Here is a 144,179-nt window from a genome sequence, read left to right as displayed (position 1 = left end):
TAACTGTGCAATGCGCTAATTGTAAGTGAGACATGGGATCACCGAGGTTACGGTATGTGTAACACCGGCCATGAAGATTTGATGTACATAGAGCTACTAAAACTAAGAAGACTAGTTTTGGGCCCCCACTTGTAATTGGGCGGCCATACATTGTAAATATGAGCTCATGTATATAAGACATTTGATGAAATATGAAAAGGGACAATCCCATTTGTCTCAATTGAGTTTTGCCTTCTCTCTCTCTCTCTCTCTCTCTCTCATTTGAGTTTATAGTTGCTTGCTTGCTTGTGTTGTGACTTGCTTGCTTAGATTGTTGGTGTATGTGAGTAGGAATGGTAGTGCTCTCCCTTCTCTTCTCTTCTCTTCTACATTCTCATTGCTATCTACCATGTGCCATTTGCATACAATTGGCACGAGGTAGAGGTTGAGCTCTCCATAGAATCCTTCCCTCTTGCTCATTACCTAGCTTGGATCTCTCTTTGGGTGACACAAGGAGAGTGTGGAGTGAGCCCCTAGCGGCTTCACATCGAAGAGTTAACCCTCATAGGGTTGGCTAAGTGCCATTCATCGGATTAGACCCTTGCATGCACCTTTCCCTTCTTGTTTCTCTTGTGTGTGTAAGGTAGTATGTTATTCATTAACATTTTTGGCACCGCTACCCGGGGAAGGCATTTCACTTAGGGCCCTTCACTCGATTCATTAGCTAGAGTCTTGATTTAGCTTGGTTGGAGTGCAAATCCACCGGTAGGTTGATTACCCGGAGTTTAGATTGTTGACCGAGCATCGGAGCATTCGAGTTTTCATTGAGAGGAGCGAGAGAAGCATCTGAGTGCCCTTACCTTGCCCTTAACATTTCAGCAATTTTTAATTTTCTTCAAGCAATTTTTAAATTTTTGCATTTTGTCTTCATGTTTGTATTTTTGCTTAATCATCTAATTAGTTTCAATTCATTAGCTTAAACCATGCATTATAGGAATCAATAAGTAGCTAGAGACTAGCTCTAGCTCCTTCTAAAAACAAAAACATCAAAAAACCTTGAAGATACCTGAACCATCTATTTATTGAAGAAAATCCCAGGCAAAACTACATTCTGCCAAGAAACTCTGAGAAAGATCTACTGCCTAAATTTGGTAGAGGCGTTAAAATCAGTTTAAATGTATTTAATTGGGTATAAAGTGCATTCAATCTAGGGGAATATTGTACTGTCAGAGGATATCTAGGGTGACTATCAGACTTGCAGCCATAAAGCCCACTCAATTTTGGAAAATTTCTAGTCTGACAGTACCGCGCCCATTCTCTCCCAAGAGAATGTCCGTTCCAAACCTTGCCATGCCCGTTCGCTTCTCATCCTAGAGAGAGAATGCCCATTCTAGAGCACATTTGCACTTGCCATGTCCGGATCTTCTCTTATCCTTGGACTGCCAAGCAAACTTCCGTTCCCTTCCAATCTGAAGCAAACTTGGACTACTAAGCAAACTTCCGTTCCCTTCCAATCTGAAGCGAACGCTTGTTCTGTCCCTTCTCTGAAGCGAACGCCTGTTCTGTCTTGTCAACTATGAAGCGCATGCCCGTGCCAATATCTGACAACCAACATCTATTTCCTTCCCCTCTAAAGCAAATGCCCGTTCCATCCCTTCTCTAAAGCAAACGTTTGTGGCATCACATTGCCATGCCGGTTCCACTCAGCACACAACCTTGAACGTCCATTCCTTCTCCTTGAGGAACAAAAGCCGATTTGATCTTGTCAACTCTCAAGCACATGCCCATGCCAATTTGACAGCAGCGAATGTCTGTTCGTTCCTTGAGAAGCGAACACACATTCCCATCCCTTTCTGCATGCGTATGCCCATTCGCTCATGAGCGTGCAGCTGTTCCTTTTGCAAAAAAAAAGAAAAAAAAACTTACTTTCTCAGAGGGTTCTACATAGCATTTCCATACTTCCATGCACCTACGCTTGGGTAGGGTGGTGCAAAATAACCCTCTTTTCGACGAAGTGAGCTCTCGAGACATCCCTTCATAAAAGTAAGATTGGACCCATCGGTAAATACCATGTGGAGTCAAACGATGCTTGTCTTTGATAGTACCAGCAGTGAGAGTCACACACACACACACACACATGAATAGAAACCATCTCTCTCTCTCTCTCTCTCTCACACACACACACACACACACACACACACACACACACACACACACACACACACACACACAAATGCACAATTTTGAATTAAAAAAAAAAATAGCAGAGTAGCAAACGGATAGGCGCACCAATATGGGGGCAATGGAGACTCGAGACCAGCTGCTGCGACTCAAGAGCAGCTTCGTCCTTCAGCAATAGAGCGCAGATGGGGATGTCCCAAGTTCAGCAATAGAGTGCAGATGGGGATGTCCCATGGCTCGCGTGCAGAGCAGACGACCAACCTAATCAATGCGGGAAGGGAGAACCGTCAGCTTGAAGGGTGAAGCACTTGGTTGATGAAGGGTGAAGCACTTAGTCGACAGCTGTTTTGGCTGGCGTGCAGAGCAGACGACTGACCCAATCAATGCAGGAAGGGAGCACTGTCAGCTTGCAAGGTAAAGCATCTCATAGTGATGATATCCTTTCGTGCGTGGCGTAAAGTTTTGACACCATCTTCGAGGCTCGATGGCTCCAATTGAGATTTCAAAAAGAAAAGCGGATAGAGCGCCATGTCAACAAAAAAGACATCTTTAAATAATCGAGATTTTGAAAAAAAAACGCGGATAGTGCGCCATGTCTCCCGCTTAATCTTGTATAGATATATGTATATGTATATACATACATACATACATACATACATATATGTATATGTATATACATACATATACATATATATATGTATATGTATATACAAATACATACATACATACATGGGTAGAAAAGGATGACATTGTAACTGCATTACTTTCATTTACTCTTGTAGCTGCATTATAAGAGGTCCTATTTCTAGCGATGAAGCGATAGTACCTTCTTGTAAATCTCAAACTTTCAACCAATGATATCCCTAAATAAACTTCACTTGCCATTTCCCTTGTTATTTCTTTCAAAGAGTCCTACTCCTAGCAATCTCACGGCGGGGTGAAAACTTCTACCACTCTTGTTGAATATCCTTTGATCTTCACCCAAGGCAATTTGAGAGCTAAGATTATCTCTTCTTATTGTAGTAGCAAATGATACTTCTCTCTCTCACGGACAGAAAATAAGGACATTGTAGTTGCATCACCCTCATTTACAAATTCTAATACACTCTCATCCTCTGCCAGTACTCTTTGACCACCTACCAATACACTTTTAGCCTCTATCATTACTCTCTCACCATCGATTACTACTCTTAGACAATCTACCTCATCTCTCTCATCAACTATATTGGCTTCTTGATTAACTCCATTCAATGATGTAAGTACTCTCTCACCATATGCCATAGCAGAAGATAGCATCCTTGGATCACTCAGTATATACACACACACACACACACACACACACACACACACATATGTATTGCACCACTCATCAATCAATGCTTAACAAGACTCCATGGGCTTAACACACACACATATATATATGTATTGCACCACTCATCAATCAATGCTTAACAAGACTCCATGGGCTTATGGATATCATAGAGAGCAGTCCATATGTACATTAAATAAGTGGATAACTCTGTGGAGTTCTCTTGTGTGAGGCACTTTTGGAGTTGCAACCAATGTACTTTCGCATTCATGAGAGAAGTCAAGAAGATTCCCAACAGCCCATATATTGCTTCCTACATAGTTTCAAGGAAGAAACATTTGGGTGGGTTTAAGGTTCCTCCTTAGCCCCTAAAGATGTATAAGTTCTCCTTTCAGTCCCCTGTGATCATCCCCTTTTTCAGAATGCAAGAAGGCATTGTTTTTCCTTGTTTTTGGCTTAGAGAGAGAAAATATTCTAGAGAGAGATAATACAATTTTGAGATATTTTTGGATACAAAGTTATCCTTTAAATTTAAGATCAATTCCCCTAAAATAGAAGTTTAAAAAGAGTTTTCCAATATGCATTAGAAATTAATTGAATATGTGCACTGGACACCTTAGCCTAGGTGTTATGGGCTACCGCACCTCCAAGAAGGAACTCTACGCATTCACCTAATGGAAGAGCAATAGAACACAATTATCATGGGGTACTTACCAATGCTTTGATCTTGGGTCCCTTGAGGCCTCCAAGCTCGCTTGTAGACCTCCAAACTCCAAGCTCCACCTCCACACTGTCACCGTGGAGTTGCTCACACCATCACATAGACCAATCACACTCTCTCTCACTCTCTCATACAAGCATAAACACACAAGTATGAAAGAGGAACAATGCTAGAATGCTCTCACTCCTCACTCTCTCTCACAAAGCATAAGGAGAGAGCTCTTGATAGCACAAAGGGGATTGTGTCCTTTTCATTATGAGAAAATACCTTATATACAATTGGCCCTTATTCACACTTGGGCGCCCAAAACTTACTAACTAGGCCTTGGGTGGCCAATATCTCATAATGTACAACCTTTATAGCGCCTTTACATGGTTTACATGACACTTATTAATGTCCTCAATTGAGGATCATGTTGTTAATCCAAATGGGATTAACATTCCCCCCTTCCTGATGTAGGTTCTATCCTTAGAACCTGTTATCGAGGTCGGAAGACCTGGTCACCGAATTCATGTCGGTAGAAGTTACATCTGGACTAGAGTTTTCGGAGTGTTTAACACGGAATGCTGAGTGGGACTTCCAGAATCTAGTGTCTATCATGTCTTCAAATGTCAGATGCATATAGGCTAGAAGACATCTTAAATGGTGGTAATATAGCATCATCCCTCTATCTAAAGGCCCTTGGTCCATGTCGAATTGTAGATGCTATGTTTCAAAGCCATCATAAGGTTCTTTAGGTTTATCTATGAGGACCACCAATAATTTCATGAACCTAACATTGGCCACAAGTGCAAGATCAGGTATTCGGTGCCAAGCCCTAATCCAGGTCAGCAGTTGCTGGCTTTGTTCTTGAATATTGCTAAATGTTGCTGGATTGAATATAAGAAAGTTATAGCAGATATGAGAGTCCATGCTCTTAGCATTTTGGAACTCCAGTGGCATCCACCTTCTCTGGATAGGCATGTATAGTGGATCCACTCTCAATGTTGGTGGTGCACTCATGTAAAATCTACTGTATTCTGGCAGGGTTAAAAATTCTTGTCTCCATGTAGGTTGGACTCCAAAATCTGGCAGTTGTGGCGCTTCTTCATTTGTGTGGATGGTGGTGTATCCACCTCTGGTGTGCATAGGATGTCGCTTCCTCCATCTTCTATAACAATAGCTAGTCATGAATGCGACCAGGCAAATTCCTAGCAAGTTAGAGAGATGAGGGTTTGCTAGCCTTGTGTGTTTTGCGACATTTCATTAGGAGAAATTTGGACTCATTTTTGGGCCCTCTAAGAAGTGCCAAGTCATCATTCTATTGAAAAAAGGGAGCTTATGGATAGCTCTACTCTTCGTACCTCAAAACTATATCATGTAACCTATCATTGGAAAGATCTCAATGAGAGGATTCTAATGCATTGACCTTCGACAAATTTGGACTTCATATGCTCAAGTTATGGCCATCCCACCAAAAAGTAATCTCAAAAGTTTCGTAAACGGAAGCCTCATTCTCATTGGTCCTCACAAATTTGGACTTCATATGCTGAAGTTATGACCATCCCACCAAAAAGTAATCTCAAAAGTTTTGTAAAAACGGAAGCTAATAGCCCACAATGTTCCTTCTCCTGTTGCCAACGGAAGTAATTCTTCTAATTCTGGACGTGTGGCATGGAGAGGGTATGGTACATATTATTTCCTTGTAGGTGTGACTGTAGAATATGCTTCTAGTAGAATCTGGTGGGTTGGATTGAAAGGAGTAATCTGCATCACCACTTTGAACATGAGTGTCGGCTGTAATAGTGGATTTCCTTGTTGGATAAACTCCTCATAATCTGCACATCTGTCAAGGAATCCAAAACATTTTGTTCAGTATAAGGCACAACATTATCAAGTTAAGGTAGATTACGTACCTCTTGAGGTTGCGTTGGTGGAGATGCGATAGGTGTCAATATATCCTCGTGGGCGAGAGTGTTAATGGGAAAATCTAATTTTGGTAGAGAGAAGGGAGAGTAGATACAGTTAGCTTGAGAAGATGTAGTAGGTGGCGTGCTAGGATAAGGATTGAGAAGCCTACTGGCGATACTAGAATATATAGGGTAAGTGTTTTTGGAAAAAGAAGATGGACCCTCCTATTCACTGCCTTGACCAGTGCTAGGGGGTGGGTAGCTAGACTTATGAGCCTTAAAAAAGTTTTGAATTTCAGGAATTTCTTCGTTATCAATATCCAAGCAATTTATGTGAGTGGCATCAAAATTATAGCTTACGTTGGTGAGCATAGCTTCTAAATGCTTGTGTATATTAGTATAGAGCTTAAGTATGCCAACCGGGTGATATAAGGTAGACTCACAAAGATTTAAATGTTGGTGAGTATTATATACTTCTAGCCACCCATGACTAATTACCCATTGATAAGTATTAACCACCACCTCGTAGTTGGCTGGCATCGCTGGTATGCCATCTGGAACAAATAGATCGAGTTTGTCGACACTGTTGTCTAGGATGTCTGAATTTTGTAACACACGACACCAACTACGGAGGTTGAGGACTATAGGATGAAAGGGATAGAAGAAGATGTCTTACGGGCTAGTTAATATAAGGTCCCCCCTCAAAATACCCATAATGATTGTTGGGTCAGCATCTCTTGCAGTATTTTGTTTAATTAGGGTTAATTCTCCTAGGCCTATATCTTAAGCTAAGTTGATGTCATACTGAAGTAATGAGAGTGTCAGTGTAGATAAAAACAAAGTAAGAGTTTGAGAAGGGCCCCAAGGAGTTAGTGGCAATTGTCCCAATTTCGAGGCGCACTCAAGGAGGAGGGTACGTAGATCATCTGTGGGCTCCGTGCGTTGACTCCTTTCTTGTGCGACTAAATGGCGAGCCAGATCCTGCATGGGGATGTCAGCATTGCTCAGTTGGTTAGACATGGCTGTTTCCTGGATCATTCTCTCAGCATCCATTTCCTCAAACCTTCTTGTTGCAGTTTCCTGTGCTCTCCTGGCAGTGGCTTCCTTTTGTTGTGCCTCAGTAATTTGATTTAGCCATTGTGCTGCTAATCTTTGTGTATCCTGTAATTGTAGTTCCAGTTGTGATATGGTCTCTTGACTCCTTTACGCCGCTACTTGGTTGGTGATGATGGTTTCGTTGAGGAGCTTGATTTTCTCTGCATGCGCTTTGTTAGCCTGTTCTCTTTCTTGTTGTTGCAGACCATGCACTTTGTCTTGTTCTTCCTTGAGTTGGGATGTTAGGAACTCTATTTGTTGTTGAAGCATATCTTCATTATGCTTTGCGCTATTTTGGTACTCCTTTATTTCCCTGTCATGCATGGTTGTGAGGCTTTGTGTGTGTGCTATCTCGTTTTGAAGCTGCTCTTTTGCTTGCTCCATTCTTGCGTTCAAGTCAACATTTTCGTTGATTTTCTGTACAATGGTCTGACTTAAAAATACATTATTGCTTTCCAAGGCACTGTATCTAGTTTTTTGTTGTTATGCAGCCTTTAAGCTCTTCATGATCAGTTAATGACGTGAAATTCTTCACATGAAAGCTGAAGACGTGAAAGTTTTGACGTGAAAGTATAGATGTGATACTGAAGATGTGAAGTAGCAGACATGAAGTTAATGATGTGAAAGTCTGCACATGAAAGTCAAAGACGTGAAAGTTGCAGATGTGAGACTGCAGACATGAATCTGCAGTCTTGTCTTTTATGCAGTTCATGCATATGTAAGGATGTAGTCTTTGTTCTTGAAACATGACATTTGTGGATATGCATTGAATGGATTATGCAATGGCAAGCATCGATCATTACATGAACTGACTCAATATAGAAAAAAAGTATTTGCGTCTTGACACAATCATTTAAAAATTAAAAGATATATATATATAGAAAAAGAAATCAAAGAAAAGAAAAAAGCAAAAAGTGAAGCTCCCACCTTGATTAGTTCGGATAGGCGATTGAAGGAGGTCGAGAGCAAGGAAGCGATGGTATGAAGGCAATCGAAGAAGAAAACGCAAAATCACCGAAAGCAAAGTGACGAAAATCAGATGGAAATTCATTTTTATAGCATAGCCGTCAGACAGGGTGACTACATTTAATGAAAAAGTCGTCAGACAGAGCGACTACATTTAATGAAAAAGCCACATGTCATTTTGTATTTGGCTGTCGTAGTTCTTACTATTTCACGGCATGAACTTCTTCACACTTTTTCACAGCGTGAGACTGAAAAATGGTTTACTTCGTGAAAGACTTTTGGGGTTGTTTACGGCGTGAACCATTTGCCTACAGTTTCACGTGGAGTTTATAAGATCGAATTTTTATCTTTCATGCTCAAACACTCACACATGCACATGATGATGCATGGCTTACCTTGTCCCTTTAATTTTACCATGAAAACCAAGGGTTCACCTTGGCACTTTTTGGCATTTGTTGATGTAGTCTTTTTAACTCTGTTTGGGAGCTTCTTATTGTTCCTTCCGCCCAACTAAATATTTTGGTCGTTGTGTCGGGTTGTGTATTGCTTTTATTTGGAACACCTTTGCCTCTATCTTCACATGTCTTGTTCCTTTATGTATTCATAGTGGGCTTTGTTGTTTTCTGGGTCATTCCCAACTCAGTTGGCTGAATTTTCTTTATCCTCCACACAAGTACAGGTGTGGTGTTGGATCTTTTGGGAAGTTGATACTGCAAGCTCTCACATTTCTTTGTATATTTATTCGAACGTGTTGTGGTTTTATCCATGGAATTTGGTTTGGGTACCCATATTGATGTATTGCCTTGATAGTACCCTTGTGCTTCTTTTCAGACCCATTGCTGATGAGAATCATGAGGCCTCTGTAAGTGCTTGAAGTTCTGCCACTTAGTAGGTGCTGGCAATGGCCGGCTTTTGAACTATGCCTTTCCTTGAATACGTTTATTACTCATTTTCTCCTTCCTCTCTGGTTGATCCTTGAGTTGATTTTTGGGCACCCATTTATGTGTGCCCTTGTATGTTGGGTATTGTGTAGGCACATTCAACATAGTGGGTGCAAATTCTGTTTTTTGAGGTGTTGCTTCTGCAATGATGATTTGTTTTCCTTGATTTGCCAAGGTCCATAATGGTATGGACATGACCTTCTAACCAATGATCAGTGATGTTGTTCTTTCTTCCCATTGAATATTTCACTTGTTGTTGTTGGCACAGATTCAGGATTGTCCTAAGATCATCTCCTCTTCCATTGTACCTACAGGCATTACAAACACCTTTCCGACCAAGGCATTATTACTCATGGAAATATTAACATCCATTTAAATACCCTTCGGCCTTTGTGGTTGTTAGGTGCACACTACGAACTTGTGCATCCGTGTGTTCAAGGCGTGGTATTCCTAAAGCTATCCAAGTATCATATGAGATTAGGTTGTGGCTGGATCCTATATCTATTAATGCAACACTTGTTGCAATGCCTTTAGCTATTATGAGTCCCAACTTGAGTCGTGCTGGCTCAATGTTTAGGTCCCCTTTGTCCTCAAGGGTTACGGATGCCATGTTGACATGAATAAGGCCTTTCTGCATTTTAGCTTTTGCTTGCCAAAAGCCTTAGCCTCGTCTTGCGCTTGCTGGATCTTTTCTTTTACTAATTGTTTCTGTTGTTTTAAGAGGTGCTCTTGCAAGAGAATCTCTTGGGTTAATGGTACAAAATATTTTTTCAGTTTACTTCCATTGATATAGCCTTCCATTTGGATGCTGTCAATTTCTCTATTTGGACAGACCCTTGAGGTGTGATTTTTGATATTTGGAATGGTCCCAGACCTCGGTATTTAAGTTTCTTTTTCCTGACATTTCCCACACCATACATTAGGACAAGGTCCCTCGTTTTTAATTCTTTTTGCTCGAGGTTTCTATCAAACCAGTGTTTCCTGCGTCGTAATTTTTTGACCATGAGCCCATGTGATGATATCAACTGGGTCTCATCCAGTTTTTCCAAGTCTATTAGCCTTTCAGCTAATGCATTCTCAGTCACACGCTCTTGTACAACAATCCTTAAGCTTGGGACTAGGTATTCCATGGGCATAACCGTTTCAACACCATAAGCTAGACGAAAAGGAGCATATCCTGTCGCTACCTTATATGATGTGCGATAGGCCCAAAGAGCTGATGTTAGCTTATGCTCCCAATCTGTTCGATTTGCTTCCAATGTTTTTGTCAAGATGGTACACAAAATCTTATTGGTACTTTCTGCTTGACCATTGGCCTGTGGGTAGTAAGGTGATGATTTTCGATGGATTACTAAGAATCGTGCAAGCAAATGATTAATCACCTCATTGATGAAATGTGAGCCGCGATCACTCACCAATTCTAAGGGACAGCCGAATCTTGATAGGATTTGCTCATATATAAATTTTGCAGTTGTTCGCGCATCCGCTTTCTTTGAAGCTCTCGCTTCCACCCACTTCGTGAAATAGTCCATGGCTACAAATATGTAGCGAGCTTGGGATGGATGCACCGTTGGACTAATCAGCCTCACAAAATCTATCCCCCATTTTTCAAATGGTTGCTTTACGATCATGGGGGTTAGTGGCATTTTGTCTTTTTCTTGAGGAACAGCAAAATGTTGGCATTCCTCGCATCTTTTGACAAACTCTATGGCGTCCTTGAATAACGTAGGCCACCAGAGTCCGGCTTGAAGTACTTTCCAATCTCTAATTTCTCCAGCAAAATGCCCGCCTGCTGAATGAGATTCTTCTAGTATGGTCACGAACTCATCCTCTCTTACGCACCGTCTGAGCACATTATTTTTTCCTAGCCTATATAGTTCTCTGGCAATCAATTGATATGGTGCCGCAAGCTTGATAAGCCGCCGCATCTTATCCTTGTTCAAGGGTATGTCCTATGAAAAACCATAAGCTAGATACTCTGAGATCTCTTTGCTCCACTTTGGTACCATATCCAACTTGAATAAACAAGCATCAAGAAGGTCATCATCGACACCAGTTCCTGGTTCTCCATTTGGAATTCTAGACAGGTGGTCGGCCAACACATGATGTGTTCCCTTCGTTACCGTGACAGTAAAGACAAATTCCAATAACAATAGTAGCCAATGTGTGATTCTTCTCGTGGTGCAAGTCTTATTCACTAGATATAGCAAGGCTTGATGGTCTACAAAAAATATGAATTTGTTTGCCAAGAGATAATGTCAATATTTATTGACTGCGTAGGCCATGGCCAACCCTTCTCTCTCTCTAGTGGTGTAGTTCACCTCTGCATCATTCAACTGACGACTGACTAGCGAAGCAAACTGGGTAGTCCAATTTGAACTCACCAGGTTGGGCTAGCATGTAAGATCCCAGACCTCACTGCGCAACGAATTCGGGGGTGCTAGTAGTGGAAGTAGCACTTCTTGCGCGGGGCAGGGTCCCACACTTGGGGCCTTGCCCACCACACGGATATTCAGACAAGGGACTAATCCATTGGTTCTTCCAAAACCGAACTCGAAAAAAATTCCCTTGCTCGGAAAGCACGGGCGATTCCTCTAGGATAACTTTTCTCTAACGTAGTCAAAAGCCTTAACTAATAGAAGTGATCTGACCAAACCCGTAAGTCCCATAGTCAGATCAGGGAAAAGATTGTACTTGGATCATAGAGACCAATGCTTTTTTCCTCATTGAGAGGCACATCTGTTGATTCTTTTCCATAGAATAATTTTTATCCAAGATTTACCTCATCTATTGTACTATACAGAAATGAGTCTCGATTTACAGATCCATCAGTCCAGCCTAACCCCATGGGCTAGCCAACCGCCCAACCACTGTAGTGATGGGATCCAATTAGGAATTTTGGTTAGGTTTTGCCCCGGCGGGTACTAGGGAAAAGAGTTCCCAGGCCCCCTAGCCGGATATTCATACAAACATAAAACTAGTCACACCACTTACACACCCAATATGAACTTGCCTTTTTCACAGATTCAACAATCTTTAAAACAATCATTTAATGAAACCATAGTGTTACTGATTATAATCCTCTTATTATCCAGTTGAATCCTAATTATCCAATTGAATCCTAATTTCCAATTCCTTCCTTCATCGTGTACCTATGGCATCATTGGCAACCAGAACGCTCACCACCTGTTTACTCAAGGGCCTTTTCGATGGTTCCTAGCTCATGGTACCCGGCAATATAATCGCATAAAAATATCCAGATGGAATCTCCGTTGAAGATCAGCAAGATCAACCAACAACAGATCCATATAAAAGAGCCATGGACTCATCCGTTTTGAGGACTAGCAAGGTCAATCAACCAGATCCATGCCCGAATTCAGAAAACAACTCTTACTCCTTGTTCCAATATCTTCCCCGACGTACACGTGGGTATCTTCGGCGACCCAGAGCCGAGCACCGTATGGTTAGCACGCTCTAGGATCCTTCGCAGGTCACCTAGCGCTTCACTCATAGGCCGCTTTCTTGGTCCCTCATTCACTGTACTGGAAGCTCACCATTTAATCAAACCGAGGCTGGTCAAGACCTTGGCCGAGACCTTGCTATGCGAGACATCCTCCGATGACTCTCTATCAGCAGTTGCAACTTTAACAGATAGGTCTCCATGACCTCATTCACTAGATGGTCAAAATGCTTCCCCAGCATTCTTGACATAAAACAGTCATTTAAAAATAGATTTCACAAACAAATACAGTTCTAACAATATTTCCATCTTTTCTCATTACTCCGCATCCTTTCACATTAGACCCCATCTTGTTTTCATCTGACCACAATTTTATTTTCATCATCGATCCCTATCACAACACATCATTCCTACATCAAATCACATCCAATCGCATCATCCACACATCAATCCACATCATCCATACATCCATCCACATCCATCCACACGCCAATCCACATCATTCAAACATCCATGCACATCAATCCACATCATTCACTCATCATACACACACACCAATCCACATCATCCACATCAATCCACATTATCCACACATCCATTCATATCTTCCATGATACATCCATCCACATCAATACACACGTCAATCCACATCATTCAAACATCCATGCACATTAATCCACCTCATTTCATAAGCATTCCCATTCTCATCTAATCACATCTTTTTCTATCTCATCACTTATTTCCTCATTTTTCCTCATCAGAGATCTCACCCACTTGCATCTACCCAAATATCTCATCACTTCACATACATTAAAATCTATCCAGTTTACATCGCATCTTATCACATTCATTTCACATCACACCTCATTCATTCACATCCCGACTCACATGCTAACACATTCATTCATGTCCCTTATCGTTCATTCACATCCCGATTCACATCACATCACATCCATTCACATCCCTTATCATTCATTCACATCCTATATCATTCATTCACATCCTGATTCACATCACATCACATCCATTCACATCCTATATCATTCATTCACATCCTATATCATTTATTCACATCCCGATTCATATGTTATCACATCCATTCACATCCTATATCATTCATTCACATCCCTTATCATTCATTCACATCCCGATTCATATGCTATCACATTCATTCACATCCTATATCATTCATTCACATCCCTGTCACATTCATTCACATCCCGATTTATATGCTGTCACATTCATTCACATCCCAATTCATATGCTATCACATACACATCCACATCTATCCTTTCACATACATCCACATCCATACTTATCACATACACATCCACATCTATCCTTTCACATACATCTACATCCATATTTATCACATACACATCAACATCTATCTTTTCACATACATCCACATCCATACTTATCACATACACATCCACATCTATCCTTTCACATACATCTACATCCATATTTATCACATACACATCCACATCTATCCTTTCAAATACATCCACATCCATATTTATTACATACACATCCACATCTATCCTTTCACATACACACATCCACATCCATTCTTTAACATACATCCACTTCTATTTTTCACATACATCCACATCCATCCATCCATTCATTCCCATGTATCAGATTCACATTACTTCTCATCACATCTATTCACCTCACATTCTCGTCACTCCTATTCTCATAACATCCATCCATCCATTCATTCCCATCTATCTGATTTGCATCCCATCTCATCACATCTATTTACCTCTCATTCTCATCACATCTATTCTCATCACATCTATCCATCCATTAATTCTCATCTATTTGATTCATATCACATATCATCACATCTATCTACCTCTCATTCTCATTACTTCAATTTTCATCACATCTATTCTCTATTCATTCTCATCTATCTGATTCACATCCCATCTCATCACATCCATTCTTAGAATGCAAGAGAATCCTTAAAATTTTTTTTATAAAGATTCTTTACACATCTATTTATGCATAATTTTAATTTTAAGGAGAATAACACTTTCGAAATAAAAATAAATCTTTTATGCATCTTTTTATGCATAAATTCAATTTTAATGAGAATAACTCTTTTGAAATAAAAATAAATCTTTTTATGCATAAATTCAATTTTAATGAGAATAACTCTTTTGAAATAAAAATAAATTTCTTTATGCATCATTCTATGCATAAAATCAAAATTGATGAGAATAACTCTTTTGAAATAAAAATAAATTCTTTATGCACCTACTTATGCATAAAATCAAAATTGATGAGAATAACTCTTTTGAAATAAAAATTAATTTCTTTATGCATCATTGTATGCATAAAATCAAAATTGATGAGAATAACTCTTTTGAAATAAAAATAAATTTCTTTATGCATCTTTCTATGCATAAAATCAAATTTGATGAGAATAACTCTTTTGAAATAAAAATAAATTCTTGATGCACCTTTCTATGCATAAAATCAAAATTGATGAGAATAACTCTTTTGAAATAAAAATAAATTTCTTTATGCATCTTTCTATGCATAAAATCAAATTTGATGAGAATAACTCTTTTGAAATAAAAATAAATTTCTTTATGCATCATTCTATGCATAAAATCAAAATTGATGAGAATAACTCTTTTGAAATAAAAATAAATTCTTTATGCATCTATTTATGCATAAAATCAAAATTGGTGAAAGCAACACTTTTGTAATAAAAAAATTCTTTTATGCCTCATTTTATGCATAAAAATCAATATTAGTGAAAGTAACACTTTTACAATAAAAATTACTTTTATGCATCATTTTATGCATAAAAATCCATTTTAATGAAAGTAACACTTTTATAATAAAAATATTCTTTTATGCATCTATCTATGCATAAAAATCCATTTTGATGAAAGTAACACTTTTATAATAAAAAAATTATTCTTTTATGCATCTATTTCTGCATAAAATACATTTTGATGAAATTAACACTTTTATAATTAAAAAATAATCAATATGCATCTTTCTATGCATGAATGAAAATGAAACTTTTAGAATACACAAACGATGGGGATTACTCTTTTTGATTAATAAAAGATGAAATTTATTTCACAAATTTTTAGAAAATTTTACCATAACCTCCTTTGTATGGCTGACCATTTTTTAAATTTTCTAGCCTTAATCTACTTAGGAATTATCCCCAATTGGTTTAAAGCATTCTAAACTAATCAATTTTCACTTTTAAGAGAGAAACAATATGAAAAGTTTAATTCCAACAATTAGATCACTTAACTAGGATCAAGAAGGGCTGATTTTAAGAATGAGAGAGGAGGGGGAAAGCAACCGGATATTTTGAAAAACTATGATCAGTGACACTATGATTTCATTAAAAGATTGTTTTAAAGTTAGCTGAATTTGTGAAATAGGAAATTTTATATTGGGTGTGTAAGTGGTGTGACTATCTTGAAGTTTGCATGAAGCGCCGGTTGCTAGGGGACCTGGGAAATCTTTTCCCTGGTACCCGAGACAAAACATAACAAAATTCCTAAATGGATTCTATCACTACAGTGGTTGGACAGTTTACTAAGGCTGGACTGATGGATCCCTAAAATGAGACTCAATTCTGTTATGGTACGATAGATGAAGTAAATCCTAGACAGTCCTTGTTCTATGGAAAAGAATTAACGATTGTGCCTCTCGGATGAGGAAGAAAGCATTGGTCTCTATGATCCAAGTGCAAGTCTTTTCCTTGATCTGACCATGTGATTTATGGGTTCGGTCGGATCAGTTTGATTAGTGATGACCTTGACTACGTTAGAATAAAAATATCCTGGAGTAATCTCTCGTGCTTTCCGGGTGAGGGAAGTTTTTTTGGGTTTGGTTTTGAAAGAACCGAGGGATTAGTCTCTTTTCTGGACATCCGTGGGGGCGAGGCCCCGAGTGAGAGGCTCTGCCCTGTGCAAGAAGTGCTACTTCCGCTGCTAGTACCCTCGAATTCGTTGCGCGGAGGAGGTAGGGATCTTTCATTGTACAAGGACCTGTACTAGGCGCCAATGATACTTGGTCAGATTTTGAGTCAATGGAAGGATCCCCAGTCCAACAAGTGAGAAATCTAACGAGGTCTCACCAGTCAAGCTAGCTATAAGTCTTTTTAACCGCATAGCTAGCTAACTCAGAAGTTCAGCCTAAATCGCTACCTCTGAACCAAATCTTACATCTTAGAGACCATATGATGAAGGAGCTGAGATAAACTCTAGAGAGACACCTGGTGTACTCTCATCCAAGTAGGGAGCATTCACATTGATATCCCTGTCCATACTGCTCCTGTTGCACCTACTCCTGTGACCACCATTGAACCGCCCCTACACAAAAGCCATTTTACGAGAAAACATCTCTAGTATTGGTTTCACAAGACCCTTTTTTCAAAACCCATACTTCCTCAATAAAAATCACGAATCTCGTATCTCGGGTGATCCATCCACATTAATTACAAACGAATTTCTAACTTATTTCTAGACGATTTCGGTCTTAGGGAAAATTCTCTACTAAATCAAACGGGGTTATCCCTTCTTCGTACTACTGATGAAGAAATGCAAATGGTCACAAGTCTTGGCTTAATTTACGATTCAAGAGATGGGCAGGCATCTTACGCACTGAATTACTTAAATTTATTCCTAGATTTATTTCCTAAAGATATTTCTCCATTTATCTCATAAAATAACTGTGATTTCTCATCGTAAGGATAAACATCCAATAATATGAAAATTCATTCTACTTTGGATATAAATGAACTATAAATAATTCTACTCGTGAATAATGGAATTTAACAAGGATATTTCTTTTTTTAAAATATACATACATCATTTTATTAAAATATTCACATAGAAATATTCTTAAATATTCTCTTCTCCATTTTGAACCTAGGCATTAACATGCCATAATTATCTACATAGAAATATGATTAAACATTCTCTTTTTGATACCAAATTAATTATGTATATTCCTATTTAAAGATACGATGAAAATTCTTCTTTGATAAACAAAAATATTCATGTATATACATACCATGAATATACATATTTAAAATATAACAAAAACTCCTCTTTTTAACATCTAGATATTTATGCATACACATACTATGAATGTATATTAAAAAATATAACAAAAAACCTTCTTTTAGCGTTTAAAATGTTTATGCATAGAATATCATGAAAATTTCTCTTTTTGTATTATTAAATTTATGCATAAACATAATTACATAAAAATATGGTGGGACTTCCTCTTTTAATATAAAATTTCTTTATGCATAAACCTAAGCATAAATATAAGCATAATTGCATCTAAACATCTTGTTTATTTTTTTAAAATATTCAAATATAACTTCCATATAAAAATAAATATATGAATGTTATCATAAGCTCTCTTTCATCATAAAATGAATAAATATAAGATTTCTTATCATAAAAACAAGATTAAATGAATTAACCTCATTCTAAGTAGGTTAATAATCATAAAAATGTTTAATCTTCATCTCTAGCTTGTTAGGCTTAGAGTTTTGGGTAAGAAAATGAGATTAGAACTAAGTTTTTATCCTTCCAAGAAGGATTTAACCATAAAAGTGAGTATTCTTTCGAAAAGAGTGATTACAAATCAAAAACAATACATTTAAGCATATGAGATTAACATTCTTCATTTAAACAACATAAATCAAGAAGGGCACAGTTTTAAGAAGAAACCATGAAATAGACTGCTTCCCAAGCATGTAGAGAGGTTGGGAAGAAGATTACCATCCAAAGAAGAGAGTAAACATGATTGTTTAGGCTTACCCTTGGTTTTGGCTTGATTCTTAAAGGAGATGTGAAGCCCTTAAGGAAGAGGCTTGGCCACCAAGAGAAGAGGGTAATCTCCAAGAGAAAAAGAGGTTTTGTGAGGCACCAAAGCTTCACAATGGAGAGGCAAGGTAGAGGGATGAAGGAAATACACTAAAATGAGAATTACACTAGCATGTAAATACACTAAGATGAAAATACAAAGGAATGGGGTTCTATTTATAGGTGAGGGAGGCCACCAACCAAGCCCAACTGGGATCTAGAGGCTTCTAGCTTCAATTTAATCCAATTTGGACAAGTTTTAGACTAGTTAGGTCCACTTTTTTGATCTAGTTTGGAAGAGGGGAGAGGAGAGATGAAATATCTCATTTTTTTAAATTAAAAATTGGGAAAATGATGAGGATTCTAGGCGCCTCCTTCATGAGCTCCATCACCCTTCTGAGGTGTCAAAATTCCATTTTTATACTATGAAGTACCAGTACGTCAATTCTTCATCTTATGTGAGAATTTACTCATTTTTGGTGGATTTTCTTTTATTATTGCATTTTTATTATTCAAACACTTGGATTAATGTAAGATTCCTCCCCAGCCTCTCAAGATGTCCAGCATCTTCCCCCATAATCAAATCCCTCTTCAGAAATATAAAAGATCTTGTTTCTACCAGTTTTGGCCTAGAGAGAGAAAATCTTCTAGAGAGTGGTAATTTAGTTTTTAAATATTTTTGGATAGAAAAATATCTCTTCTTATTAGTATTCTGTTACTGGATCTCGTTGGCTGGACAAGTTGTCCCAATGGAGAGTCCAGAGTGGTACAGTTTTTGTGAAACAAGGGATTAAATGGAAATTTTGAGCTATGAAATCTGTGACCATATCTGTTTTGTCAATGGATTATTTTTATATTAAAGTTTTAAAGAGGAGTGTGTGCGTATCTATTTTCTAAAGCTAAAGTTAAGAAAGGCATTCAATTATGGGTGGGTGAGTACTTGTTTGGTTCTACCGATTCCAATGGTAGGGTGGCTAACCCATGGGCCAGATGGGGTAGGCTGGAATCATTGGAGTTTTAATAATCAAACTGAAAAATCTTAGGATTATGCTAGGATTCGAGTAGTTAGTTAATTCCCTGATAAATTTCTCAATTGAGTGGATCAACGACTGTGCCTGATCTTGATTAGGAAAAAAGCATTGAATTGCTCAGATGATCAAATTATATCAGTGATGGTTTCTGTAATAAAGTAGGAACTTTATTCAATAGGGTTAATAATGGGACAAGTCCATGTATAAAAGAGGGGACTTGGACCATGGTTGTAACTTTTGATGATCATTTTTAGAAATGGAAACTTATGTTTCTTGGAGCTCATGGCTTCTCTCTTGGCTTGTGGAAGGCTATTTCCATTCTCTTGGTGAGAGACTAAACACACTTAGGCATCATGTTTACATGGTGATTACTCATATTTTTCATGCATTACATCCCTTCATTCCAATTGGTATCAGAGCTCTTGATTTTGATCATGGGCATGCATGGGTTGTTGGGAAAATTTGCTTGAAAATTTGAGTTTCTTTCATTTTTTTTCTCATTTTCTTGTAATCCTTGAGTGATTCTTGACAAATCTTCTCTAATCTTGCTTAATCTCATGGAGATGGTGAGCATTTCATGGAAATTGCTTGAATTTTGAGTGATTTTGGCCAATTTTGCCATTTTTGGACCAAATTTTGGGCCTCTGGACCAAAAATTTGGGGCAGTCGGGCCAAAACTTAGGGCAAGTGACTAATTGCAATTAACTTTTCTGCTAATCATGTTTATTAATCATCTTCTTCTTCCTCAAGCTTTCCATAGCCATGGGATGCTCTTCCTTTACCCGTTTTGATGCCAAACCTTAGGGTTTTTGTAGAGCTCACTAAGATCTTTCATTTGAGCCTCTTCTTGCAAATTTTTTTCTCAAGATTGGAGAGCTTTTGTTCATTCTTCCATGGCTGTGAGAAACCCTAGTATACCTTGCCACATTGACCATATCTTTCATTGCTAAGCTTTTACATACTTCATAGGCATCATTGCTATTCTAATCATCCCATGAAGGAGGCAAAGAAGAGAAAACGGCGGGCTGCAGCATGCTCATGCCTCAAAATCGCGCTGAAATGTGTGAGGGAGAGCTAGGTGAAGCCTAGCTCTACTACCTCATGAGATGGAAGTCATTCAAGAGGGTTTTTAGCACTTGTTTGGAGCAATTTTCAAGCTATGTTCAAGCACATGGGAGGTGTTCTTTGGCTGCAAATTTCAGAGCAAAGAGAGGCCACGTTTTTCTCCTACAAGAGGCTTCTTCAACAATTTTTTCCATTGAAGCTTTTCGGATGACATTGGTGAGTGATTTGATCAATTTCTTGCAAATTTGAACCATTTGGTGGAGCTTGGGAATGGATTAGGGTTGGACACATTCAAACCCCCTAATTTTCAGAAATTAACCATTAAAGCTTGACCATTCACATGCCAATATTGCTTCTCCATGCATTATTGATGGCAATGGTGAAAGGAATTGATTCCACATGAGCTTGGCCAATTCATAGATCACATTTTGGGGGATTTTCTTCATTATGTCTCATTTGGCATGCCATTGATGGAATAGCAAGCTTATGCAATGTTTTTGGAGTCCCTCATGCTCATCTTGATGCCATATGGACACTATGGATGCTATACATAGCCATGCCAATGCTATGTTTTACACATGGGCATAAGAGAGCATAAGTTTTGGAAGCATGCATTTGTCAATATGATGTGAAAGGGATTGTTGGAATGCAATTGCAAATGCCTTGATGGTGGTTAACAAATGCTTATGCAAATGCCATGGTGAGGGCATTGTGAATTGTTGGTTTGTGTTGGAGCTTTTGGATGATGGATTGAGGCATGAGTCCATGCTTTATTGATGAGTTCTAAATTGTAAAAGGGCATGAGTCATGCTCAATACTTGTAAGCCAACAAACTTGTTCTATCATTTGATATTATCCACATCATTTTGTACCTACACTCACCATTGCTACCACTTCAAGTTTCTATAGAATCTAGCAATGTGTGAGGGTACCTTGGCATTGGTTGGAGAGGCCAAGGGGAGAATGGCTTGAACTCTTTGTGCCGTGATTGCTTGGTAAAGCGGTACAAAGGGGGATTAGGTACACCGGTGTGAAGAAATGGCCTCAACCTTCACCTTGGAGGAAAACTCGGTGAAGGGGTGAGAAGAGCTTGGCCGGGAGATCGGCAAGCTTCAACGCGCGTCCTCAACAATCCTCACCATCGACTTTGTGGATGCATTTGGGCAATGGGACCCCTTTTCCATCATATTGTGTGGATATTGCAAATGCTTTGATGGACAAAGAGTGCATATGATCTTTCATGACATTGTGGGATACAAAGAGTATTGCATTGTGATTTGAGAAGTTGCATTTTCATTTGAGATTTGGTCCCAATTACAAAGGAGACTCTGGCAGAATTTTTCCAACAAGGGAGCCAAACAAGCTTATTGATTGGAGATTTACCCCATGGATACACTTGAAGAGTTATTCACAACTACCAAGGGGAGAAACACCAATCATTTGTAGCCGGATTGAGCTTTGGGACCGAATTTTGGAAATTTCTGGGATTTTACAAAACCCTAATTCAGTCCTAGGGTTTTTGGGATTAGGTCCGAGTGATTACACGACTCTATTCTACTCCTTGAGAGTTTTCAAATGAGCCATAGAACCCCTTAATCGGATATCACAATCTCGGTCAAAGTAGTCATGTTGACTTTCTGGTCAAAGTCAAACAGAATATACTTCCACTTTGACTGAATCAAAATGCTTTTAGGGGTAGGTTCTATCTTCCGTTAGCTTTCTATAGAGCCGTCAAAATCCTAATTTCGACATATATTTTGCGTTTTAGAGCCAAATTACTACTTTCAGCTGTCCCGCACAAACCCTAAAACAGAGAGTGCTTGCCCACACCTAATTCTTACTGTGTTCATTTGGGAGGATAGTAGACACCATTACCTACCCATAGAACCTTCTTTTGTCCAATTCTGACATCATTTGGGCATTCTACCAACATCTTGCATTTCTTCACTATGCCGAAGGGAAGACCACGCAAGGGTGGGGATGTTGTGCAAGAAATGATCATTGGTGATGAGGACATGGAAGGTAATATGGATGCAAGGGATGCATTCATCAATGAAGACAATGGGGGCAATGTACATAATCAAATTTCTCAAGGGACACAAGCGGCGGTTAACCATGACACCCTCATGCAAATGCTTGTACAACGGTTGGAGACCTTAGACTCCAAGCTTGATTCTCATTTTGAAACATTATCCTCACGGATTGGTGTGATGGAGGACAAGTTTGGGAAGTCTCAAGCACAAGAAAAGCATGGGAATTATGGTGACTATGAGCAAAGAAAAGGCAAGGGCATCTTGAATGAGGATTCCATGAAGGCCGTACAAGAGGATCCATTGGGAGCATCCACTCGGGGATTCATGGCGGATGCACGGAGACCTCTTGTCAAGGACATGTTTCCTCCTTTTCATTCGGGTTTGTCTCACCTCAATGCATCAAAGGGTCCTACCTTTTCTAGGGCAATGCATTCAAGGGAAGAGGATGAGGTGTTTGTGAATGATGAGGAGATTGCACTTGATTGGAATCAAATGTCCTTTGCCCAAAGACAAAGGGATGCTCACGAGAAGTGGATGGAATTGTCGAATATCATCAAGAGGGATTACAAAGACTTTGCACAATTTATGGAGTCATACTCGAAGATGCAAAGATTCAAGCCCTCTACCCAACATGATAACCCATCCCACATATCTTCCAAGGATGTCAAAGACAAAATCTCACTATCAAAGTTCAAAGGTGACGGGTCATCTCCGCAAGAGTTGGAGGAGTGGGCTACCAAGCTTGACACCTATTTCCAACTTTACCCAAAAAGTGAGCGTGATATGGTACAATTTTCCTCCTTACATCTTGAAGATTATGCTCATCAATGGTGGAGGCACTTGGTTAAACAAGGGAACACGCCATCAACTTGGGAAGGATTGAAGCGGGAGATGAACTTGGCCTTCATTTAGTGCTCGACCGATACCATGAAGAATGGTATGAGCTTTCTCAAAAGGGGATGATGGTGAGAGGTTACATCAAGAGATTTTTGAAGCTTTTAATGTACGTGGAAGGCTTGAGTGAAGACATGAAGATGAAAAAGTTTGTGCATGGGCTTGAACACTTCATCAAGGCGGATGTGTCGGCTCAAAGGCCTAGCTCTCTCAAAGAAGCTATGAGGTTAGCCGAACTCTATGAGCCAAAGTACAAGAGGTCTCAGCCCATGACCTTCACCAAAGACACACTCAAACCAACCACTACTTCTTACAATTTTGGGAAAGGTCCTACCTCTACATTACCATCCTCTAATCCAAGAACTCCTACATCATTTGGGGGTGGACAGCCAAAGAATGGGATACATCAATTTGATGCCAAAAAGAGTAGTGACTTCATGAAGAAGAAGCCCTTTCAACCCTTCAAGAAGACTCAAAGAATGGATGATCCAAAGATTGAGGAGTTGAGAAGCAAAGGGCTATGTTTCAAGTGCAAAGAGAGATGGTCACCCGGGCATGTGTGCAAATCAAAGAAGATTGTGGCCACTATGATCCTCATGGATGAGGAAGAGAACAAGGATGACTCTCATGACATTGAGGAATGGGAGGATTGTAATGAAGAAGCACATGAGGAGTCACTTGAAGACCATTCTTTCATCAGGGAGGATGGTGAGTTTCCGTTTGATCCGGGAGGTGGAGTTAAGGAAAGCCTTGTGGACGGAGACATGCCTACCAATGCAGAAATTTCAGCTTGCATATGCTCTATCTCACAAGAGTTGTTGGCGGGTTGCAAGAACCCAAGCACACTAAGGTTGGTGGGGACCATCAATGGGAGGGTTGCACATATTCTTGTGGATTCCGGGAGCACTCATAGCTTCATCAACTCTAAATCCATCAACTCTCTCAAACTCAACACAAAGAAGACACCTACAACGTTCTAAGTGCAAGTGGCAAATGGGGAAAGTGAGAAGACTAGCTTGGTTTGCCCTTCTACAAAAGTGGTTTTATCCTCTTCATACACTTGGGAAGGTGATTTGGTGGTTTTGGATATGGGTCCCATCGACATTATCATGGGGTGTGATTGGTTGGCTTCACTTGGTGACATTCACATGAACCTTCAACAAGGTTTCATGAGCTTTCTACATCATGGGCAACAAGTGGTACTTGCTGCAAATGCACCTAAGAAGCTCTCTTTGATCACTCCAAGGCGACTCAAGAAAGAGATTAAGGCTTTTGGCACTATCTATGTGTTACATGTTACCCAAGAGGGGATGGAAGGCAGTGGACAGCACATAGATGAGGAAATGGCAACTCTTCTTAAGGAGTATGAAGATATTTTGCAAGTGCCAAAGAGTCTACCACCTAAGAGGGAGATTGACCATGCCATAGTACTTGAACCGAATGCAAAGGTTGTCAACAAGCCTCCTTACCGTTTGTCTAAGGTAGAAAGAGAGGAAGTGGCTAAGCAAGTGCAAGATTTGCTTGCTATGGGTCTTATTCAACCTTCACAATCTCCATTTGCATCTCCCGTTCTCTTGGTGAAGAAGAAGGATGGATCCTTTCGCATGTGCATTGATTATCGTGACTTGAACAAGGTCACAATCAAGAATAGGTATCCCATACCTCGCATTGATGATCTTCTTGATGAGCTCAAAGGGGCAAAGTTCTTCACCAAGATTGATTTGAGATCGGGATATCATCAAATAAGGATGAAGGAAGGTGATGAAGAGAAGACAGCATTTAGGACGGAAAGGGGATTGTTTCACTTCATGGTGATGCCCTTTGGTCTTACAAATGCTCCGGCCACTTTTCAAGCATTGATGAATCGGATATTGGCTCCCCTTCTTTTCAAGTTTGTGCTAGTGTTCTTCGATGACATCTTGATCTATAGCAAGAGCAAAGGGGAACATCTATGTCATGTGAAGCAAGTGTTTGAAGTGTTGAGGAAGCACAAGCTTTATGCAAAGGAGAGCAAATGCACATTCATGGTCAATGAAGTGGAATATCTTGGACACTTGGTGGGTGAGAATGGCATAAGGGCTGATCCTAGGTGGACACTTGGTGGGTGAGAATGGCATAAGGGCTGATCCTAAGAAAGTGGCATGTGTCAAAGAGTGGCCAACACCAAGCAATACAACTCAATTGAGAGGATTTTTGGGATTATCTTCTTTCTATAGAAGATTCATGCAACATTATGCATCCATTGCGGCACCTCTTACCGACTTGCTCAAGAGGGAGGCTTTCTTTTGGGATTCCATTGCCAACAAGAGCTTCAATGAGCTCAAGGAGTTGCTCACTTCAGCCCCTATACTTGTATGTCCGGATTTTGCAAAGACATTTTATGTGAGGGCGGATGCAAGTGGTAGAGGAATTGGGGCAGTTTTGTATCAAGAGCATGGAGTCATTGCATTTGAAAGCAGAAAGCTTACTGAAAAGGAGATGGGGCTTCATGTTTATGAGCAAGAGATGCTAGCCATACTTCATGCCATCAAGAAGTGGCATCACTATCTTTATGGTGCTCATTTCAAGGTGAGAAGTGATCATAGGGTGCTGAAATTTTTCCTCTCCCAACCAAATCTTTCTCCAAAGCAAAAGAGATGGCTGGCCACACTTCAAGGATATGATTTTGAGATATCCTACACACCCGGGAAGGACAATGTAGTGGCGGATGCATTGTCTAGAATGTGGGCATGCGCTACAACTTCAATCATGGAGGTATATAGTGAATGGATCAAGGGGATTCAAGAGGAATACCTCATCAATGAAGGTGCTGCCCATATTTATACCAAATTACAGCAAGGTGATGGTGGAGAGTTTCCTCATTATAAGCTTCACAATGGTCTCTTGTGGTACAAGGATAAGGTGTATTTGGTTCCTACCTCATTCTACATACCAAAGGTGCTTCATGAGATGCATTCTTCACCACTTTCGGGCCATCTTGGTGTACTCAAAACCTATGATAAAGTGAGCAAGAGTTTTTATTGGAAAGGTATATGGGGAGATGTGAAGAAGTTTGTGATGGAATGTGCTTCTTGTCAAAAGAATAAGGATAGCCATCAACTCCCAAGTGGTTTACTTCATCCATTACCTATTCCGGATGGTAAATGGACTCACATTTCTATGGACTTCATCACGGGTCTACCAAAGACAAAGCATGGATGGGATCAAATATTTGTGGTGATTGATAGGCTTACAAAATCAGCCCATTTCATTGCTTCAAAGACCACTTATGGAGCATATCATATTGCCAAGCAATTTTTGGAACATGTATTCAAGATACATGGCTTGCCACTCAACATAGTTTGTGATCGAGATACCAAGTTCATGGGGACTTTTTGGAGGTCATTATATGAGAGCTTGGGTACTCAAATCACTCCATCTATGGCCTATCACCCTCAAACGGATGGGCAAACGGAGTGCACAAACAAATGGCTTGAGGTGTACTTGAGGCACTATTGTCATGACATGCAAACATCTTGGGATGAGTGGCTTTATCTTGCTGAATTTTGCCATAATTCAAGCAAGCATTTGAGTATTGGCATGTCACCATTTGAGGCTCTCTATGGATATCAAGTACATGTGCCATCGATAGCCTTCCATGAAGACAAAGTGGTCAATCCATTGGCAAAAGAAGAGTTGGAAAGAATGAGACAACTTCTTCAACTTTGCAAGGACAATATGAAGAAGGCTCAAGATGTCATGAAGGCTAATGCGGATGTTCATAGAAGGAATGTGGAGTTTCAAGAGGGTGATTATGTGCTATTGAAGCTTCCCAAGAGTCGGCATAACACTCTCAAAGGTGTAACCAACTCAAAATTGGCTCATAGGTATTATGGACCATACTTGATTATCAATAGGGTTGGTGATTTGGCCTACAAGTTGGATTTGCCTTCTTCGACAAGGATCCATAATGTGTTTCATGTATCTAACCTTAAGAGGTTTATGGGATCTTTGCCTCAAGAGATGGAAGAGCTTCCACCCATGAATGAAGAAGGTGAGATCATTTATGAGCCGGAGAGGGTTATTGGCAAGAGGACAAGAGAGTTGAGGAATCGGAATATTGATGAATACCTTGTCAAATGGAAGCAATTACCCATGGATGAGGCTACTTGGCAATCATTGGAGTATGTCCAACAACATGGCTTACTTGTGGATGACTTTCTGTGACCAAGTGGTATGGTTTACTTGAGCAAATTGGGTAATATGAGGAGAAGTATACATGCTGTAATTTCTGGACAGCTTTGGGAAGGTCTACTATTGGGCCTATTTTTCTACTCCAACAAGCTTCATGGCGTATCCTAATGAAAGATTATGATGTGGGCTACATATGGCTGAGTGTACATATCATTTTCAGCCCAATGTATGGAGTCTGAATGAAGTATTTTCAAGGGTCTTCCTCGACTAGAAGGGCTGTCATAACAGTCCCACTCATACACTTTGGGCTTGAAGCTTTGTGGACTTGTATACATCCGGATTTTCATTGTATATGTGCTTTGGATGTACTTGAGAACTCTTAACCACTTCCCATTGATTACATTAGAGTCTCATACTTTGAGATTGTACATGTTATTGATTTTGAGGACAAAATCTTTGGGAAGGGATGGTTTGTAATAAAGTAGGAACTTTATTCAATAGGGTTAATAATGGGACAAGTCCATGTATAAAAGAGGGGACTTGGACCATGGTTGTAACTTTTGATGATCATTTTTAGAAATGGAAACTTATGTTTCTTGGAGCTCATGGCTTCTCTCTTGGCTTGTGGAAGGCTATTTCCATTCTCTTGGTGAGAGACTAAACACACTTAGGCATCATGTTTACATGGTGATTACTCATATTTTTCATGCATTACATCCCTTCATTCCAGTTTCCTTCTATCTGGTTTATTCAGGTGGAGGATAGTTTAGATTTTGATCTCGTTAGAAAAACTCGTCAAGAAAATTCAAAAAGGTGGAATCATCCCCGCTTTTCGGGCATGGGAAATTTTCTCAGTTTCGGTTTTCGGGGACCACTAGCCTAGTCTCGTGCCCGGACATTCGTGGTGGGTGAGGCCCCGAGTGAGAAACCCTGCCCCGTGCTGCATGAGGGGGCTACTTTCGCTGTCAGCTATCAGGAGTCCGGTGCACGGAGGGGGCAGAGGGACCTCACAGTTGGTATCAGAGCGCTGTTGTAAATTTAAGTAACATCAGCAGAAATTGCCTAAATTTTTAATAGAAATCTGAGAAAGAAATGTTTTTCGCTTGTTAATACTATGTGAATGAACTTCAAAATTGAAAGACTCATAAATTGAATTGGAAATTTATAGATGGATACCCCGAACCTATCTGTAATTCCTGGACTCTCTCAGAGTCAGGATATGATAGCTTTTGCATTTGATCACCTCATCAACTCTGCTACAACCCGAATGAGCAGAGTGAGACTCGCTCGTCATTTTGAGAGTCTTTACTTTCGTGATCCTCTTGAGCGACGTCGATATATGTGGTTCTGTGGAGGATGATGTATTAATGTCAGTACCAGTCAGTGTTAGAGACTCAGGCAAAATATTTCCTTATTGGCCATGATTCTAATAAGGCTAGGGCTTGTTCAGAATGTTCAACTCTCTGATCATTCACCCAGGAACTTCAGAACTTCATGCCAATTTTTTAGGCTTCTTAGTCGCTTTATCCCTAGAGATAGAGTTACAGCCCCTCTTTGTGTAATGAATCATGTGTTCCATGGTATGTCTCCTTCGCAGTTTCACCTTTTTATGCGAATACGATTGAGGCAGTGATTTTGGGAGCTGTGATGCTCTATGTATATATTAAAAACTTTTGATAATAAACGATATTTCACGAAAACAATTCCATTTTGTTTTCATGATTGTGAAAATGGTTGATGAAATTATTAAGGTAAATCTTGCTATAAGTTGTATGATGGAATAACTATATGTTTAAAGATAACGTTCAAAAATTAAATAATCATAAAGCTATTGTCAAAGTTAAGCTGACAAAAATCTTGTTTTGTTAGAGTCATGAGGCGCGTAGCCCGTGCAAGGCAACCGGATCCTCTAACTGATGAAGTGATGAGGAGTTAGATTCGGATATTCGCAAAGCCCTGCATAGATCACAGCCTGGTCCCTTCAAGGGTGAAGGGAAACAGTTAGGTGAAGTTGTAGAAAAGTGGATTGAGGCCATGGAGGAATATTTTGATGTAACTGGCTACAATGAGAGAAGCAAGATGGCTCTCGCCAGGTTAAAGATTGTGGAAACGGCTAGGATTGCGTGGATTGAGCCCATGGAGGAATATTTTGATGTAACTGGCTACAATGAGAGAAGCAAGATGGCCCTCGCCAGGTTAAAGATTGTGAAAACGGCTAGGGTTGCGTGGAGGAATCAGTGCGAGACAAACCATCTCGATCGAAATACCCAAACCTGGACCGATCTCAAGGCTTACCCCTCAGAAAGAGGTTTTGTCCCCCAGGATTTCTTGAAACTAAGATGAATGAGTTCTTGGAATTAAAGCAAGAAAACCGGACAATTGAAGAGTACCATCAGGCTTTTGCCCTTCTCCTTAAATATTCCCCTCAATTGGATGAAGAGCAGCTGATGGCCAGGTTCATTCGGGGAATGCACGAGCCATTGGATACTTTAGTCAAGAATGCCAAACCTATCTCAATGGCCGAAGCAGTAAGAATGGCAAAGGATTTTTCCAAAGCCTTTGTAGTAAAGGTCCCGCTAGAGCCTGCACCCTCTAACTTTAAAAGATTCCAAACCCAGGGAAGTACTTCAAACTTTCCACCCCTGAAGAGGCAGCAAGGCCCGAATCAGAATCAGGATGCAGGAAGATTCCGAAGTGAAGGAAGGTTCCCCCAGAATACTTTCTCAGGAGCCCCTCAGAGGGATGAGCTCAAAAGTGAAAATCAATGTTTTGGATACCAAGGTTTTGGTCACCAGTTGAAAGACTTCCCGACTCCTGCCATGTCAAGGGGACAAGGAAGTCAAGGACCCCGAGTTCAGAGACCAACCCCTTCATACCAGTCTAATCACCGTCTCGCCCAAGCCAGGGAAACCCAGAAGAACTCCAGCTCAGCCATGTGCCTCTGTCCAGAGTAACCTCAGAACTCCTTCCCAGAACTGGGGTAACCAAAGAGAAAGAGTTCCGCCTCAGACTGCAGCAGCCAAAGCAGTCACAATTTCAGATATAGTAGAAGAGGAAAGAGGACAGATCTATGCTGCAATTGAAAACCAAGGGCCTAACTGTCAGTTCTCAGTCATCCATACTCCAGCAGAGTATCAGGGTAAGCCTTTTAAGCTTTTGATTGATTCAGGAGGTAGTTCTCATTCATTCATTTGCCCTGGGGATGCTTGTGTAAGCTAGTCTTAGAACAGAAAAATCAGGGAAACCTATGCAAGTTGAATCGACCAATGGGAAGATTCTTTTCACTCACCATGAGACAGATCTTATCCAGTTCAATCTAGATGGTAATGTGACCGACTGTCAGTTCAAAGTCTTACCTTTGAGAGTTTTTGACGGGATCCTTGGAATGGGTTGGCTCCACAAAAATCAAGCTGACATACACTGTCACAATGGAACCATTTCCTTCCATGACCTTCATAGGAACAAAGTTCAAGGAACTAGAGTTTTCGGATCCCTAGACCTTCAGTTAGTAAAAACTTCTAGGTTACTGAAAGGACTGAGAAAGAAGCAGCAAATTTATGTTGTCAAAATGAACCCAATAGACTCAAAGCTTAAGGCTAAAGAACCAAAATGGTTAAATGAATTTGATGATCTATTCCCAGTAGAGCTAACTGAAATGCCTCCAATTCGGGAAGTAGATCATGTGATAGAATTGACCCCCCCGGAGCTCAACCCAGTAGCCCAGCGCACGTATAAAATGCCAGTTCCTTAAGCCATCGAACTCAAGGAACAGCTTAGGTAGCTATTAGAACAAGGGTTTGTTAGACCCACCACCAGTGTTCACCTTGGGGTGCACCAGTTCTCTTTCACAAAAAGAAAGATGGAACGCTTAGACTCTGTGTGGACTACAGAGGTCTAAATCAGCTGGACAGTTAAGAATAAGTATCCTATTCCCAGAATTGATGAGCTTCTAGACAAGCTAAGTGGAGCCCAGATCTTCACAAAGATAGATCTCAAATCAGGGTATTACCAGATCATCAAGATTAATGAGCAAGATATCCCAAAGACAGCCATCAATACTCGGTATGGGCATTATGAATTCACTGTCATGCCGTTTGGATTAACAAATGCCCTTGCTACATTCAATCGTTTAATGCAAGACAATCTCAGAGAATACTTGGATGATTTTGTTCTTGTTTTCTTTTATGATATTCTGATTTACTCAAAGAATACAGCTGACCACCATGAAGCTCATGTTAGAAAAGTTCTTGAGATTCTAAGGAAGCACCAACTCTTTGCCAAAAAGAGCAAATGCACTTTCTCTGCTGACCACGTTGAATACTTGAGCTTTCTAGTATCCAAAGATGGAATTTCTCCAGATTTCGCAAAAGTCCAAGTAGTCATAGATTGGCCTGAACCATTGATAGTGAAAGAAGTTAGAGGATTCTTGGGATTGAATGGTTGGTATAGAATTTTTATACCAAAGTATGCTCTCATAGCTTCCCCCCTCACTAATCTTCTCAAGAAGAATATCTCGTTTCAATGGTCTGCCAGGTGCCAGAGTGCTTTTGATAAGCTGAAGACCGCCTTGGTAACCAATCCCGTTTTGAAACTGCCAGATTTCTCTCTATCCTTTGAGGTAGTAACTGATGTCAGTGGTTTTGCCCTGGCAGGTGCACTTATGTCCTATGAATCTCGAAAACTCAGAACGCATGAGAGGAATTATACTGTCCACGACCTGGAACTACTTTCAGTAGCCCTCAAACCATCAAGCCAAAGGAAAGCTCTCAAATTCTCCGTGTAAGTTGGAGATTCTTCTCTTTTTTTATTCATTTTATGGGTTTTTTATGATTTTTGTCTTCTCTAAAATGAACATGATGTTATGCCTCATTGAAAAAAGGCGTTCCCCTCTCTTCTTTAGTAAATCCAACCATTCTTTATCCGAGATGAATGATTAATGAATAAAGGCAAGTTTTTCATAATGTTTCCCTTTGATAAGTAGAAAATTTTACATTAGAATGATTTAAATACTCTTGGTGAACTTCTAATTAATTTTAGAGAGTTAAAAATTGAAAAATGGTCAGCCATACAAAGGAGGTTATGGCGAAATTTTCTAAAATTGTGAAAAATAAGTTTTACTTTTTTTTAATTCAAAAAGAGTAATTCCCATCGTATATGTATTCTTAAAGTGTTATTTTTCATCCTAGGTATAGAAAAATGCTTACTAAAAATACTTTATTAAAAAAAGTGTTACTTTCTTTAGAATTTAATTCTATGCATAGAAGGAAGCATATTGAAATTTTCATTTTGATCATAAAAGAGTGATTTTCATCATAAATGATTTGTATGCATAAAAGATAATTTTATATATATTAAAAGTGTGATTTTTATCATAAATTATTTTAATGCATAAAATAAATTCTTTTATATTAAAAGAGTGATTTTCACCATAAATGATTTTTATGCATAAATATATGCATAAAAGATTTATATATATATATAAAAATTGTGATTTTCATCATAAATGATTTTTATGCATAAAAGAAATTCTTTTATATTAAAAGAGTGATTTTCATCATAAATGATTTTTATGCATAAATATATGCATAAAAGATTTATATATATATATAAAAATTGTGATTTTCATCATAAATGATTTTTATGCATAAATTTATGCATAAAAGAAATTCTTTTATATTAAAAGAGTGATTTTCATCATAAATGATTTGTATGCATAAACATATGCATAAAAGATTTTTTTATATATTAAAAGTGTGATTTTCATCATAAATGATTTTTATGCATAAATGTATGCATAAAAGAATTTCTTTTATATTAGAAGAGTGATTTTCATCATAAATGATTTATATGCATAAAAGATTTTTTTATATTAAAAGTGTGATTTTCATCATAAATGATTTTTATGCATAAATGTATGCATAAAAGAAATTCTTTTATATTAAAAGAGTGATTTTCATAAATGGTTTGTATGCATAAAAGATTTTTTTATATTAAAAGTGTGATTTTCATCATAAATGATTTTTATGCATAAATGGATGCATAAAAGAAATTCTTTTATGTTAAAGATGTGATTTTCATCATCATAAATGATTTTTATGCATAAATGGATGCATAATGATTTTTATGCATAAAAGAAATTCTTTCATATTAAAAGAGTGAATTTCATCATAAATGATTTTTATGATGATAAAAGTGTGACTTTCATCAGAATTGGATTTTATGCATAAATAGATGCATATAGAATTTTTATATTTAAATAAGGGTTCTCTTTAATCCTCTGTTTGATTTCTGTAAAAATTGGAAAAATGAATAAGTAGATAATCTGTGAGAGGAAATTCTACCGTTTCATGTTCACTAAGAGGGTAATGAGAAAATTCAAATAAATTATCGAAGTCGGAGATCGAGATAAACGATTTTTTTATTCCTCATAGGAATTCATGTTTAGTTTAGAAATCTGTAAGCAAATATTCAATGAACGAAATTTTAGAAAAAGAAAAATTGAAATATTACCTTTTAAGAAAGATAGTTTAGGAAGAACCTTTCTAGACTCAAACTCTGATTCAGACTATTGACCAAGACCTAATTCCTTTGTCAGTTTCAATCAATGACGATGTGCCTAGTTCAGGAAAAAATGCACTCAAATCACCCCACCGAATCTGAAACTAAGTTAAGACTTTTGATTTTGATCTGAGGATCAAGTTAACAAAATTCGAGGAATTCTGTTTGGAATTCAGACCTGGATCTAGAAGTATTGGGATACAGATTTAAGATTTATTCATGGTATTCAAACAAAATCAAAACTGAAAACTTGCATAGAAACCCTGTTTTCTTAAAGGACTGTCTTACGCCAGAATGCTGGCGTGGAGGGAGCATTTGGCATACGTGTTTATCTAAGGGAAGTTCGGTTGCAATAGCTGGCAGAGGGAGTGTTCAAGGGACAGCTCACGCGGCAAAAACTTGCCCAGGTCTTGACCAGCCTGGGTATGGTGAAAAATGGTGTGCTTCTGGTACGATGGGCGAGGACCGACGAAGCGGTCCCTGAGTGAAGTGCCAGGACACCTAAGGAGGATCCTAGAGGGTTCTGACTAGGCGATGCATGGGCTTGCGGTGCTTAGGACACCCATGCGTATGTCGTGGAAGATATATATATATATGTATGTTGACGGAATGATTATTGTATTCTGTTACTGGATCTCGTTGTTTGCTGACAAGCTGTCACAACAACGGAGAGTCCAGAGTGGTACTCTTTTTGTGAAACAAGGGATTAAATGGAAATTTTGAGCTATGAAATCTATGACCATATCTGTTTTGTCAATGGATTATTTTTATATTAAAGTTTTAAACAGGAGTGTGTGCGTATCTGTTTTCTAAAGCTGAAGTTAAGAAAGGCATTCAATTATGGGTGGGTGAGTACTTGTTTGGTTCTACTGATTCCAATGGTAGGATGGCTAACCCATGCCTAGGCTGGAATCAGTGGAGTTTTAATAATCAAACTGAAAAGTCTTAGGATTACGCTAGGATTCGAGAGTAGTTAGTTAATTCCCTGATAAATTTCTCAATTGAGTGGATCAACGACTTTGCCTGATCTTGATTAGGAAAAAAGCCTTGAATTGCTCAGATGATCAAATTATATCAGTGATAGTTTCCTTCTATCTGGTTTATTCAGGTGGAGGATAGTTTCCTTCTATCTGGTTTATTCGGGTGGAGGATAGTTTAGATTTTGATCTCGTTAGAAAAACTCATCAAGAAAATTCAAAAAGGTGGAATCGTCCCCTCTTTTCGGGCATGGAAAATTTTCCAGGTTTCGGTTTTCGGAGTGACCACCAGCCTAGTCTCGTGCCCGGACATTCGTGGGCGAGGCCTCGAGTGAGAAACCCTGCCCCATGCATGAGGGGGCTACTTCCGCTGGTCAGCTACCGAGAGACCGATGCCAGGAGGGAACAGAGGGACCTCACAATTAACCCCATTGGCCCATTAGAACACTCTTTGGACCTTAATCCATAATTTTCTAAAAACAAGTACCCCTAGTGTTAATCCCATTCGGATTAACAACATGATCCTCAATTGAGGACATTAATAAGTGTCATGCAAAGGCACTATAAAGGTTGTACATTATGAGATACTGGTCACCCAAGGCCTAGTTAGTTTTGGGCGCCCAAGTGTGAATAAGGGCCAATTGTATATAAGGCATTTTCTCATAATGAAAACGACACAATCCCCTTTGTGCTATTGAGAGCTCTCCCCTTATGCTTTGTGAGAAAGTGAGGAGTGAGAGCATTCTAGCATTGTGCCTCTTTCATGCTTGTGTGTTTATGCTTGTATGAGACAGTGAGAGAGAGTGTGATTGGTCTATGTGATGGTGTGAGCGACTCCACGGTGATAGTGTGGAGGTGGAGCTTGGAGTTTGGAGCTTTACAAGTGAGCTTGAAGGCCTCAAGGGACCCAAGATCGAAGCATTGGTAAGTACCCCACAACGGTTGTGTTCTATTGCTCTTCTATCCCTAGTATGTATTTGGTTGAGTACCTTTTCATATGTGCGTACTCTTATCTTTTTATATGGTGTGTTGAGTGTTGAGTGAAGAAGAAGAAGATTTTCAGCCTCTCACCTTGTGTGTTCTCTTTTAGTGAGTTTTGTGAGTGTGTGTGCTTGCAAGAGCTCAAGCTCTCTTCTCCCCTGCATCTTTTCATGGTATCAGAGCAGCCTGGTTCATGCTAAGGGCTGAGATTTAAGCAAGAGAAGCACAGGAAGTGGTACGAGGGTAAGAGCTTCAACTACTCTTCCCTATTTGTGTTGGCGACTACACCCTTGTTGGGAGCTCTATGGGAGGCATCGGCAAATGATCTCTAATTGAGGAGCTTTCTTTGTGAGAGTAAAGCTATAGGGAAACTATACTATCCTATTGGACTAAATTTTTTGGGCCGAAAATACGTTTCGGGCACGTTAGGACCTCCGTTTTTTGAAAAGCAGGCGATTTCGAGCACTGCAGGTAAGTCATTGATTCTCTGCAGAACTCTGCTTTAAGAACTGCAGGAAGACAGATTGGTTGTGCAGACATTGTGTGTGCTGCAAGGAGGTCAACAGTTTCCATTGGGTGTATGTATGCACATTGAGGTCACTGGTTGTGACATTTGAGTGTAGTACAGTACCGCTGATGGCACGGAAGCGGTAGAGCTGTCTACGCCCTTATAGCATGCCACACTTCCACACACGCATGCAAACACACCAGAACACCAGACCAAAGAGCATGAACAAGACTCATATTTCAGAAAAGACCTTGACCTTTACAGAAGTGGATATCCCAAGATATCCCAGACACCAGCTACACCGAGCACCCGCTCGCAAACAGCCCTCTCCAGCTCCTGGTCGCTCCCAATCCGTTCACTCCTTGCTTCTCTGCAGCCGTCCTCTTCGCTCTCTGCTCTGCTCCTCAGCAGATGACTCTCTGCTACACCACCAGCACACTACCAGTCCTCAGGCAACGCCCCAGCGCTCACTCTCTTAGCTCTTTTTCTCTCTGCTGCAACCAACTCCACACACAACACCTTCTCTCTTTTTGCCTATGGGAGACGGCTCCTCTCTCTTACCACAACCAGAGGCGGCTCTTGCTCTCTGGTCGCCAACGCTGTGCCTTCCACCTGCTCACCCGACTTCACTCCTATTCGTCGCCCGCCACCAGTCCTCGCAGCGGCCCACTTGCTCCCTCTATATTCCTTCACATCAAGTCGCCAGCCAAACTGTGAGGCCAAAAGCAACTTCACCCACCTGGCTGCCCTTTCTCAGAGGCGGCCTCTCCAACCACACACCCTTAAAGACCACACTCTCTCCCCACACTTTATCTCTGCAGCTACGAACTCACTGTTGACTCTCAGTCATCAAGGACCCCCACACGTCTGCAGCTGCGCTCCACACTTCCACAGCATTGCTCACACCAGCCCGTCACCAAGGCGTCCACACCTAACAGTTGCGCCAGTCGCCAACCGGCCCATCCAACTCTTCCTTCTCTCCTCGGTGCCCACGGCGGTCTCCAGTTGCCACCAACCCACGCTTCTTTCCAGCACCTGTGCTGCAGCCACCTACCCAAAACACAAGCGCCTCAGCTGTACTTCGCTCTCTCCCACCGCTGCTCTTCTCTGCAGCCACCCAATATCAAAACACACGGGGCTCTGTCCTCACACTCTCCCCCAGAGAGTTCCAGCTGTATCACCTGCGTCAGCTCCCAGCTGCCACCCAGACGCACACACAGGCTCCTCTGTCCTGTCGCCCAGCAGCTGCGCCTCACCTATCTTCAGAGGCCCCCTGTCCTTCACTCCTTTGTAGCCCCCCTGCGCTCCTGGTTGTCTCCCTCCTTTCGTCCAGCTGCGCCGACTGCTGCAGCCCACACACAAAACACACTCGGGGTTCTCCTCCCCGTCGGCTCCCCGCCAAGCACACACACAGCGGTGGCCTCCTGCCCCCCGTCTCTGTGTCCACTTCTCTCCCCGCTGCTCTTCTCTGCAGCCCTCACACCAGAACCACACCCGGCGGCCTCCTCCCCGTCGGCTCCTTGCAGTCCTCCTCAGACTCAGCTGCGCCTTCCTGCGCCTAGCTCCACACGTCAGTCCTCTTCAGCCAACCTCAGCTACGCCTAGCTGCACTTCGCCTGCAGCCTCCATACGGCAAACTCCCTTCGCGTCTCTGGGCTCCTGTGGCTACAGTTAGCCACCACACACACAACACCCGCCGGGCTCTCCCGACCTTGCTCTTCAACGAGACCCCCCACCTGGAAGTCCCTCTGTCCTCACCTCCAGCAGCCCGCTCCACCAGCTGCTCCTCACAAAAGAGAGAGGCTCCCTCACAATAACCAGGCGACCTCTTTTCTCCTTCTGCCCGCGTCGACCAGCTTCCAGAAGCATGCGTTGGCAGCCCCTCAACGCTCCACGCCAACATTACCAGCTGGCCATGCTAATATTCTTTTTATTTTCATTTTGCTCCTCTTCTAATGGCCACCCTTCCTTTCATTTCACACCAACTAAAGGCAACACTGGCCACATCAATGGTTGCTTTCCCGTGCTCCACACACCTTCGCTCCCAAGGCAACACCGACCCCTTCAGTCTTTTATGCCCATGCCTTCCACACTTTCAAATGCCACTCACGATCCTTGGGGACGCGTACACACGGAGAGCTGCCAAATGGTTGATATCACCTCCATCTGACCTTTCACCTGACAAGTCTGCAACAAGCTCAACACCAAACTGTTCACCCTGAACACCTGAAGACGCATTTCAAAGCAAAACCTTACACACGCCATGTACACGTATGTACACATTATCAGCCTCTATTTTTAGCCACACATATTTAGCAACCCCCTTTTTTTCTGCTGAGACATTTATGTCCAGCAGCTGCACAATCAGAAACCACTCATCCCCCTGGATCAAACAGAAACCTCGGTGCATCTATCTTCCAGTCCTTCAGGCATTCTCCTCCATCAGACAACCGTTGATACACCCTGCCATGACCTGCTCAGCAACCCCCTTGGTTCTTCATATATGGCATCAGCACCGTCGACTGTTGCACTTCCTCCTCCAGACCAGCTCTCATAACCTTGTGAGGGAAACAACCACTGCTCACCTCTACTCCCTTCTGACACATCTGACTTCCACTCATAATCATATACCACAATAACACATATCTCATCATCAACTCCCATCTCATGGTCGCTCAATCTACTGCCCACATCACTGGCTTCCAACTCTCCCTCTGGACAACCTGCCAGACTCGAACTATAACCAAACTGCTCATCCATATGCTGAGCATCCACATGTGGTGTGTCCACCATACACTCACTTCCCTTCAGCCCATCAACATCACACACAGCAACCTCGTGCACTGTAGACTCATCATTGTCGCTTTCCTGCAGTTTCTCCAGCTTCAAGACCATTGGCGATCCTGCAAGATTCTCCACATCTTGCACAGGCATCCCTACCAAGTCCAAGCTCCCCAAACTCCCAGGCAAAGCATCTTGGTCCCCCTGACCAACAACAACAGCCTCACATGCATCCTCACCACTCACAACCACCAACTCATTCTCCTGGGCATGACAAGGAACACACACCTTTTGATCAGCATCCACACCTGCGAAATCTATCGCACCATCAACCAAAGGAGCATCCAGCTCACCATCACTCACACCATCACTCTCTTCCTGCTGCTCAACTGGCATGCAAGCACTCTTCTCCAAGGAAGCCATCTTCAACAGATCATCTAGTGCACTATCCAGTACACTGTCCAATTCACCATCCACACTCTCACCACAGGCTGCAATATCCAACTCATCACCCGGATCATCCATATGGACTCCATCCATAGCACCTTCACTAGTGACACCTTGATCACCACTCTCTACCTTGACTGGCTGAAGTACTGGCACCTGCTCACAATCCACAACATCATCTATAACCTCATCCTCCTCCTCCTCGCCTTCTGAAAGCTCTTCAGGGCTGATTCCAGAAACCTCACCCTTCTCCATTCCCAACAGGCTAACCTGTCCCATATCTTGCTTTGCAACTGTGACCTTATGGACCTCACAAACACTGGGCTGAATTGCCTCCTTCACCTGCATATTAGGACCACTCACCCTATCACTCATTCCCAAGGACAATTGATATATTCCACCATTAGCTTTGGCTGGTCTCTCGCATTGCGGACTCATATGACCCCACTCACCACAATTTCGGCATTGCACATCACACAGATACCCTTTCCCTCTTCCAATATCTGCTGAACTTCTTTCAGAACCAGATGATGCATCAGGCTTCCTTCCCATATCACCTATGCTTCGTCCTCTTTCTGCAGACTCTATCCAATTCACACTCAAAGACTTCATGAGCTCCACTGCATCATGAACTTCCCTCTTCAAAGAATCCTCCTGTTTAGGAACAACAACAGCTTTCCTTCCAGGATGCATACTCTCAATCTGTGGCACCTTCACAAACCTCTTCGGCTCTTCCCGCATTCACATCTGCCTTAGACGCTTCACCTTCCACTCCTTTTCACGAGCAACTCTGACAGCCTCCTCAAAGCTATTCAGGTTCTTCAACTCCACCTTCAGACGGATCGTTGGCTCCAGACCAGCCACAAACCGCTCCCTCTTTATCATTTGTGGGGGTACTTCAGGAATCAGAGCCTCACACCATAGACTCCACAGTCTACCAAACTCTATCAGATACTGATCCACATCCTGACCTTCCTTCTGCTGAATGTTACACAACTCCTTCCACACCTCATTTGGACTCTTCACATGGACAAACTGTGCCAAAAATGCAGCTCTGACTACACGGTACTCAGGATCCTGTCGATGAACATTCCTGTGTGCAGTCACAAACATCTGCAACCATACTTTTGCATCACCCTGCAAGCAATAAGTCAAAATCCGAGAAAGGATCTCCGGGGTTGCCCTGTCTTTCATCAAAGCTGTAAACTCCATCTTCTCCAGAAACCTGGTTGCATTCTCTTGTGGCAATCCCCAATACTCCGGAAAATCCTGAGCCATCTTTCCAAATCTTTCTTCACACAGCCCCTGTCTTCTTTCACAAACCAGAGGAAATCTGCTCCTCTGTGGAGGCACCAAAAAGTGATGGCACGGAAGCGGTAGAGCTGTCTACGCCCTTATAGCATGCCACACTTCCACACACGCATGCAAACACACCAGAACACCAGACCAAAGAGCATGAACAAGACTCATATTTCAGAAAAGACCTTGACCTTTACAGAAGTGGATATCCCAAGATATCCCAGACACCAGCTACACCGAGCACCCGCTCGCAAACAGCCCTCTCCAGCTCCTGGTCGCTCCCAATCCGTTCACTCCTTGCTTCTCTGCAGCCGTCCTCTTCGCTCTCTGCTCTGCTCCTCAGCAGATGACTCTCTGCTACACCACCAGCACACTACCACTCCTCAGGCAACGCCCCAGCGCTCACTCTCTTAGCTCTTTTTCTCTCTGCTGCAACCAACTCCACACACAACACCTTCTCTCTTTTTGCCTATGGGAGACGGCTCCTCTCTCTTACCACAACCAGAGGCGGCTCTTGCTCTCTGGTCGCCAACGCTGTGCCTTCCACCTGCTCACCCGACTTCACTCCTATTCGTCGCCCGCCACCAGTCCTCGCAGCGGCCCACTTGCTCCCTCTGTATTCCTTCACATCAAGTCGCCAGCCAAACTGTGAGGCCAAAAGCAACTTCACCCACCTGGCTGCCCTTTCTCAGAGGCGGCCTCTCCAACCACACACCCTTAAAGACCACACTCTCTCCCCACACTTTATCTCTGCAGCTACGAACTCACTGTTGACTCTCAGTCATCAAGGACCCCCACATGTCTGCAGCTGCGCTCCACACTTCCACAGCGTTGCTCACACCAGCCCGTCACCAAGGCGTCCACACCTAACAGTTGCGCCAGTCGCCAACCGGCCCATCCAACTCTTCCTTCTCTCCTCGGTGCCCACGGCGGTCTCCAGTTGCCACCAACCCACGCTTCTTTCCAGCACTTGTGCTGCAGCCACCTACCCAAAACACAAGCGCCTCAGCTGTACTTCGCTCTCTCCCACCGCTGCTCTTCTCTGCAGCCACCCAATATCAAAACACACGGGGCTCTGTCCTCACACTCTCCCCCAAAGAGTTCCAGCTGTATCACCTGCGTCAGCTCCCAGCTGCCACCCAGACGCACACACAGGCTCCTCTGTCCTGTCGCCCAGCAGCTGCGCCTCACCTGTCTTCAGAGGCCCCCTGTCCTTCACTCCTTTGTAGCCCCCCTGCGCTCCTGGTTGTCTCCCTCCTTTCGTCCAGCTGCGCTGACTGCTGCAGCCCACACACAAAACACACTCAGGGTTCTCCTCCCCGTCGGCTCCCCGCCAAGCACACACACAGCGGTGGCCTCCTGCCCCCCCGTCTCTGTGTCCACTTCTCTCCCCGCTGCTCTTCTCTGCAGCCCTCACACCAGAACCACACCCGGCGGCCTCCTCCCCGTCGGCTCCTTGCAGTCCTCCTCAGACTCAGCTGTGCCTTCCTGCGCCTAGCTCCACACGTCAGTCCTCTTCAGCCAACCTCAGCTACGCCTAGCTGCACTTCGCCTGCAGCCTCCATACGGCAAACTCCCTTCGCGTCTCTGGGCTCCTGTGGCTACAGTTAGCCACCACACACACAACACCCGCCGGGCTCTCCCGACCTTGCTCTTCAATGAGACCCCCCACCTGGAAGTCCCTCTGTCCTCACCTCCAGCAGCCCGCTCCACCAGCTGCTCCTCACAAAAGAGAGAGGCTCCCTCACAATAACCAAGCGACCTCTTTTCTCCTTCTGCCCGCGCCGACCAGCTTCCAGAAGCATGCGTTGGCAGCCCCTCAACGCTCCACGCCAACATTACCAGCTGGCCATGCTAATATTCTTTTTATTTTCATTTTGCTCCTCTTCTAATGGCCACCCTTCCTTTCATTTCACACCAACTAAAGGCAACACTGGCCACATCAATGGTTGCTTTCCCGTGCTCCACACACCTTCGCTCCCAAGGCAACACCGGCCCCTTCAGTCGTTTATGCCCATGCCTTCCACACTTTCAAATGCCACTCACGATCCTTGGGGACGCGTACACACGGAGAGCTGCCAAATGGTTGATATCACCTCCATCTGACCTTTCACCTGACAAGTCTGCAACAAGCTCAACACCAAACTGTTCACCCTGAACACCTGAAGACGCATTTCAAAGCAAAACCTTACACACGCCATGTACACGTATGTACACATTATCAGCCTCTATTTTTAGCCACACACCGCTGTAAAAAATACAGCAGTTTGTGCAAGGCAAACCAGAGTGCTGTTTCTGGTCAATTTGTGTGTCTGGCAAGATGTCAAATGATGGCATAAACCAGATTGTTGGTGAGAAGCTTGATAAGAACAACTTCCATGCTTGGAGGTTCAGGTTGACAAATTTCTTGATGAGAAAGGGTTACAAGGACTATATAGAATGTGAGCATGTAGAGGCATTGGAGATACCTAAGATCAATCCGATTGCTATGTGACGCGTCGGTTGTTTTTCGGCCGTTTTTCGTGACGCGTCACGCGGTTGGGATTTCTATCTGGAGGGACTTGGTGCCCGAGGGGTATACTTGACCACCCCAAATATAATGCATCTATATGGGGAGGAAGTGCTTGGAGAGGCAAGGCATGGACCCATAGTAGGCACCTAGATGCACTCACGCACCGGGTAGGCACGTTAGGCCTCCCGTGTTGCGAGTGGGGTTGTGCAGGTGCCGAGTGCCCTAGGGGATGCCCTCCCCACCTTGACGGAGTCGGGACTGAAAACACCGACGGGACCGAAAACGGTGGAAAAACGGCCGCCCGCCGAGGCCGGTGTGCCGTGCCGTGCCAACGGGCCGAGATGAGGCCGGGCCGGCGGATCATGGATGGAAGGCAAGTCCCGAGTCGAGCCGAGCCGGGCATGAACGCAAGTGACCGCTGAGACCCGCAAGGAAGACGCGCGAGACTGCAGATGTGAAAGAGTTCAAGGATTGGAACCAAGGAGCCAGAAAAGTTATGTATTGGCTCTCTATCAGTATACAGGACACCATTATTGGGCACATACAGGATGCCAAGTCCCCCAAGGAGGCGTGGGACACCTTGGAAAACTCTATGAAATGAATACCAAGGCACAAAAGATACAGTTGAAGAATGAACTTCATACTGTGGAGAAAAAGAGTATGTTTGTGAATGACTATGCATTGAACATCAAGGGTATTGTGGAATCCCTTGCATCTATTGGTGTTTCAGTAGATGATGATGATAAGGTGGAAGTATGTCTACGTGGTCTCGGGCCACAATACAAGGCATTCAAGACGTCTATTCAAACTCGGGAAAACATTCCCAACTTCACAGATTTGGTGTCTGTTGATTATAGATGAGAAGAGCTTGGGTGAAGACCAACAGCCTTCACAAAACAAAAATAGTTTAGAGCAACAGGCCTTCTACACAAGTTCAGGAAGAGGACGAGGTAGAGGAGGCCGTGGATGCGGCCAAGGAGGTGCTCGAATAGGTAATCAAAATTATGGCTAGCAGCGCAGCAACAACAATAGTCCCAGAATTCACAACAACAACAACAACAACATGCAGGTGTGGAAGAGGCCAATTCAGAGGCAGGGGGAGTCAAAGAGGTCGTGGAAATTGGCAAAGGCAGTATAATGATACACGTGGATGGTTTTATTATGGTAACCCTAGACATGTGCAGGCAGATTGTTATAAGAAGCAGGCTGACATGCAAAATGGAAAATTGTAGCAAAACAACTATGCATCCTCAAGCAGAAACAATGAGGATAATGAAAGGTTGTTTGTTATGCAGCATGTTGTTAATGCCATGTCTGAAAATGTTGAAGCAGCACATAAAGATGATGTATGATATGTTGATTCAGGTGCTTCAAACCACATGACAAGTCATGGGGAGTGGTTCAAGGAGATGAAAAACCTTGAAAGACCAGATTTTGTGAAAATAGGGGATGACACTGCTCATCCAATTACCCATGTTGGAGATGTGCCATTATCTATGCAGGATGGCAAAGTGAAGTACCTTGTAGATGTACTTCATGTTCCGAACATAACAAAGAATTTGGTTTCAGTTGGCCAGATGATTGAGCAGGGTTTGCAGGTTCGGTTTAACCCTGATGGTTGTTATGTTGAAGACTTTAAAGACAAGTGCAGGTTGGTTGCAAAAGGCAACAGAGTGGGCAGAATGTTTACATTGAATGTAAACATGCCCAAAGTGAGTGTTGTGATGTTTGCAAATGGTTTAGGAATTGTTGCAGACACAGACATTTGGCATAAAAGAATTGGACATGTGAATGTGCAGAGAATGAAGTCTATGCAGACTAAAGGAATTGTGACAGGGCTGCCAAAGTTTAAAGTTGAAGGTATGCAGAAAATATGTGAAGCATGCCAATTTGGAAAGCAAACAAAGCATGTATTTCCACGTAACACAAATGTGAGCAGAAATGCACTAGATGTTGTGCATTCAGATGTATGGGGTCCTACGAAGACCATGTCTATGGGAGACTGCAGGTATTATGTGACATTTATTGATGACCACACAAGGAAAGTGTGGGTATACTTCATGAAGGAGAAGAGTGAGGTGTTCACTAATTTTCAGAATTGCAGAGTTATGGTTGAAAAGCAAACAGGGAAATATGTAAAGTGCCTAAGGTCAGATGGAGGGGGAGAGTACTTCTCCAATGAGTTCTCTGATTTTTTGAACAAGAATGGTATTCGGAGATAGTTTACATGCAGATACACTCCGTAGCAAAATGGAGTTGCTGAGCGAAAAAATAGGCACATTGCTGATATTGTTGCTGATATTGCGCGAGCATTGATGGGAGAGAAGAATATGCCGCATAGCTAATGGGCTGAGGCTATTTTTACAGTAGTTTACATTATGAATAGGACTCCAATTGCAGCCATACATGATGTAACTCCAGAGGAGAGGTTTACTGGTAGAAAACCTGATTTGTCTCATCTGAAAGTCTTTGGATGCATTGCATATGTGCATGTGCCAGATGAGCTGAGAACTAAGTTGGATCCAAAAGCTGAAAAATGTGTGTTTATTGGGTATTCCCTTGAGCAAAAGGGATACATATGTTATAACCTTGCTACACGTGAGTTGAGGGTAAGCAGGGATGTTGTTTTTGATGAGATGAGTAGCTGGTATGCTGCTGAAAAAGAAGCTGTTGGGGTTGATGTGAGTGGAAATGTGGTTGCACAGAATGCAAGTCGGCAATCACAATCTTTGAGTGGACCAGGAGAGTCCTCATCTAGCAGTTTGATAGACCATGGAGTGGCAGGCTGTGTCATAATACTAGTCCTGCAAATGTGATTAGTACATCACATAAAGGCAAAGAGAAAGTGGTTGAGCCCCTTAGTATGCCTGACATTTCTGCAGGGCATTCTCATGTTGATGGAGAGTCTAGTGGCTTAGAGATGAGCCTTGATGAGGATCTTGGGATACCAGCTATGAGAACATCTGGTGTAAAGAAGGCTATGTAAGCCATGAATGCAAAGCTGCGAAGATCTAGGAGAGTAAAGAATCCTATGCAAAGGTTTACCTATGATGGCTATGTGGCACATCACTATGCATACATGGCAAAAGTTCTGCAGGGTGTAGAGCCTATATGCATTGATGAGGCTGTTGGAAATGTGTGTTGGGAGAAAGCTACGGATGAGGAGATGGATGCACTATATGGAAATGAGACTTGGGATTTAGTGCAATTTCCTGAAGGCAAGAAAGCCATTGGATGCAAGTGGGTGTACAAAGTAAAACATAACACTGATGGAAGCATAAGTAGGTACAAGGCTAGATTGGTAGCCAAAGGATATGCGCAATTTCTCAAATGAATTATATTCAATATTCCTCTTTTGAATAAAAGAATTCATGGGATTTACATAAATCAATTCTACCCATATTTTCACTTTTAATAAATATTCATAAATTGAATTATACTAAAAATTTCTCTTTTTCCCATTTAATTTCTTGGATCTCAATTATGATGGAAATTTCTCTTTTTACATTTAATTGCTTGAATTCTAAATGTCATGGGAATTTCTCTTTTATCATTAAATAAATTTATCTAAAATTCCTCTTTTTTCTAATAAAAATATCCATTAATTCAATATGCCAAGAATTTCACTTTTACTATTTAAATGATTGAATTCCAAATGTCATGGGAATTCCTCTTTTATCATTTAAATATTTCTCATAAAATAAATTTATCTAAAATAAAATATCCATTAATTCTAATATGCTAAGAATTTCACTTTTACTATTTAAATGATTGAATTCCAAATGTCATGGAAATTCCTCTTTTATCATTTAAATATTTCTCATGCATAAAATAAATTTATCTAAAAATTCTCTTTGAATTTAAATAAAATATTTATTTCAATATGCTAAGATTTCCACTCTTCCTATTTAAATGATTGAATTCCAAATATCATGGAAATTTCTCTTTTATCATTTAAATAAAATCACCATAATTTTCTCTTTTCTTAATTATTTAATTATACATAAACCTTAAAAATTAGTTTTCCATTGAATGTAATGAAAATCATTCTTGTAGCCTAGGATATTCAATCCTACCATATTCTAGGATATTCAATCCTAGAATATGGTAGGAAGTCCTCTTTTCATGTTATCCATAAGAATGAATTCTGTATCAATTTTTTAAAAATTTTACCATAGCTCCGCTGCTATTACTGACAATTTTTAATATTTTTGAAAAGAATAAGACTTAGTAATGTAACTATGATAGTATAACTATCTTTTAGCCTTAAATCCAATTTATGGATTTAACTCATAAGATTACCATAATTTAGTAGCATATAAGTATAAAAAACCAATTTCTTAACCTCTAGCTTCACAAGCCTAGAGTTTGATTTGTGAATTGAGAATTTCTCCATGAGAAGTATCAATTGAATAGAGAATTGGTCATAGGAATGACCATTCTTTTGGGGAGAGAGAGATAAACATAAAAAGCAACCTAATTAAGCATAAATGTAAACTTTTCTTAATTATTCATTACAACTCTTAAGAAAAGCTTGATTTGCATTATAAACACTTAATTTAGAAACTTCTCAAGCTTGACAGGGGTTGAGAAGTGAAAACATTGAGAATAGTAGAGAAAAACCATAAAATTACACTTTACCTCTTGTTTTTGCTTGCTACTCTATCTTAGAAGAAGCCCGCAACCAATCAATTGGTTAGTGTGTTGAGAGGAAAGCTCCAAGGAAGGTTGAAGAGAGAGAGAGAGGCTCCACTCTCTCCAAAAGTAGAGGATTTTTAAGGGGATAATAAAAAATATCATTATTTTAATGTAATACTGGCATGGTATAGTTCACAGTTTTTTTTACAAAAGACTAAGGATCTATTTATAGGTGAGGGAGGCCTCTAACCAAGTCCAACTAGGTTTTAGAATTTTCTAGGTTCAATTTGGCTGAATTTGGACAAGATTTGGACCTAGTTTGGCTCCCTTTTGATTTGGTTTGATCCAGGAGAGAGGAGAGATAAAAATATCACAATTTTTTTGAGTTAAAAACTCCACCACATGTGTGAAATAGACGCCTCCTTGAATTCTCCCCCCCTCCTTACCAAGGTGTCAAAAATGTATCATTATACCAAAATATCTCATTTTTTTAGTAATATCTCATAGTTTTTAACTAATAAACCTTGTACTCAGTCAACTCTTCATCTTATGTGGGGATTTACTCATCTTATGTGGGGGTTTACTCATTTTTGGGTAGTTTCTTTTATTCATTGGATTTATCTCCTTCCCACACTTGGATTGATCCTATTGGCCCCATAGGAACCTTAATTGGACCATAATCCAAAATTTTTTGAAAATCTAGACCCTTAGACTAAGGTCCTTTATACACATTTTTAATTAATTCCAATTGCACATTGCAAAGTTCTTTTTGAATTTCTCTTTTAGGGGAAAACATTTGAGACACTCGAAGGATTTTTATATCTAAACATATCTCAATTTTGGATTATCTCTCTCTAGACATTTTCTCTCTCCAGGCCAAAACAGGGTAAAACAGGATCTTTCTTCTATTTCAAAGAGGGGAATAATTACAAGATCAGAAGGAGAGGTTCTTACATGTGTACACCTCAAAAGATGGAGGGAGGAATCTTATATCCTACCCCACTTAAATAAACGCTAGATGTCCTCATCTCGCAACTGGAGGACAACTCTTTTCCTTAAGATCCAACTGATTCTGGGGTTCCTTATAGTCTGGTCACCCCAACAGAATCCTGGGATAAAGATCCCTTCTACAAGAAGAACATATATAACTCATTATTAGATAACAATTCATTCAGAACATATCATTCATATCCTTAACACAATAATGGTCCATCAGACCAAAATTTCCATCTGAATATTCCTCCACGGGAATTTCAGTTATGCAGGTTTTTGATTTGTCATCCCTTAATTTGAGCTACTGAGTTCAAAGGTTAACGACAGAAATCTGTCAGCACAATCCACTAATCTCATAGTGATTTGCTGAAGTCATTATCGCCATTTCAGTTATTAACATCATTACTGGGATTCATTCCATTCATCCTCATTGTGGTTTTGTTCAACTTATCTCCTTTCAACCAAAATTCACGAATCATTATCTTTTAATCAAAATCCAAATCAACTCATCAATTCTTAACCAGAATTCTAAAATCATATCAACCAGCATTAGAATTCATCATCTGGATAGTATTTTTGCTTATAATTTCAAGGTCTTAGATTTACTTGTATATACTGCCGCAGTTATACCCTTGGTATATATAGGTAGTCATGGTCCTTGGAACTATAAGGTAAATACCATCATGTCTAGGCCTCAAGCAAGTTAGGGATTCCATACAATTGCGGTACTTCCATCTGAAGATCCAATTACATATTTTTGAATCTTCATTCTGAATATCAATTTGAATGAATTTCATCACACAATTACAACCTTTTACTATCTACTACTTCATAAATTTTTGACATTTTTGGCTTCTTAGTTGATCCACTTTAGCCAATTCGCTCTGATACCAGCTGAAAGATCCCTGCCCCCTCCACGCAACGACGAGTTCGGGGGTGCTCGCAGCGGAAGTAGCACTTCTTGCACAGGGCAGATCCTCTCACTCGGGGCCTCGCCCACGGATGTCCGGACAAGAGACTAATCCCTCGGTTCTTCGACAACCGAACCCGGAAAAACTTCCCTTGCCCGGAAAGCACGGGAGATTCCTCCAGGATATTTTTATTCTAACGTAGTCAAGGTCATCACTAACCAAACTGATCTGACCGAACCCATAAGTCACATGGTCAGATCAAGGAAAAGACTTGCACTTGGATCATAGAGACCAATGCGTTTTTTCTCATTGAGAGGCACAATCGTTGATTCTTTTCCATAGAACAAGGACTATCCGGGATTTACTTCATCTATCGTACCATAATAGAATTGAGTCTCATTTTAGGGATCCATCCCATTTAGGAATTTGGTTATGTTTTGTCCCGGGTACTAGGGAAAAGAGTTTCCAGGCCCCCTAGCCAGCGCTTCATGCAAACTTCAAGATAGTCACACCACTTACACACCCAATATGAAATTTTATGTTTCACAGATTCAGCTAACTTTGAAACAATCTTTTAATGAAGTCATAGTATCACTGATCATAGTCCTAGAAAATAACCGATTGAATTCTAGTTTCCAATCATTCCTTCATCGGTGTACTTATGGCATCATTGGCAACCACAACGCTCGCCACCTGTCCACTCAGGGGCCTTTTCAATAGTTCCTAGCTCATAGTACCCGGAATTATATTCACTTATAAAAATCCAGATGGACTCTCCGTTGAAGATCAGTAAGATCAACCAATAGATCCATATAAAAGAGCCGTAGACTCATCCGTTGAGGACCAACAAGGTCAATCAACCAGATCCATGCCCGAATTCAGAAAACAACTCTTACTCCTTGTTCAAATATCTTCCTCGACGCACACGTGGGTATCTTTGGCAACCCAGAGCCCGAGCACCGTATGGTCAGCACCCTCTAGATCCTTTCGCAGGTCACCTAGCGCTTCACTCATAGGCTGCTTCCTTGGTCCCTCATCCACCGTACCGGAAGCTCACCATTTAAATCAAACCGAGGCTGGTCAAGACCTCGGCCGACCACGCTACGCGAGACGTCCTTCGTTGACTCTCCGTCAGCTGTTGCAACTTTATCACTTAGGTCTCCACACGACCTCATTCACAAGATGGTCAAAATGCTTCCCCAGCATTCTTGACATAAAACAATCATTTAAAAAGAGGTCATAAATATAGTTTCTATAACGAACTCTCGTCTTTCCACATTGTTCCACATCAATTCACATTACTTAATCCAAGTCCAATTATATGTATTCCCATCTTCCTTCATCCATTCTCATCCAAACACATAATTTTCCATCTCATCACATCTTTCCACATTTATACTCATCACATCTCATCCACTCGCATCTACCCATATCCACATCTCATCTCATCCCATCACATTCATTCACATCTCATCCATTTATATCTACCCCGATCCACATCACATCACATCCATTTCACCTCACATCTCATTCATTCATATCTATCTCGATTCACATCCCATCACATCTCATCCATTCACATCACATCTCATTCATTCACATCACATATCATCCATTCACATCTATCTCGATTCAATTCACATATCATTCATTCACATCTATCTCGATTCAATTCACATCACATATCATCCAGTCACATCTATACCAATTTACATCATATCACATCACGTCCATTTAACATCACATCCCACTCATTCACATCTATCCTGATGCACATCACATCACATCCATTCACAGATATCCCAATTTACATCATATCACATCACATCACATCCATTTCACATCACATCTCATTCATTCACATCTATCCCAACTCACATCACCTCACATCCATTCACATTCATCACATTCATTATATCCCCATTCCATCACATACATTCTATCCACATTACATCACGTCCACATCTATCCACATCATATCTCATTCATTTCATCCACTTTACATCACATCCACATCATATCTCATTCATACACATCCCATCTCATTCATCCACATCCATCCAATCATTCACATGCACGACTATCCACATCTATCCATACATTCACATCTATCACTTTTCATCCACATATATTCACATCACATCACATTTCATCCACATCTCTTTACATCACATCACATCACATCTCATCTACATCCACATCACATTCACATCCACATCTCTTTACATTACATCACATCTACATCACATTCACATCCACATCCCCTTACATCATGTCACACCTCATCCACATCCACATCACATTCACATCTTCTTTTCAGCACATCACATTTCATCCACATCCACATCACTTTCACATCCACATTCCTTTACATTATATTCTTTCACATACATATCCACATCCATTTACATCACATTCTTTCACATACACATCCACATCCATTTACATCACATTCTTTCACATACACATCCACATCCATTTACATCACATTCTTTCACATACACATCCACATCCATTTACTTTTCTTGATTATTTAATTATACATAAACCTTAAAAATTAGTTGTATGAATTTCATCACACAATTACAACCTTTTACTACTACATAAATTTTTGACATTTTTGGCTTCTCAGTTGATCCACTTTAGCCAATTCGCTCTCATATTAGCTGAAAGATCCCTGCCCCCTCCGCGCAACGAATTCGGGGGTGCTAGTAGGGGAAGTAGCACTTCTTGCGCAGGGCACAGTCTCTCACTCGGGGCCTCGCCCCCACGGATGTCTGGACAAGAGACTAATCCCTCGGTTCTTCGAAAATCGAACCCAGAAAAACTTCCCTCGCTCGGAAAGCATGGGAGATTCCTCTAGGATATTTTTATTCTAATGTAGTCAAGGTCATCACTAACCAAACTGATCCGACCGAATCCATATTTTTGCTTCTCAACCCCTCTCAAGCTTGAGAAGTTTCTAAATTAAGTGTTTATAATGCAAATCAAGCTTTTCTTAAGAGTTATAATGAATAATTAAGAAAAGTTTACATTTATGGGATGTTTTTTATGTTTCTCTCTCTCTCCCCAAAAGAATGGTCATTCCTATGACCAATTCTCTATTCAATTGATGCTTCTTATGGAGAAATTCTCAATTCACAAATCAAACTCTAGGCTTGTGAAGCTAGAGGTTAAGAAAATGGTTTTTTATACTTACATGCTAGTAAATTATGGTAATCTTATGAGTTAAATCCATAAATTGGATATAAGGTTAAAAGTTAGTTATACTATCATAATTACATTACTAAGTCTTATTCTTTTCAAAAATATTAAAAATTATTAGTAATATAGCAGAGCTATGGCAAAAGTTTTAAGAAATTGATACATAATTCATTCTTATGCATAACGTGAAAAGAGGACTTCCTACCATATTGTAAAGAGATGTGGATGTGAATGTGGATGAGATGAGATGTGATGTAAGGAGATGTGGATGTGAATGTGATGTGGATGTGGATGAGATGTGATGTGATGTAAGGAGATGTGGATGTGAATGTGATGTGGATGTGGATGAGATGTGATGTAATGTAAAGAGATGCGGATGTGGATGTGGATGTGGATGAGATGTGATGTAATGTAAAGAGATGTGGATGAAATGTGATGTGATGTGAATATATGTGGATGTGAAGTGATAGATGTGAATGTATGGATAGATGTGGATAGTCATGCATGTGAATGATTGGATGGATGTGGATGTATGGATAGATGTGGATAGTCATGCATGTGAATGATTGGATGGATGTGGATGTGGATGAGATGTGATGTGATGTAAAGAGATGTGGATGAAATGTGATGTGATGTGAATATATGTGGATGTGAAGTGATAGATGTTAATGTATGGATAGATGTGGATAGTCATGCATGTGAATGATTGGATGGATGTGGATGAATGAGATGGGATGTGGATGAATGAGATATGATGTGGATGTAATATAAAGTGGATGGAATGAATGAGATATAATGTGGACGTGATGTATCCCCCGGACAGTCCTTGTTCTATGAAAATCAATGGTTGTGCCTCTTGTGATGAGAAAAAAAGTGTTGGTCTCTATGATCTAAGTGTAAGTCTTCTCCTTGATCTGACCATGTGATTATAGATTCGGTCGGATCAGTTGGGTTAGTTAAGACTCTTGACTACGTTACAATAAAAATATCATGGAGGAATCGCATGTGCTTTCGGGCGAGGATAGCTTTTTCGGGTTCGTCCCTCAGTTTTGGATGAATCGAGGGATTAGTCTCTTGTCCGGATATCCGTGGGTGAGGCCCCCGAGTGAGAGGCTCTACCCTATGCAAGAAGTGCTACTTCTGCTGCTAGCAACCCCGAATTCATGTCCCCTAGCCGGCGTTTCATGCAAACTTCTTGATAGTCACACCACTTACACACCCAATATGAAATTACCTTTTTCATAGATTCAGCTGTCTTTAAAACAATCTTTTAATGAAACCATAGTATCATTGATCATAATTCTCCAAAATATCTAGTTGAATTTTAATTTCCAATTATTCCTTCATCGGTGTACCTATGGCATCATTGGTAACCAGAACGCTCACCACCTGTCCACTAGATCAACCAATAGATCCATATAAAAGAGCCATGGACTCATCCGTTGAGGACCAGCAAGGTCAATCAACCAGATCCATGCTCGAGTTTAGAAAACAATCTAAAATAAAATATCCATTAATTTTAATATGCTAAGAATTTCACTTTTTCCATTTAAATGATTGAATTCCAAATGTCATGGAAATTCCTTTTTTATCATTTAAATAAAATTACCATAATTTTCTCTTTTCTTAATTATTTAATTATGCATCAACCTTAAAAAATTAGTTTTCCATTGAATGTGATGAAAAGCATTCTTTTAGCATAGGATGAACAATTCTAGAATATGGTAGGAAGTCCTCTTTTCACGTTATGCATAAGAATGAATTATGTATCAATTTCTTAAAAATTTTGCCATAGCTCCGCTACTATTTTACTGATAATTTTTAATATTTTTGAAAAGAATAAACTTAGTAATACAATTATGATAGTTAACTATCTTCTAAACTTAAATCTAATTTATGGATTTAAATCATAAGATTATCATAATTTTAGAAGCATAAAGGTATAAAAGCCACTTTCTTAACCTCTAGCTTCACAAGCCTAGAGTTTGATTTGTGAATTGAGAATTTATTAATGAGAAGCATCATTTGAATAGAGAATTGGTCATAGGAATGACCATTCTTTTGGGGAGAGAGAGATATACAAAACAAAAAGATCCTAATTAAGCATAAACAAAAACATCCTAATTAAGCATAAATATAAAATTTTCTTAATTATTCATTACAACTCTTAATAAGAAAAGCTTGATTTGCATTATAAAAACTTAATTTAGAAACTTCTCAAGCTTGAGAGGGGTTGAGAAGTGAAAACATTGAGAATAGTAGAGAAAAACCATAAAATTACACTTTACCTCTTGTTTTGGCTTACTTCTCTATCTTAGAAGAAGCCCCCAACCAATCAATTGGTTAGTATGTTGAGAGGAAAGCTCCAAGGATGGTTGAAGAGAAAGAGAGAAGCTCCACTCTCTCCAAAAGTAGATGATTTTTAAGGGATAATAGAAAATATGAGTAATGTAATACTGGCATGGTATTGCAGGAGGAGGTGTACGTTGAGCAGCCTCCAGGCTTCATTGTTCCAGGATCGGAAGGGATGGTTTACAGGTTACGTAAGGCCTTGTATGGTCTTAAGCAGGCTCCCAGGGCTTGGAATCAGAAGATTGATTCCTTCTTTATTCGGACTGGATTTCAGAGATCGGTTGCAGATCCGAACCTGTATCTCTTTCGGGAACGCGGCATGGTCACGCTTATCATCCTTTATGTGGATGATCTCATTCTCACCGGCGGTCATGTGGAGCACATTGGAGTGACGAAGGCTGCCTTGTCAAAGGAGTTTGAGATGACCGATTTAGGCGTACTCCACTTCTTCTTGGGATTGGAGATCTGGCAGACTCTGAGGGGGTTTTTTGTCTCTCAGCAGCGGTATGTTCATGAGTTTCTTGAGGCCTTTGGGATGGAGAACTGCAAGCCTATTACTTCGTCGATGGACCCGAACACAAAGTTAACCGTTACAGAATCTTGTGAGCCAGTTGATGCCTCGCAGTACCGGAAGTTGGTTGGTTCATTGATCTGGTTGCTGAACACCAGATTGGACTTGAGCTTCTCCGTGGGGCTGTTGAGCTCTTTTATGCAGATGCCATTGAAGTCTCATTGGGACGCAGGATTGCGGATCTTGCGGTATCTGCAGAGTACGAAGGATCTGGGACTCTTTTACACAGGAGGGAATGGAGTAAAGCTCCAAGGTTGGAGTGACTCAGATTGGAGAGGAGATCCAGACACGAGGAGATCTACTTCAGGATACAGTTTTACCCTCGGCTCAGGAGCAATTTCTTGGAGCAGCAAGAGGCAGCCAACTATTGCCCTTTCTTCGACAAAGGCAGAGTATCGGGCTGCTTGTGGTGCTGCTTGTGAGGTTGTATGGCTGCGGAGGTTGCTAGGCGAGATTGGGTTTCCACAGAGGAAGCCCACAGTCATCCAGTGCGATAACCAGAGTTGTATAGCTATTGCTCGGAACCTGGTTTTTCATGCCCGGACCAAGCATATAGAGATACAGTATCACTTTGTACGTGAGAAGATCTTGGCTGGTGACATCTTGCTACTTTATTGTTCAACGGAGGACAATGGGACGGACCTCTTCACGAAGTCTCTACCTCAGGCTACGCTCAGGCGGCACTCCAGCTCCCTTGGGTTGGTTTCACAGCCAGGAGCTGAGAGGGGGTGTTAGAAGTCATCTCCTGTCTATATTCATACACCAGGGCCTCTGTTGTGGGTGTGCCCGCCCTGTATAAGGTGTTTTATCATTTTTCCACACTCCCCGTATTTTTTCCTAATTTTTTCCATTTTTCCTAGTGGTGGGTAGGGTTGCCAGAGGGTGCCAGGAGCACTCCAATGCTGGCCGACTGCACACAGGTCACTCGTGGGCTACTGGACAGCTGATCGACTGTACTTTCTCAGTCGTGGGCATCATGTGTGAAATATTCACATACCTTAAAAGTCTCCCCTTCCTTACCAAGGTGTCAAAAATTCATCATTCTCCCAAAATATCTCATTTTTTTAGTAATATCTCATAGTTTTTAACTAATAAACCTTGTACTTAGTCAACTCTTCATCTTATATGTGCATTAACTCATTTTTGGGTATTTTCTTTTATTCTTTGGATTTATCTCATCCAAACACTTGGATTAACCTTATTGGCTCATAAGAACCTTAATTGGACCATAATCCAAAAATTTTAGAAAATCTTGACCCTTAGGCTAAGGTCCTTTATACAAATTTTCAATTAATTCCAAATGCACATTGGAAAGTTCTTTTTGAATTTTTGGTTCAAGGGAAACCATTTTAGACACTAAGAGAATTTTTATATCTAAAAATATCTCAATTTTTGATTATATCTCTCTAGATATTTTCTCTCTCTAGGCTAAAATAGGATAAAACATGATCTTTCTTCTATTTCAGAGAGGGAAATAATTATAAGAACAGAAGGGGAGTTTCTTACATCTTTACACCTCAAAAGCTAGAGGGAGGAATCTTACGTCCTACCTCTTTTTAAAAACGCGAGATGTCCCCATCTCGCAGTTGGAGGACAACTCTTTCGGTTTGATTTAAATGGTGAGCTTCCGGTATAGTGGATTAGGGACCAAAGAAGCGGCCTATGAGTGAAGCGCTAGGTGACCTATGAAGGATCCTAGAGGGTGCTGACCATATGGTGCTCGGGCTCTAGGTCGCCGTGCATCGAGGAAGATATTGGAACAAGGAGTAAGAGTTGTTTTCTGAATTCGGGTATGGATCTGGTTGATTGACCTTGCTGGTCCTCAACGGATGGGTCCATGGCTCTTTTATATGGATATGTTGGTTGATCTTGCTGATCTCAACGGAGAGTCCATCAAGATTTTTATAAGTAAATATATTTCCAGGTACTATGAGCTAGGAACTATTGAAAAGGCCCCTGAGTGGACAGGTGGTGAGCGTTCTCATTTTGCCAATGATGCCATAGGTACACCGATGAAGAAATGATTGGAAACTAGAATTCAACGGGATATTTTGGAGGATTATGATCAGTGGTACTATGATTTCATTAAAAGATTATTTTAAAGTTAGCTGAATCTGTGAAACAGGTAATTTCATATTGGGTGTGTAAGTGGTGTGACTATCTTGAAGTTTGAATGAAGCACCAGCTAGGGGGCCTGGGAACTCTTTTCCCTGGTACCCGGGAGAAAATGTAGCCAAATTAAGAGAATTTTTATATCTAAAAATATCTCAATTTTTGATTACCTCTCTCTAGATATTTTCTCTCTCTAGGCCAAAATAGGGTAAAACATGATCTTTCTTCTATTTCAGAGAGGGAAATAATTATAAGAACAGAAGGGGAGTTTCTTACATCTTTACAATTCAAAAGCTGGAGGGAGGAATCTTACATCCTACCTCTTTTTAAAAACGCGAGATGTCCCCATCTCGCAGTTGGAGGACAACTCTTTCGGTTTGATTTAAATGGTGAGCTTCCGGTATAGTGGATTAGGGACCAAAGAAGCGGCCTATGAGTGAAGCGCTAGGTGACCTATGAAGGATCCTAGAGGGTGCTGACCATATGGTGCTCGGGCTCTAGGTCACCGTGCATCGAGGAAGATATTGGAACAAGGAGTAAGAGTTGTTTTCTGAATTCGGGTATGGATCTGGTTGATTGACCTTGCTGGTCCTCAACGGATGGGTCCATGGCTCTTTTATATGGATATGTTGGTTGATCTTGCTGATCTCAACGGAGAGTCCATCAAGATTTTTATAAGTAAATATATTTCCAGGTACTATGAGCTAGGAACTATTGAAAAGGCCCCTGAGTGGACAGGTGGTGAGCATTCTCATTTTGCCAATGATGCCATAGGTACACCGGTGAAGAAATGATTGGAAACTAGAATTCAACGGGATATTTTGGAGGATTATGATCAGTGGTACTATGATTTCATTAAAAGATTATTTTAAAGTTAGCTGAATCTGTGAAACAGGTAATTTCATATTGGGTGTGTAAGTGGTGTGACTATCTTGAAGTTTGAATGAAGCACCAGCTAGGGGGCCTGGGAACTCTTTTCCCTGGTACCCGGGAGAAAATGTAGCCAAATTAAGAGAATTTTTATATCTAAAAATATCTCAATTTTTGATTACCTCTCTCTAGATATTTTCTCTCTCTAGGCCAAAATAGGGTAAAACATGATCTTTCTTCTATTTCAGAGAGGGAAATAATTATAAGAACAGAAGGGGAGTTTCTTACATCTTTACACCTCAAAAGCTGGAGGGAGGAATCTTACATCCTACCTCTTTTTAAAAACGCGAGATGTCCCCATCTCGCAGTTGGAGGACAACTCTTTCGGTTTGATTTAAATGGTGAGCTTCCGGTATAGTGGATTAGGGACCAAAGAAGCGGCCTATGAGTGAAGCGCTAGGTGACCTATGAAGGATCCTAGAGGATGCTGACCATATGGTGCTCGGGCTCTAGGTCGTCGTGCATCGAGGAAGATATTGGAACAAGGAGTAAGAGTTGTTTTCTGAATTCGGGTATGGATCTGGTTGATTGACCTTGCTGGTCCTCAACGGATGGGTCCATGGCTCTTTTATATGGATATGTTGGTTGATCTTGCTGATCTCAACGGAGAGTCCATCAAGATTTTTATAAGTAAATATATTTCCAGGTACTATGAGCTAGGAACTATTGAAAAGGCCCCTGAGTGGACAGGTGGTGAGCATTCTCATTTTGCCAATGATGCCATAGGTACACCGATGAAGAAATGATTGGAAACTAGAATTCAACGGGATATTTTGGAGGATTATGATCAGTGGTACTATGATTTCATTAAAAGATTATTTTAAAGTTAGCTGAATCTGTGAAACAGGCAATTTCATATTGGGTGTGTAAGTGGTGTGACTATCTTGAAGTTTGCATGAAGCACCGGCTAGGGGGCCTGGGAACTCTTTTCCCTGGTACCCGGGAGAAAATGTAGCCAAATTAAGAGAATTTTTATATCTAAAAATATCTCAATTTTTGATTACCTCTCTCTAGATATTTTCTCTCTCTAGGCCAAAATAGGGTAAAACATGATCTTTCTTCTATTTCAGAGAGGGAAATAATTATAAGAACAGAAGGGGAGTTTCTTACATCTTTACACCTCAAAAGCTGGAGGGAGGAATCTTACATCCTACCTCTTTTTAAAAACGCGAGATGTCCCCATCTCGCAGTTGGAGGACAACTCTTTCGGTTTGATTTAAATGGTGAGCTTCCGGTATAGTGGATTAGGGACCAAAGAAGCGGCCTATGAGTGAAGCGCTAGGTGACCTATGAAGGATCCTAGAGGGTGCTGACCATATGGTGCTCGGGCTCTAGGTCGCCGTGCATCGAGGAAGATATTGGAACAAGGAGTAAGAGTTGTTTTCTGAATTCGGGTATGGATCTGGTTGATTGACCTTGCTGGTCCTCAACGGATGGGTCCATGGCTCTTTTATATGGATATGTTGGTTGATCTTGCTGATCTCAACGGAGAGTCCATCAAGATTTTTATAAGTAAATATATTTCCAGGTACTATGAGCTAGGAACTATTGAAAAGGCCCCTGAGTGGACAGGTGGTGAGCATTCTCATTTTGCCAATGATGCCATAGGTACACCGGTGAAGAAATGATTGGAAACTAGAATTCAACGGGATATTTTGGAGGATTATGATCAGTGGTACTATGATTTCATTAAAAGATTATTTTAAAGTTAGCTGAATCTGTGAAACAGGTAATTTCATATTGGGTGTGTAAGTGGTGTGACTATCTTGAAGTTTGAATGAAGCACCAGCTAGGGGGCCTGGGAACTCTTTTCCCTGGTACCCGGGAGAAAATGTAGCCAAATTAAGAGAATTTTTATATCTAAAAATATCTCAATTTTTGATTACCTCTCTCTAGATATTTTCTCTCTCTAGGCCAAAATAGGGTAAAACATGATCTTTCTTCTATTTCAGAGAGGGAAATAATTATAAGAACAGAAGGGGAGTTTCTTACATCTTTACAATTCAAAAGCTGGAGGGAGGAATCTTACATCCTACCTCTTTTTAAAAACGCGAGATGTCCCCATCTCGCAGTTGGAGGACAACTCTTTCGGTTTGATTTAAATGGTGAGCTTCCGGTATAGTGGATTAGGGACCAAAGAAGCGGCCTATGAGTGAAGCGCTAGGTGACCTATGAAGGATCCTAGAGGATGCTGACCATATGGTGCTCGGGCTCTAGGTCGTCGTGCATCGAGGAAGATATTGGAACAAGGAGTAAGAGTTGTTTTCTGAATTCGGGTATGGATCTGGTTGATTGACCTTGCTGGTCCTCAACGGATGGGTCCATGGCTCTTTTATATGGATATGTTGGTTGATCTTGCTGATCTCAACGGAGAGTCCATCAAGATTTTTATAAGTAAATATATTTCCAGGTACTATGAGCTAGGAACTATTGAAAAGGCCCCTGAGTGGACAGGTGGTGAGCATTCTCATTTTGCCAATGATGCCATAGGTACACCGATGACGAAATGATTGGAAACTAGAATTCAACGGGATATTTTGGAGGATTATGATCAGTGGTACTATGATTTCATTAAAAGATTATTTTAAAGTTAGCTGAATCTGTGAAACAGGCAATTTCATATGGGTGTGTAAGTGGTGTGACTATCTTGAAGTTTGCATGAAGCACCGGCTAGGGGGCCTGGGAACTCTTTTCCCTGGTACCCGGGAGAAAATGTAGCCAAATTAAGAAATTTTTATATCTAAAAATATCTCAATTTTTGATTACCTCTCTCTAGATATTTTCTCTCTCTAGGCCAAAATAGGGTAAAACATGATCTTTCTTCTATTTCAGAGAGGGAAATAATTATAAGAACAGAAGGGGAGTTTCTTACATCTTTACACCTCAAAAGCTGGAGGGAGGAATCTTACATCCTACCTCTTTTTAAAAACGCGAGATGTCCCCATCTCGCAGTTGGAGGACAACTCTTTCGGTTTGATTTAAATGGTGAGCTTCCGGTATAGTGGATTAGGGACCAAAGAAGCGGCCTATGAGTGAAGCGCTAGGTGACCTATGAAGGATCCTAGAGGGTGCTGACCATACGGTGCTCGGGCTCTAGGTCGCCGTGCATCGAGTAAGATATTGGAACAAGGAGTAAGAGTTGTTTTCTGAATTCGGGTATGGATCTGGTTGATTGACCTTGCTGGTCCTCAACGGATGGGTCCATGGCTCTTTTATATGGATATGTTGGTTGATCTTGCTGATCTCAACGGAGAGTCCATCAAGATTTTTATAAGTAAATATATTTCCAGGTACTATGAGCTAGGAACTATTGAAAAGGCCCCTGAGTGGACAGGTGGTGAGCGTTCTCATTTTGCCAATGATGCCATAGGTACGCCGATGAAGAAATGATTGGAAACTAGAATTCAACGGGATATTTTGGAGGATTATGATCAGTGGTACTATGATTTCATTAAAAGATTATTTTAAAGTTAGCTGAATCTGTGAAACAGGCAATTTCATATTGGGTGTGTAAGTGGTGTGACTATCTTGAAGTTTGCATGAAGCACCGACTAGGGGGCCTGGGAACTCTTTTCCTTGGTACCCGGGAGAAAATGTAGCCAAATTCCTAAACGGATTATATCACTACAGTGGTTGGGCGATTGGCTTACCCATGGGACTAGATGGGGTTAGGTTGGACTGATGGATCTCTAAAATGAGACTCAATTCTGTTATGGTACGATAGATGAAATAAATCCTGGACAGTCCTTGTTCTATGGAAAAGAATCAACGGCGGCTGTGCCTCTCGATAAGGAAAAAAGCATTGGTCTCTATGATCCAAGGGCAAGTCTTTTCCTTGATCTGACCATGTGACTTATGGGTTTGGTCAGATCAGTTTGGTTAGTGACCTTGACTACGTTAGAATAAAAATAGTGAAATTCTTAGCATATTGGAGTTAATGGATATTTTATTTTAGATAAATTTATTCTATGAGAAATATTTAAATGATAAAAGAGCAATTCCCATGACATTTGGAATTCAATCATTTAAATAGTAAAAGTGAAATTCTTGGCATATTGATATAATGGATATTTTTTTAACAGAAAAGAAAAATTTTAGATAAATTTATTTAATGATAAAAGAGGAATTTCCATGACATTTAGAATTCAAGCAACTAAATGTAAAAAGAGGAATTCCCACTATAATTGAGATCCAAGAAATTAAATGGAAAAAAGAGGAAGTATAGTTCAATTTATGAATATTTATCAAGAGTGGAAATATGCATAGAATTGATCATTGTAAATCCCATGAATTTTTTTATTTAAAAGAGGAATATTGAATATAATTCATTTAAAAAATTGAGAAATAATATGAAAATAGTCGAACCTTTATCTCAGCCTAACAATTGGCAAAAATTTAGAAAAAGTTCCATTATCAGTATCGAAGTAGGAAAAGCTACTAAATGGGAATAAGATGTGAATGGGATGCGATAGGATGTGAATGGATTGTGATAAGATGTAAATGGAAGGTGATAGGATGTGAATAGATGTGATAAGATGTAAATGGGATGCGATAAGATGTGAATGGGATGTGATAGGATGTGAATAGATGTGATAAGATGTAAATGGGATGTGAACAGATGTGAATGGGATGTGATAGGATGTGGTGTGATGAAAACGAATGTGGATGAGATGTGAAGTAAATGGATGTGGATGTGAATGATGAGATGAGAATGAGATGAGAGGATATGTGAAATGGTGAGATGGGAAGTAAATGGATGTGGATGTGCATGTGAAAGAATGTGATGTAAATGGATGTGGATGTGTGTGTGAAAGAATGTGATGTAAATGGATGTGGATGTGTATGTGATAAAATGTGATGTAAATGGATGTGGATGTGTATGTGTATGTGAAAGAATGTGATGTAAATGGATGTGGATGTGTATGTGAAAGAATGTAATATAAAGGGATGTGGATGTGAAAGTGATGTGGATGTGGATGCGATGTGATGTGCAAAAAAGAGATGTGGATGTGAATGTGGATGTGGAGTTGGTGTGACGTGATGTAAGGGGATGTGGATGTGAATGTGATGTAGATGTGATGTAATGTAAAGAGATGTGGATGTGGATGTGGATGAGATGTGATGTGATGTTGTAAAGAGATGTGGATGAAATGTGATGTGATGTGAATATATGTGGATGTGAAGTGATAGATGTGAATTTATGGATAGATGTGGATAGTCATGCATGTGAATGATTGGATGGATGTGGATGAATGAGATGGGATGTGTATGAATGAGATATGATGTGGATGTGATATAAAGTGGATGGAATGAATGAGATATGATGTGGATAGATGTGGACAAGATGTAATGTGGATAGAATGTATGTGATGGAATGGGGATACAATGTGAATGGATGTGATGTGATGTGAGTTGGGATAGATGTGAATGAATGAGATGTGATGTGAAATGGATGTGATGTGATATGATGTAAATTGGGATAGATGTGAATGGATCATATGTGATGTGATGTGAATCGGGATAGATGTGAATGAATGAGATGTGATGTGAAATGGATGTGAAGTGATATGATGTAAATTGGGATAGATGTGAATGGAAGATATGTGATATGAATGGATGTGATGTGAATCGGGATGAGATGAATGCATTAGATGTGATGTGAATGGATGAGATGTGAGTCGGGATAGATGTGAATGAATGAGATGTGAGGTGAAATGGATGTGATGTGATGTGGATCCGGGTAGATAGTAATCGATGAGATGTGAATGGATGTGATGTGATGTGGATCCGAGTAGATAGTAATCGATGAGATGTGATGAGATATGGATATGGATAGATATTAATCGATGAGATGTGAATGAATGTGATGTGATGAGATATGGATATGGGTAGATGCGAGTGGATGAGATGTGATGAGTATAAATGTGGAAAGATGTGATGAGATGAAAAATGATGTGATTGGATGAAGGACGATGGGAATGCATATGATTGGACATGGATTATGTAATGTGGATTGATGTGGAACAATGTGAAAAAATGAGAGTTCGTTATAGAAATTGTATTTATGACCTGTTTCTAAATGACTGTTTTATGTTAAGAATGCTGGGGAAGCATTTTGACCGTCTTGTGACTGAGGTCATGGAGACCTAAGTGATAAAGTTGCAACAGCTGGCGGAGAGTCAACGGAGGACGTCTTGCATAGCACGGTCAGCCTTGGTCTTGTTTACCAGCCTCGGTTTGATTCAAATGGTGAGCTTCCAGTGTACGATGAATGAGGGACCAAGGAAGCGGCCTATGAGTGAAGCGCTAGGTGACCTGTGAAGGATCCTAGAGGGTGCTCACCATACGGTGCTCGGGATCTGGGTCGCCGAGAAGATACCCACGCGTGCATCAAGGAAGACATTGGAACAAGGAGTAAGAGTTGTTTTCTGAATTCGGGCATGGATCTGGTTGATTGACCTTGTTGGTCCTCAACGGATGAGTCTATGGCTCTTTTATATGGATTTGTTGGTGGATCTTGTTTGCTGATCTTCAACGGAGAGTCCATCTAGATTTTTATAAGTGAATATAATTTTGGGTACTATGAGCTAGGAACTATTGAAAAGGCCCCTGAGTGGACATGTGGTGAGTGTTCTGGGTTCCAATGATGCCATAGGTACACCGATGAAGGAATGATTGGAAACTAGAATTCAACCGGATATTTTGGAGGACTATGATCAGTGATACTATGATTTCATTAAAAGATTGTTTTAAAGTTAGCTAAATCTGTGAATCAGGCAATTTCATATTGGGTGTGTAACCGGTGTGACTATCTTGAAGTTTGCATGAAGCGCTGGCTAGGGGGCCTGGGAACTCTTTTCCCTGGTACCCGGGACAAAACATAACCAAATTCCTAAATGGATTGAAGTTTGCGTGAAGCGTTGGCTAGGGGGCCTAGGAACTCTTTTCCCTGGTACCTGGGACAAAACATAACCAAATTCCTAAATGGATTCTATCACTACAGTGGTTGGGCGGTTGGCTAACCCATGGGACTAGATGGGGTTAGGCTCGACTGATGGATCCCTAAAATGAGACTCAATTCTGTTATGGTATGATAGATGAAGTAAATCCCGGACAGTCCTTGCTCTATGCAAAAGAATCAACTGGATATTTTGGAGGACTATGATCAGTGATACTATGATTTCATTAAAAGATTGTTTTAAAGTTAGCTAAATCTGTGAATCAGGCAATTTCATATTGGGTGTGTAACCGGTGTGACTATCTTGAAGTTTGCATGAAACGCTAGCTAGGGGGCCTGGGAACACTTTTCCCTGGTACCCGGGACAAAACATAACCAAATTCTTAAATGGATTCTATCACTATAGTGGTTGGGCGGTTGGCTAACCCATGGGACTAGATGGGGTTAGGCTCGACTGATGGATCCCTAAAATGAGACTCAATTCTATTATGGTATAATAGATGAAGTAAATCCCAAACAGTCCTTGCTCTATACAGCTGTGCCTCTTGATGAGAAAAAATTTCGGGTTTGCTTTTGGAAGAACCAAGGGATTAGTCTCTTGTCCGTACATCCATGGGCGAGGCCCTAAGTGAGAGGTTCTGCCCTATGCAAGAAGTGCTACTTCCGGTGCTAGCACCTCCGAATTTGTTGCACGGAGGGGGCAGGGATCTTTCAGCTGGTATCAAAGCAAATTGGCAAAAAGGGATCAACTGAGAAGCCAGAAATGTTAAAAATTTATGAAGTAGCAGTAAAAGGTTGTAATTGTGTGATGAAATTCATACAAATTGATATTCAAGAATGAAGATTCATAAATTTCTAATTGGGTCATCAGATGGAAGTACCGCAATTGTATGGAATCCTTGACTTGCTTGAGGCCTAGACATGATGGTATTTACCTTATAATTCCAAGGACCGTGACTACCCGTATATACCGAGGGTATAACTGCAGCTCTTTACTTGCAATATATACAAGTAAATCCAAGATCTTGAAATTATAAGCAAAAATACTATCGAGATGATGAATTCTAATGCTGGTTGATATGATTTTAGAATTCTGGTTGAGAATTGATGAGTTGATTTGGATTCTGATTGAAAGATAATGATTCCTGACTTTTGGTTGAAAGGAGATAAGTTGAACAAAACCACAATGAGGATGAATGGGAGGAATCCCAGTAATGATGTTAATAACTGGAATGGCAATAATGACTTTAGCAAATCACTATGAGATTAGTGGATTGTGCTGATAGATTGCTACCGTTAACCTTTGAACTCAGTAGCTCAAATTAAGGGATGACAAATTGAGAACATGCATAACTGAAATTCCCGTGGAGGAATGTTTAGATGGAAATTTTGGTCTGATGGACCATGTATGTGTTAAGGTTATGAATAATATGTTTTGAATGAATTGTTATCTGATAATGAGTTCTATATGTTCTTCTTGTAGAAGGGATCTTTATCCTAGGATTCTGTTGGGGTGACCAGACTATAAGGAACCCCAGAATCAGTTGGATCTTAAGGGAAAGAGTTGTCCTCCAGTTGCGAGATGAGGACATCTCCTATTTTTTAAGTGAGGTAGGATGTAAGATTCCTCCATCCAGTTTCTTTTGAGGTGTACAAGTGTAAGAACCTCCCCTTCTGATCTTGTAATTATTCCCCTCTCTGAAATAGAAGAAAGATCATGTTTTACCCTGTTTTGGCCTGGAGAGAGAAAATGTCTAGAGAGAGGTAATAAAAATTAAGATATTTTTGGATATAAAAATCCTCCTAGTGTCTAAAATGGTTTTCCATGAAACAGAAATTCAAAAAGAACTTTGCAATGTGCAATTGTATATAAAGGACCTTAGCCTAAGAGTCTAGATTTTCAAAAATGTTTGGATTATGGTCCAATTAAGAATCCTATGTGCCAATAGGATCAATCCAAGTGTAGGGAGGAGATAAATCCAATGAATAAAATAAAATACCCAAAAATGAGTAAATGCCCACATAAGATGAAGAGTTGACTGAGTACAAGGTTTATTAGTTAAAAACTATGAGATATTAAATGAGATATTTTGGTATAATGATACATTTTTGACACCTTGGTAAAGGAGGGGGGGAGACTTCAAGGAGGCACCTATTTCACACGTGGTGGAATTTTTAACTTAAAAAAAAATTGTGATATTTTTATCTCTCCTCTCTCCTGGATCAAACCAAATCAAAAGGGAGCCAAACTAGGTCCAAATCTTGTCCAAATTCAGCCAAACTGAACTTGGAAAATTCTAAAACCTAGTTGGACTTGATTAGAGGCCTCCCTCACCTATAAATAGATCCTTAGTCTTTTGTAAAAAAATTTGTGAACTATACCATGCCAGTATTACATTAAAATAATGATATTTTTTATTATCCCTTAAAAATCCTCTACTTTTGGAGAGAATGGAGCCTCTCTCTCTCTCTCTCTCTTCAACCTTCCTTGGAGCTTTCCTCTCAACACACTAACCAATTGATTTGTTGGGGGCTTCTTCTAAGATAGAGAAGCAAGCAAAAACAAGAGGTAAAGTGTAATTTTATGGTTTTTCTCTACTATTCTCAATGTTTTCACTTCTCAACCCCTCTCAAGCTTGAGAAGTTTCTAAATTAAGTGTTTATAATACAAATCAAGCTTTTCTTAAGAATTATAATGAAGAATTAAGAAAAGTTTACATTTATGCTGCTTAATTAGAATGCTTTTTATGTTTATCTCTCTTTCCCCAAAAGAATGGTCGTTCCTATGACCAATTCTCTATTCAATTGATGCTTCTCAATTGATGCTTCTCATGGAGAAATTCTCAATTCACAAATCAAACTCTAGGCTTGTGAAGCTAGAGGTTAAGAGAAAATGGTTTTTTATACTAATTATGGTATTCTTATGAGTTAAATCCATAAATGAGGTTTAAGGTTAAAAGATAGTTGTACTATCATAATTACATTAGTAAGTCTTATTCTTTTCAAAAATATTAAAAATTGTCAGTAATAGCAACGGAGCTATGGCAAAAGTTTTAAGAAATTGTGATACATAATTCATTCTTAATAACGTGAAAAGAGAACTTCCTACCATATTCTAGGATTGAATATCCTAGGCTAAAAGAATGATTTTCATTACATTCAATGAAAAAGTAATTTTTAAGGTTTATGTATAATTAAATAATTAAGAAAAGAGAAAATTATGGTAATTTTATTTAAATGATAAAAGAGCAATTCCAATGACATTTAGAATTCAATCATTTAAATAGGAAGAGTGGGATTCTTAGCATATTGAAATTAATGGATATTTTATTTAAATTCAAAGAGAAATTTTAGATAAATTTATTTTATGCATAAGAAATATTTAAATGATAAAAGAGAAATTCTCTTGACATTTGGAATTCAATCATTGAAATAGTGAAAGTGAAATTATTAGCATATTGGAATTAATGGATATTTTATTTTAGATAAATTTAATTTATGAGAAATATTTAAATGATAAAAGAGGAATTTCGATGACATTTGGAATTCAATCATTTAATAGTAAAAGTGAAATTCTTGGCATATTGAATTAATGGATATTTTTAGTAAAGAAAAGATAAATTTTAGATAAATTTATTTAATGATAAAAGAAGAATTGCCATGACATTTAGAATTCAAGCATTTAAATGTTAAAAGAGGAATTTCATTGATGATTGAGATCCAAGAAATTAAATGGGAAAAAGAGGAGTTTCTAGTATAATTCAATTTATGAATATTTATCAAAAGTGAAAATATGGGTAGAATTGATTTTTGTAAATCCCATGAATTCTTTTATTCAAAAAAGAGGAATATTGAATATAATTCATTTGAGAAATTGAGAAAGAATATGGAAATAGTCGTCAAGAAAAAGAACCTTTATCTAAGCCAAACAATTGGCAAAAATTTAGAAAAAGTCCCATTATCGGTATCGAAGTAGGAAAAGCTACTAAATGGGAATAAGATGTGAATAGATGTAATTGGGATGTGATAGGATGTGAATAGATGTGATAAGATGTAAATGAGATACGATAGGGTGTGAATGGATGTGATAAGATGTGAATGGGATGTGATAGGATGTGGTGTGATGAAAATGAATGTGGATGAGATGTGAAGTAAATGGATGTGGATGTGAATGATGAGATGAGAATGAGATGAGACGATATGTGAATGATGAGATGAGAGGATATGTGAAAGGGTGAGATGGGAAGTAAATGGATGCGGATGTGTATGTGAAAGAATGTGATGTAAATGTATGTGGATGTGTATGTGAAAGAATGTAATGTAAAGGGATGTGGATGTGAAAGTAATGTGGATGAGGATGAGATGTGATGTGCTGATGAAAAGAGATGTGGATGTGAATGTGAATGTGTTGTGGATGTGGATGAGGTGTGACATGATGGAAGGGGATGTGGATGTGAATGTGATGCAGATGTGGATGAGATGTGATGTAATGTAAAGAGATGTGGATGTGAATGTGATGTAGATGTAGATGTGGATGAGATGTGATGTGATGTAAAGAGATGTGGATGAAATGTGATGTGGATGTGAAGTGATAGATGTGAATGTATGGATAGATGTGGACAGTCGTGCATGTGAATGATTGGATGGATGTGGATGAATGAGATGGGATGTGTATGAATGAGATATGATGTGGATGTGACGTACAATGGATGGAATGAATGAGATATGATGTGGATAGATGTGGACGTGATGAAATGTGGATAGAATGTATGTGATGGAATGGGGATACAATGAATGTGATGAATGTGAATGGATGTGACGTGATGTGAGTCATGATAGATATGAATGAATGAGATGTGATGTTAAATGGATGTGATGTGATATGATGTAAATTGGGATAGATGTGAATGGATGTGATGTGATGTGAATCGGGATAGATGTGAATAAATGAGATGTGATGTGAAATGGATGTGATGTGATATGATGTAAATTGGGATAAATGTGAATGGATGATATGTGATGTGAATGGATGTAATGTGATGTGAATTGGGATAGATGTGAATAAATGAGACGTGATGTGAATGGATGAGATGTGATGGGATGTGAATCGCGATAGATGTAAATGAATGAGATGTGAGGTGAAATGGATGTGATGTGGATCGGGGTAGATATGAATGGATGAGATATGAATGAATGTGATGTGATGAGATGTGGATATGGGTAGATGAGAGTGGATGAGATGTGATGAGTATAAATGTGGAAAGATGTGATGAGATGGAAAATGATGAGAATGGATGAAGGATGATGGGAATACATATGATTGGACTTGGATTAAATAATGTGGATTGGTGTGGAACAATGTGGAATGACAAGAGTTCATTATAGAAACTGTATTTATGACCTATTTTTAAATGACTCTTTTATCTCAAGAATGCTGGGGAAGCATTTTGACCGTCTCGTGAATGAGGTCGTGGGAGACCTAAGTGATAAAGTTGCAACTGCTGACGGAGAGTCAATGGAGGACGTCTCGCGTAGCACAGTCGACCAGCCTCGGTTCGATTTAAATGGTGAGCTTCCGATACGGTGTATGAGGGACCAAGGAAGCGACCTATGAGTGAAGCGCTAGGTGACCTGCGAAGGATCTTAGAGGGTGCTGACCATACGGTGCTCGGGCTCCGGGTCACTGAAGATACCCACGTGTGCGTCGAGGAAGATATTGGAACAAGGAGTAAGAGTTGTTTTCTGAATTTGGGCATGGATCTGGTTGATGGACCTTGCTGGTTCTCAATGGATGAGTCTACGGCTCTTTTATATGGATTTGTTGGTTGATCTTGCTGATCTTCAACGGAGAGTCCATCTGGATTTTTACAAGTGAATATAATTCCAGGTGCTATGAGCTAGGAACTAATGAAAACGCCCCTAAGTGGACAGGTGGCGAGCGTTCTGGTTTCCAATGATGCCATAGGTACACCGATGAAGGAATGATTGGAAACTAGAACTCAATCGGATATTTTGGAGGACTATGATCAGTGATACTATGATTTCATTAGAAGATTGTTTTAAAGTTAGCTGAATCTGTGAAACAGGCAATTTCATATTGGGTGTGTAAGTGGTGTGACTATCTTGACGTTTGCATGAAGCGCTGGCTAGGGGGCCTGGGAACTCTTTTCCCTAGTACCCGGGACAAAACATAACCAAATTCCTAAATGGGGTTAGCCTCGACTGATGGATCCCTAAAATGAGACTCAATTCTGTTATGGTACGATAGATGAAGTAAATCCCGGACAGTCCTTACTCTATGGAAAAGAATCAACGGCTGTGCTTCTCAATGAGGAAAAACGCGTTGGTCTCTATGATCCAAGTGCAAGTCTTTTACTTGATCTGACCATGTGACTTATGGGTTCGGTTGGATCAGTTTGGTTAGTGATGACCTTGACTACGTTAGAATAAAAATATCTTGGAGGAATCTCCTATGCTTTTCGGGCGAGGGAAGTTTTTCAGGGTTCGGTTTTCGGGTTCGGTTTTGGAAGAACCGAGGGATTAGTCTCTCTGATTGAAAGATAATGATTCCTAAATTCTGGTTGAAAGGAGATAAGTTGAACAAAACCACAATGAGGATGAATGGGACGAATCCCAGTAATGATGTTAATAACTAGAATGGCGATGACTTTAGCAAATCACTATGAGATTGGTGGATTATGCTGACAGATTGCTGTCGTTAACCTTTGAACTCAGTAGCTCAAATTAAGGGATGACAAATTGAGAACGTGCATAACTGAAATTCCCGTGGAGGAATGTTTAGATGGAAATTCCGATTTGATGGACCATTATTGTGTTAAGGATATGAATGATATATTCTGAATGAATTGTTATCTAATAACGAGTTCTATATGCTCTTCTCGTAGAAGGGATCTTTATCCTAGGATTCTGTTTGGGTGACCAGACTATAAGGAACCCCAGAATCAGTTGGATCTTAAGGGAAAGAGTTGTCCTCTAACTGCGACTCTAACTGCGAGATGAAGACATCTTGCGTTTTTTAAGCGAGGTAGGATGTAAGATTCCTCCCTCGAGCTTTTGAGGTGTACAGGTGTAAGAACCTCCCCTTTTGATCTTGTAATTATTCGTCTCTCTGAAATAGAAGAAAGATCATCTTTTACCCTGTTTTGGCCTGGAGAGACAAAATGTCTAGAGAGAGGTAATCCAAAATTGAGATATTTTTGGATATAAAAATCTTCCTAGTGTCTAAAGGACCGTACCCTAAGGGTCTAAAGGACCTTACCCTAAGGGTCTAGATTTTTAAAAATGTTTGGATTATGGTCTAATTAAGGTTCTTATAGGCCAATAGGATCAATCCAAGTGTGGGGAGGAGATAAATCCAATGAATAAAAGAAAATACCCAAAAATGAGTAAATGCCCACATAAGATGAAGAGTTGATTAAGTACAAGGTTTATTGGTTAAAAACTATGAGATATTACTAAAAAAATGAGATATTTTGGTATAATGATACATTTTTGACACCTTGGTAAGGAGGGGGGGAGATTTCAAGGAGGGGCCTATTTCACACATGTGGTGGAGTTTTTAACTCAAAAAAATTGTGATATTTTTATCTCTCCTCTCTCCTGGATCAAACCAAATCAAAAGGGAGCCTAACTAGGTCCAAATCTTGTCCAAACTGAACCTGGAAAATTCCAAAACCTAGTTGGACTTGGTTAGAGGCCTCCCTCACCTATAAATAGATCCTTAGTCTTTTGTAAAAAAATCTGTGAACTATACCATGCCAGTATTACATTAAAATAATGATATTTTTTATTATCCCTTAAAAATCCTCTACTTTTGGAGAGAGTGGAGCCTCTCTCTCTCTTCAACCTTCCTTGGAGCTTTCCTCTCAACACACTAACCAATTGATTGATTGGGGGCTTCTTTTAAGATATAGAAGCAAGGAAAAAACCAGAGGTAAAGTGCAATTTTATGGTTTTCCTCTACTATTCTCAATGTTTTCACTTCTCAACCCCTCTCAAGCTTGAGAAGTTTCTAAATTAAGTGTTTATAATACAAATCAAGCTTTTCTTAAGAGTTATAATGAATAATTAAGAAAAGTTTACATTTAGGCATAATTAGGATGCTTTTTATGTTTATATCTCTCTCCTCAAAAGAATGGTCATTCCTTTGACCAATTCTCTATTCAATTGATGCTTCTCATGGAGAAATTCTCAATTCACAAATCAAACTCTAGGCTTGTGAAGCTAGAGGTTAAGCAAATGGTTCTTTATACTTATATGATAGTAAATTATGGTGATCTTATGAGTTAAATCCATAAATTGGATTTAAGGTTAAAAGATAGTTATACTATCATAATTACATGTAAGGTTCCCCCCTTCCAAAAATAGGGGAACACTTAAGATAGTCCACTAAGTCTTATCTTGGAGAAAATTTCCTACTCATCGACACCTTGACCATGCAAAGATTCAAGGATACGATTTGTAGGTAAGACCTAGTTGTATCCTGCAGGGGGAGCGTGGTAATTGATCATAATTTGGGTAACTACTAGTCTTGATTCTTAGAGACAACACTTTTTTCCTCATCCATGCAAGGCACAGCCGCTGGCCTAGTCTTCTAGAATAGAATTGTCCGAGAACCTATTTATCTAACGTAGGGCTTTCACTTAATATGTTGAAAAGCTACCCGACTAATCGGGTCCACCCGTCCATAGGATGGTGCCATCGGGGCATTCCATCCTCCCACTTTCCACCCTACTCACACGTCAATTTGTTTTCTAATTCCTACCACACTATTTGACATAAATAAACATGTTCCTTAATTACGGCCCTTTTCACAAGGTTTGTTAAAACAGCCTTTTTACACAATACAATAATGCCAAGACAAGATTTATAAAAAAAAGTTTATACATGAATCAATTTCATACAAGCCAAACCGGCTCTCTTATTCTTTTCCTTTATACCGCCGATGATCTAGAATTCGGCCTTCGAGCCTCTACATGCTAGGCAAAACCCTACAGGACCATACACCTCATCGTCGGCTGGCGAGGACTCAAGCCGGCCTGTCGCCCTCTTAGGCTCTGTCGCTCGATCCTCCTACCCCTCAGAGGGATGTCTGCACACTAGGGTGGGCTAATTCACCGCACTAGCCTGGGCCCTGAGAACTAGGCAGCATCACAATCACTCGCCTCAATCGACGAACCTCATTCTTCCAATGGTATGAGGGATACCATGGGCCAACTCCGGGCCTTACTAACATCTCCGCCGTCTGGCTACACAGGCACAAGTATGGGGCAACATCAAGGCAGGGAGAAGCTGTACATGTACCTTAATTTAACCAAGATAACAATCCATTTACTCAACTAAACCATAGGACTAGAATCCATGTTACCTTCTTAAGAAAACAATCCTTTTCACAAAGATTTCTGCATTTCAACTTGAGATTGCGATAAGACATTCTTTATTTGAGGCATATGCTATTGTTTAAAAGAATACAAACTTTAACTAGTAAATCAATCAAATAGATCACTATTAACAATTAATAGAGAAGCCGGGGCCATACCTCAACCCCTAAGAATGATATGTATTTGAAAAACAAAATATGTGTATACCTTATAGAAATGTATCGTTTATCATTACCTTTGCTCGATAACAAGAACTTTAGAACTTGACATATGAGAATAGAGTCTTCTAATACCTTCTCTTACGATTGAAATCATCTGATCATCCCCAAGCTTTATCTCCTCTTACTCGCACTGTGACTTTTCTCTCTTTCGAAGGTCTATGGCAAAATAGCCTTCTCTTGCAGGGCTACGGCATACTATTCTTTCTTTAAAAGAAAAGCTATGGAGTTTCAAAGGTTTCTTCCTCCGAAAGACCATAGCAATCTAAGCTTATTTTCTAAGATATTAGATAAGAATGAAGGGATATATACATCTCAAGCTCTAGGATTACCTTGAGGCTACTTGTTGCCTTCTTACAGTTTTCCCTGTGTAGAGACCTTGACAGAATTAGCAAATTGTTTCGGCCATAACTCTCTGATAAAAACTCAGAATATAGTCATATAACCAATCAAAAGAACCGGAAGCTATCTGTTCTACAAGCCAGCGCAAATAGAATAGGCAGACACGTCTGTATATAGCCACAAACGTGCCATCTTTAGAAACGCGTTGCTTTTTCACATTTTTAGTATGCATGGACTCTAAATATGTAAAATTACTCTAAATATGACCTCTTATCACCTAAATTTGAATTTCTATTTTTGGAGATACTTATCTCTTAATAGAACTATTCTTGTCTTCTTATTTCTTTTAGGATTTTTGGAGCTAATATTTTTATTCTAACACTTTCCTAATGTTTCTAGCCTTATTGTCTCACTCTTCTCTAAGTACACTCTCTTTCCTTATTGAAATCTATATTAAAAGAGACACATACATACATGGCTTGGGAGGGACCTTACAATCTCCCCCACTTAAAAGATTCGAGACGTCCTCATCTCGCGAGTTGGGGTAGTATCTAAGTAAATCCTCTTGTCTCTTTTAAAGTGGTGTCCCCACTAGGTATAAATCTTCTTTTATCTAAACATTGTTCCGAGTCCCTTATTTCATGTGTTTGGCTTGTTTTGTTGTGCCTCCAAAAGGTCTATTATTCTAAAGTTAATTGGCCTTATTATCCTAAGTTCATGCATCCATATACCTCTCAAATGCTATTAACCTTCGAACCTTATTCTATACCCCCATGTAATATGGTACTTAACAAATTGTCATGGAGAAACGTAAGGGAATCAATCCTTTATGCAATCTAACCTATGATAGCAATTTCATAATCTTAGTATCGTCTTGTAGAATACCTCTATTCATTATGCACAATACTTCACATGAATCTTGCACCAATCCTCTTCTATTTACTCATAGAAATACTTGTTGAATTACGGTTATTTTTAACCCTGCTATCCCTATTTCTTGACCTAATTTTTGCTCTAGCTCATGATTCCTTGTAGCCAGTGGGGTGGGCTTGACGTTCCTCTTGAATTAGGATACCTCTTCTTGCTATATAAAAAAAACTTTATCACAATCTCTGGCTATAATTATGGCTTCTGAAATAGAGGATAGTTTTACATTCTTGATGAGGTTATTCAAAGGTAGATTAAGCTTCCAAATGAATTGATGGATAAGAGATACCTCATCCATCTCTAGAGCAAATCGGAGAAGTTTAACAAAAGTTGGGTGGTATTCTTTTAGGGTCTTCCTTTCTTGGGTTAGCTCCAAAAATTCATTCATTTTATCCTCTCAAAATCCTGGGGGACAAAACCTTTCATGAAGGTGTAATTTCATGGCATCCCATAACTGATTCTGGTTCTAGTGGTTAGATTGACACAACAATGCTTCCAACTAATTTGACATTTCTTATGATTTTTAGACGCGAGCAAGGGTGAGCTTGCTTCTTTCATTGTATCCATTAAAAGTTCAAAACTATCAAATACTTATCATAACACCGCATTTGAAGGCAGTCAGGATTAATACATCTGAGATCTTAATTTTTTTGAGAATTACATATCTAGTGCCTTGGGATTGACACATCCAAAGATTATCAGGATTGACACATCTGAGAGATGATTAGTTTTCTGAAAATTACACATCTAGTATCGTGGTATTAACACATCTAAGAGCATGATCCTCTAGGAAATACACATTCGAGACCCATGTTTGTCTGAGATGGGTTCAAGATCTTGGATGATTGTCCTAGTGTAAAGCATCCAAATTGAATGGATGGGATTCACACGTCAACTATTCAAACCTTAATGGAGTTATAATCTTAATAATTTATAATATGCAAACTAATGAGATATATCCTGAAAATGTCTCTAAACAAAGTTTTGGTCTATCCTTCTATTCAGTCTCTCACTGGCTTCTTAATTTGATCAGCCTATGTTTTTTCTCAAAAGGTTTCCTCCCCACTATTATTTCTCAAATTTAGTGTACAAATATCTTGCGTGTGCACCCCCAAGATACAAGCACAATTTCATAAGATGATGGTCTCAACATGTGAGGATATTCAAATCACTTCTATGGCCAGTAGAGATGATTGATTCGTCCTCATATGATAAACAATCACTTGTTTTAATCCCTTGACAGTTAACCTTTGAAAAACAAATCCTAGGAACTAAGATCGGCTCTGATACCACTTGTAAGGTTCCCCCCTTCCAAAAATAGGGAAAACACTTAAGATAGTCCACTAAGTCTTATCTTGGAGAAAATTTCCTACTCATTGACACCTTGACCATGCAGAGATTCAAGGATACGATTCATAGGTAAGACCTAGTTCTATCTTGTAAGGGGAGCGTGGTCTTCTAAAAATCAAATCACCCATAGGGTAATTGATCATAATTTGGGCAACTACTAGTCTTGATTCCTAGAGACAATGTTTTTTTCCTTATCCATGCAAGGCACAGCCATTGGCCTAGTCTTCTAGAATAGAATTGCCCGAGAACCTATTTATCTAATGTAGGGCTTTCACTTAATATGTTGGAAAGCTACCCGACTAATCGGGTCCACCTGTCCGTAGTAGGATGGTGCCGTCGGGGCATTCCATCCTCCCACTTTCCACCCTACTCACGCGTCAATTTATTTTCTAATTAATCCTACCACACTGTTTGACATAAATAAACATGTTCCTTAATTAAGGCCCTTTTCACAAGGTTTGTTAAAATAGCCTTTTTACACAATACAATAATGCCAAGACAAGATTTATAAAAAAAAGTTTATACATGAAACAAATTCATACAAGCCAAACCGGCTCTCTTATTCTTTTCCTTTATATCGTCGATGATCTAGAATTCGGCCTTCCAGCCTCTACATGCTGGGGCAAAACCCTACGGGACCATACACCTCATCGTCGGCCGCCCCGCTGGCGAGGACTCAAGCCAGCCTATCGCACTCTCAAGCTCCGTCGCTTGATCCTCCTGCCCCTCAGAGGGATATCTGCACACTAGGGTGGGCTAATTCACCGCACTAGCCTGGGCCCTCAGAACTAGGCAGCATCACAATCACTCGCCTTGATCGACGAACCTCATTCTCCCAATGGTATGAGGGATACCATGGACCAACTTCGGGCCTTACTAACCTCTCTGCCATCTGGCTACACAAGCACAAGAACGGGGCAACGGTCAAGGCAGGGAGAAGTTGTACCTCTACCTTAATTTAACCAAGATAACAATCCATTTACTCAACTAAACCATAGGACTAGAATCCATGTTACCTTCTTATTGTTGTAAGGTCCCTCCCAAGCCATGTATGTATGTGTCTCTTTTAATATAGATTTCAATAAGGAAAGAGAGTGTACTTAGAGAAGAGTGAGACAATAAGGCTAGAAACATTAGGAAAGTGTTAGAATAAAAATATTAGCTCCAAAAGAGAGTGTACTTAGAGAAGAGTGAGACAATAAGGCTAGAAACATTAGGAAAGTGTTAGAATAAAAATATTAGCTCCAAAAATCCTAAAAGAAATAAGAAGACAAGAATAGTTCTATTAAGAGATAAGTATCTCCAAAAATAGAAATTCGAAATTAGGTGATAAGAGGTCATATTTAGAGTACTTTTATATATTTAGAGTCCATGCATACTAAAAATGTGGAAAAGCAACGCGTTTCTAAAGATGGCGCCTTTATAACTATATACAGATGTTTTTGCCTATTCTACCCACGTTGGCTTGTAGAACAGATGGCTTTCGGTTCTTTTGACTGGTTATATAACCATATTTTGAATTTTTAGCAAAGAGTTATGGCCGAAACAATTTGCTAATTGTGTCAGGGTCTCTACACAGGGAAAACTGTAAGAAGGCAGCAACCAAGTAGCCTCAAGGTAACCCTAGAACTTGAGATGTATATATCCCTTCATTCTTATCTAATATCTTAGAAAAGAAGCTTAGATTGCTATGGTCTTTTGGAGGAAGAGACCAATACTCCATAGCTTTTCTTTTAAAGAAAGAATAGTATGCCGTAGCCCTACAAGAGAAGGCTATTTTGCCATAGACCTTCGAAAGAGAGAAAAGTCACAGTACGAGTAAGGGGAGATAAAAAGCTTGGAGATGATCGGATGATTTCAATCGTAAGAGAAGGTATTAGAAGAATCTATTCTCATATGTCAAGTTCTAAAGTTCTTGTTATTGAGCAAAGGTAACAATAAACAACAAATTTCTATAAAGTATATACATATTTTCTTTTTCAAATACATATCATTCTTAGGGGTTGAGGTATGGCACCGGCTTCTCTATTAATTGTTAATAGTGATCTATTTGATTGATTTATTAGTTAAAGTTTGTATTCTTTTAAACAATAGCATATGCCTTAAATAAAGAATGTCTTATCACAATCTCAAGTTGAAATGCAAAAATCTTTGTGAAAAGGATTGTTTTCTTAAGAAGGTAACATGGATTCTAGTCCTATGGTTTAGTTGAGTAAATGGATTGTTATCTTGGTTAAATTAAGGTATAGGTACAACTTCTCCCTGCCTTGACGTTGCCCCGTTCTTGTGCTTGTGTAGCCGGACAGTGGAGACGTTAGTAAGGTCCAGAGTTGGCTCATGGTATCCCTCATACCATTGGGAGAATGAGGTTCGCCGATTGAGACGAGTGATTGTGATGCTGCCTAGCTCTGAGGGCCCAGGCTAGTGTGGTGAATTAGTCCACCCTAGTGTGTAGACATCCCTTTGAGGGACGGGAGGATCGAGCGACAGAGCCTAAGAGGGCGACAGGTCGGCTTCAGTCCTTGCCAGCACGGCCGACGATGAGGTGTATGGTCCTGTAGGGTTTTTCCCAGCATGTAGAGGACGCTGGAAGGCCGAATTCTAGATCATCGGCGGTATAAAGGAAAAGAATAAGAGAGCCGGTTTGGCTTGCATGAATTTGTTTCATGTATAAACTTTTTTTTTATAAATCTTGTCTTGGCATTATTGTATTGTGTAAAAGGTTGTTTTAACAAACCTTGTGAAAAGGGTCGTAATTAAGGAACATGTTTATTTATGTCAAACAGTGTGGTAGGATTAATTAAAAAACAAATTGATGCGTGAGTAGGGTGGAAAGTGGGAGGATGGAATGCCTCGACGGCACCATCCTATGGACGGGTGGTCCGAGACCCGATTAGTCGGGTAGCTTTCCAGCATATTAAGTAAAAGCCCTACATTAGATAAATAGGTTCTCGGGCAATTCTATTCTAGAAGACTAGGCCAGTGGGCTGTGCCTTGCATGGATGAGGAAAAAAGCGTTGTCTCTAGGAATCAAGACTAGTAGTTGCCCAAATTATGATCAATTACCCTATGGGTGATTTGATTTTTAGAAGACCACGCTCCCCCTGCTGCGGGATAGAACTAGGTCTTACCTACTACAAATCGTATCCTTGAATCTCTGCATGGTCAAGGTGTCGATGAGTAGAAAATTTTCTCCAAGATAAGACTTAGTGGACTATCTTAAGTGTTTTCCCTATTTTTGGAAGGGGGGAACCTTACATTACATTACTAAATCTTATTCCTTTCAAAAATATTGAAAATTGTCAGTAATAATAGCAGACCTATGGTAAAATTTTAAAGAAATTGATACATAATTCGTTCTTATGCATAACATGAAAAGAGAACTTCCTACCATAATCTAGGATTGAATATCTTAGGCTAAAAGAATGATGATCATTACATTCGATGGAAAACTAATTTTTTAGGTTTATGTAAAATTAAATAATTAAGAAAAGAGAAAATTATGGTAATTTTATTTAAATGATAAAAGAGGAATTCCCATGACATTTGGAATTCAATCATTTAAATAGGAAGAGTGGAATTCTTAGCATATTAAAATTAATGGATATTTTATTTAAATTCAAAGAGAAATTTTAGATAAATTTATTTTATGTATGAGAAATATTTAAATAATAAAAGAGGAATTCTCATGACATTTGGAATTCAATCATTTAAATAGTAAAAGTAAAATTCTTAGCATATTGGAATTAATGGATATTTTACTTTAGAAAAATTTAATTTATAAGAAATATTTAAATGATAAAAGAGAAATTTTGATGACATTTGGAATTCAATCATTTAAATAGTAAAAGTGAATTTCTTGGCATATTGAATTAATGGATATTTTTATTAAAGAAAAGAGGAATTTTAGATAAATTTATTTAATGATAAAAGAGGAATTCCCATGACATTTAGAATTCAAGCAATTAAATGTAAAAAGAGGAATTCCCATGATAATTGAGATCCAAGAAATTAAATGAAAAAAAGAGAAATTTTTAGTATAATTCAATTTATGAATATTTATCAAAAGTGAAAATATAGTGTAGAATTGATTTTTGTAAATCCCATGAATTCTTTTATTCAAGAGAGGAATATTGGATATAGTTCATTTGAGAAATTGAGAAAGAATATGAAAATAGTCGTCGAGAAAAAAACCTTTATCTAAGCCAAACAATTGGCAGAAATTTAGAAAAAGTCTCATTATCGGTATCGAAGTAGGAAAAACTAATAAATAGGAATAAGATATCAATGGGATGTGACTAGATGTAATTGGGATGCGATAAGATGTGAATGGGATGTGATAGGATATGAATAGATGTGATAAGATGTAAATGGGATGTGATAGGATGTGAATAGATGTGATAAGATATAAATGGGATGCGATAGGATGTGAATGGATGTGATAATATGTGAATGGGATGTGATAGGATATGGTGTGATGAAAATGAATGTGGATGAGATGTGAAGTAAATGGATGAGATGTGAAGTAAATGGATGTGGATGTGAATAATGAGATGAGAATGAGATGAGAGGATATGTGAAAGGGTGAGATGGGAAGTAAATGGATGTGGATGTGTATGTGAAAGAATGTGATGTAAATGGATGTGGATGTGTATGTGAAAGAATGTGATGTAAATGGATGTGGATGTGGATGTGAAAGAATGTGATGTAAATGGATGTGGATGTGGATGTGAAAGAATGTGATGTAAATGGATGTGGATGTGTATGTGAAAGAATGTGATGTAAATGGATGTGGATGTGGATGTGGATGTGAAAGAATGTGATGTAAATGGATATGGATGTGGATGTGTATGTGAAAGAATGTGATGTAAATGGATGTGGATGTGTATGTGAAAGAATGTAATGTAAAGGGATGTGGATGTGAAAGTGATGTGGATGTGGATGAGATATGATGTACTGAAAAGAGATGTGGATGTGAATGTGATGTGGATGTGGATGAGGTGTGACATGATGTAAGGGGATGTGGATGTGAATGTGATGTTGATGTGGATGAGATGTGATGTAATGTAAAGAGATGTGATGTGATTGAGATGTGATGTGATGTAAAGAGATGTGGATGAAATGTGATGTAATGTGAATATATGTGGATGTGAATGTATGGATAGATGTGGATAGTCATGCATGTGAATGATTGGATGGATGTGGATGAATGATACAATGAATGTGATGAATGTGAATGGATGTGACATGATGTGAGTCGAGATAGATGTGAATGGATGTGACGTGATGTGAGTCGAGATAGATGTGAATGAATGAGATGTGATGTAAAATGGATGTGATGTGATATGATGTGAATTGGGATAGATGTGAATGGATGTGATGTGATTGAAAAGATGCAGGGGGAAGAGAGCTTGAGCTCTTGCAAGCACACACACACTCACAAAACCCTAATAGAGAACACACAAGGTGAGAGGCTGAAAATCTTCTTCTTCTTCACTCAACACTCAACACACCATATACAAGATAAGAGTACTCATAATATGAAAGGTACTCAACCAATACATACACAGGTTCTCTATAGTGTGAACCCAACTAAACGAGCTGGCGCTATAACTATGCCAGCCTCTAGAATGGCTATCACACAGCCTGTCATCCCACTGGCCGCATATCACCCAAGATCTCACCAACCATGCCAGTGGTGTAAGTGTGGGGCCTATCCCCCAGGCGGTTCATCAGTGTCCACCGCCTCAGTAAAAGAGCTCAATATCTCAACACTCCCCCTCGAGCTCAACTCCATCTCATGTACACCAATCGAAGCCCTGAATCTGCGGAGCTTTTCTGTACCCAATGCTTTGGTGAAGATGTCAGCTACCTGATCCTCTGTGCTGACATAAACAAGGTCAAGGTCTCCTGCCAAGACCTTCTCTCTGATGAAATGGTAGTGGACCTCTATGTGCTTTGTACGAGCATGAAAGACTGGGTTCTTGGCCAACTGTATACTGCTAATGTTGTCACAGAAGATGACAACTTGTCTATCCACCCACTGATAGACCCAAATCTGCAAGTAGCTTTCTCAACCAAGCTACCTCACATGCTGCCATAGCAGCTCCTCTGTACTCGGCCTCTGTACTGGATAGAGCAACCGTAGGCTGCTTCTTGCTGCTCCAAGTCACAGCAGCACTCCCCAAAGAAAACATGAATCCACTAGTAGATCTCCTATCTGAGATACTACCAGCCCAATCAGCATCTGTGTACCCATGTACACATATCTCTGTCCCAGTCTCATAGAATAGTCCACAATGCAAAGTAAACCTCACATACCTCAGTATGCGTCTCACTGCATCCAGATGCGGTTTTCGTGGAACCTGCATAAACTGACTCACCAACCCAACAGCATAGCTCAAATCTGGTCTGGTGATTGTCATGTAGATCAAACTTCCTACTATGCGCCTATACATAGTAGGATCCTCCAAGATCTCTCCTGACTCTGCACTCAACTTGCCATTCTGATCCAATGGCACAGAAATAGGCTTACAGCCTGTCATACCATACTTGGACAACATGTCCAAGCCATACTGTCTCTGCAGTAATCCAATACCATGTGGTGACCTAATCACCTCAATGCCCAAGAAATATCTGAGCTCCCCATGATCCTTCATCTCTCGAACTTCTGTCTAAGCAAGATCTTTACATCAAAGATCTCTGCATCTGTTAACCCATGGCGGACGCACTATGTTTTACGTCATTAATTTAAATATTCTGAGTCATGGGCCGGGCTTGTCGACACCATATATTAAGGATAAAGGGATTGAGTGATCGCCGATGAGAGGCGCACCTTGGATATCAGTAGGATAAGGGTTAGGGTCGGCCGGCCATGTATGGGCGCCCAAGTGTGAACGGCCAAGTCACCTATAAGAGTCAAATGTAACCCTAAAATCCTCATTCTCATGTGTTGTGAATACAAGAGTGCTCTTGCCTTATCTCTTTGGTTTCCTTCTCCTGCGTTTGTGAGAGAGAGAGAGAGAGAGTGAGAGAGCGATCGAGCACTATGTAGCGGCACGGCGGCGGCGGAGAGGCGGTAGAGCGGCGACGGCGGCTCCTCCTTCACAGCTGCGACACGGGAATCCTTCAAGGCGGTAGTTAAGCGGTGAGTGACACACCTTTTGCATTCTGTTTTGAGCTTCCTTCCCTGGTTGTATGTTTGCAGCCATTCGTGGCTCACATACGGTGTCCGGCAAGTCCCCAGCTACGACCTGTGCGGCAAAAGCGCACATTTTTGGCGCCGCTGCCGGGGAGTTGCCCTGCACCAAGCTCCAGTTTGTAGCTCGACTGCTGCGTGAAGTTTAATCTACACTGCAGGAAAGAGACCGTGTGTTTGTTGTTAAGGTGTTTCTGTGTTGCATTTTTGTTTCTTTTGTTATATTTTTGCTCCGCGTGTGGGCGTGCGTTCTGTTATCTGGTTTCTGCGTGTGAGAGGGATTTCTGAATCCCCAGATCTGCGCTGTGTGTGCGAACTGCACCGCGGCCAAGGCTGAACCCTAAGGAAACCCTAGAAAACTTATCTCACAAAAAAAAATAGAAAATAAAAAATTATAAAAAATTATAAAAAATAAAAAAGAAAAAATTAAATTTTATTTTCAAAGAAAGAACCAAACATGTGGAGAGGAAAGATTTTCTAATTGGAGAAATTTTTTTTTTGAAAAGAAAGAACCCCAATTGACCCACGACCCCGGCCTTGGTCTCGGTCTCGGTCTTTTGATATATATATATAGGAGAGTGAGCCTCCATAGCTTTCATTCAAGTGAGAGCTTATGGGAAGTCGTGCCCTATATGTAGCCCACTCCCCAAGGAGTAAAGTGAGCATGTGGGATAAAGCCCTCACCCTTTCCTCCACAAGCAAATAGGCTTTTGCCCCTTCCCCCCAAGGGAAACGGACTCTTTTGAGGACCACGGGAGCTCTAGATAGGCGAACACAGTGCTGTAAAGCACACTAGGACCCTTTGAACAATACGCTCGTTTCGAGCTATCACACACCCTAGTCCAAGTTCGACCGTAAGTAAGGGGGTCAAAAACGAGTTAAAAACAATCTAAAAACAAGTAAAAACGGGGTGCGAAACACCTAAGAAACCACTTGTGTGAGTTTCAAGGGTAGTTACCAACGCACGTAGGGTACCCACGTCACATGCATCTACGTTCTGGTCGGGTGCTAGAGCCTGAACCACTAGAAAGCGTTTCAGTCTACGCAGGCTCACACCATCCCTCCACGTTGGCATCTTGGCCTTCGGCTGGAACCCAAGGGAGTGCGACCCAAGATCCACGAATAGTGGATAGTGACTCATCTTCTGACTCAGAAGCCATGGAAGGACACCCTACCAAGAACCCTGAGGAGACAAGCCAAAACATGCCAGTGTGGGCCCCACAACCTGGATCTAGCATGTTTAGTCGTCTAATAGAGACTTTTAGTAGAGCTACACGCTCTGAACATGCGACAAGCGAAGTAAATGAAGAAGGAGGGGTAGTAGATTCGCCATTCACATCTTATGTAGACCCTACCCTCCCAAAGAGTGTCCATGTGGATATTCTACCCACTTCGTTTAATGAGGGCCCTACTGAGCTACCACATTCCGATGCTCTTCCTAAAGTAGAGGTCCCTAGAAGCCAATCCATAAGAAGTGACATTGCGTCCACTTCAAGAGAACCATTTGGCACACCAAGTCTAGATGGGATATTTCTCAATGAAAATTGGGAATATGATCTACACACAGAGACTCTAACTGACCTATACACAGGTTACACATACCATGTAGGTGGGTTAGAAGTCCTACGATCTACATCTAGCGCCACTAATCTAGAGGAGCAACAACACATGATATGTGAGGTGATTCATAGAATTATCCAAATTGAGAGGCAAAATAGGGGAGTGAACCTAGTTTCCACTGGCCCTATGAGGTTTTTGGATACGGGCAAGGCCAAACAACCAACCTTATCACAATTGGAGACTCCCTCGGTGAGTCCCATAGACCCTTCATATGTTGTTTCGCCTGGAGTCTCAATGCAGGTTGAGCCCACGAGTAGTAACTTTAGCTTTCCAACCTTGGCTCAACTTTCCATTAGGGAATCCGCAATGCCTACCCCAATGATGAGCATAGCTGAAAGTGCACCTGTTACCGCTGTAGTTAGTACGACACCACTACCTAGTGGAACAGTACCTACAACAGTGTGTGCCAGTGCCTATCGACCCTATGTACCTATCGCTACTCATGCTCAGGTAGCTCCTACGCCTCTTAGTATGCCAATGGCGTATGCTCCACGACCGCCTTATCATGACCATTATCCAAGGGGAGCTAGGCCTAGTCACATATCATATCCTACGTCATTTGCCAACCTACTCAGACCAACGCCAACTCCTATCAGCCATGCTATCCCAGAAGTACCTTCACCAACTATGCCTGCTCACTTAGGTGATCTCGCAGCATTTGCTCAGACGATCGGACGATCCATTGCAGAAAACATGCGGGGTATTCCTGAGAGAGAACCTAGAAGCAAGGCAGTACAAGTGGCTAAGCTCACTCAAAACTTCAGTGGTAACGAGGATGTTAGGAAGCACATTGAAGTCTTTGAACACGTGTGTGATTCCTTGGAAGAGCACAATGAGCTGCATAAGTGTAAAGCCCTAGGCTTAACCTTGAGTGGGAAGGCTGGAGATTGGTATCGAACCTTAAGGGTTGAAGAGCGCACTCACTACCCCACTCTCAAGAGATTGTTCTTGAAAGAATACATACGTGAGGGTGTGCTTTGGGGAGTAGCATCTCAACTCCAAAAAGCTGAACGCGAGGAAGGGGAGTCAGTGAGAGACTTTATAAGTCGATTGAAGCATCTAAATTCTCGCTGCACTCCCGATGAACGCTTCAATAACAACCAACTCCTCGATAGATTCATCCGAGGATTGCGCCACGAGGACATTTACAATGGCCTAGTCATTAGAGGTCTTACAACGTGGGAAGCAGTCACTGCCAATGCAATCCAGTTAGAAGACAACTTGATGATTGCAGGTAAAAAGGTGTCTTCAGAAACAAAATCCGTTAGTTCGCAAGTATCTGGGCACGAGCCAATGACGGTAAAACCTATTGCCAAGGAGCCCAAGATATCTGAAATGTCTGTGAACCGACCTTACTAAGGCTCTCCAAGAATACTTTAGGGGTAATCGAGCTCCTCAGAATAGCCATATGTACCCAAGGAGAGAGCAACAATGGTGTTCGGTGTGCTTAGGACCACATAGCACGAGTGAATGTCCCACATTTAGAGTTAAATTCAATGGAAATTGCAATGCATGTGGTAAGTATGGCCATCAATCTAAAGATTGCCTAACACTTAAGCGAATGTTGGCAAACCAGGCACCACTAGCTTGGTCAAACACACCTCAAGTACCCGCGCTAATGCCTGCACAACCTATCGAGCAACCGTCACAGCACATAGTTCCAAGGAATCCGAATGTAGTCCAGTCTGTGCCGTTACCACCGCCAGTGCTAGGACCACAACCTCCACATCCACCAAGGATTACCCCAATAAACCAGATGGGTTGTGAGTCACATAGTGCGTGTGGGGATTATGAAGAGGAGATAGACTCCACTGCTCCATACGGGATTGATACGTTTGAAATGATTCCCCAGTACTACATGGAGGATCATTTCGGGCAAGTTAAGCCTGTATATCAAGCGGCTGCTCTCGCCACAAGGGGGCAAAACCTTAATACCTTGGCGAGGAGACCACCTCTTCAATGCTACGAGTGTGATGGACCGCATCGTGTAGCGGAGTGCCCTAATAGGTTACAAAAGATCGCTACTCAGATGCAACCAAATCAAGGGAGCACATCGGGAATGCCGGTACTTACATGTAATCGTTGTGGCATAGATCATTTGATCGCTCAATGTCCACATAATCCTAATGCACCCAAGATTACACCATTGAATTTGGTTGAGGTCACCAACCAAGCACGAAGAACCACACCCGTTGTACCCGCGAATGTAGTTACACGGTCAATGCTTCAAAATCAAAACTACATTCTTGAAGAGAGGGATACTGCATCAATCACTCAGGCAAAGAAAAAGAAAACACGACGAAAGAGATCGCTTAATGCCACGAGCTCCAAGCCCAGTTCAAAGACTAACATAGGGACAGGAGACGACCCCGTGTATATGAATGATCCTGAAGATGATTCTAATTCAATAGAAACCATGGGGACCAAAGCCACTACCTTTAGGGAGGAACCCACTCGGGAGCTCAACGAAGGAGAATCAAGCGAGTACATAAATAAGGGGAAATAGAAGGAAACTTCCTCGGCCCCACAACCAAGTCAGTTCATGCCCTCTCGACCTCCCAAACTGACTGAGACTCCCCAAGACAAGCCACGTGGGCCAAAAACCCTCAAGAAAAAGATTGGTACTTACCCAAACCCAGTTGAGGAGATTGAACAAGTGCAACACTTAAGGGGTTTGGTGGAAGAAACACAAAGAGAACTGGAACCAAACCCGAGAAAAGTCAAAATTCGAGATACAGTGTTTCCTACGCAAGTTCAACCTCACAGGAACCATAAACCGTTAGCGATACCTAGTATCATTCGGGAAGGAAGTGAGGATAGGACATCAGGAAGTGGGCAAACACCCTTCTTGCTGGAAAGAATGTTTAGTGAGGGAATGCCTGACCCCATTGAAGAGGAAGTGATTCCATCTTCACCAGTCCCTAGTCAAGGGGCGATATCTCGAAAAGTACCATTGAATGTGTCCAAGCTAATGGATTTCATGTCCTCCGAAATCAGAACCACGATTATATCCAAATTATACGGAGATCCTGAGCTATTCTTAGCTCTTCGGGCATTTCTCAATGGAGAACTTAAGGCGGGGCTACCACAATTTGCAAATATGGATAGACCCGACACGCTTCAAGATGAGGAACATTGGGATCTACAACCCAACTTAGATGAAGATTCGGTCGTTGAAATACCTGTTAACAAGTTGGGACAGTACTTTGAAGGGGACGAATCTAATGCCACCCTCCCCATTACTACCAAGGGATTAACTCTAAAGGGAATCCTTGATGGTGGTGCTGGAGTGAGCATTGTGACTAAAAACTGTTGGGAATCCATGGGAAGACCTCACCTCGAAGTCACAAACATAGTGGTTAAGATGGCAAACGGAACCATAGCTAAACCTATTGGAATGTTAAGGGACCTCAAGATCAAGGTCCTGGGATACAAGGTAAAACATACCTTCATTGTAATGGATTTCTCCAAGCATCCTATGTCATATCAAATGATCTTAGGACGTCCTTTCATGAGGGAAGCACAAATGGTGCATGACTGGTCGAAAAACCATGTCTATCTACAATTCCAGGACTCTGTCATTCGAGTTGATCTTGAGAATGGTCGTGCGCATCCCTTAGGAAGCAAGGTTATCATTGATAATCGATCGGATACCACTGTTCACTCTGCCCCATTAAGGTATTGCTATACATGTAAAAAAGAGACTGATGATGGGAAAGATTCTCCTTATATGGATGTCCTACCGGGTATGACTGAGTCGGATAACGTGGATTGGGTACACCTAGCGGCAACCATAGACACATGGGGAAATAGAGGCACAAGTTGGGTAACACCTGAGGGGCAAGATATGCCACCGTTAGTGCCAATAAACATGATAGGTGTTATGCACTTGACCCCTGGCGAGAAGGTGGCAAACTCCACCGACACTGAAAGTAGCGAAGACTCTGACCAATGCAACTCTGAGTATGAATCTCAAGAAGAAACTGACCCTAAGCCTGATGGGGAAAATGAATCAAATATTCACCCAAATGTGGAAGCAAGGTGCTCAAGGCCTAGGACAATGACCTCCTGCAGTTCATCCGAAAGTGAAGATCGACCAAGTGAGTTCGAATCTGATAGAAACAAAAATCAAAAACTTGGTAAGAAGAAAACGAGACATAAGCGCCAACGCTATCGAGCTAATGTACGCACTGCAATAAACAAAGAAAGATCCACTGCAGAATGGCTTAGTTATGTAGGAGCCATTGACGCTCATCGGAAGATAGTGGATAATTGGGGACAATACCTCCAAAGTGTCATGTGGTGTATTCCGCAACCTCATGACGTCGCCCAATTAGAAATCGAAGAGAAGCCAAAACTAAGTCGTACTGCAAGAAGGCGGCAAAACCAAGAGTTGGCTCAACAACAAAAGGAGGCGGAATTAAAAGAAAAAAACCGGGCACAACAAGAACCAGTAGACTTACACCCCGCACCCGAGTATTTCAAATCATTCACCCCACAGGGGAACGTAAAGTAGTCTACACAAAAGCCCAACGAACGCCTACCAATGGGAGTAGCGGTGTCTACGATGGCCCTGCGGTAGTTAAGGAGATAGACTTAGCAGATCCGGGTGAGGAGTCTAAACCAGTTTTTATTGCTCAAGACCTCACCAAGGCGGAAGAAGCTGCACTTACGAAGCTTCTTAAAGAATTCAAGGACATATTTGCTTGGACATATCATGATATGAAGGGTGTTCCACCCTCGGTGGTGCAACACACGATTCCAATGATTAGCACTGCTAAACCAGTCCAGCAACGTCCCTACCCAATGAATCCTAAGTATGCAAAGATTGTACAAGAGGAAATTGAAAAGCTTGTAAAATGTGGATTCATATACCCTATTGAGCACTCAGAATGGGTGTCTCCAATAGTCATCGTACCAAAGAAGAATGGGAAACTTAGAGTGTGCGTTGATCTCAAAAAGGTTAATGCAGCCACCAGAAGGGATCATTACCCCTTGCCATATTCTGAACATGTGCTTGAAAGAGTAGCAGGCAAGGAGGCATATAGCTTTTTAGATGGGTACTCGGGTTACAATTAGATCACAATTGCAGTCGAGGACCAAGCTAAAACAGCATTTATCACGGAGTTTGGAGTGTTTGCCTTTCGCGTCATGGCTTTTGGCTTGACCAATGCACCTGCAACATTCCAACGATTGATAAACACGGCCTTTAAGGAATATCTAAGGGACTTCTGTGAAGCTTTCTTAGATGATCTTTGTGTTCATTCCTCTTGGGATGAGCACTTGATGTGTTTACGAAAAATATTTGAAAGGTGTAGATTATATCGCATCTCCTTGAATCCTTTCAAATGCCAATTCTGGGTTAAACACGGAGTTATCTTAGGGCATATAGTGTCCAAAAATGGGATTTCCACTGACGAGAGTAAAATCAAGGTCATTTTGGAATTACCCCCACCCACCAACTACAAGGGAGTCCAACGCTTTATGGGCCACGTTGGTTATTATCGAAGGTTTATTCTCTTCTTCGCCGAGATAGCTCGACCATTGTATAAGCTTCTCATCGAGTTTATTTGGACCGAAGAATGTGACCGTGCCTATGAGCTATTAAAGAAGGCCTTGGCGAGTGCTCCAATCTTGAGAATGCCTAACTGGGATTTACTCTTCCATGTGCATATTGATGCATCAAACTTTGCTATTGGGTGTGTGTTAACTCAACCTGGAGAACATAAGCTAGACTACCCCATTAGCTTTGCCAGTCGCCAGTTGAACGATGCTGAGATGAACTACACCACTACGGAGCGAGAAGGGTTGGCAATGATATATGCAGTAAGGAAATTTTGTTATTACCTCCTTGCCACCAAGTTTGTTTTCTATGTGGATCATCAAGCATTGTTGTATCTGGTAAACAAACCATGCTCCACAGGAAGAATCACACGATGGCTATTGATTCTTCTTGAGTTTGATTTCACTGTTGTTGTGAGACCTGGTAAAAAACATGTTATGGCTGATCATTTGTCTCGCATACCTAATGGTGAAGCTCCTATGGGGGTTGATGATGACTTACCGGACACTTCCCTATTCATGGTGGAGACAATGCCTGAATGGAGTGAGAAGATTGTTAACTTTTTGGTTAATGGCTTTCCACCCAAGGAGCTTCGTAAAGATCGAGCTCGAAAGCTGATCAAAGAATGCGAACCCTATTGCCTGATAGCCGGGACTCTTTATAAAAGAGGAAAGGATGACGTTCTTAGGCGTTGTGCCCGAGAGGATGAGTATCTATACATTTTGCAAGAGGCACATATGGGCATAGCCGGTGGTCACTTCTCAGGAGACTTAACTGCGCGAAAGATCTTACAATCAGGGTATTGGTGGCCCACTATGTTCCAAGATGCATCACTCTTTGTGAAGGGTTGCGATGAATGCCAACGATATAAGAAACCCGAGAGGAAAGATCAGATGCCCCTACATCCAATCAAAGTAAACCAACCATTTGAAAAGTGGGGTTTAGACTTTGTAGGTCCAATTAGCCCAGCGGCCCGAAACACACAATCTCGCTATATTATTGTGGCCGACTATATGACCAAATGGGCTGAAGCGAAAGCGACACGTAAGGCAGATGCGAGGACAACAGCCAAGTTCCTCTTTGAAAATATAATCACACGCTTCGGTTGTCCTTTTGAACTTGTGAGCGACAATGGTACGCATTTTATAAATGAAGTGATTAAGGAGCTCACAACAAATTTCATGATATCCCATCATAAATCTACTCCTTATTATCCGCAAGCGAATGGCCAAGCTGAGAGTACAAACAAGACATTAATCTCTATTTTGACAAAGACAGTGGAAGCTCATCGCACGGATTGGGATCTAAAGCTTACGACAGCTTTATGGGCCTATCGTACTGCGTACAAAGTGGCTATTAATTGCACACCATTCAAAATGGTATATGGCCAAGAAGCAGTCATGCCGTGGGAATTTGTCATTCCAAGTCTTCGTGTTGCTACTCAAGAGGGTTGGGATGGTAATCCCTTAGCAGAACGTCTGTATATCCTTGAGCGGCTAAACGAAGAAAGACAATTGGCTGTATACAATGCCCTTGTGGAGAAGGATAGGAGGAAAAAATGGTTTGATCGCCATCTAAAGGACAAGGACATCAAGGTTGGGGATAAAGTCCTAATGTATGGAGTGCGAAACGAAAAGAAGAAGCTCAAATATGCTGGTAAGGGACCATATAGAGTATGTGAAATTACCCCGCAAGGTACCATCAGAGTGGAGACTCTCGACGGAGTTGAAACCATTGGATTCCTTAATGGGAGTAAATTCAAACGATACTATGACCCCCTGAGCCAGGAGGAGTTACATGCAATCCATCAAAAGAAGGCAGCTAAAGAACAAGCTGAGCTTAAAAAGATACAAGCGAGAGTCGAAGCCAAAGAACGTCAACAGCGTGCTAGGCGACAACGAGAAGCCAACTTGGGAATTACGCAAGTATTTTTCGAGGAAGCAGAGGAGGATGCACTGGAATCTGACCCACCTCTAAGATACCCAATTGAGTTACAGAGTCCTTACGGGGAGGTGCTGTATAATGCATTATTGGATACAGGAGCTCAACACAATTTGCTATCATATGGCGTGTGGTGTCAACTGGGAAAACCACCTTTATCCAAGAGTTCTATCCAAGTTCAAGGAATAAACAAGAAGAAAACCCCTGTCTCAGGAATTCTGCACACTCCGGTTGCTTATGACAAGGGAACCATTATTCAAAGCTTTTTGGTTATGCCTGCTGGTACCATGGAAGGGACTGTAATCTTAGGGCGCAAATGGATGATGGCCACCAAGTGTAATATCGATTGGGCAACCAGACAAGTCACAACGCAAGAACCAACACTAGGTCTGACCGCTCAAAATCCCGCACCTAAGTCATCCACTCAAATATTAGATAATGAAAAATCACAAAGTCCAGTGGCAAAACCATCTTCGATTGTTGGCCACCCCTCTAACGCTTCAACGCCAAGAGTGGAAACAGGCAAGGTGGTCCCTAAAGCTTTGCTTACTATGCCAAAGAGTACATACAAATGGGTCCCCAAAGCTTTGCTAACAGCTACTTCCCCTGCTCAATCTCCTTCAGCCACCAAGAAGCCTCGTAAAAGGAAAGCAGCTACCCACCCGAGAAAGGGCAATGTAACATCGCGATGGATCCCTAAAAAATTATTAGTAGCCCAAGGGTACTACGAGGGAAATGACCAGATTTGGGTCCCTAAACATAAGTTGAATCCCTCTACATCACCTGTAAAACCTTGCAAACCAATTCAAGACCGTGGTAAGGGAAAGGTAACAGAGTGCTCCACACCACTTCTTCCAGAGTTAGTTTGGATTCCCAAACGATATCGATCATTACCACCTAGCTCAGGAAGGGGGGAGCCACATGAAGCTTCTAGCTCCTCATGCCAGGCACACGCTGATATAGAAGTTTCTACATCCTCTACACCTACTCTTGCCAACACCCAACAAAAAACCGATGAGTCTACGTCTCCCCTTGTAATAGTATCATCGGAAACCATTTCCTCCATTCGTCAATGGGAGCGTACACTACCATCTCTGCAATTGGATGTGGCCACAAGGGTCATAAAAAGCTATCTGCCCACATCACAACCTATGACCCGCTGGACAAATTGGTTCCAAGAGGCTGCAACATCATTGCAAATAATATGATCTACCCAAGGAAAGGGGGAGCATGTACTCACGCTTGACATTCTAATGCTTCCTCCTTAACCTTCTCCCCTGACCATGTAATTGCCAAATTCAAGGGGCTGTATATATATAGCTTTATATATTTTAAAAAAAAAAACAAAGAAAAGAAAAACAAAAAATAGTAAAAAGAGCAAAGAGAAATATCCATATACAATCAAGAACTAGATTGTCCTGTCATAAACCTACTGATGCTATATCTGTGTTTGCAGATATGGCAGATGCCCGATCATCATACACTTCATCCACTCCTACCTTTGGTGAGAGGTATCATCTGTACCTTTCTCAGATATTCCGCATGTGCTATCCTATAATTGAAACTGAATGGGATCATATAGATGTACTAGCCAGAGAGGAAAATATTGAGGAATTAGAATGGCTAATTCGCCTATTGACCATGACTGACTCCTACTCCGTAGAGGACATATCCCCGATAGCCCAATACTTTCCTTTTCCACAAGATGACTATCCTCGCATGGTTACATTTTTGATGAGTTTATGTGGATGGGAAAATGAAAAGCAAAAATATCTGACACTGATGAATGGACGGATGAAACTCATGGCACTACTGAGGTTGACTTTATTTGTTTGGATGATGCGGATAGAGGCTTAGCCTTAGGGCTAGAGCCAGGACTCTACAACATCCTCTTACCGTATCCTCAGTAGTAGTGTGGTGACTGGTAGGTAGGTTAGCGTTTCAAGTTTTTTCTAGTTTAGATTCCTTAAACAAGTCTTGAAATTTTCACACTGATGTGCCTCTCGAGGTATAGTGCTTGTTAGTTGATTGTACAGGTTGAAAAGTTTGAGGTGGGTTCGCTTTCAAGTCCTGAGACTGCCGCAACATTCATCAAAATATATCTCATCAAATTGCAAGCTGTCTTGTCAAATCAAGGAGATCTCCAATTACAGGTGTAATTCTTCCATACCCACTCTCTTTCATTTTTACTGTTCAATCAATTGCATAAACTATAATGCATGACCACATGGAAATTGTCAATGTACTACTTAGTTTTTGAAGTTGCTTGCATGCTAGTGTAAAACATTAATGAGCTTAACTTTATTGGAAATATTCCTCGGCAGCATGATGTCTTTAGTTAACCTTGGAATACGATTGTCTTAGGTCTAAGGTCAAACCATCTTAATGTTTGAACACCTGGCTGTGTGTGTGTTGACCTCTAGGACATAGCTTTTACCCCTTGTCGAAAGGATGTAAGAACACATTTTAGTTCAGGAGCGAAGATCAAAAGAAACTTTATAAAAAAAAAAAAACAAGCCTACAATAAATGGCAATACAAGTCTATGATGTGCTTTAATGTTGGCCTATCGCCTTATTGATACTTGGTAGGCGAGGAGTATTCTACTCCAGACCGATGCCTTGGTTGGTAGGGGGTAGCCTTGCCTAAAGTGAGCTAATAGATTCCTGGATAATGCTTTGTGTTAAACATGGTACCAGGATCGATGTTAGTTTTGCCTTAGGAAGGTCGCCATTGTGTATAAAAATTGTCACGTGCGTGAAGAAATAAAGGCAAAAGGCTCCTGTAACTCTAATGTTTCTTGTGTCCCTAGGCTCGTGGTATAAACTTGTTCTTAGAGTAAACACAGTGTGGTCATCTGTTTATTTATTAAGCTTGGTTCTTTTCCTTGACTTAGGCCAGTTATAAACCTTGATTAACCTTTGACACCTTGCTAACTCTTGATTTACTTTCAATACTTTTAAACTCCTGTTAATTTACTACACTAGCTCATTCATGTAACCCTTAAACTAAGTTCTCATCATCCATTGTGGTCTAGCATGCTTGAATTTCTACACTTTATATCTTTTGAATTCTAGCATACTTTCACTCTACTTCCCTATTTTGCAGACGGTCTACCACAACAACCCTCTCGAGCTTACCATACCATAGCTTCCGAGGACGGAATCTACATCAGGAAGGGGGGCATGTTAACCCATGGCGGACGCACTATGTTTTACGTCATTAATTTAAATATTCTGAGTCATGGGCCGGGCTTGTCGGCACCATATATTAAGGATAAAGGGATTGGGTGATCGCCGATGAGAGGCGCACCTTGGATATCAGTAGGATAAGGGTTAGGGTCGGCCGACCATGTATGGGCGCCCAAGTGTGAACGGCCAAGTCACCTATAAGAGTCAAATGTAACCCTAAAATCCTCATTCTCATGTGTTGTGAATACAAGAGTGCTCTTGCCTTATCTCTTTGGTTTCCTTCTCCTGCGTTTGTGTGAGAGAGAGAGAGTGAGTGAGAGAGCGATCGAGCACTGTGTAGCGGCACGGCAGCGGCGGCGGAGAGGCGGTAGAGTGGCGACGGCGGCTCCTCCTTCACAGCTGCGACGCGGGAATCCTTCAAGGCGGCAGTTAAGCGGTGAGTGACACACCTTTTGCATTCTGTTTTGAGCTTCCTTCCCTGGTTGTATGCTTGCAGCCATTCGTGGCTCGCATACGGTGTCCGGCAAGTCCCCAGCTACGACCTGTGCGGCAAAAGCGCACAGCATCATGGTCCCCCGTAATGATTAAGTTATCTACATAGATGACAACAAGCACAACCCCTCTATCACCATGTCTCACATACAGCGAGAAATCTGCATTGGCTACATGAAAGCCAATAGTGACAAGATATTCAGAAATCTTGTCAGACCATGCTCTTGGTGCTTGTTTTAAGCCATACAAGGCTTTCTTCAACCTGCACAAACATGCTCGGGGTGACCCACATCCTCATAACCAGGTGGCTACAACATATACACCTCTTCTTGCAAATCCCCATGCAAGAATGAATTCTTTACATCCATCTGATGTAAAGACCATCATTGCTTTGACGCAGCCACTGCTATCACAACTCTCACTGTTGCCATCTTGGCAACTGGGCTGAAAGTTTCCTCATAATCAATGCCATATGTCTGCGCATATCCTTTGGCTACCAATCTAGCCTTGTACCTGTTTATACTTCCATCACTGTTATGTTTTACTTTGTACACCCACTTGCATCCTATGGCTTTCTTGCCTTCGGGCAATTGCACTAAATCCCAAGTCTCATTTCCATATAGTGCATCCATCTCCTCATCCATAGCTTTCTCCCAACACACATTTCCAATAGCCTCATCAATGCATGTGGGCTCAACAACCTGCACAACCTTTGCCATATATGCATAGTGATGTGCCACATAACCATCATAGGTAAATCTCTGCACAGGATTTTTCACTCTCCTAGATCTTCGCAGCTTTTTATTCATGGCTTCCATAGCCTTCTTTACACCAGGTGTTCTCATAGCTGGGATCCCAAGCTCCTCATCAAGGCTCATATCTGAGCCACTAGACTCTCCATCAACATGAGAATGCCCTGCAGAAATGTCAGGCATACCAAGGGGGGGCTCAACAACTTTCTCTTTTCCTTTACATGATGTACTAATCACATTTGCAGGACTGGTATTATGAAGCAGCCTACCACTCCATGGTCTATCAAAACAGACCCACTAGATGAGGACTCTCCTGGTCCGCTCAAAGACTGTGATTGCTGACCTGCATTCTGTGCAACCACACTTCCACTCACATCAACCCCAACAGCTTCTTTTTCAGCAGCATACCAGCTGCTCATCTCATCAAAGATAACATCCCTGCTTACCCTCAACTCATGTGTAGCAGGGTTATAACACCTGTATCCCTTTTGCTCAAGGGAATATCCAATAAACACACATTTTTCAGCTTTCGGATCCAGCTTAGTTCTCAGCTTAGTTCTCAGCTCATCTGGCACATTTTTCAGCTTTCGGATCCAGCTTAGTTCTCAGCTCATCTGGCACATGCACATATGCAATGCATCCAAAAGATGAGACAAATCTGGTTTTCTGCCAGTAAACCTCTCCTCTGGAGTTACATCATGTATGGCTGTAGTTGGAGTCCTGTTCATGATGTATATTGCTGTAGAAACAGCCTCAGCCCAATAGCTATGCGGCATATTTTTCTCTTCCATCAATGCTCGCGCAATCTCAGCAATATGCCTGTTTTTCCGCTCAGCAACTCCATTTTGCTGCAGAGTGTATCTGGATGTAAACTGTCTCCGAATACCATTCTTCTTCAAAAATTCAGAGAATTCATTGGAGAAGTACTCTCCCCCTCCATCTGACCTTAGGCACTTTACATATTTCCCCGTTTGCTTTTCAACCAAAACTCTGAAATTCTGAAAATGAGTGAACACCTCACTCTTCTCCGTCATGAAATATACCCACACTTTCCTTGTGTGGTCATCAATGAATGTCACATAATACCTGCAGCCTCCCACCATAGACATGGTCTTCGTAGGACCCCATACATCTGAATGCACAACATCTAGTGCATTTCTACTCACATATCTGTTATGTGGAAATACATGCTTTGTTTGTTTTCCAAATTGGCATGCTTCACATATTCTCTGCATACCTTCCACTTTAAATTTTGGCAGCCCTGTCACAATTCCTTTTGTCTGCATAGACTTCATTCTTTGCACACACATGTCCAATTCTTTTATGCCATATGTCTGTGTCTGCAACAATTCCTGAACCATTTGCAAACATCGCAGCACTCATTTCAGGCATGTTTACATTCAACGTAAACATTCTGCCCACTCTGTTGCCTTTTGCAACCAACCTGCACTTGTCTTTAAAGTCTTCAACATAACAACCATCAGGGTTAAACCGAACCTGAAAACCCTGCTCAATCATCTGGCCAACTAAAACTAGATTCTTTGTTATGTTCGGTACATGAAGTACATCTGCAAGGTACTTCACTTTGCCATCCTGCATAGACAATGGCACATCTCCAACATGGGCATTTGGATGAGCAGTGTCATCCCCTGTTTCCACAAAACCTGGTCTTTTCGGGTTTTTCATCTCCTTGAACCACTCCCCCCCATGACTTGTCATGTGGTTCGAAGCACTTGAATCCACATACCATACATCATCTTTTTGTGCTGCATCAACATTTTCAGACATGGCATTCACGACATGTTGCATAACAAACAACCTTTCATTATCCTCATTATTTCTGCTTGAGGATGCATAGTTATTTTGCTGCACTTTCCCATTTTGCATGTCAGCCTGCTTCTTATAACATTCTGCCTGCACATGTCTAGGCTTACCATAATAATAGCATTCACGTGCATCATTATACTGCCTTTGCCAATTTCCACGGCCTCTTTGACTCCCCCTGCCTCTGAATTTGCCTCTTCCACCTGCTCAACCAATACATACACGGGTTCTCTATAGTGTGAACCCAACTAAATGAGCTGGTGCTATAACTATGCCAGCCTCTAGAATGGCTGTCACACAGCTTGTCATCCCATTGGCCGCATATCACCCAAGATCTCACCAACCATGCCAGTGGTGTAAGTGTGGGGCCTATCCCCCAGGCGGGTCATCAGTGTCCACCGCCTCAATAGACGAGCTCGATATCTCAACAGTGATGTGAATCGGGATAGATGTGAATGAATGAGATGTGATGTGATATGATGTAAATTGGAATAGATGTGAATGGATGATATGTGATGTGAAAGGATGTGATGTGATGTGATGTGAATCGAGATAGATGTGAATGAATGAGATGTGATGTGATGTGATGTGAATCGGGATAGATGTGAATGAATGAGATGTGATGTGAAATGGATGTGATGTGATGTGGATCGGGGTAGATATGAATGGATGAGATGTGAATGAATGTGATGTGGATATGATGCGAGTGGATGAGATGTGATGAGTATAAATGTGGAAAGATGTGATGAGATGGAAAATGATGTGATGTGGATATGGGTAGATGCGAGTGGATGAGATGTGATGAGTATAAATGTGGAAAGATGTGATGAGATGGAAAATGATGTGATTGGATGAGAATAGATGAAGGGACGATGGAAATACATATGATTGGACTTGGATTAAGTAATGTGGATTGATGTGGAACAATGTGGAAAGACGAGAGTTTGTTATAGAAACTATATTTATGACCTGTTTTTAAATGACTGTTTTATGTCAATAATGTTGGGGAAGCATTTTGACCGTCTTGTGAATGAGGTCGTGGGGAGATCTTAGTGATAAAGTTGCAACAGCTGATGGAGAGTCAACGGAGGACATCTCGCGTGTAGCATGGTCGGCTGAGGTCTTGACTAGCCTTGGTTCGATTTAAATGGTGAGCTTTCGGTACGGTGGATGAGGGACCAAGGAAGCAGCCTATGAGTGGAGCGCTAGGTGACTTGCGAAGGCTCCTAGAGGGTGGTGACCATACGGTGCTCGGGCTCTGGGTCACTGAGGATACCCACACGTGCATCGAAGAAGATATTGGAACAAGGAGTAAGAGTTGTTTTCTGAGTTCAAGCATGGATCTGGTTAATTGACCTTGCTGGTCCTCAACGGATGAGTCTATGGCTCTTTTATATGGATCTGTTGGTTGATCTTGCTGATCTTCAACGGAGAGTCCATCTGGATTTTTATAAGTGAATATAATTTTGAGTACTATGAGCTAGGACCTATTGAAAACGCCCCTGAGTGGACAGGTGGCGAGCATTCTCATTGCCAATGATGCTATAGGTACAACGATAAAGGAATGATTGGAAACTAGAATTCAACCGGATATTTTTGAGGACTATGATCAGTGATACTATGATTTCATTAAAAGATTGTTTTAAAGTTAGCTCAAATAGGAAATTTCATATTGGGTGTATAAGTGGTGTGACTATCTTGAAGTTTGCATGAAGCGCCGGCTAGGGGGCCTGTGAACTCCCTGGTACCCGAGATAAAACATAACCAAATTCCTAAATGGATTCTATCACTACAGTGGTTGGGCGGTTGGATTACCCGTGGGACTGGATGGGGTTAGGCTGGACTGATGGATCCCTAAAATGAGACTCAATTCTGTTATGGTACGGTAGATGAATTAAATCCCAGATATAGTCCTTGCTCTATGGAAAAGAATCAACGGCTGTGCCTCTTGATGAGAAAAAATGCATTGGTCTCTACGATCCAAGTGCAAGTCTTTTACTTGATCTGACCATGTGACTTATGGGTTTGGTCGGATCAATTTGGTTAGTGATGACCTTGACTACGTTAGAATAAAAATATCTTGGAGGAATCTCCCGTGCTTTCCGGGCGAGGGAAGTTTTTTCGGGTTCGGTTTTGGAAGAACCGAGGGATTAGTCTCTTGTCTAGACATCCGTGGGCGAGGCCCGGAGTGAGAGGCTTTGCCCTGCGCAAGAAGTGCTACTTTCACTGCTAGCACCCCCAAATTTGTTGCACGAAGGGGGTAGGGATCTTTCAACTAGTATCAGAGCGAATTGGCTAAAGTGGATCAACCGAGAAGCTAGAAATGTCAAAAATTTATGAAGTAGCAGTAAAAGGTTATAATTGTGTTATAAAATTCATACAAATTGATATTCTGAATGAAGATTCATAAATTTGTAATTGGGTCTTCAGATGGAAGTACCGCAATTGTATGGAATGCCTGACTTGCTTGAGGCCTAGACATGATGGTATTTACCTTATAATTCCAAGGACCGTGACTACCCATATATACCGAGGGTATAACTGTAGCTCTTTACTGGCAGTATATACAAGTACATCTAAGACCTTGATATTATAAGAAAAAATACTATCCAGATGATAAATTCTAATGCTGGTTGATATGATTTTAGAATTCTGGTTGAGAATTGATGAATTGATTTGGATTTTGATTGAAAGATAATGATTCCTGAATTCTGGTTGAAAGGAGATAAGTTGAACAAAACCACAATGAGGATGAATGGGATAAATCCCAGTAATGATGTTAATAATTGGAATGGCGATAAATGACTTCAGTAAATCACTATGAGATTAGTGGATTGTGCTGACAGATTGCTCCCGTTAACCTTTGAACTCAGTAGCTCAAATTAAGGGATGACAAATTGAGAACCTACATATTTGAAATTCCCATGGAGGAATGTTCAGATGAAAATTCCACTCTGATGGACCAATATTGTGTTAAGGATATGAATAATATGTTCTGAATAAATTGTTATCTGATAATGAGTTTTATATATTCTTCTCATAGAAGGGATCTTTATCCCAAGATTCTATTGGGGTGACCAGACTATAAGGAACCCCAGAATCAGTTGGATCTTAAGGGAAAGAGTTGTCCTCCAGCTGCGAGATGAAGACATCTCGCATTTTTTAAGTGGGGTAGGATGTAAGATTCCTCCCTCGAGCTTTTGAGGTGTACAGGTGTAAGAACCTCCCCTTCTGATCTTGTATTTATTCCCCTCTCTGAAATAGAAGAAAGATCCTGTTTTACCCTGTTTTGGCTTGGAGAGAGAAAATGTCTAGAGAGAGACAATCCAAAATTGAGATATTTTTGGATATAAAAATCCTCCTAGTTTCTAAAATGGTTTCCCCTGAAACAAGAATTCAAAAAGAACTTTGCAATGTGCAATTAGAATTAATTGAAAATATGTATAAAGGACCTTAGCCTAAGGGTCTAGATTTTCAGAAATTTTTGGATTATGGTCCAATTAAGGTTCCTATGGGCCAATAGGATCAATCCAAGTGTGGGGAGGAGATAAATTTAATGAATAAAAGAAAACACCCAAAAATGAGTAAATGCCCACATAAGATGAAGAGTTGACTGAGTACAAGGTTTATTAGTTAAAAACTATGAGATATTACTAAAAAAATGAGATATTTTGGTATAATGATACATTTTTGACACCTTGGTAAGGAGGGGAGAGACTTCAAGGAGGCACCTATTTCACACATGTGGTGGAGTTTTTAACTCAAAAAAATTGTGATATTTTTATCTCTCCTCTCTCTTGGATCAAACCAAATCAAAAGGGAGCCAAACTAGGTCCAAATCTTGTCCAAATTCAGCGAAACTGAACCTAGAAAATTCTAAAACCTAGTTGGACTTGGTTAGAGGCATCCCTCACATATAAGTAGATTCTTAGTCTTTTGTAAAAAAACTTTGTGAACTATACCATGCTAGTATTACATTAAAATAATGATACTTTTTGTAATCCCTTAAAAATCCTCTACTTTTGGAGAGAGTAGAGCCTCTCTCTCTCTTCAACCTTCCTTGGAGATTTCCTCTCAACACACTAACCAATTGGTTGGGGACTTCTTCTAAGATAGAGAAGCAAGCAAAAACAAGAGGTAAAGTATAATGTTATGGTTTTTCTCTAATATTCTCAATGTTTTTACTTCTCAAACCCTCTCAAGCTTGAGAAGTTTCTAAAATGAGTGTTCATAAGGGAAATCAAGCTTTTCTTAAGAGTTGTAATAAATAATTAAGCAAAGTTTAGATTTTTGCTTGGATGCTTTTTATGTTTCTCTCTCTCTACCCAAAATAATGGTCATTCCTATGACCAATTCTCTATTCAATTGATGCTTCTCATGGAGAAATTCTCAATTCACAAATCAAACTCTAGGCTTGTGAAGCTAGAGGTTAAGAAAATGGTTTTTTATTCTTATATGCTAGTAAATTATGGTAATCTTATGAGTTAAATCCATAAATTAGATTTAAGGTTAAAAGATAGTTATACTATCATAATTACATTACTAAGTCTTATTATTTTCAAAAATATTAAAAATTGTCAATAATAGCAGCGGAGCTATGGCAAAATTTTTAAGAAATTGATACATAATTCATTCTTATGCATAACGTGAAAAAAGTACTTCCTACCATATTCTAGGATTGAATATCCTAGGCTGAAAGAATGATTTTCATTACATTCAATGGAAAACTAATTTTTAAGGTTTATGTATAATTAAATAATTAAGAAAAGAGAAAATTATGGTAATTTTATTTATACGATAAAAGAGAAATTCCCATGACATTTGAAATTCAATCATTTAAATAGGAAGAGTGGAATTCTTAGCATATTGAAATTAATGGATATTTTATTTAAATTCAAAGAGAAATTTTAGATAAATTTATTTTATGTATGAGAAACATTTAAATGATAAAAGATGAATTCTCTCATGACATTTGGAATTCAATCATTTAAATAGTAAAAGTGAAATTCTTAGCATATTGGAATTAATGGATATTTTATTTTAGATAAATTTATTTTATGAGAAATATTTAAATGATAAAACAGGAATTCCCATGACATTTGGAATTCAATCATTTAAATGATAAAAGAGGAATTCCCATGACATTTGGAATTCAATCATTTAAATAGTAAAAGTGAAATTCTTGGCATATTGAATTAATGGATATTTTTATTAAAGAAAAGAGAAATTTTAGATAAATTTATTTAATGATAAAAGAGGAATTCCCATGACATTTAGAATTCAAGCATTTAAATGTTAAAAGGGGAATTCCCATGATAATTGAGATCCAAGAAATTAAATGGAAAAAAGAGAAATTTTTAGTATAATTCAATTTATGAATATTTATCAAAAGTGAAAATATGGGTAGAATTGATTTTTGTAAATCACGTGAATTCTTTTATTCAAAAGAGGAATATTGAATATAATTCATTTTAGAAATTGAGAAAGAATATGGAAATAGTCGTCAAGAAAAAGAACCTTTATCTAAGCCAAACAATTGGCAAAAATTTAGAAAAAGTCCCATTATCGGTATTGAAGTAGAAAAAGCTACTAAATGGGAATAAGATGTGAATGGGATGTGACTAGATGTAATTGGGATGCGATAAGATGTGAATGGGATGCGATAAGATGTGAATGGGATGTGATAGGATGTGAATAGATGTGATAAGATGTAAATGGGATGTGATAGGATGTGACTAGATGTGATAAGATGTAAATGGGATGCGATAGGATGTAAATGGATGTGATAATATGTGAATGGGATGTGATAGGATGTGATGTGATGAAAATGAATGTGGATGAGATGTGAAGTAAATGGAATTGGATGTGAATGATGAGATGAGAGGATATGTGAAAGGGTGAGATGGGAAGTAAATGGATGTGAATGTGTATGTGAAAGAATGTGTTGTAAATGGATGTGGATGTGTATGTGAAAGAATGTGATGTAAATGGATGTGGATGTGTATGTGAAAGATTGTAATGTAAAGGGATGTGGATGTGAAAGTGATGTGGATGTGGATGAGCTGTGATGTGCTGAAAAGAGATGTGGATGTGAATGTGATGTGGATGTGGATGAGATGTGATGTGCTGAAAAGAGATGTGGATGTGAATGAGGTGTGACATGATGTAAGGGAATGTGGAGGTGAATGTGGATGTGAATGTGATGTGGATGTGGATGAGGTGTGACATGATGTAAGGGAATGTGGAGGTGAATGTGATGTAGATGTGGATGAGATGTGATGTAATGTAAGGAGATGTAATGTAATGTAAGGAGATGTGGATGTGAATGTGATGTGGATGTGGATGAGATGTGATGTGATGTAAAGAGATGTGGATGAAATGTGATTGGATGTGGTGTGATGAAAATGAATGTGGATGAGATGTGAAGTAAATGGATGTGGATGTGAATGATGAGATGAGAGGATATGTGAAAGGGTGAGATGGGAAGTAAATGGATGAGAATGTGTATGTGAAAGAATGTGATGTAAATGGATGTGGATGTGTATGTGAAAGAATGTGATGTGGATGTGTATGTGAAATAATGTGATGTAAATGGATGTGGATGTGTATGTGAAAGAATGTAATGTAAAGGGATATGGATGTGGATGAGATGTGATGTGCTGAAAAAGAGATGTGGATGTGAATGTGATGTGGATGTGGATGAGGTGTGACGTGATGTAAGGGGATGTGGATGTGAATGTGATGTAGATGTGAGGTAATGTAAAGAGATGTGGATGTGAATGTGATGTGGATGTGGATGAGATGTGATGTGATGTAAAGAGACGTGGATGAAATGTGATGTGATGTGAATATATGTGGATGTGAAGTGATAGATGTGAATGTATGGATAGATGTGGATAGTCGTGCATGTGAATGATTGGATGGATGCGGATGAATGAGATGGGATGTGTATGAATGAGATATGATGTGGATGTGATGTAAAGTAAAGAGATGTGGATGCAATGTGATGTGATGTAAAGTAAAGAGATGTGGATGCAATGTGATGTGATGTGAATATATGTGGATGTGAAGTGATAGATGTGAATGTATGGATAGATGTGGATAGTCGTGCATGTGAATGATTGGATGGATGCGGATGAATGAGATGGGATGTGTATGAATGAGATATAATGTGGATGTGATGTAAAGTGGATGGAATGAATGAGATATGATGTGGATAGATGTGGACGTGATGTAATGTGGATAGAATGTATGTGATGGAATGGGGATACAATGAATGTGATGAATGTGAGGTGATGTGAGTCGGGATAGATGCGAATGAATGAGATGTGATACGAAATGGATATGATGTGATATGATGTAAATTGGGATAGATGTGAATGGATGTGATGTGATGTGAATCGGGATAGATGTGAATGAATGAGATGTGATGTGATATGATGTAAATTGGGATAGATGTGAATGGATGATATGTGATGTGAATGGATGTGATGTGATGTGAATCGAGATAGATGTGAATGAATGAGATATGATGTGAATGGATGAGATGTGATGGGATGTGAATCGGGATAGATGTGAATGAATGAGATGTGAGGTGAAAGGGATGTGATGTGGATCAGGGTAGATATGAATGGATGAGATGTGAATGAATGTGATGTGATGAGATGTGGATATGGGTAGATGTAAATGCGAAAAGATGTGATGAGATGGAAAATGATGTGATTGGATGAAGGACGATGGGAATACATACGATTGGACTTGGATTAAGTAATGTGGATTGATGTGGAACAATGTGGAAAGACAAGAGTTCGTTATAGAAACTATGTTTATGACCTGTTTTTAAATGACTGTTTTATGTCAAGAATGTTGCGGAAGCATTTTGACCGTATTGTGATTAAGGTCGTAGAGACCTAACTAATAAAGTTGCAATAGCTGACAGGGAGTAAACGGAGGACGTCTCGCGTAGCACGGTTGGACGAGGTCTTGACCAGTCTCGACTCGATTTAAATGGTGAGCTTCCGGTAGTACGGTGGATGAGGGACCAAGGAAGCAGCCTATGAGTGAAGCGCTAGGTAACCCTAGAGGGTGATGACCATACGGTGCTCGGGCTTTGGGTCACCGAAGATACCCATGCGTGCATTGAGGAAGATATTGGAACAAGGAGTAAGAGTTGTTTTATGAATTCGGGCATGGATCTGGTTGATTGACCTTGCTGTCCTCAACGGATAAGTCTATGGCTCTTTTATATGGATCTGTTGGTTGATCTTGCTGATCTTCAATGGAGAGTCCATCTGGATTTTTATAAGTGAATATAATTCCGGATACTATGAGCTAGGAACTATTGAAAACGCCCCTGAGTGGACAGGTGGCGAGCGTTCTGGTTGCCAATGATGCCATAGGTACAGCGATGAAGGAATGATTGGAAACTAGAATTCAACCGGATATTTTAGAGGACTATGATCAGTGATACTATGATTTCATGAAAAGATTGTTTTAAAGTTAGCTGAATTTGTGAAACATGCAATTTCATATTGGGTTTGTAAGTGGTGTGACTATCTTGAAGTTTGCATGAAGAGCCGGCTAGGGGGCCTGGGAACTCTTTTCCCTGGTACCCGGGACAAAACATAACCAAATTCCTAAATGGATTCTATCACTACAGTGGTTGGCCGATTGGCTAACCCATGGGACTGGATGGGGTTAGGCTAGGCTGATGGATCCCTAAAATGAGACTCAATTATGTTATGGTACGATAGATGAAGTAAATCCCAGACAGTCTTTGTTCTATGGAAAAGAATCAACGCTGTGCCTCTGGATGAGGAAAAATGCGTTGGTCTCTATGATCCAAGTGCAAAAGTTGCATTGGCATGTGTATCAGCTAGAATAGCTGCATTGTTACTTTCAAATGGTCGTACAGTGCACTCACGTTTTAAAATTCCATTGGTGCTCAATGCTTCTAGCACATGTAGAATTAAAGCTAACAGCCCATTAGTGGAGGTGTTGGAGTTTGCAAGGTTAATTATTTGGGATGAGGCTCCAATGATGCATCGGTACGCATATGAAGCACTAGACAGAACATTGAAAGACATTATGTAGAGTGATACAGTGTTTGGTGGGAAAGTTAAGCTCTTTGGTGGTGACTTCGGCCAAATCTTACTGGTTGTGCCAAAGGGATCACGTGAGGACATTGTTGATGCAACGTTATGCCGGTCACATATTTGGAGATATGTGAATGTTCTTAAGCTCACCCAAAACATGCATGTTAGACAGAGTGCTTATGATTGTACAGAACAAGAATTTGTCAAATGGACATTACAAATTGGAGATGGCTCTATAGGCCATCCAAACAATGAAGGCAGAGTGGTAATACCACCACGAATGTTGATCCATGGGAACTCCATTTTGAGTTTGGTAGAATGGTTATACAAAGATCTTCAGAGGGTAGAGGAATATGGATGCTTCTTTAAAGACCATGCTATACTTGCACCACAAAATCTAGAGGTTGATGAGGTTAATGAACTAGTCTTGAGTGCATTGCCCGGTCTTGAAAGAGAATACCTCAGTATTGATTCGGTTGCTTCTTGCGAGAGAACGATGCAATATTGTACCAATCAATTGGTTAGTGTGTTGAGAGGAAAGCTCCAAGGAAGGTTGAAGAGAGAGAGAGGCTCCACTCTCTCCAAAAGTAGAGGATTTTTAAGGGATAATAAAAAATATCATTATTTTAATGTAATACTGGCATGGTATAGTTCACAGATTTTTTTTACAAAAGACTAAGGATATATTTATAGGTGAGGAAGGCCTCTAACCAAGTCCAACTAGGTTCTAAAATTTTCCAGGTTCACTTTGGCTGAATTTGGACAAGATTTGGACCTAGTTTGGCTCCCTTTTGATTTGGTTTGATTCAGGAGAGAGGAGAGATAAAAATATCACAATTTCTTTGAGTTAAAAACTCCACCACGTGTGTGAAATAGGCACCTCCTTGAAGTCTCCCCCCCTCCTTACCAAGGTGTCAAAAATGTATCATTATACCAAAATATCTCATTTTTTTGAAATATCTCATAGTTTTTAACTAATAAACCTTGTACTCAGTCAACTCTTCATCTTATGTGGGCATTTACTCATTTTTGGGTATTTTCTTTTATTCATTGGATTTATCTCCTCCCCACACTTGGATTGATCCTATTGGCCCATAGGAACCTTAATTGGACCATAATCCAAATTTTTTTGAAAATCTTGACCCTTAGGCTAAGGTCCTTTATACACATTTTCAATTAATTCCAATTACACATTGGAAAGTTCTTTTTGAATTTCTATTTCAAGGGAAACCATTTTAGACACTAGGAGGAATTTTTATATCAAAAAATATCTCAATTTTAGATTACCTCTCTCTAGACATTTTCTCTCTCCAAGCCAAAACAAGGTAGAACAGGATCTTTCTTCTATTTCAGAGAGGGGAATAATTATAAGATCAGAAGGGGAGGTTCTTACATCTATATACCTCAAAAAGCTGGAGGTTCTTACATCTATATAATTATAAGATCAGAAGGGGAGGTTCTTACATCTATATACCTCAAAAGCTGGAGGGAGGAATCTTACATACAATGCTAAACTGGGTTCTGACTGAAGGTCCTGAGCCCTGTGTAAGCTCGTTATGCACCAAGCTTTGATAGATGCACTATCGTCTATATTGACCTCTAATACATGGCCACATCATAGGTACATGTGAATATGGGGTGTTAGATGGTGCTATATATGCCTTGGACAAGTTTGATAATTTTTGATTTTTTGTTTGTTTTTTTAATTCACTTTTTTAAATTTAAATTTTTTTGAAACACGTCTTTTGTGTTTCTTAACCCGTCTGGCACTAGAAATAGTGCCTTTTTTTTGGGTCAATCAAGTGCTACTTTTTGGATTTCTCATTGCTCAGCTCACCATGCTGTCCTTCCTTGTTATTATCAACCATGGTGCTCAGACTTTGGAAATCAGATACGACACTGCTGTTTTGAGGTTTCACTGCTATAACTCACTGATTTCTTTGGTTTGCAAAGTAGCGACATTGTCCTCCAAGAGGATACAAGACTTCAAGAGCGACATTGTCCTCCAAGAGGATACAAGACTTCAAGATGTAGTGATCATTCATCGTCCACTTGAGCTGGAAGCCAGAGAATTCAGATTCAAGGTGGTATGGTGGTGTGTTCACTATAGTAACAAAATAGGAGGCTGCACCTTCTTCCAAATCGAGGGACACTGTGAGTGTGATTAGCTTGCTTGAAAAGCTTCCAATTAATAGTTCATTACATGTTGCTTTCTTGAGTGCCACCACTATAGAGCAGGTTTCAGAGTTGCCACCACGACACTATAATGGCTATATTGTGTTTGAGCTTCCGCCATCTCCTCTGGGTTCTGCAATGTTTAGGATGGATCAAAAGTCTGATGGTTATGTCTGGACACTATACTCTACAAGCTCGCAAGACTCTTTCAATGGAATGGGTTGAATAAGTAGGTGTGCGGGCTATTTGAGGTGCTGCAATTTAGATTGTCCTTACATCGATTAGACAAAACTACGCAATGAAACACAATGGAAAGGAAAATTGAGAAAAACATGTCCAGTGGGTCCAATTGATAGAGATTATGGTTCCCTGGGTATGCCTTCATTGTGATGAGTGTTATATGCACATTATGTGTGCATATACTAGGAGGCTAACCCACATTATGTGAGCATGGGAGCATGGGAACAAGCTCTAGTGGAGCATGGGCTAGGACTAACCTTAAGGGTTAAGGTTAGGGTCAGGCATCCAAGGGTCACACATGGGAAATGGAGAGTCAAGAGTCACTTGAGGGCCCTCCCATATAATAGGGGCATGGGGCACACTCAAGGGAGGCTTGGGGGACTTGGAGACTTAGGCTATGGTCTCTTGATGTTATCTTGAGGCTAGGTTATGTTATGTTCTGTTGTGTAGAGGATCGTAACTACTCACCTACCATTTCATGCTATAGCTACATGCTACTGGATTGGAGTTATACCTCTTGATGGTATGGGACATCAAGGTAAAGGTGTGATGTACTTCATTATAATTCATGTGTGTATCCCTTGGGCTCGGGGGTGGTTGAGTTTATGCTTGATTTATATATGTTTATGCAGAACAATTATCTAGAGAGATCTTAGGGTTTTAACAATGGTATTAGAGCAATCTCTAGTTAATTGTTGTTATTTTTTCTTTCTTATTGTAATTTTTGGCATTTTTTGAAGTAAATTTTAATATTTACTAAATAAAAATGTTATTTTGTTGATTTGTGTTGATGATTTGATCATCGATATGGCAATTGGAACACGTGTTACTACTATTCAATGGATGAATTGACGTTGCGGGGAAATTTCGTGAGTTTAAATGCTATTTTTTTCTATTTTTTTGTGGTTTAAAATAAGCATTAATGGAATTTTTTACAAAAATACCACATATTTTATTGTGGATATTTTTGGTAGAATGGATTTCCTAAATTTCTAGAATTTTTTAGAATTTTTTTGGTTAAAAATGTATTTTTAATGCATTCCGCGGGTATGTTTTCGATTTTGTGCCAATTTTTTTGCTGAAAAGCAGTGTGGGGCAGTCAATTGATGCAGTGGGTTCTCTCCTGTACACGTAAAGTTTTTCTCTTCCCCAAAATTCGGAGATTCTTTCTATTTCTCTCTCCCATGTAGTGAATGCCTCTTGCTAGGCACATTCGATTAAGCTTAATCATAATTAAAATATAATTATGATTATAAAAGTTTAATTAAAGTTAATGAAATGCTAATCTCCCTCTCAGTTAACAGAGAGAAGAAAGAAGGAAGAAGTGGTGTGAGAGTAGGATTGAATGTGAAGACGGGGAGGAGTGAGGAGAGGGGAGGGACCTGTCCCTCTCCACCATGCGAAATTTGCCCCCCCTAAATTTCTTTTTTCATAAGCTTTTATTAAAGCTTATTAAGGTTTGTTAAAAAAAAACGTTTTTTTATTTACAAAAAAGCTTTTGAAAATTTTTCAAAAATTAAGCTTGGAGAAAAAGCCTAAAAAGGGAGAAAATTTAAAATTTGAGAAAAGAAAATTCTCTGAAAATTTATAGAAATTTTTTCTTGGTGTCTTTTGGCTTTTCGTCTTCCGAGAAACCTTTTGGCTTTCCGAATTTCACAAAATCTTTTGACGTTTCGGATTCCGAAAACTTTTCACCTTTCACATTCCGATTTTTTTTTTGTCTTTTCATTTTCCCAAAACTATTGGCTTTCCGTATTCTGGGAAAACTGTTGGGATTCCGAAACTTTTTGACCGTTCGTATTCTAAATGCGTTCGGGGTAAATTAAAAATTTCAAAAAAATCCTAAAAATTAGTGGAAAATTAGACAAAGGTTATTTTAAATTTTTGGAAAATGTGGGGTTGGTGTTTGGCATGTGGTATGTCCATTCAGGCACCCGTGACCATTCAAATTCCTTTAAAAATATATTTTTTGACCCAAAAAATTGAAAAATCCATTAAAATTATAAATTTTCATTGGATTTGAGAACTGTCAGGCGGAATTTGAAATTTTGTGAACGATGGGATTCTCAAGAGAAATTAGGAATATTCTAGAAATTATTTTTAAAAATCCTAAAAATTAGTATTTATAAAATATCAATGGTATTTTGGCAAATTAAATTGCTAATTTTTTTTTTGGAAAAATATAGGTTTGGAATGCCATAAGATGGGTTTGGAGGAATTCAAAATTATCGTATTTTGAGGCCCTATAAAATCAAGAAAAATTTAGAAAAAATCATGATAATTTTTTTTCTCAAGAATTTAATATTTTCGAGGGTTATTTAATATTGAAGTACGTTTTCACATGTTGACATTAGATAGATGCGGGTTATTTGCATATTATTAATATGATTATACCTCGTATTAATAGTTATTTCTCTTTGGATTAATTCTAAATGATGTTTTCATGATTTTTTACCATTGTTTAGCCATTCTTTTTGGACATGCTCCATAATTTTGATGGCTAGAATTTGAGTTCAAAGTGTGTTTCACCTTTGACACTTTTCCATGATAATTTAAGTGTGGTTTATGCTTAATTTCCTAAGCCTAAGACAAATTCTATCATGGGATAGTTGATCTGTTTGTTTTGATGGATTTTATTGGATGTTTTCCAAGTTTTATTTGGACTCATCAGGTTCTGCCTAGATAACTTGTGTCCAGGGGTTTTTTATTGAGTGCTACACACATATGCTAAACATGTAATTTACACAGGTGGATTCATAAGGCTCAAAAGAGGGAAAAAGTTGATGTGAGGATATCATGCCATCTTTACTACCAAGAGCTCCCACATGGAAGAGACTTGAGTTTTATCATTGTGGTGCTGCTTCTCTTACTTTTTGCTATTGCATGTTGTTCATTCTTCATGACCCTTGCCATCATTGGAGTACATCATCCTGTCATGCATGGGTGTATGCATGGATGTATGCTTAGAAGGTTTATGCATAGAAGAAGTATGCATCATAGCTCATATATATACATATCTATGTATTGCATGATAAAAATATTGCTCTTAGCATAGCTATGTGTGAATGGCACTTTCATTGCCACATGCAAAAGACATATGTACATGCTATAGAATTGGTGGGCATGCATACAAAGATCTTATTTGCCAACATGATGATTTCTTCATCATGTACATATAAATGCATTTATATAATTGCACATGCATATATGTACGTATGAGTGTGTGCTTCATGGCAGCCAAGGGGATGATGAAAAACAGGTAGAGGGAGAGGAGAACACACAAAGGAGCAAACCCTAATGTATATTGCAAACCCTAACCATAGAGAGAAGCCATCTCCCAACTCACACAATCTCCTTTCCCTTGCCCACATCTGGTACATCTAGGGTACCCTCTATAGGACCCTCCCCCACCTCTTCTCCACCCTCTGTTGTGGCTAAGGGACTTGTCTCTCCAGAGTATGGCACCAATGCCTTTGACGAGAATGCTTCACTAGATTGAGATGCGTCAATTTGGAGGAGGAGATCTTTGGCCATAACGGCCTCAACAAGCTGGTTAAGGACCTCAACAAGCTGGTTAAGGACCTCAACAAGCTGGTTAAGGAGATCTTTGGCCATAACGGCCTCAACAAGCTGGTTAAGGACCTCAGGTTTAGGATCCTCCTTCTTGCCTTATACCATGCCTCCAATTGAGAAATCCTCCACCTCTATCTCTTCATCAGAGTCTTGCTCACCACAAAGGTATATGAAGGTGGCAACCCAAGAGAGGAAATCAAGACCAATCTTCCCGCTCTGAAGTGCAAGCATCTCCTCCTTGGTGATCTGCTTGTAGTTACCATCAAGAAGCACAATATCTTGGAATTTTTGCAACCTCCTGAGGGCATTCGTGTCATTCTTGTTGATATATCATAGGAGATCACATGGCACCCAATCATTGTCCTCCTATGGTAGCTTGATAGTGCAGGGCCTCATGTACTCCTCCATGTAGTGAGAAGAGTACTTATGTAGTCCTCTTCTGCCAAGAGGATGGTCGTTCCAAAGTCAATCTCATGGGAGAAGATGAAGAAAAGTTCCTCTCTGTCAGGCCACTCGGTCCTCAAGAACTTGAGAAACCTCTCGTATGCCATGTTTGGGTCCATGCTGGAAGGGAGTGACAAATGGAGAGACGAGTGGTGAAAGAGAGAGGAACTTCAAAACAAAGTGTTAGAAAAGGAGAGAGGTCCTATATTTATAGACCTCAAAATTAAACATTGGGCATTTTAGACTATAACATAAGTGACCAATAAATAACCCCAAATTTATATAAAAATATAAATTAAATCGACAAGACATAACACAAGTGGTCATTTTCACGAGGAACCATCATTTTATAATAAGTTTGATACAAAACCATCTTAATTTTTTTTAAAAGACAAATAGCCCCTTGACAACTTGCTTGAAACACTAATTCTGAAGTTGGAATTTGCATCCACCGTTACTCCAGTCTTTGCAAACCTTTAAGCTCTTCTCCAAACGTCTTCCAATCTAAACAAGGAAATTCAAGTGTATAAATAAAACAAAATATTCAAAAAACACAAAGCAATGCAAATTTACAAATATCAAAGCTTACCTTTCGTCGGCCAATCTTGATGCTTACTTCTTGGACATCTTGAAATCCCAAAATGAGCAAATGTTCCCGAACATCTCCTAAGCTCCATTCATTTCTTGCATTCATCACCTCAATTAAACCATCAAGAAGAGTCACATATAAATCTATGGGTGTATTCACACTCTCACTTGATTGCAAGGGAACCCACTCCCCATTCTTCTTCATCCATCGTTTATAGAAAAATTGAATGGATAAACTCTGACGAGTCTTCAAGTATCGAAAGGTCACACTTGTTTGAAGGTGCCGCTTTACATGAGTAGATGTCCCCTTTGTGAAACCCCTCCACAATATTCCATCCAATTCCCAAGACATTGTTAATTTGTTCAATTTGCAATTTCTTGCAAATGAACATTGTTGGGGTGGGTTGTGGAGAAAGCTTAGAGAACATAAATACAAATAAATGGATTGGGGAAAACCATCCAAGCCCCACAGACTTAGAGGCCTTAGAGAATTTCAAGGAGGAGTGTATGTCAGAATACATCTTGTTTTTGAAAGCATTAACTCTCCACCTATCCGGAACTGGCTACTCTACACTATGTAAAGATTCCATAGGGATATCCTTCAAGGCTACCATATTCTGTAGGTCGAGAAGGGACTTTATAAGAGTGTGTGTAAAAGAATATATTTTTGTTGAAGAGGGCTCTATGATTCTCACCTGGAAACATAAGCTCACCTATTGTGCTATGAAAAGTACTAAACACACGAGTGAGGCTTCTCAAAGGGTTGTTCTTCAATATAGCTTGATGGGAAAATGTCTACAACCCACATACCATAATTAGTAAAACAAAACATGCCATTTCCAAAAAACAATTACAACCACATACTTATAGTTACAAGGGAGCCTATTCCTCTCCATGGAAGGAGGAAGATCCATGTCTACATCCATGTAGACATGTTGTATTATTGCCTTGAATTCTCCATTCTTATCCTTGAACTTGAAATGAAGAATCCTGCCCTTCCAATGATGTTCCAAAACACCATGGTTAAGAACTCGATGTGGACCTGTGGCACTTGGTTGCATATAAACCCAATCTTTCACCCTAAAGGGATGCCCAATCCACTCACCTTCATCATCTGTAGTGTTGTAGAGAAGGTTTTCAAAGATGGAATCACTTGGTCTCTTACTAAAGGTAGGCATAATGAGATGCATGGGTGAAGAAGAGTGAGGAAACGAGAGGGCACAACAGCTTAAGAAATGATTAAAGAAATAAAAGATTAAAGTTTGGTATGGGTGAGCAAGAGAGGTCAAGATGAGATTAGGGAGAGTACATTAGCTTTAGAGATGATTATGTAACAATAAAAGATTAAAGAAGCTTGTGGAAGAGGATTAGAGAGAGATTAAGAGCTTAGAGAGCTAAAATGAGCTTGAAAAATGGGTTTCCCACCATAGAATATGATCAGATAGCATTTTTTGAGGTGAAAACACCTTTTTGGAGGGAAAACCAAACTTTCAAATTTTTACGGTTTTTTTGGCCAAGCTGCACTTTTTTATTTAAAAATGTTAGCCCATGTCATTTCAAAAAGGAGATTTGACCCTTGTCTTGAACTTTGGTGTGACCTCTAGAGAGAGGTGGAAGATAGGGGGACAAGGCTAAGAAATGTAATAACTACCCTATATTTTATAGCTAAAGCTAGTGGATAGAATGTGCACTCCCCCCCTTCCCATTGGTGGATATCTTGATTAGCACTAATTTTTTTTATTAGTAAAGGGCCCATTTTATAGTCCATTTTCTCCCTAATGAAGGACCTTGTATTTTTTTTTGGTCAAGTGAGAAAAGGGTATCTCCCAACAGGAAAGATGTTTGTCGCAAAAGATTGGCTAGATCTACATATGTGAAGCATTCAATTCATCTTCTAGATGAGCCTCAGGTGAGCAAACTATCTATTGGTATCTAGTGAGAAGTAGTTTTAGTACATGCAGATTTCTATTTGTGTTTTCAACCTAAGTTGTGTTGAAGATGCTACTTCCTACTCATTTTATGGTTTGCAAGGGCGTTAAGTCATATATGGATATTGCAGGTTGAACTTTTCCTAAGATTCAAGGTAGCATATCCAGGATTGAAGATCTCACATCACTATTTTGAAAGGTTAAAGCCTTTTTTTGTCCGAAAATTGAAAGACCGCTACACCTATTGTATTACACATGTACAAATGATTTTTTTAAAGAATGCAGTCAATCAAATGCGCCATCACCAGTTTGGAATCCATGGGACATCATGTGGATGTACTTGATCAATATGTATTACAGTAGAGAAAGCCACTCATGGTTGTTCGGCCTCATGCAATACATATACGAGTGTTACATCTCTTTGGGAGACTATATGGTGTCCCATTCCTAATGGCTGCCTTTCAGACATAAAAATGTGTAATGGAAACGTATGATACATGTGGTGTGACACAATTGGGCATGTGTCCTAGAGACCCTTGTTTATTTGAATTTACAGCTATCTCTTAAGGTTTTTGAATATAAAGAAATGGGATAAGGTAAGGAAGGAAAGAAGAAAAAGTGTAAAGATATTGTTCACAAGAAAATGTTTCCTAAAGATCTTCTACAGTTATTTAAAGACCACCTACAAAAATTCATTATGCATAACTATATATACAAGTGGAAAGCCCATCAATTCAAGGAATGTTTATCACAATTTCCTAATGATGTTGTGGTCTTTGTAGTAGACTTTGTAGAGAACTACTCCTTCAAAGAACAAAATGAAGTTCAATCAATGCATTGGTTCACAAGTCAAGTAACCATTTTTTCCATGATTACATTTTCGTATTGCTTTAGGTGAGATCAAGAAGACCATGCATTTCTTCATTTCAGATGATAAGGTGCATCATACCTTAGCTGTGCAACATTATTTCTTATTACATGTTGAATGGCTAAAAGATCAAGCATTCAAGTAGCATTGGGTGTGGTCTGACGGAGCAGCTTCACAGTTTAAAGTAAAGTGACCTTTCTACTTTGTTGCTAGATACTAGGAGCTCATAGTAGGTATGGAAATGACATGGAACTTCTTTTGTTCATGCCATGGAAAGGGGGAGCATGATGGCGTTGGGACAGTTGTCAAAAGAGCTCTAACACATGAGCAATTAAAGATAGATAGTGTTATCCTTACATGTGCAACTAAAATTGTGACTTTATTGAGGGTCCACCCTAGTAATGGAGCCACAAAAAATTGTGATAAGAAAAGGAGGGAAGTAAGAAAAGTTTTTTGGGAATTAAAGGAAGGCGATATTAATAGAATCCACACATGGAATTGTATGGTGATAAAAGGTTCACGGTCTATGTGCTGTGTAAATGGATATTCTAAAACTAGTACTATTGCACTGGAGTCAATGAAAGATCCCTGCCCCCTCCACGTAACGAATTCTGGGGTGCTAGCAGTGGAAGTAGCACCTCTCACTCGGGGCCTCGCCCCACGGATATCCAAACAAGAGACTAATCCCTCGATTCTTCCAAAACCGAACACGAAAAAACTTCCCTCGCCTAGCAGACATAGGCAATTCCTCTAGGATAATTTTATTCTAACGTAGTCAAGAGCCTTAACTAACCAAACTGATCCGACCGAACCCATAAGTCACATGGTCGGATCAAGGAAGAGACTTGCACTTAGATCATAGAGATCAATGCTTTTTTCCTCATCAAGAGGCATAGCCATTGATTCTTTTCCATAGAAAAAAGACTATCCGAGATTTACTTCATCTATCGTAACATAACAGAATCGAGTCTCATTTTAGGGAACCATTAGTCCAGCTTAACCCCATCGAATCCCATGGGTTAGCCAACCGCCCAACCACTGTAGTGATAGGATCCATTTAGTAATTTGGTTATGTTTTGCCCCAGGTACCAGGGAAAAGAGTTCCCAGGCCCCCTAGCCGACGCTTCAAGCAAACTTCAAGATAGTCACACCACTTACACACCCAATATGAAATTGCTTGTTTCACATATTGAGCTGTCTTTAAAATAATCTTTTAATGAAATCGTAGTATCACTGATCATAATCCTCCAAAATATCCAGCTTGAATTCTAATTTCTAATCATTCCTTCATCGGCGTACCTATGGCATCATTGGCCAGAACGCTCATCACCACCTGTTCACTCTGAAGGACCCTTTCAATAGTTCCTAGCTCATAGTACCCGATAATATAATCATATAAGAAAATCCAAATGGACTCTCCATTGAAGATCAGCAAGATCAACCAACAGATCCATATAAAAGAGCCATGGACTCATCCGTTGAGGACCAGCAAGGAGAATCAACCAGATCCATGCCCGAGTTCAGAAAACAACTCTAACACCTTGTTCCATTTTCTTTCTCGACGCACGTGTGGGTATCTTCGGTGACCCAGAGCCCGAGCACCGTATGGTTAGCATCCTCTAGGCTCCTTCGCAGGTCACCTAGCACTTCACTCATAGGTCGCTTCCTTGGTCCCTCATCCACCGTACCGGAAGCTCACCATTTAGATCAAATCGAGGCTGGTCAAGACCTCGGCCAACCTTGCTACGTGAGATGTCCTCCATTGACTCTCTGTCAATTGTTGCAACTTTATCACTTAGGTCTCGCGACGACCTCATTCACAACTTTATCACTTAGGTCTCGACGACCTCATTCACAAGCTGGTCAAAATGCTTCCCCAGCATTCTTGACATGAAACAGTCATTTAAAAATAAGTTTTGTAAATACAGTTTCTAACGAACTCTCATCTTTCCACATTGTTCCACATCATTTCTTGTTATTTCACATTCTTCTACATCAATACACATTACTTATTCCACATCTAGTCTTATGTATTCCCATCGTCTCATCCATTCTCATCCAATCACATCATATTACATCTCATCACATCTATCCACATCTATCCTCGTCACATCTCATCCATTCATGTCTCATCACATCATATTCACATCCATTTACATCTCATCCATTCATATTCACATCTTATCACATCCATTCAGATATCATCACATCACATTCACATCTCATCGTATCCATTCAGATATCAGCAAATCACATTCACATCCATTCACATCCATTCACATCTCATCTCATCCATTCACATCTCATCGCATCCACTCACATCGCATCCACTCACATTCACATCCACTCACATCTTATCACATCCACTCACATCTCATCACATCCATTCATATCTCATCACACCCATTTCCATCTCATCACACCCATTCATATCCATTACACCCGTTGACATCCATCACACCCATTCACATCCATCACATTCATTGCATCCACATCACGTCACATACATTCCATCCACACCTATCCTTATTACATCACATTCATTCCATCCATATCACATCACATTTATTCCATCCACCACATTACATCACGTCCACATCTATCCACATCACATCTCATTCATTCCATCTACATTACATCACATCCACATCTATCCATGTCTCATCACATCCATTCACATCTCATCACATTCATCCACATCCATCCATTCATTCACATTCACATCTATCTACATCCATCCATTCATTCACATGCACATCTATCCACATCCATCCATTCATTCACATTCACATCTATCCACATCCATCCATTCATTCACATGCACATCTATCACTTCACATCTCATTCTCATGCATTTACATCACATCACACCCATTCACATATCATCACATCTCATCACATTCACATCCACATCCATTTACATCTCATCCACATCTCATCACATCCACTCACATCTCCTTACATCACATTCACATCTTATCACATCTTATCACATTTACATCCACATCCATTTACATTGCATCACATCTTATCACATCTCATCCACATCCATTTACATCGCATCACATCTCATCCACATCTCATCCACATCTCCTCACATCTCCTCACATCACATCCATCCACATTTAGTACCATTTTCTACTTTCGATACCGATGGGACCTTTCTAAGTTTCTGCCAATTGCTTGGCCTAGTTAAAGGTACTTTTTCTCGATGGATATTTTTATATTTTTTCTCAAATTTCTCAAGCAAAATATATTAAATATTCTTCTTTTGAGTAAAAGATTCATGGGATTTACAAAAATCAATTCTACCCATATTTTCCAATAAAATTAATAATGCTCAAAATTTCACTTTTGATAAATACTCATAATTTGAATTATGCCAAAAATCCCTCTTTTACTATTTAATAACTTGAATCTCAAACATCATGGGACTTCCTCTTTTTGCATAAAAATAAATTTACCAATAATTCTCCTTTTTGCATAAAAATAAATTTACCAAAAATTCATCTTTTACCATTTAATTACTTGGATCTCAAATATCATCGGAATTCCTCTTTTTGTATTAAAATAAATTTACCAAAATTTACTCTTTTCTCATAATTCATGAATTATGCATAATTACAAAAAAATTATTTCTCATGAATATGATGAAATCATTCTTCCATAGCTTCGTTGCTATTACTGATAATTCTTAATTTTTTTTCTAAAGAATAAAAGCTTGTAATAAAAATATGATAGCAGTTCCTCTTTTATGCTTAAAATCAAACTATGAATTTAAATCATAATTTTATCCATAATCATAAACTTAATTATGATTAACCTACTAGATTAAGCTCATTATTTCTCTTTTCCCAAATTGATAGGATAATCTATTTCTCATTTAGAATCAATCAAAGTAGTTTTTAACTACTTTGATTGATTCTAAAAGAAATAACCATTATTTTGTTAACACAAAATCATAAAAATACCATTTTCTTAATCTCTAGCTTAACAAGCCTAGAGCTTAGCTTTGAATTAAGAGACTATCATTGAGAAGCATCCTTTTTCAAGGGATTTAGCCATAAAGATGTCTATTCTTTTAGAGAGAGAGATTTACTTAAAGAAAGCATAAAGATGGCTATTCTTTTAGAGAGAGAGATTTACTTAAAGAAAGCATTACAACTAAGCATAAAGATTTACTTTCTCTTAATTAAGCATTAAGACTTCAAGGGAAAGCTTGATTTAAATTAAAACAATTATTTAGAAAGCTTTTCAAGCTTGAGAGGGACTGAGAAGAAGAAACCATTGAGATAAATTGGAAAAAATCATGAAATTTGATTTTACCCCCAAGTTTGGCTTGATTCTTTATTAGCAGAGTGAAGTCCCCGACCAATCAATTGGTCCACCAAAAGGAGAAGAGCAACTCCAAGAGTTGTTTTAGAGAGAGAGAGCTCCAAGCTCCCAAGAGAGAGGAAACTTTAAGGGATAATAGAAAATATGATTATTTTAATATAATAAAGGCATGGTATAGCTCCAATAATTTTTTACAAAAGACTAAGGGTATATTTATAGGTGAGGGAGGCCACTAACCAAGTCCAACTGGGTTCTAGAATTTTCCAGGTTCAGTTTGACTCAATTTAGACAAGATTTGGACCAGTTTGGCTCCCTTTTTTATTTGGTTTGATCTAGGAGAGAGGAGAGATAAAAATATTACAAATTTTTTAAATTAAAAATCCTTCCACACATGTGAAATAGGCGCCTACCTGAAGAGTCCCCCTCTCCTTACCAAGGTGTCAAAAATGCATCATTATTCCAAAACATCTCGTTTTTTTACTAATATCTCATAATTTTTAAGTAATAAACCTTGTAATCAGTCAACTCTTCACCTTATGTGAGCATTTACTCATTTTTGGGTATTTTCTTTTATTCTTTTGGATTTATCTCATCCCAAAACTTGGATTAATCCAATTGGCCCATTAGAACCTTAATTGGACCATAATCTAAAAATATCTGAAAATGTAGACCCTTAGGCTAAGGTCCCTTATACCATTTTCAATTAATTCCTCATGCACATTGGAAAGTTCATTTGGAACTTTTGTTTCAGGGGAATCCATTTTAGACACTAGGAGGATTTTTATATCCAAAGAGATATCTAAATTTTGGATTATCTCTCTCTAGATATTTTCTCTCTCTAGGCCAAAATAGGGTAAAACAAGATCTTTCTTCTATTTCAAAGAGGGGAATAATTTCAAGAACAGAAGGGGAGGTTCTTACACTTTTACACCTCAAAAAGCTGGAGGGAGAAATCTTACATCCTACCCCACTTTAAAAACGCGAGATGTCCTCATCTCGCAGTTGGAGGATAAAATCTTTCTCCTTAAGATCCAACTGATTCTGGGGTTCCTTATAGCCTAGTTAGCCCACACAAAATCCTGGGATAAAGATCCCTTGTACAAGAAGAACATACAGAACTCATTATCAGAGAACAATTCATTCAGAACATAAAGAACATTCATATCCATATAACAGAATAATGGTCCATCAGACTAGAAATTCTATCTCAACATTCCCCATGGAATTTTCAGTTATGTAAGTTCTCAATTTGTCATCCCTTAATTAGATCCACTAGGTCAAAGGTTAAACAATAGTAATCTGTCAGCACAATCCACTAATCTCATAGTGATCTGCTAAAAGTTATAATCATCTTCCCCATCAGAACTGGGATTCGTCCCATTCATCCTCATTGTGGCTTTGTTCAACTTATCTTCCTTCAACCAGAATTCAGAAATCATCATCTTTCAATCAGAATCCAAATCAATTCATTAATTCTTAGCCAGAATTCAAAAAATCATAGCATTCAAATTCATCCTTTGGATAGCATTTTTGCTTATAACTTCAAGGTCTTAGATTTACTCGTATATACTGTCAGTAAAGAGCTGCAGATATACCCATGATATATACGGGTAGTCACGATCCTTGGAGTTATAAGGTAAATACCATCATATCTAGGCCTCAAGAAAGTTAGGGATTCCATATAATTGCAGTACTTCCATCTGAAGACCCAATTTCCAATTTATGAATCTTCATTCTGAATATCAATTTGTATGAATTTCATCACAAAATTATAATATTTTACTGGTACTTCTTAAATTTTTAACATTTCTGGCTTCTCGGTTGTTCCATTCTAGCCAATTTGCTTTGATACCAGCTAAAAGATCCCTACCCCCTCCACGCAACGAATTCCGGGGTGCTAGCAGCAAAAGTAGCACTTCTTGCACATGGCAGAATCTCTCACTCAGGGTCTTGGCCAACGGATATCCAGACAAGAGACTAATCCCTCGGTTCTTCCAAAACCGAACGCGAAAAACTTTCCTCGCCCAACAGACATAGGCGATTCCTCCAGGATATTTTTATTCTAACGTAGTCAAGAGCCTTAACTAACCAAACTGATCCGACCGAGCCCATAAGTCACATGGTCATATCAAGGAAGAGACTTGCACTTGGATCATAGAGACCAACGCTTTTTTCCTCATTAAGAGGCACAGCTGTTGATTCTTTTCCATAGAACAAAGACTATCTAGGATTTACTTCATTTATCGTAACATAACAGAATTGAGTCTCATTTTAGGGATCTATGAGTCCAGCCTAATTCAATCCCATGGGTCAGCCAACCGCCCAACCACTGTAGTGATAGGATTTATTTAGAAATTTGGTTATGTTATGTCCCGGGTACCAGGGGCATAACAACCACTGTAGTGATAGGATTCATTTAGAAATTTGGTTATGTTATGCCCCGGGTACCAGGGAAAAGCGTTCCCAAGCCCCCTAAGCCGGCGCTTTAAGCAAACTTCAAGATAGTCACACCACTTACACACCCAATATGAAATCGCCTATTTCATAGATTCAACTGTCTTTAAAACAATCTTTTAATGAAATTGCCTGTTTCATAGATTCAGCTGTCTTTAAAACAATCTTTTAATGAAATTGCCTGTTTCATAGATTCAGCTGTCTTTAAAACAATCTTTTAATGAAATTGCCTGTTTCATAGATTCAGTTGTCTTTAAAACAATCTTTTAATGAAATTGCCTGTTTCATAGATTCAACTGTCTTTAAAACAATCTTTTAATGAAATCATAATATCACTGATCATAATCCTCCAAAATATCCTGCTTTAATTCTAATTTCTAATCATTCCTTCATCGGTGTACCTATGGCATCATTGGCAAGCAGAACGCTCACCACCTGTTCACTCAGGGGCCTTTTCAATAGTTCCTAGCTCATAGTACCTAGCAATATAATCACATACATAAATCCAGATGGAGTCTCCATTGAAGATTAGCAAGATCAACCACAACAGATCCATATAAAAGAGCCATGGACTCATCCGTTGAGGATCAACAAGGACAATCAACCAGATCCATGCCCGAGTTCAGAAAACAACTCTAACACCTTGTTCCATTTTCTTCCTCGACACACGCATGGGTATCTTCGGCGACGCAGAGCCCGAGCAGTGTATGTTCAGCACCCTCTAGGCTCCTTCTTCGCAGGTCACCTAGCGCTTCACTCATAGGCCGCTTCCTTGGTCCCTCATCCACCGTACCGGAAGCTCACCATTTAAATCGAACCGAGGCTCGTCATCAAGACCTCGGCTGACCTTGCTATATACGAGATGTACTCCATTGACTCTCCGTCAACTGTTGCAACTTTATCACTTAGGTCTCCCCACGACCTCATTCACAAGATGGTCAAAATGCTTCCCCGGCATTCTTGACATCATTAGGGCCAAAAACGTCTCAAAATGGGCTGTATAAGGAATTTCGCTAACTTGCTAATTAGTAGAATGTTGATGGTCAAAACGGCTCCAAATTTGGCCGTTTTGGATATTTAAAGCGTATCTATGTGATTGAACACGTATCTAAGTACATATTTTAAAATCTAAAAAAAATATATCGTTTTCATGCTACTCTTTAATGGCTCGTCTCGAAATTTGTCCTCTTTTAGTGACTTCGCGGCAAATACTTATTTCTCTTACTTTTGAATGACCATTCCCTCCGAACGCGCTCTCATCCATTCTCCAAAAAATTTCACTCCTCTGCTTCTCTAAGAATTTCACAAGCTACATCTCATTCTCATTCTTCTGCGTCTCTCATGTTCTAATAGCTCTGCTAATATTTTTAGCTCTGTTAGTAATGAGTGATACATCTAATCGTTAGTTTCATTTGAATATCAAGCTCAACCAAGAGTATGCAACTACACGGAGTGTCTACCAAAGACCCCTTTCATGTGCGAATGAAGCTCAACATCTTCGCAACGAAAGAAGCATATTGACCTATGGACAGATGGAAGTCTATATCCACCGGATCCCAGAACAGGACGGTATCCTTCTTTTCACACACCACATGATTTGATTAGATTTGTTGGTGAAGGGGTGGATGGCTTACTTGGTTATAGTTCAAGACTATCTCAATCACATGTAGAATATATTACATATCTTCAAAATACTTTATCTTTGAATGCAACAAAAATTATAGAACTTGAAAACAAAATAGTGTCTTTGAAACAAGAAAATGATCAATTGAAAACCTTAAAAGAAAATCCAATAGGGTTAAGAGCACGAGTAAAATGAATGCAGGATGTAGTTAACTTGACAGAGAGATCTGGACAAAGGAAAAAAAGGTTAAAACTTGTAAGAGATCATGTTACTACCCTTCTAGGATTTGACATGTCTAATGCTCAGGAAAGGGTAAGACTTTTGAATGAGCTTATGAATAGGTCGGATATCTTGAAACTTTTGAAACTTCCTGAAAATCAAACTAAAAAAAAACTAGTCTTTCAACATCTACTAAAAGATATGGACTTATTGGTCCAGTCTTCCCAAATGCAAGAAGTTTGTAACACAGTGGGAGTAAGTAGAAAGGGATACAGAGCCATCTCTCAAACCTAGTTCAGGGTCCTTAAGTATTACAAAATCAAAGCTTTTGGGTTGCCTAGACCTCACAATGTTGGAAAATATAGAACTCTGTTAAATGAGAAAATTTCCAAACATTTCGGAGAGTATTTCTATATTGAAGGAACAATGCCATATGAGAGAAAAAAAAATCATCTTTTGAATACAATGTTTATAATAATATTTGGATGAAAATTAGAAAAGTCCAATCTTTGATGGTGAGATATTACAACATTCGAGAAATAGATTGTGAAGGAAAACTTGTATTTGTTATAAAATTAGATGAAGCTCAAATCCAAAAATGTCAAAAAATGAAAAGAATATCTATATCCCTAATGAATAAAGCATTGGACTATAGTCAAGGTAAGCTTGATTCGCCATACCACAAAACTCAATCAGAAATGGAGCTATGGTGGATTGGATCAGCTCATGTGCCAGTAGAGAGTCATGAAACATTAAAGTGGCTCTTCTCACAAACAAACATTCCTTCAGTTATTCGGAGCCAAAATGCAGGTGAACACCTTCATGTAGACGACATAGTGCCGACCTCAAGGCGTTGAAGTGTATGTTTGGTGTATGTGGAGGCGCAAATACCAAATATCCATGTCTTTATTGCATGGCAAGCACAGGGACAAGAGAATGGCTTGCAGAAAATGAGATTGGAAAACCACCATCCAGAAATAATGTGAATGTTGTCGATTATCCAACTTCTGTTAAAATTTGGGATCCAATTCTACCAATACATTTAAAAAATGTGCATATATGTACATTGCATGCAGAGATAAGAATCTTGGACAAATTGCTCCGACTTCATCTGGACTATGCATATTCTATTAAGCCGACTAAACTTGCAAATGAGTGCATAGAAAAATGCGAAGCCTTGCTCTCTCAAATGGGTTTCCATGGTGGCAAAGTGCATCTTAAAAAAGATCCTCTTCTTTCTGGAGGTACAGGTGATGTTCAGCAAGATGTTTCAATGGGAGGAGCAAAAGCAAGAAGATTTTTGAGCAACCATGACACCAAACAAGTCAATGCAATGTGGAACTGCTGGAAACATCTATGTGTCATCACCACAAATGTCAAAAGTAGACCAGATGTAGCCAACAAACGTATGGAAGTTTGGAAAAAACTCGACAATTTTTTCAAAGTCCTAAGACAACAAGTTGGTTCAAATACTTATGCAGATGATTTCAAAAAAGCAATAAAGTTTTTAATAAAAGCTATCATAGATGCTTGGGGAGAAAAAGACATAACTTATTACTTGGTGAGTGTTCAGACTTATCAAAACAGTTAAAATTAAAGTGTAATTTCTTAAATTTACTAACAAAGAATTGTCTTTGTAGCATATTCTTTACTTGCATGGACCATATTTTGCTACAGAAGGACCCCTTGCAACATGGAACACACAAGGAATGCAAAAGTCTCACTAAAGCGAGAACTTCCTTTTTCAGATGTACCAGAAGAGGAGGTGGTCAAAGAAGAAGCAATGCACTTAAAGACTTATTCAATTGGTTCTACAGGAGGCAATTACAAAGGATGAGATCAAAGAACCAGCAATCTGAAACTACACAAACACCTCAAGATAGAGACTAAGGATTTACTAACACATTTGTATCTCTTACAAAATATTTGCTGAATTATAATCAGTCCTTGCAAAATATTGTGTACATTAGTTTTTGATTCTCTTGGGACTATTTGGCATGTCACCTCTGTATCTCAAAAATTTTCTCCTTCTATAACCTCCAAGAAGATTGACATCTGACTCCTTAGCTGTTGCATAGCTAGAGTAGCAAAGAAAGTATCCTGCTCTTGAGGCATTGAAACCTGCAGCATATCCAAAGATTCTAAGAGTAGCAGCTCTCTCTAGAAGCAAGACCTTGTTAGCATTTATTTGAAGGGGAGTGTATCCCATGAACCTTGACAACACCTTCAAGGCAAATATTGGCAACTCAGCATCTTTAGAGAAGTTCATGTGGAATGCACAGAACACAGCCTTATCCAATGTAGGTAAGTAGTGCATGAGAGCAGATGAAGGCCATCTTGACCTAGTCTCTGTAGCTTTCACTCTGCTGCCTTTAGCTCTTCCTAGAAAATCATCCTTATCAAGCAATTCAATCTGCAAGACAAAAACCTCACTTTAAAAAAATTACAATCACAATAACATTTTTCAAAAGATTAAATGGAAACTACCTTCTGCAACTCATCCTCAATTACTACTTTGTCTTTCGTCAAGTTGCATGAGCCAACCCTTTCCACTTTATCATAATCTGCCTGAAGCTTGAAATCTCTGCCAAAAGACTCTACACCTAACTCAATAAGCCTGTTCTCAAAATCCTCATCTCTAAGGGAAGGTTTCTCCTCATCCACTCTTTTAAGGCACAAGGCAAGTGCATCAAGAGCAGGGATAAATGAGTGGTCAGATGTTTGCAAATCAAGTGCCAAAAACTCTTCCTTTGAATCTACTTCTATATCAATAAAGTCTTTGGTCACCTCACAAGCTTCTGAAACTGCTGCAATACAGTAGTCTTCCCTCATATTGAAGAGACATTGAAGATAGGACAAAGGAATAAAATCTTTCTCATTGATATAGAAGAAAGGAAGGTTTGGAATAGTAACAGAGGATTCAGATATGCTTGCTTCCTCTGAGGGCTCTTCTCAGTAACAGTGAAAGCCCTAAATTCAGCAACATCAAGATTGGCACTTTCTTTCTCCTCAGCTTGAACATCAATTTCTTCCTCTTTTAAAATCTTACTTTTCTCTAGCTTTGAGACTGTGGTGACATTTAAGTTTTCTTCCTCCTTCTCTGCATCAATTTCTGATTATTGCTCTTTATCTTGTACTTCTGCTTTCAAAAATAGAAAGAAAAGAAAGGAGACATCCTTGGAGACAAGGTTACAAAGCTTTTTATGAATTGGACAAGAAATGGATGAAGGGCATGTGAAAGAGATTCTATTTGAAAATCTACTGAACCTCTTTGTAACTTTGGCTTTCTCCACACTGACAGCTGAGTAAAATCGGTAAGGTGACAAAAATCATTGTCTCCGATATGAAAACAATGAGCTTCAATTGACATTTCAAATTGTTTGTACTCCTCTTCAAGAATGTCCTTAAGCTTCATCAAAACATTTGAAAGAACAAACCTTGGATTGAATATCTCCACTGCATCTACGTATACCTTCATGTCATGACCATCTTGCAAAATAGCATTCAAGAGTCTTTCACTTGGGATTTCTTCAACAAGTTCATGTCGTCCCTCAACACTTTTACTCATTGTGATATTTGAGAAAAACGCTGGAATAATTCTGAAGAAGGCTTAGAAGTCTTGATATGAAAGAGCCCAAACGAAGCGAAAATAAGTGGTCCAAAAGTTTTGGAATGCTTCTATCGCTTGGTGCGGGCTTTGGCAGTTTGAAGGTTAAAAAAAAACAGAGGATTTTGTAAAATACTGCTTGGAAGTCACTATATGGCACAGCTTGACTAAGCGAAAATAAGTGGTCCAAAAGTTAAGAAAAAAATTGAGAGAGTTTTTGAGAATATCCGATGGAGCACGTGGAGCGTGGCAAAAACACCTTAAATAGTGACCGTTCGTGCCACGTATGACACGTGTATCCAACGGTCCTATGTATGATGGATTCGAGGTATAAAAGGTTAATTTTCTTGAAAACATTTCTATTTTTTAAAAAGATGCAGGGGGGAAGAGAGCTTGAGCTCTTGCAAGCACACACACACACTCACAAAACCCTAATAGAGAACACACAGGGTGAGAGGCTGAAAATCTTCTTCTTCTCTACTCAACACTCAACATACCATATACAAGAATAAGAGTACACACAATATGAAAGGTACTCAACCAAATACATACACGGGTTCTCTATAGTGTGAACCCGACTAAATGAGCTGGCGCTATAACTATGCCAGTCTCTAGAGTGGCTGTCACACAGCCTGTCATCCCACTGGCCGCATATCACCCAAGATCTCACCAACCATGCCAGTGGTGTAAGTGCGGGGCCTATCCCCCAGGCCGGTCATCAGTGTCCACCGCCTCACTAGAGCTCGATATCTCAACACTCCCCCTCGAGCTCAACTCCATCTCATGTACACCAAGCGAAGCCCTGAATCTGCGGAGCTTCTCTGTACCCAATGCTTTGGTGAAGATGTCAGCTACCTGATCCTCTGTGCTGACATAAACAAGGTCAAGGTCTCCTGCCAAGACCTTCTCTCTGACGAAGTGGTAGTGGACCTCTATGTGCTTCGTACGAGCATGAAAGACTGGGTTCCTAGCCAACTGTATACTGCTAATGTTGTCACAGAAAATGACAACTTGTCTATCCACTGATAGACCCAAATCTGCAAGTAGCTTTCTCAACCAAGCTACCTCACATGCTGCCATAGCAGCTCCTCTATACTCGGCCTCTGTACTCGATAGAGCAACCGTAGGCTACTTCTTGCTGCTCCAAGTCACAGCAGCACTCCCCAAAGAAAACATGAATCCACTGGTAGATCTTCTGTCTGAGATACTACCAGCCCAATCAGCATCTGTGTACCCATGTACACATATCTCTGTCCCAGTCTCATAGAATAGTCCACAATGCAAAGTAGACCTCACATACCTCAGTATGCGTCTCACAGCATCTAAATGCGGTTTCCGTGGAACCTGCATAAACTGACTCACCAACCCAACAGCATAGCTCAAATCTGGTCTGGTGATCGTCATGTAGATCAAACTTCCTACTATGCTCCTGTACATAGTAGGATCCTCCAAGATCTCTCCTGAATCTGCACTCAACTTGCCATTCTGATCCAATGGCACAGAAATAGGCTTACAGCCTGTCATACCATACTTGGACAACATGTCCAAGCCATACTGTCTCTGCAGTAATCCAATACCATGTGGTGACCTAATCACCTCAATGCCCAAGAAATATCTGAGCTCCCCCAGATCCTTCATCTCAAACTTCTGTCTAAGCAAGATCTTTACATCAAAGATCTCTGCATCATGGTCCCCCGTAATGATCAAGTCATCTACATAGATGACAACAAGCACAACCCCTCTATCACCATGTCTCACATACAATGAGAAATCTGCATTGGCTACATGAAAGCCAATAGTGACAAGATATTCAGAAATCTTGTCAGACCATGCTCTTGGTGCTTGCTTTAAGCCATACAAGGCTTTCTTCAACCTGCAAACATGCTCGGGGTGACCCACATCCTCATAACCAGGTGGCTGCAACATATACACCTCTTCTTGCAAATCCCCATGCAAGAATGCATTCTTTACATCCATCTGATGTAAAGACCATTGCTTTGACGCAGCCACTGCTATCACAACTCTCACCGTTGCCATCTTGGCAACTGGGCTGAAAGTTTCCTCATAATCAATCCCATATGTCTGCGCATATCCTTTGGCTACCAATCTAGCCTTGTACCTGTTTATGCTTCCATCACTGTTATGTTTAACTTTGTACGCCCACTTGCATCCAATGGCTTTCTTGCCTTCAGGCAATTGCACTAAATCCCAAGTTTCATTTCCATATAGTGCATCCATCTCCTCATCCATAGCTTTCTCCCAATGCACATTTCCAACAGCCTCATCAATGCATGTGGGCTCAACAACCTGCACAACCTTTGCCATATATGCATAGTGATGTGCCACATAACCATCATATGTAAATCTCTGCACAGGGTTCTTCACTCTCCCTGATCTTCGCAGCTTTTCATTCATGGCTTCCATAGCCTTCTTTACACCAGGTGTTCTCATAGCTGGGATCCCAAGCTCCTCATCAAGACTCATATCTGAGCCACTAGACTCTCCATCAACATGAGAATGCCCTGCAGAAATGTCAGGCATACCAAGGGGCTCAACCACTTTCTCTTTTCCTTTACGTGATGTACTAATCACATTTACAGGGCTGGTATTATGACGCAGCCTGCCACTCCATGGTCTATCAACAGACCCACTAGATGAGGACTCTCCTGGTCCACTCAAAGACTGTGATTGCTGACGTGCATTCTGTGCAACCACACTTCCACTCACATCAGCCCCAACAGTTTCTTTTTCAGCAGCATACCAGCTGCTCATCTCATCAAACACAACATCCCTGCTTACCCTCAGCTCACGTGTAGCAGGGTTATAACACCTGTATCCCTTTTGCTCAAGGGAATATCCAATAAACACACATTTTTCAGCTTTCGGATCCAGCTTAGTTCTCAGCTCATCTGGCACATGCACATATGCAATGCATCCAAAGACTTTCAGATGAGACAAATCTGGTTTTCTGCCAGTAAACCTCTCCTCTGGAGTTACATCATGTATGGCTGCAGTTGGAGTCCTGTTCATGATATATACTGCTGTAGAAACAGCCTCAGCCCAATAGCAATGCGGCATATTCTTCTCTTCCATCAATGCTCGCGCAATCTCAGCAATGTGCCTGTTTTTCCGCTCAGCAACTCCATTTTGCTGCGGAGTATATCTGCATGTGTACTGTCTCCGAATACCATTCTTCTTCAAATATTCAGAGAACTCATTGGAGAAGTACTCTCCCCCTCCATCTGACCTTAGGCACTTTACATATTTCCCTGTTTGCTTTTCAACCAAAAATCTGAAATTCTGAAAATGAGTGAACACCTCACTCTTCTCCTTCATGAAATATACCCACACTTTCCTTGTGTGGTCATCAATGAAAGTGACATAGTACCTGCAGCCTCCCAGAGACACGGTCTTCGTAGGACCCCATACATCTGAATGCACAACATCTAGTGCATTTCTGCTCACATATCTGTTGCGTGGAAACACATGCTTTGTTTGCTTCCCAAATTGGCATGCTTCACATATTTTCTGCATACCTTCCACTTTAAATTTTGGCAGCCCTGTTACAATTCCTTTTGTCTGCATAGACTTCAATCTCTGCACATTTACATGTCCAATTCTTTTATGCCATATGTCTGTGTCTGCAACAACTCCTGAACCATTTGCAAACATCGCAGCACTCATTTCAGGCATGTCTACATTCAATGTAAACATTCTACCCACTCTGTTGCCTTTTGCAACCAACCTGCACTTGTCTTTAAAATCTTCAACATAACACCCATCAGGGTTAAACCGAACCTGCAAACCCTGCTCAATCATCTGGCCAACTGAAACCAGATTCTTTGTTATGTTCGGTACATGAAGTACATCTGCAAGGTACTTCACTTTGCCATCCTGCATAGACAATGGCACATCTCCAACGTGGGCAATTGGATGAGCAGTGTCATCCCCTGTTTCCACAAAACCTGGTCTTTCCGGGTTTTTCATCTCCTTGAACCACTCTCCATGACTCGTCATGTGGTTCGAAGCGCCTGAATCCACATACCATACATTATCTTTTTGTGCTGCATCAACATTTTCAGACATGGCATTCACGACATGCTGCATAACAAACAACCTTTCATTATCCTCATTATTTGTGCTTGAGGATGCATAGTTGTTTTGCTGCACTTTCCCATTTTGCATGTCAGCCTGCTTCTTATAACATTCTGACTGCACATGTCCAGGCTTACCACAATAATAGCATTCACGTGCATCATTATATTGCCTTTGCTGCCAATTTCTACGGCCTCTTTGACTCCCCCTGCCTCTGAATTTGCCTCTTCCACCTGCGTATTGTTGTTGTTGTTGATTCTGGGACTGTTGTTGTTGCTGCTGCTGCTGGCCATAATTCTGATTACCTGTTCGGCCACCTCCTTGACCGCGTCCACGGCCTCCTCTACCTCGTCCTCTTCCTGAACTCGTGTAGAAAGCCTGTTGCTCTGAACTGTTTTTACTTTGTGAAGACTGTTGGTCTTCACCCAAGTTCTTCTCTTCGATAATCAGCATAGACACCAAATCTGTAAAGTTTGGAATGTTTTCCCGAGTCTGAATAGACGTCTTAAACGCCTTGTATTGTGGCCCGAGACCACGTAGACAGACTTCCACCTTGTCATCATCATCTACTGACACACCAATAGATGCAAGGGATTCCACAATACCCTTTATCTTCAGCGCATAGTCATTCACAGACATGCTCTTTTTCTCCACAGTATGAAGTTCATTCTTCAACTGTATCTTACGTGCCTTGGTATTTGTTTCATAGAGCTTTACCAAGGTGTCCCACGCCTCCTTGGGGGACTTGGCATCCTGAATGTGCCCAATCATGGTGTCCTGTATACTAATGGAAAGCCAATACATAACCTTCCTGGCTCCTTGGTTCCAGTCTTTAAACTCTTTCACATCTGCAGCAGTCGGATTTATATCTGGTATCTCCGGTGCCTCTTCATGCTCACCTTCTATGTAGTCCCAATAGCCTTTTCCCATTAGGAAATTAGTCAACCTAAACCTCCAAGCATGGAAGTTATTCTTATCCAGCTTCTCAGCCACAATCTGTGTTATGCCATCATTAGACATCTTGCCAAACACACAATTTTACCAGAAACTGCACTCTGGTTTTTCTGCACAACTGCTGTATTTTCTGCACAGCGGTACTGCAGTCCACTCAAATGTCACAACCAGTGACCTCAATGCACATACATACACCCAATGGCAACTGTAGACCTCTTTGCAGCACCCACAGTGTCTGCACAGTCAATCTGTCTTCCTGCAGTTCTTAAAACAGAGTTCTGCAGAGAATCGATGACTTACCCGCAGTGCTCGAAATCGCCTGCTTTCTGAAAAACGGAGGTCCAGACGCGCTCGAAACGCGTTTTTTGGCCCGAAAATTGTAGTCCGAAGGACTGTATAGTTGCCCTGTAGCTTCACTCCCGCGAAGAAAGCTCCTCAATCGGAGATCGTTTGCCGGTGCCTCCCGTAGAGCTCCCGACAAGGGTGTAGTCACCAACACAATAGGGAAGAGTAGTCGTAGCTCTTACCCTCGTACCGCTTCTTGTGGTTCTCTTGCTTGCAGCTTAGCCCTTAGCACGAACCAAGCTCTGATACCATGAAAAGATGCAGGGGGGAAGAGAGCTTGAGCTCTTGCAAGCACACACACACACTCACAAAACCCTAATAGAGAACACACAGGGTGAGAGGCTGAAAATCTTCTTCTTCTCTACTCAACACTCAACATACCATATACAAGAATAAGAGTACACACAATATGAAAGGTACTCAACCAAATACATACACGGGTTATCTATAGTGTGAACCCGACTAAATGAGCTGGCGCTATAACTATGCCAGTCTCTAGAGTGGCTGTCACACAGCCTGTCATCCCACTGGCCGCATATCACCCAAGATCTCACCAACCATGCCAGTGGTGTAAGTGCAGGGCCTATCCCCCAGGCGGGTCATCAGTGTCCACCGCCTCACTAGAGCTCGATATCTCAACATTTTTCACCGACACGGTATCAAGCGAGATCACTACTCCGAATTTCCCGGAATCTCCTTTTAGCCTTCTCACCCATATCAAGCGATAGATCTCATCCCCTATCACTTGGCCATACCGAATCAAGCTAGAACTAAGCGATTGCACATTTCCAATGCTTTTGGAAGCCTTCAATCGCTTAGTTACATCTCCATTTGTCATTGCCCGAATCAAGCGATAGTGCTTATTCAACCACTTTGGATCTGCCCCATCGCTTCGTTCGGGATCCTCTCCTATCACTTGGCCATACCGAATCAAGCTAGAACCAAGCGATTGCACATTTCCAATACTTTTGGAAGCCTTCAATCGCTTAGTTCCATCTCCATTTGTCATTGCCCGAATCAAGCGATAGTGCTTATCCAAGCACTTTGGATCCGCCCCATCGCTTCGTTTGGGCCACTGTAAGTTTTTTTTATCTCAACACACAAATCACCTCGATCGGGTCTCTTTTTTTTCTTTAACTTCAATGGCGAGGACAAAACAGACTGCAAGGAAAGTCTACCCCCCTTTGGAGACTGAAAAAGCTGAAGACAAACCAGGATCTTCCAAAAAGCCAATTAGTGATGAAAAACAAGAAAAGCCTCCTCCAAAGCCTCGTGCTAGGGCAATAGCAAGAAAGAGATTAAACTATCAGGTGACGTCATTAAGAGAGATCAGAGCGGCATAGAAATCTACTAGTCTTCTCATCCCTCGACTGCCATTTATTCGGGTTGTCAGGGACATATCAGAAAGGTTAGTTGGCAAAATGAGAAACACAAATCTTGATAAAGTCTGATGGGAGTCAGAGGCCCTTATGTGTCTTCAAGAGGTTGCTGAAGATTTTTTAATCGACTTTATGAATGATGGATACATTGCTGCTGCATTTGCTCATAGGATCACTCTTATGAGCAAAGATTTTGTGCTTGTGTCCAGACTTAGATACAAGTTTGACAAAGCTTTGGAACCCATTCCAAGTCAAGATATGAGGGCTTTTGAAATTCTTAATATTCCTCCAGCAAGACAACCTAAACAATCAGTTGTTATTGAAGATATTTCTCATACTTATAGTACAAGAAAAGCTCAGGATATTAAAGAAGAAGTGGAGAAAGAGAGAGAGCAGGAGAAGATTACAGAGGATGCCATTCTTTCTCAGCAAAAGCTGAAATTCTTCATGCATCCAATTCAGAGCTTTATTAAAATGTAACAGGTCAAATGATAGTAGATGTCTCCATGCATGGAGAGGATGAGGTTTATTGTGGCATTGCCCCTGAAGACACAAGTATGCTTGTGAATCACAATATTGAGATATCTGACACAGTCCTCTTCATCTGTCTGAGGTTTGTGTGGATTTCCTTTTGCTTTCTTGATGAATTTCTCAGATTCCATATTTTGTTGATATGTTTTGTTTATGTCTCCAGATGTCTTATGAGGGATCTTCATGACTCAATGGCTATGCAAGTGACCATTCTTGATCCCCTTGTTACATAGTGCCTTTTCAATAGGCAAGGGGATCTTGCAAGTTTTCTCAAAAACTTTGATATGCTGACATGCAATTACATTGTATACCCTTATGTTGAAGTGTAAGACTCACACTCAATTATCTTTTGTCCATCATTACAATATTCACAACTAATTGCAGTATTCATCTTATCACAGAGGCCATTGGAGTCTTATTATCTTTAATCTATTGGATAGAGATGTAATCTTTATGAATTCTTTAGCATCCATTCATGGGAGAAGTAAAATGTAAGAATCAACTTTACCATGGTTTATGTTCTAGAGCAATATTTTGTATGTTTTCAATTGTTTGGTTGACCCTCAATATTTTATGCTTGCAGTGCTGCCAAACTTATCTTGAGTTTTCTAGGTTCCACCTATGAAGATTTTAAGTACTACAATCAAGAAGTTCCTTTGCAGAAAGACTCAACATCTTGTGGATGGATGGATGGTGCTTGCTATTGCAGAAAGACTCAACATCTTGTGGATGGATGGTGCTTGGAGATATCTTGAGTCAAGATTTAGAATGACAACACTTACTGTAAGTTCATGTAATAATAGCATTGATTGATTTGGTCAATACATTTAGTGACTGTCATATTAAGAAATTTTCTTATTTTCTTTTGCCTTAGTTGCATGAATATCCAGATTCTTGGGTAAGTTGGGTAAGGGAGAAGGCAGTGTCTATGGTTTTGGATAGATCTATCAATCCAGTTGATCCTGATTCCCCCTTTCCACCTAATAAAGAAGCCAAGGATACAACTTCAAATAAAAGAAAAAAGGAGGAGAAGGAAAGCCATGTCAAGGATGGCTCATCCAAAAAGAAAAAGACCTCTGCCAAAGAGAAGAAGAAAAGAAAGAATAGCCTTACTAAGAGCAGATCTTCCAAGGGGAAAAAGAGCCATTCTAAAGAGAAGACCCATTCTAAAGGAAAGAGCCCTCAGGCTACAGAGAAGAGCCCTAGCCCTCCTGCTAAAGAGAAGACCCCTAGCCCTCCTGCCAAAGAGAAGAGCTCTTCACCAGCTCAAGAGAAGACTCTTATCAAAGAGAAGACCCCTAGCCCTCCTGCCAAAGAGAAGAGCTCTTCACCAGCTCAAGAGAAGACTCCTATCAAAGAGAAGACCCCCTGTCAAAGAGAAAACCCCAAGCAAAGAGAAGACCCCTGTCAAAGAGAAGACCCCTGTCAAAGAGAAGAGTGCTACTAAAGGTCTTCCGTTTCACTCACCAGTGAAATTTAAAATTCAGAAGCGTCATTCATCCAACAAAGAAAGTAAGAGGGCAAATGTTGGCTCTCCATTCAATTTCTTTTTCATGTTCCCCAAGAAGACTGCCAAGTCTCCAAAGCCAACCTCCAAAGAACCTTCTCCAAAACCAGACCCCACTGCCAAATCTCCCTTGCCAACACCTAAAGATCTCAGAGAGAAGAGCCCAACTTACCACCAGTTGAGGAATCCACTGCAAAGTCTTCCTTTCCACCAACACCTCAAGAGCTCAAAACTCCAGAACTTGAACCTCAATCAGCCAAATTTGATCGAAGCAAACAGAAGAGAGAAAGATTCTCTAAAGAACCAGGGTCATCCCATGCCAAAAGAAAAGTTGATTTTGTTGTGATTCCACAAATTGGCTTTTGTTTTGTTCATTTTGTCCATATGAACACACCCTTTTTGGGACTATATTCTGTACTTAAATTCAGTATCAATAATTTGATATTCAACTGTTAAACCTTGTTTTGTGTTGCGAACAATATGTTGACCATTTTTGTGAAGAAGACAAGATGAAATTTAGCAGAATATATTGATTACATTATTGGAGAAATCCTTTTCAGCTTTACAAACTTGCCCTTGCAAGTGGCTCAAATACAACTTTTTTTGGGGGGAGACGTGATGCATGAGGTTACACTCTCCATCCTTGTACTGACAACAATATCATCTACTTTGAATCTATATTCAGGTGATGTTTCGTCCAGAAACTCAAGCGACTCTCTTACATGTTGTAGTCTCCAGTTTGATGTTACTATGAGATTCCTAGGATCTATGAATGGATGGACTATGATGTTAAATTCAAACTCTGGACAATTCTCTTCAGAATCCAAAGGGACCCAACTACCAAGCTTGCTTTTCCATCTCCTATAGTCATAGCCCAAAACTAGGGATTGACGACATAGTTGAATCTTCATTCTGAATATCAATTTGAATGAATTTCATCACACAATTACAACCTTTTACTATCTACTACTTCATAAATTTTTGACATTTTTGGCTTCTTAGTTGATCCACTTTAGCCAATTCGCTCTGATACCAGCTGAAAGATCCCTGCCCCCTCCACGCAACGACGAGTTCGGGGGTGCTCGCAGCGGAAGTAGCACTTCTTGCACAGGGCAGATCCTCTCACTCGGGGCCTCGCCCACGGATGTCCGGACAAGAGACTAATCCCTCGGTTCTTCGACAACCGAACCCGGAAAAACTTCCCTTGCCCGGAAAGCACGGGAGATTCCTCCAGGATATTTTTATTCTAACGTAGTCAAGGTCATCACTAACCAAACTGATCTGACCGAACCCATAAGTCACATGGTCAGATCAAGGAAAAGACTTGCACTTGGATCATAGAGACCAATGCGTTTTTTCTCATTGAGAGGCACAATCGTTGATTCTTTTCCATAGAACAAGGACTATCCGGGATTTACTTCATCTATCGTACCATAATAGAATTGAGTCTCATTTTAGGGATCCATCCCATTTAGGAATTTGGTTATGTTTTGTCCCGGGTACTAGGGAAAAGAGTTTCCAGGCCCCCTAGCCAGCGCTTCATGCAAACTTCAAGATAGTCACACCACTTACACACCCAATATGAAATTTTATGTTTCACAGATTCAGCTAACTTTGAAACAATCTTTTAATGAAGTCATAGTATCACTGATCATAGTCCTAGAAAATAACCGATTGAATTCTAGTTTCCAATCATTCCTTCATCGGTGTACTTATGGCATCATTGGCAACCACAATGCTCGCCACCTGTCCACTCAGGGGCCTTTTCAATAGTTCCTAGCTCATAGTACCCGGAATTATATTCACTTATAAAAATCCAGATGGACTCTCCGTTGAAGATCAGTAAGATCAACCAATAGATCCATATAAAAGAGCCGTAGACTCATCCGTTGAGGACCAACAAGGTCAATCAACCAGATCCATGCCCGAATTCAGAAAACAACTCTTACTCCTTGTTCAAATATCTTCCTCGACGCACACGTGGGTATCTTTGGCAACCCAGAGCCCGAGCACCGTATGGTCAGCACCCTCTAGATCCTTTCGCAGGTCACCTAGCGCTTCACTCATAGGCTGCTTCCTTGGTCCCTCATCCACCGTACCGGAAGCTCACCATTTAAATCAAACCGAGGCTGGTCAAGACCTCGGCCGACCACGCTATGCGAGACGTCCTTCGTTGACTCTCCGTCAGCTGTTGCAACTTTATCACTTAGGTCTCCACACGACCTCATTCACAAGATGGTCAAAATGCTTCCCCAGCATTCTTGACATAAAACAATCATTTAAAAAGAGGTCATAAATATAGTTTCTATAACGAACTCTCGTCTTTCCACATTGTTCCACATCAATTCACATTACTTAATCCAAGTCCAATTATATGTATTCCCATCTTCCTTCATCCATTCTCATCCAAACACATAATTTTCCATCTCATCACATCTTTCCACATTTATACTCATCACATCTCATCCACTCGCATCTACCCATATCCACATCTCATCTCATCCCATCACATTCATTCACATCTCATCCATTTATATCTACCCCGAATCACATCACATCACATCCATTTCACCTCACATCTCATTCATTCATATCTATCTCGATTCACATCCCATCACATCTCATCCATTCACATCACATCTCATTCATTCACATCACATATCATCCATTCACATCTATCTCGATTCAATTCACATATCATTCATTCACATCTATCTCGATTCAATTCACATCACATATCATCCAGTCACATCTATACCAATTTACATCATATCACATCACGTCCATTTAACATCACATCCCACTCATTCACATCTATCCTGATGCACATCACATCACATCCATTCACAGATATCCCAATTTACATCATATCACATCACATCACATCCATTTCACATCACATCTCATTCATTCACATCTATCCCAACTCACATCACCTCACATCCATTCACATTCATCACATTCATTATATCCCCATTCCATCACATACATTCTATCCACATTACATCACGTCCACATCTATCCACATCATATCTCATTCATTTCATCCACTTTACATCACATCC

This window comes from Cibotium barometz, chromosome 34 (genome assembly GCF_041138505.1).
Source record: "Cibotium barometz isolate CiBa-2024 chromosome 34, ASM4113850v1, whole genome shotgun sequence".
Taxonomy (NCBI): Eukaryota; Viridiplantae; Streptophyta; class Polypodiopsida; order Cyatheales; family Cibotiaceae; genus Cibotium; species Cibotium barometz.
Note: the sequence above shows the minus strand (reverse complement) of the source record.